The sequence below is a fragment of the Trichomycterus rosablanca genome, chromosome 15 (genome assembly GCF_030014385.1).
Source record: "Trichomycterus rosablanca isolate fTriRos1 chromosome 15, fTriRos1.hap1, whole genome shotgun sequence".
Classification (NCBI taxonomy): domain Eukaryota; kingdom Metazoa; phylum Chordata; class Actinopteri; order Siluriformes; family Trichomycteridae; genus Trichomycterus; species Trichomycterus rosablanca.
Genome location: NC_086002.1, coordinates 27,484,293 through 27,628,471, shown reverse-complemented (window position 1 = coordinate 27,628,471; position 144,179 = coordinate 27,484,293). Strand labels below are relative to the sequence as shown.

At 39.2% G+C, this 144,179-nt stretch overlaps 5 protein-coding genes, 2 long non-coding RNA genes and 1 other non-coding gene across 8 annotated transcripts; 6 read left to right on the top strand and 2 right to left on the bottom strand.

Annotated features, from left to right (window-relative positions):
• Positions 1-35,978: 35,978 nt before the first annotated feature.
• Positions 35,979-73,564, top strand: LOC134328452 (NACHT, LRR and PYD domains-containing protein 12-like). The gene is made up of 18 exons (XM_063009547.1): positions 35,979-36,067; positions 36,562-36,672; positions 38,837-38,947; positions 41,518-41,590; positions 42,303-42,498; positions 42,891-42,893; positions 43,879-44,016; positions 44,092-45,655; positions 45,936-46,106; positions 50,390-50,563; positions 50,708-50,884; positions 51,116-51,286; positions 62,049-62,197; positions 69,818-69,842; positions 70,032-70,205; positions 71,774-71,956; positions 72,367-72,573; positions 73,375-73,564. The coding sequence occupies exons 1-18, from the start codon at positions 35,979-35,981 to the stop codon at positions 73,562-73,564; spliced, it is 3,906 nt and encodes a 1,301-aa protein (XP_062865617.1).
• Positions 72,641-80,480, bottom strand: LOC134328451 (NACHT, LRR and PYD domains-containing protein 12-like). Its single transcript, XM_063009546.1, has 6 exons — positions 80,368-80,480; positions 78,098-78,214; positions 77,839-77,896; positions 77,252-77,394; positions 76,788-76,961; positions 72,641-73,731 (listed from the first exon to the last, which is right to left on the bottom strand). The coding sequence occupies exons 1-6, from the start codon at positions 80,478-80,480 to the stop codon at positions 73,605-73,607; spliced, it is 732 nt and encodes a 243-aa protein (XP_062865616.1). The 3' UTR covers positions 72,641-73,604.
• Positions 75,500-75,573, top strand: trnat-agu (transfer RNA threonine (anticodon AGU)). Its single transcript has one exon. It is a non-coding gene; the product is annotated as a tRNA-Thr (tRNA).
• A 4,298-nt stretch (positions 80,481-84,778) lies between the features above and the next one.
• LOC134328450 (uncharacterized) lies at positions 84,779-87,933 on the bottom strand. The gene is made up of 5 exons (XM_063009544.1): positions 87,858-87,933; positions 87,667-87,720; positions 87,356-87,567; positions 86,887-87,046; positions 84,779-84,892 (listed from the first exon to the last, which is right to left on the bottom strand). Exons 1-5 carry the CDS (start codon positions 87,931-87,933, stop codon positions 84,792-84,794), a joined length of 603 nt encoding a protein of 200 aa, XP_062865614.1. The 3' UTR covers positions 84,779-84,791.
• Positions 87,934-99,297: 11,364 nt separating this feature from the next.
• On the top strand, positions 99,298-102,147 carry LOC134329167 (uncharacterized). The gene is made up of 3 exons (XR_010014821.1): positions 99,298-99,384; positions 100,456-100,505; positions 101,907-102,147. It is a non-coding gene; the product is annotated as an uncharacterized LOC134329167 (long non-coding RNA).
• Positions 102,148-111,180: 9,033 nt separating this feature from the next.
• LOC134328700 (NACHT, LRR and PYD domains-containing protein 12-like) lies at positions 111,181-124,628 on the top strand. Its single transcript, XM_063009878.1, has 12 exons — positions 111,181-111,262; positions 112,001-112,117; positions 113,039-113,155; positions 113,395-113,452; positions 113,769-113,919; positions 114,244-116,023; positions 117,103-117,276; positions 118,255-118,428; positions 122,177-122,350; positions 122,551-122,724; positions 122,947-123,123; positions 123,419-124,628. Exons 2-12 carry the CDS (start codon positions 112,005-112,007, stop codon positions 123,423-123,425), a joined length of 3,099 nt encoding a protein of 1,032 aa, XP_062865948.1. The 5' UTR covers positions 111,181-111,262; positions 112,001-112,004; the 3' UTR covers positions 123,426-124,628.
• Positions 124,629-130,833: 6,205 nt separating this feature from the next.
• On the top strand, positions 130,834-135,732 carry LOC134328449 (B-cell receptor CD22-like). Its single transcript, XM_063009543.1, has 8 exons — positions 130,834-130,888; positions 132,681-133,034; positions 133,490-133,738; positions 134,078-134,194; positions 134,330-134,587; positions 134,678-134,932; positions 135,316-135,573; positions 135,659-135,732. Exons 1-8 carry the CDS (start codon positions 130,834-130,836, stop codon positions 135,730-135,732), a joined length of 1,620 nt encoding a protein of 539 aa, XP_062865613.1.
• A 4,360-nt stretch (positions 135,733-140,092) lies between these two features.
• Positions 140,093-140,475, top strand: LOC134329153 (uncharacterized). The gene is made up of 3 exons (XR_010014808.1): positions 140,093-140,169; positions 140,244-140,324; positions 140,411-140,475. It is a non-coding gene; the product is annotated as an uncharacterized LOC134329153 (long non-coding RNA).
• Positions 140,476-144,179: the final 3,704 nt, after the last annotated feature.

Below are 144,179 nucleotides of genomic sequence, written 5' to 3'. Positions count from 1 at the left end.
TGCTGCTCACAAATAGTTACCTCTTGTCTAAGTCTAGCTTCCACAACTCTCTCCCAGATCTTCATTGTGTGGCTCATCAACTTAATTCCCCTGTAGTTGTTACAACTCTGTACATCACCCTTGTTCTTAAAAATGGGCACCAGCACACTTCTCCTCCATTCCTCTGGCATTTTCTCACTCTCAACAATGCCATTGAATAATTGAGTCAAAAACCTCACTGCCATCTCACCTAGACATTTCCATACTTCCACTGGTATGTTATCAGGTCCAACTGCCTTCCCTTTCTTCATCCTCTTCAAAGCTTTCCGACCTTCATTCTCATTGATCTTTCCTACTTCCTGATCCACCGTTCCTATGACCTCTACTCTTCTTTCCCTTTCATTCTCTTCATTCATTAGCTCCTCAAAGTACTCCTTCCATCTTCCCATCACACTCTCCTCACTTGTTAGAACATTACCATTCCTATCTTTGACAAGTCTAACCTGCTGCACATCCTTTCCAGCCTGATTCCTCTGTCTGGCCAATCTATACAAGTCCTTCTCTCCTTCCTTAGTGTCCAACCTCTCATACAACTCCTCATATGCCTTCTGCTTTGCCTTTGCTACCTCTCTTTTTGCCTTACGTTTCATCTCCTTATATTCCTGTCTACTTTCGTCAGTCCTGTCAATGTCCCATTTCTTCTTGGCTAACCTCTTCCTTTGAATCACTTCCTGCACTTCACTATTCCACCACCAGGTTTCCTTATCATCTTTTCTCTGTCCAGCTGCCACACCAAGTACCTTCCTACCTGTCTCTCTAATCACTGTTGCTGTAGTAGCCCAGTCATCTGGAAGCTCTTTCTTACCACCCAGAGCCTTTAACAGCTCCTCTCTGAACTCCTCACCACATTCCTCCTTCCTCAGCTTCCACCATTTGGTCTTCTTCTCTGATTTGACACTTTTTCTCTTCTTCACCACAACAGTCATTCTACACACCACCATCCGATGCTGTCTGGCCACGCTCTCCCCTGCCACAACCTTACAGTCCCCAATCTCTGTCAGGTTTCCTCTTCTACACAGAATGTAGTCTACTTGTGAACTCCTTCCTCCACTCTTATAGGTCACCCTATGTTCCTGCCTACAGCCATTTCCATCCTCTTGGCAAAATCCACCACCATCTGTCCTTCCTGGTTCCTTTCCTTGACACCAAACCTACCCATCACTTCCTCATCTCCTCGGTTTCCTTCACCAACATGTCCATTTAGGTCTGCTCCTATCACCACTCTCTCCTCCCTGGGAATACTCTCTATCACTTCATCTAGATCCTTCCAGAACTTCTCTTTTTCCTCGTCCTCACAACCAACCTGCGGAGCATAACCACTGACCACATTCAACATCAGACCTTCTACCTCTACCTTCAGACACATCACTCTATCTGACACTCTTTTCACCTCTACTACGTTCTTTGCTAACTCCTCTTTCAAGACCACCCCTACTCCATTTCTCTTTCTATCCACACCATGGTAAAACAGTTTAAACCCTGCTCCAATGCTGTAAGCCTTGCTGCCCTTCCACTTGGTCTCTTGAACACATAAAACATCTACCTTCCTTCTCTGCATCATGTCAGCCAGCTCTCTACCTTTGCCTGTCATTGTCCCCACATTTAGAGTTGCCACCCTCAGTCCTACACTCTTGACTTTCCTCCTCTCTTTCTGTCTCCTGACACGTTTCCCTCCTCGTGGTCTTCGACTAACAGTAGCACAATTTCCACCGGCACCCTGTTTGTCAACAGCACCAGTGGCGGTCGTTGTTAACCCGGGCCTCGACCGATCCGGTATGGTATCTCTTAGATGAACTCGCATGTTAGTTTTGGCAAGTGTTTTACGTCGGATGCCCTTCCTGACACAACCCTCACCATTTACCCGGGCTTGGGACCGGCACAAAAGATACACTGGCATGTGTTCCCTAGTGGCTGGTTTTAATAGATTTATCTCTTATACACACTTATTACCTATTCATTGATATAAACTATTAATTAAAATAAAATAAAAATAAAAGTGTTATTTAAAAAACAACTTTTGTAGAATGTGAGGGACACTAGTATGTGTATATTAAAAATAGTTTGGGTTAAGTATATTAAATCATGTAAGAGTTTAATAGATTTATCTCTTATACACACATTACGTATTCATTGATTTTAATTAAAATAAAATAAAGATAAAAGTATTATTTAAAAAACAACTTGTGTAAGTTGTGAGGGACATTAATATGTGTATATTAAAAATAGTTTGGGTTTAGTATATTAAATCATGTAAGAGTTTAATAGATTTCTTTAGTTCCAATATAAAAGTGTTATGGATTCATTGATCTTAAGTATAAATTAAAATAAATTAAAAATAATAGTATCATCTATAAAACAACTTTTGTAGGATGTGAGGAACATTAATATGTGTATGTTAAAAATAGTTTGGTTTTATTATATTAAATCATATAAGAGTTAAATAGATTTAACTCTTTTTCACACTTATTATGTATGCATTGATATAAACTATAATTTAAAATAAATTAAAAATAAAATTATTATTTAAAAAACAAGGTTTGTAGGATGTGAGGGACATTAGTATGTGTATATTAAAAATAGTTTGGGTTTCTTATATTAAATCATGTAAGAGTTTAATAGATGTATCTCTTATAAACACTTATAATGTATTCATTGATCTTAAGTATAAAATAAATAAAAAATAAAAGTATTTTTTAAAAAACAAGGTTTGTAGGATGTGAGGGACATTAATATGTGTATATTAAAAATAGTTTGGGTTTTTTATATTAAGTCATATTTTACTTTAATAGATTTATTTGTCTCCATTATCAAAATATAATGGATTTATTAACCTTAATTCTAAATTAAAATAAATGACATATAAAAACAGTATCTATAAAACAAGGTTTGTAGGTTGTGAGATACAATAATATGTGTTTATAAAAAATAGATTGACATGAATTCATTAATACATTACAAGACTTTAATGGATTTATTTCTCTGTAATAAGTGCAGAGTAAATGTTTCCTACGTTTCTCTGTTAGTTTGATGACGCTCCCTAAATCTTTAGCTGAAGTTGACGCTTGATCAGCGGTTTCATTTTAATCTTCCTTTAAATAAATACATTTAACCTTAAAATTATTATAAAATATTTTTTGTAGTATGTAGCCTACTTAAATCTGTGCAAGAATTCGTAAAATAAGTAGGTGTTAGGTGAGTCATTCTATAATTTGGGGTACATTTCATGTCCAATGATAATAATTATATTTATTCTAACTATTTTCTTTAAAAATGTCATATTTTACCTATTAATGGAAAACATGTTGTAATATCACAAAAACATTATGTGCATCCTATGCTTCATTTAGCTTGAAATTTGTCATGATGTTCCTAAATGAACAGTTTTTGCTGTGTCCGTTTTTGAGGGTGCCTTGGTTTCAAAATAATGAATAAAATTATTAAGGGCAACAACATATATTTTTTTATTTATTTCAATAGTTTAAATACTAAAGAAAAATATTATTTTTTAAATTGAGTTTCTCTTTTAAATTATTTAAATATATTTATTTATTATTGTCCGCAAAAGTTCTGTCAACTATGTTACTAACAGAACTCCACTCAGCAACTCAAAAATGGGTTGTTCTAAAACTATGTGACCAGCATTATGATATCATTTTCCTCTGTGGAGGGCATATTGAACAAACTGTGGTGAATGTTCTCTTATTTTTAAAAATATTTTATCTATAATAGAACATTGTCAATGAGTATATTAATTGACTGTCAACTATGTTACATACATTGTTATGGTTACAATTTTTTTTATAATTTTAATTCAAATGTATGTTTAAATTAGACATTACTCTGTTCATGAAATGACATGTGGTCAGCCAGGCAAGGTCTCCCACTGAAGTTATGGGTCAAAATAGGGAAATTGTCAACTATGTTACCTGTCAACTAAGTTACCTAGTATCTACATCTACTTGCCCTTTAAAATAAAATAAAAAATAATTATGTTTAAGCTTTGCAACTAGTGGATATGTTACACTAAAGTAATATATTAACTTGAACCACTGATTGTTCTGTTAAGAAAGAACATTGTTTTTGTACTTTTTGGTGATGTGAAATGTACCCCAAATTATAGAATGACCCAGGTGTTTTTTCAACCATTTATATAGATCGGAATGGCGAATGTTAAACGAATGTCGAATATAAAACTAACTTTATCGCAGTGTCGGACTGTAGGTAAAGTTGGTTTCATATTCGCATATTCGGATTTCTTTCTTCAACAGCTTTTAAAAGATGCGTCCAAAAAGGCTAATCTGTGTAACTGCACATTTTTGGCAATCAAGACAATCAACTACATGCCAGTTTACTACAGTAATAGATGTTTTTTCTAAATGTAAACAATACATTATTACTTTCACTGTGTGCTGTAACAGCTACAGGAGCTCAGGGAGTCGCAACACTCACATAGCACAGAAACAGCAGCAGATAGAGATCATAGAGGTCCAAGCACTAACACCTTTTATTTTGTTTTAGGAAATACTTTTAATAGCTTTTTAACAGATAATCGCTTTGAATTATAATAGAATAAATAAACAGGCTTTACACAATATTTACACCTCTCAGACTACATGTTATTACTTTATTGTTGTGAGGTTTTTTTAAATTAAATCGTTTCAGCTTTTGAACAAATGTTCTAATAAATAAGTTGTTAATCGAGTGGAACCAACATGACATTCATCACCTCTTATACTGGCAACTTAATCTGCCTTATGAAGCTGACAAAATGTAATAATAAAAACCTTCTAAACAATTCTTCAAAATTCTCAACAACGAGTTGTACTTCATCAAATGTAAACCAGAAGATAAACTACACCCGCTATACTGACACTGTCACCCTTTATTACATAGTAAAAACTGATTTTTATTAATAACTTCAATAGCTTTTAAAGTATTCATCATATTAATAACTTCAATAGCTTTTAAAGTATCCGTCATATTGCTCCAGAACAGGTTGTATTTTATCAAGTGTAACCCACATTACACACTATAACTCTTATACTGACACTTTTACCCTTTATTACATAATAAAATAGATTTTTATTAAACTTGTTTTAGAGCAATATGATGAGTACTTTAAAAGGTATTGAAATTATTTCATAAAGATCTTACTTAGTAATACTATGTAAAACTATGTAATAAAGGGTGACAGTGTCAGTATAAGAGGTGTAGTTTGTTTTCTGGCTTACATTTGATAAGGTACAACTTGTTGAGCATTTTGAAGAATTGTTTAAAAGGTTTTTTGTTTTATTTTATAAAATTTTGTAAGCTGAATAAGGCAGATATTAAGTTGCCAATTTAAGAGGTGATTGTTTAGAGCATGAGCATGTAAACACCTATTATATCTGATGCAAACAAACACCAGAATACAGTGGACATTATTAAATCTGACTCAGATCTGACTTAAACTTACCCAGCATTCACATTTAATACATTTAAATGTTTTGTTACAGCCAGTTCTGTCCATAGTTAAATAATTGGCTACAAACAGAATCAATCAGTAACAGAAAGCTATAAAACATTAAATCACTTAAACTAAATGATTAGACCTCTAAAAAGTTCTATTATAAACACTGAACTGAACACGTCTACAAATGTTTAATTAATTATACAAAACAGAAATGTAGAAATACTGCACACAGTTTACTGACAGATTTAAAGAGAAGCTGATTATGCTAACAGTGCTGTACAAGGTTTTAGGTCTAACGGAATATTGTGGATTTGAAGTTTTTACGTCTCTGTGGTTGTCAGGATTCTCAGAGACAGGGCAGACAAACGCAGATGGAATTGAGTAAAATTTATTAAACAAACAAATGTAACAAGAACAGGTCAGAGGTAAACAGATTACAAACCAACAAGAGCAGGAATACAAAACGTACATACCAAGAATAAGAGGACAAACAGGCGAAAGGATGATACACTAAGCAGGACCTATGAATGGGATCAAAAAATCACAATACTCAGCGAAGTACAAGAGCTAGAATGAGTCCTTTTATACACAGGTAGCCAGGTGCAACCAATCCTAATAGTCAGGTGACCCAGAGCGGGAAATTGTCACGTGACTCGAAGGGTGCTGGGAGTCAGAGGCTGAAGCATGCTGGGAATTTGAGTCTTTAGAACAAGTGGCTGGATGGGCGGCACGGTGGCTTAGTGGGTAGCACTGTCGCCTCACAACAAGAAGGTCCTGGGTTCAATCCCCAGGTGGAACGGTCCGGGTCCTTTCTGTGCGGAGTTTGCATGTTCTCCCCGTGTCCGCGTGGGTTTCCTCCGGGTACTCCGGTTTCCTCCCACAGTCCAAAAACATGCCACCAGGTTAATTGGAAACACTGAATTGTCCTATAGATACCTAGATGCACTAGTGCATTGTAGTGCCGGTCCCAAGCCCAGATAAATTAGGGAGGGTTGTGTCAGGAAGGGCATCCGGCGTAAAAACTGTGCCAAATCAATGAGCGATCATGAGGATGACTCGCTGTGGCGACCCCTGAAAAAGGGAAAAAGCCGAAAGAAGAAGAAGAAGAAGAAGAAGAAGTGGCTGGATCTGCAGCTTCAACTGAATCTGCAGGACTGACAGTGGTGCAAAATCATTTGAACTCACCTACATTAGAGGATTTTCCAGCATTAACTGCATGTTTAAGGTTTCACAGCATCTCCGTGGGATTCAAATCAGGACTTTCATTTTGTTTCTTTGGGGCTATAAAGCTACAAGTAGTCGTTTATTTTCTATAATCAGTTTTATACGCCTGTTAGCAATGTGTGTTTGGCAGAAAACATGAGTCTAGTGATTAGGAAAAGTGTCCACATACTTTTGGCCATACCTCAGTGTTCTCCTGTTTCTTTCTCACCAGAGAAGTGTGTGGTGTTTACTGGGTGACTGAAGGTTTGGAGTTTCTAAAACAATGTCATCAGAGGAGTGTGAGAAGCTCCAGATCTCTAAAATGAGTCTCCAGGAGGAGCAGAGTGATATTCAGAGGTGAGACTTTGGACTGCTGACCTTCATCCAGGTTTCTCTTTGTTAGGGTGATCATATGTCCTCTTTTTCCTGGACATGTGCTCTTTTTTGGACCTAAAAAAGTGTCTGGATTTATAAATCACTATAAATGTGCAGGATTCGGCTATTGTAGCCTGCACAAGCTATTCTTTGCATGTTTTTACATTGATTTCACTTTTCTCTTTAGGTCCCACCTTCTCACACTTCTCTTAAAAATGGCCAAATGAAAATGTTGAGACCGGTTACAGACAAAAATCAATGGTTTCGTCTGACCCATGCTGCCATCCTGACACGTGTCCACTTTTTAAAAAAACAAAATATGGTCACAGTAACGCACGGCCTCTCGTGGCTTATTGCTTTATTATCTCACTCATTTTGATTGATTTTGTAAAAATACAAAACATTAAGCCAGTAGCTTGGATGCAGCAATGTGACTTACTGTAATGTACTTGAAGTGTGCACTGTGTAAACAGTATTATCCAGTTCTTATCTAGACAATATCTAGAAAATAATAGTATCGGTTTGAGACTCGGTATCGGATCGGGATCAAAATTAATAAACGGAATCTGTATCGGGAACAAAAAAACATGATCGGGAAATCCCTAAATGTTAGGAGTAATAAAGGTTTTATTTTTCTAAACCAAGTCCTTTATATCATTCTAAATAACATTTACTGCTAGCATGTGGATTGGAACACAGCCCTCAGATTCATCAGTATATACATTTACATTGGTGGCATTTAGCAGCTGATTTTATCCACAGTGACTTACAGTTATGACTGAATACAGGTTAACCAAGTTCTACTAATCACATCATGTTCTACTAACCACACGAAGTTCTACTAATCACACCAAGTTCTACTAATCACACTAAGTTCTATTAACAACACCATGTTCTACTAATCACACCATGTTCTACTAACCACACCATGTTCTACTAACCACACCATGTTCTACTAATCACACCATGTTCTACTAACCACACCATGTTCTACTAATCACACCATGTTCTACTAACCACACCAGGTTCTTCTAACCACACCAAGTTCTACTAATCACACTAAGTTCTATGAACCATCCACACCATGTTTTACTAACCACACCATGTTCTACTTACCTCACCAAGTTCTACTAACCACACCATGTTCTACTAAACACACCAAGTTCTACTAACCACACCATGTTCTACTTACCTCACCAAGTTCTACTAACCACACCATGTTCTACTAAACACACCAAGTTCTACTAACCACCACACCATGTTCTGCTAACCACACCATGTTTTACTAACTACACCATGTTCTACTAAACACCACACCATGTTCTACCATCAACACCATGTTCAACTAACCACACCAAGTTCTACTAACCACACCATGTTTTACTAACCACACCACGTTCTACTAACCACACCAACCACACCATGTTCTACTAACCACACCAAGTTCTAGTAACCACCACACCATGTTCTACTAACCACACCATGTTCTACTAACCACACCATGTTCTATTAACCACCACACCATGTTCTACTAACCACACCATGTTCTATTAACCACCACACCATGTTCTACTAACCACACCATGTTCTACTTACCTCACCAAGTTCTACTAACCACACCATGTTCTACTAACCACACCATGTTCTACTAACCACACCATGTTCTACTAACTACACCATGTTCTACTAACCAGCACACCATGTTTTACTAACCACACCATGTTCTACTTACCTCACCAAGATCTACTAACCACACCATGTTCTACTAACCACACCAAGTTCTAGTAACCACCACACCATGTACTACTAACCACCATGTTCAACTTATCTCACCAAGTTCTACTAACCACACCATGTTCTACCAACCACCACACCATGTTCTACTAACCACACCATGTTCTACTAACCAGCACACCATGTTTTACTAACCACACCATGTTCTACTAACCACACCATGTTCTACTTACCTCACCAAGTTCTACTAACCACACCATGTTCTACTAAACACACCAAGTTCTACTAACCACACCATGTTCTACTAACCACACCACGTTCTACTAACCACACCAACCACACCATGTTCGACTAACCACACCAAGTTCTAGTAACCACCACACCATGTTCTACTAACCACACCATGTTCTACTAACCACACCATGTTCTACTTACCTCACCAAGTTCTACTAACCACACCATGTTCTACTTACCTCACCAAGTTCTACTAACCACACCATGTTTTACTAACTACACCATGTTCTACTAAACACCACACCATGTTCTACTAACCACACCATGTTTTACTAACTACACCATGTTCTACTAAACACCACACCATGTTCTACCGTCAACACCATGTTCTACTAACCACACCATGTTCTACTTACCTCACCAAGTTCTACTAACCACACCATGTTCTACTAAACACACCAAGTTCTACTAACCACACCATGTTTTACTAACCACACCATGTTTTACTAACTACACCATGTTCTACTAAACACCACACCATGTTCTACCATCAACACCATGTTCTACTAACCACACCAAGTTCTACTAACCACACCATGTTTTACTAACCACACCACGTTCTACTAACCACACCAACCACACCCTGTTCTACTAACCACACCAAGTTCTAGTAACCACCACACCATAATCTACTAACCACACCATGTTCTACTAACCACACTATGTTTTACTTACCTCACCAAGTTCTACTAACCACACCATGTTCTACTAACCACACCATGTTCTACTTACCTCACCAAGATCTACTAACCACACCATGTTCTACTAACCACACCAAGTTCTAGTAACCACCACACCACGTTCTACTAACCACAACATGTTCTACTAACCACCACACCATGTTCTACTAATCACACCAAGTTCAAGTAACCACCACACCATGTTCTACTAACCACCACACCATGTTCTACTAACCACACCATGTTTTACTAACCACCACACCATGTTCTACTGACCACACCAAGTTTTACTAACTACACCAAGTTCTACCTACCACACCATGTTCTACTGACCACACCAAGTTCTACCATCCATACCAAGTTCTACTAACCACACCAAGTTCTACCTTCCACACCAAGTTCTACTGACCACACCATGTTCTACCGTCACACCATGTTCTACTAACCACACCAAGTTCTTCTAACCACACCAAGTTCTACTAATCACACCATGTTCTACTAACCACACCATGTTCTACTGTCCACAGCAAGTTCTACTGACCACACCATGTTCTACTAACCACACCAAGTTCTACCGACCACACCATGTTCTACTAAAAAAAACAAGTTCTACTAACCACACCAAGTTCTACCATCCACACCAAGTTCTACTGACCACACCATAATCTACCGTCACACCATGTTCTACTAACCACACCAAGTTCTTCTAACCACACCAAGTTCTACTAACCACCACACCATGTTCTACTGATCACACCATGTTCTACTGATCACACCAAGTTCTACTAATCAAACCAAGTTCTACTAACCACACCATGTTCTACTAAACACACCATGTTCTACTAATCACACCAAGTTCTACTAACCACACAATGTTCTACTGATCACATCATGTTCTACTAACCATACAATGTTCTGCTGATCACACCATGTTCTACTGACCACACCATGTTCTACTGACCACACCATGTTTTACTAACCACACCATGTTGTAGTAATCACACTAAGCTCTAATAACCATACCATGTTCTACTAACCACACCATGTTCTACTTACCAGCACACCATGTTCTACTTACCTCACCATGTTCTACTAACCACCACACCATATTCTACTAACCACACCATGTTCTACTAACCACACCATGTTTGAGTAATTACACCAAGCTTTACTAACCACACCATGTTCTACTAACCACCACACCATGTTCTACTAACCACACCATATTCTACTAACCAGCACACCATGTTTTACTAACCACACCATGTTCTACTAACCACACCATGTTCTACTAATCAAACCAAGTTCTACTAACCACACCATGTTCTACTAAACACACCATGTTTAGGGACAGTGATAGCTCAGTGGTTAAGGTACTGGACTAGTAAACAGAAGGTTGCCGGTTCAAGCCCCGCCACCACCAAGTTGCCACTGTTGGGTCCCAGAGCAAGGCCCTTAACCCTCAATTGCTCATTGCGTAAGTCGCTTTGGATAAAAGCGTCTGCTAAATGCTGAAAATGTAAATGTTAATGTAAATGTTCTACTAATCAAACCAAGTTCTACTAACCACCCAATGTTCTCCTGATCACATCATGTTCTACTAACCATACCATGTTCTACTGATCACAACATGTTCTACTGACCACACCATGTTCTACTGACCACACCATATTCTACTAACCACACCATGTTCTACTAACCACACCATGTTTTAGTAATCACACTAAGCTCTACTAACCATACCATGTTCTTCTAACCACACCATGTTCTACTTACCTCACCAAGTTCTACTAACCACCACACCATGTTCTACTAACCACACCATATTCTACTAACCAGCACACCATGTTTTACTAACCACACCATGTTCTACTTACCTCACCAAGTTCTACTAACCACGCCATGTTCTACTAACCACACCATGTTCTACTGATCACACCATGTTCTACTAATCAAACCATGTTTTACCGACCACCACACCATGTTGTACTAACCACACCATGCTCTACTAACCACCACACCTAGTTCTACCAACCCCACCATGTTCTACTGGTCACACCATGTTCTATTAACCACCACAACATGTTATACTAACCACCACACCATGTTTTACTAACCACACCATGTTCTACTAACCACACCATGTTCTACTTACCTCACCAAGTTCTACTAACCACACCATGTTCTACTAAACACACCAAGTTCTACTAACCACACCATGTTCTACTAACCACACCAAGTTCTACTAACCACACCATGTTTTACTAACCACACCACGTTCTAGTAACCACCACACCATGTTCTACTAACCACACCATGTTCTACTAACCACACCATGTTCTATTAACCACACCAAGTTCTAGTAACCACCACACCATGTTCTACTAACCACACCATGTTCTACTAACCACACCATGTTCTATTAACCACCACACCATGTTCTACTAACCACACCATGTTCTATTAACCACCACACCATGTTCTACTAACCACACCATGTTCTACTTACCTCACCAAGTAATACTAACCACACCATGTTCTACTAACCACACCATGTTCTACTAACTACGCCATGTTCTACTAACCAGCACACCATGTTTTACTAACCACACCATGTTCTACTTACCTCACCAAGATCTACTAACCACACCATGTTCTACTAACCACACTAAGTTCTAATAACCATCCACACCATGTTTTACTAACCACGCCATGTTCTACTAACCACACCATGTTCTACTTACCTCACCAAGTTCTACTAACCACACCATGTTCTACTTACCTCACCAAGTTCTACTAACCACACCATGTGCTACTAACTACACCATGTTCTACTAAACACCACACCATGTTCTACTAACCACACCATGTTCTACTTACCTCATCAAGTTCTACTAACCACACCATGTTCTACTAAACACACCAAGTTCTACTAACCACACCATGTTTTACTAACCACACCATGTTTTACTAACTACACCATGTTCTACTAAACACCACACCATGTTCTACCATCAACACCATGTTCTACTAACCACACCAAGTTCTACTAACCACACCATGTTTTACTAACCACACCACGTTCTACTAACCATACCAACCACACCATGTTCTACTAACCACACCAAGTTCTAGTAACCACCACACCATACTCTACTAACCACACCATGTTCTACTAACCACACTATGTTCTACTTACCTCACCAAGTTCTACTAACCACACCATGTTCTACTAACCACACCATGTTCTACTAACTACATCATGTTCTACTAACCAGCACACCATGTTTTACTAACCACACCATGTTCTACTTACCTCACCAAGATCTACTAACCACACCATGTTCTACTAACCACACCAAGTTCTAGTAACCACCACACCATGTTCTACTAACCACAACATGTTCTACTAACCACCACACCATGTTCTACTAATCACACCAAGTTCTACTAACCACCACACCATGTTCTACTAACCACCACACCATGTTCTACTAACCACACCATGTTTTACTAACCACCACACCATGTTCTACTGACCACACCAAGTTTTACTAACTACACCAAGTTCTACCTACCACACCATGTTCTACTAACCACACCAAGTTCTAATAACTACACCATGTTCTAATAATCACACAATGTTCTACTAACCACACCAAGTTCTACCAACCACACCATATTTTACTAACCACACCAAGTTCTACTAACCACACCATGTTTTACTAATCACACCAAGTTCTACTAACCACACCATGTTTTACTAATCACACCAAGTTTTACTAATCACACCATGTTTTACTAATCACACCAAGTTCTACTAACCACACCATGTTTTACTAATCACACCAAGTTTTACTAATCACACCATGTTTTACTAACTAAACCATGTTCTACTAACCACACCATGTTCTACTATCCACATCATGTTCTACTAACCCCCACCTACAGCAAGCTATTCATTGTAAACTAAACTAATTACCTATAAAGATGAAATTCTTCATCATGAACCTTTATGTTGGTAACCTCTTCTCTTCTCTCTGTGGTATCTAGTGAGGGTGAAGACAGACCCCCCTCTCCAGCACCCAGTGGTGTATCCATGCAGAGTGACCATTCAATGGGCCACCCGGCCACCTTTAATGATGGAAGAACATCACAGAGAAGGTACTGACTTATCACCACTAACCACGATTCTACTAAACACACCATGTTCTACTAACCAGACCAAGTTCTACTAACCACACCAAGTTCTACCATCCATACCAAGTTCTACTAACCACACCAAGTTCTACCTTCCACACCAAGTTCTACTGACCACACCATGTTCTACCGTCACACCATGTTCTACTAACCACACCAAGTTCTTCTAACCACACCAAGTTCTACTAATCACACCATGTTCTACTAACCACACCATGTTCTACTGACCACACCATGTTCTACTAACCACACCAAGTTCTACCGACCACACCATGTTCTACTTAAAAAACCAAGTTCTACTAACCACACCAAGTTCTACCATCCACACCAAGTTCTACTGACCACACCATGTTCTACAGTCACACCATGTTCTACTAACCACACCAAGTTCTTCTAACCACACCAAGTTCTACTAACCACCACACCATGTTCTACTGATCACACCATGTTCTACCGACCACACCATGTTCTACCGACCGCAAAATGTTCTACTAACCACACCAAGTTCTACTAACCACACCATGTTCTACTGATCACACCAAGTTCTAATAATCAAACCAAGTTCTACTAACCACACCATGTTCTACTAAACACACCATGTTCTACTAATCACACCAAGTTCTACTAACCACACAATGTTCTACTGATCACATCATGTTCTACTAACCATACAATGTTCTGCTGATCACACCATGTTCTACTGACCACACCTTGTTCTACTGACCACACCATGTTTTACTAACCACACCATGTTGTAGTAATCACACTAAGCTCTACTAACCATACCATGTTCTACTAACCACACCATGTTCTACTTACCAGCACACCATGTTCTACTTACCTCACCATGTTCTACTAACCACCACACCATATTCTACTAACCACACCATGTTTGAGTAATTACACCAAGCTTTACTAACCACACCATGTTCTACTAACCACACCATGTTCTACTAACCATACCATGTTCTACTTACCTCACCAAGTTCTACTAACCACCACACCATGTTCTACTAACCACACCATCTTCTACTAACCAGCACACCATGTTTTACTAACCACACCATGTTCTACTTACCTCACCAAGTTCTACTAACCACACCATGTTCTACTAATCAAACCAAGTTCTACTAACCACACCATGTTCTACTAAACACACCATGTTCTACTAATCAAACCAAGTTCTACTAACCACCCAATGTTCTCCTGATCACATCATGTTCTACTAACCATACCATGTTCTACTGATCACACCATGTTCTACTGACCACACCATGTTCTACTGACCACACCATATTCTACTAACCACACCATGTTCTACTAACCACACCATGTTTTAGTAATCACACTAAGCTCTACTAACCATACCATGATCTTCTAACCACATCATGTTCTACTTACCAGCACACCATGTTCTACTTACCTCACCATGTTCTACTAACCACACCATGTTTTACAAACCACACCATGTTTTAGTAATTACACCAAGCTTTACTAACCACACCATGTTCTACTAACCACACCATGTTCTACTTACCTCACCAAGTTCTACTAACCACACCATGTTCTACTAACCACACCATGTTCTACTGATCACACCATGTTCTACTAATCAAACCATGTTTTACCGACCACCACACCATGTTCTACTAACCACACCATGCTCTACTAACCACCACACCTAGTTCTACCAACCCCACCATGTTCTACTGGTCACACCATGTTCTATTAACCACCACAACATGTTCTACTAACCACCACACCATTTTCTACCAACCACACCATGTTTTACTAACCACACTATGTTTTACTAACCACACTATGTTCTACTATCCACCACACCATGTTCTTTTAACCACACCAAATTCTACTAACTACACCATGTTCTACTAACCACCACACCATGTTCTACTAACCACTCCAAGTTCTACTAACCACCACATCATGTTCTACTAACCACACCATGTTCTACTAACCACACCATATTCTACTAACCAGCACACCATGTTTTACTAACCACACCAGGTTCTACTTACCTCACCAAGTTCTACTAACCACACCATGTTCTACTAACCACACCATGTTCTACTAATCAAACCAAGTTCTACTAACCACACCATGTTCTACTAAACACACCATGTTCTACTAATCAAACCAAGTTCTACTAACCACCCAATGTTCTCCTGATCACATCATGTTCTACTAACCATACCATGTTCTACTGATCACACCATGTTCTACTGACCACACCATGTTCTACTGACCACACCATATTCTACTAACCACACCATGTTCTACTAACCACACCATGTTTTAGTAATCACACTAAGCTCTACTAACCATACCATGTTCTTCTAACCACACCATGTTCTACTTACCAGCACACCATGTTCTACTTACCTCACCATGTTCTACTAACCACACCATGTTTTACAAACCACACCATGTTTTAATAATTACACCAAGCTTTACTAACCACACCATGTTCTACTAACCACACCATGTTCTACTTACCTCACCAAGTTCTACTAACCACCACACCATGTTCTACTAACCACACCATATTCTACTAACCAGCACACCATGTTTTACTAACCACACCATGTTCTACTTACCTCACCAAGGTCTACTAACCACACCATGTTCTACTAACCACACCATGTTCTACTGATCACACCATGTTCTACTAATCAAACCATGTTTTACCGACCACCACACCATGTTCTACTAACCATACCATGCTCTACTAACCACCACACCTAGTTCGACCAACCCCACCATGTTCTACTGGTCACACCATGTTCTATTAACCACCACAACATGTTCTACTAACCACCACACCATTTTCTACCAACCACACCATGTTTTACTAACCACATTATGTTTTACTAACCACATTAGGTTCTACTATCCACCACACCATGTTCTTTTAACCACACCAAATTCTACTAACTACACCATGTTCTACTAACCACCACACCATGTTCTACTAACCACTCCAAGTTCTACTAACCACCACATCATGTTCTACTAACCACACCATGTTCTACTAACCACCACACCATGTTTTACTAACACCACACCATGTTCTACTAACCACGCCATGTTCTACTAACCACCACACCAAGTTCTACCAAACCCACCATGTTCTACTAACTACACCATGTTCTACCTACCTCACCATGTTCTACTAACCACACCAGGTTCTACTAACCATGCCATGTTCTACCATCTCCACCATGTTCTACTAACTACACCATGTTCTACTAACCACACCATGTTCTACTTACCTCACCATGTTCTACTAACCACACCATCTTCTACTAACCACACCATGTACTACTAACCACACCATGTTCTCCTAACCACCACACCAAGTTCTACTAACCACACCATGTTCTTTTAACCACACCAAGTTCTACTAACCACAACATGTTCTACTAACCACTACACCATGTTCTACTAACCACACCATGTTTTACAAACCACACCATGTTTTAATAATTACACCAAGCTTTACTAACCACCACACCTAGTTCGACCAACCCCACCATGTTCTACTGGTCACACCATGTTCTATTAACCACCACAACATGTTCTACTAACCACCACACCATTTTCTACCAACCACACCATGTTTTACTAACCACATTATGTTTTACTAACCACATTAGGTTCTACTATCCACCACACCATGTTCTTTTAACCACACCAAATTCTACTAACTACACCATGTTCTACTAACCACCACACCATGTTCTACTAACCACTCCAAGTTCTACTAACCACCACATCATGTTCTACTAACCACACCATGTTCTACTAACCACCACACCATGTTTTACTAACACCACACCATGTTCTACTAACCACGCCATGTTCTACTAACCACCACACCAAGTTCTACCAAACCCACCATGTTCTACTAACTACACCATGTTCTACCTACCTCACCATGTTCTACTAACCACACCAGGTTCTACTAACCATGCCATGTTCTACCATCTCCACCATGTTCTACTAACTACACCATGTTCTACTAACCACACCATATTCTACTTACCTCACCATGTTCTACTAACCACACCATCTTCTACTAACCACACCATGTACTACTAACCACACCATGTTCTCCTAACCACCACACCAAGTTCTACTAACCACACCATGTTCTTTTAACCACACCAAGTTCTACTAACCACAACATGTTCTACTAACCACTACACCATGTACTACTAACCACACCATGGTCTACTAACTACCACAACATGTTCTACTATCCACATCATTTTCTACTAACCCCCACCTATAGCAAGCTATTCATTGTAAACTGAACTAATTACCTATAAATACGAAATTCTTCATCATGAATCTTTATGTTGGTAACATCTTCTCTTCTCTCTGTGGTATCTAGTGAGGGTGAAGACAGACCCCCATCTCCAGCACCCAGTGGTGTATCCATGCAGAGTGACCATTCAATGGGCCACCCTGCCACCTTTAATGATGGAAGAAAATCACAGAGAAGGTACTGACTTATCACCACTAACCACGATTCTACTAACCACACCATGTTCTACTAATTACACCATGTTCTACTAACCAGACCAAGTTCTACTAACCACACCATATTCTACCGTCACACCATGTTCTACTAACCACCACACCATGTTCTACTTACCTCACCAAGTTCTATTAACCACCACACCATGTTCTACTAACCACACCAAGTTCTACTAACCACCACACCATGTTCTACTAACCACAACATGTTCTACTAACCACCACACCATGTTCTACTAACCACACCAAGTTCTACTAACAACCACACAATGTTCTACTAACCACACCATGTTCTACTAACCACCACACCATGTTCTACTAACCACACCATGTTTTACTAACCACCACACCATGTTCTACTAACCACACCAAGTTTTACTAACTAAACCAAGTTCTACCTACCACACCATGTTCTACTAACCCCACCAAGTTATAATAACTACACCATGTTCTACTAATCACACCATGTTCTACTAACCACACCAAGTTCTACCAACCACACCATATTTTACTAACCACACCAAGTTCTACTAACCACATCATGTTTTACTAATCACACCAAGTTCTGCTAACCACACCATGTTTTACTAATCACACCATGTTTTACTAACCACACCATGTTCTACTATCCACATCATGTTCTACTAACCCCCACCTACAGCAGGCTATTCATTGTAAACTAAACTAATTACCTATGAAGATGAAATTCTTCATCATGAACCTTTATGTTGGTAACCTCTTCTCTTCTCTCTGTGGTATCCAGTGAGGGTGAAGGCAGACCCCCCTCTCCAGCACCCAGTGGTGTATCCATGCAGAGTGACCATTCAATGGGCCACCCGGCCACCTTTAATGAAGGAGGAACATCACAGAGAAGGTACTGACTTATCACTACTAACCACGATTCTACTAACCACACCATGTTCTACTAACCACACCATATTCTACTGTCACACCATGTTCTACTAACCACACCAAGTTCTACCATCCATACCAAGTTCTACTAACCACACCAAGTTCAACTAACCACACCAAGTTCTACCTTCCACACCATGTTCTACCGTCACACCATGTTCTACTAACCACACCAAGTTCTTCTAACCACACCAAGTTCTACTAATCACACCATGTTCTACTAACCACACCATGTTCTACTGTCCACAGCAAGTTCTACTGACCACACCATGTTCTAATAACCACACCAAGTTCTACCGACCACACCATGTTCTACTAAAAAAACCAAGTTCTACTAACCATACCAAGTTCTATTAACCACACCAAGTTCTACCATCCACACCAAGTTCTACTGACCACACCATGTTCTACCGTCACACCATGTTCTACTAACCACACCAAGTTCTACTAACCACACCATGTTCTACTGATCACACCAAGTTCTACTAACCACACCATGTTCTATTAATCACACCAAGTTGTACTAAAAACACAATGTTCTACTGATCACACCAAGTTGTACTAACCACACCATGTTCTACTAACCACACCATGTTCTACTAATCAAACCAAGTTCTACTAACCACCACACCATGTTCTACTAAACACACCATGTTCTACTAATCACACCAAGTTCTACTAACCACATAATGTTCTACTGATCACATCATGTTCTACTAACCATACCATGTTCTACTGATCACACCATGTTCTACTGACCACACCATGTTCTACTGACCACACCATATTCTACTAACCACACCATGTTCTACTAACCACACCATGTTTTAGTAGTCACACTAAGCTCGACTAACCATACCATGTTCTACTAACCACACCATGTTCTACTTACCAGCACACCATGTTCTACTTACCTCACCATGTTCTACTAACCACCACACCATATTCTACTAACCACACCATGTTCTACAGACCACACCATGTTTTAGTAACTACACCAAGCTTTACTAACCACACCATGTTCTACTAACCACACCATGTTTTACTTACCTCACCAAGTTCTACTAACCACCACACCATGTTCTACTAACCACACCATATTCTACTAACCAGCACACCATGTTCTACTAACCACACCATGTTCTACTTACCTCACCAAGTTCTACTAACCACCACACCATGTTCTACTAACCACACCATATTCTACTAACCAGCACACCATGTTTTACTAACCACACCATGTTCTACTTACCTCACCAAGTTCTGCTAACCACACCATGTTCTACTAACCACACAATGTTCTACTGATCACACCATGTTCTACTAATCAAACCATGTTTTACCGACCACCACACCATGTTCTACTATCCACATCATGTTCTACTAACCCCCACCTACAGAAGGCTATTCATTGTAAACTAAACTATTTACCTATAAAGATGAAATTCTTCATCATGAACTTTTATGTTGGTAACCTCTTCTCTTCTCTCTGTGGTATCTAGTGAGGGTGAAGACAGACCCCCCTCTCCAGCACCCAGTGGTGTATCCATGCAGAGTGACCATTCAATGGGCCACCCTGCCACCTTTAATGATGGAAGAACATCACAGAGAAGGTACTGACTTATCACCACTAACCACGATTCTACTAACCACACCATGTTCTACTAACCAGACCAAGTTCTACTAACCACACCATATTCTACCGTCACACCATGTTCTACTAACCACACCAAGTTCTACTAACCACACCAAGTTCAACTAACCACACCAAGTTCTACCTTCCACACCATGTTCTACTGTCACACCATGTTCTACTAAGCACACCAAGTTCTTCTAACCACACCAAGTTCTACTAATCACACCATGTTCTACTAACCACACCATGTTCTACTGTCCACAGCAAGTTCTACTGACCACACCATGTTCTAATAACCACACCAAGTTCTACCGACCACACCATGTTCTACTAAAAAAACCAAGTTCTACTAACCACACCAAGTTCTATTAACCACACCAAGTTCTACCATCCACACCAAGTTCTACTGACCACACCATGTTCTACCGTCACACCATGTTCTACTAACCACACCAAGTTCTTCTAAACACACCAAGTTCTACTAACCACCACACCATGTTCTACTGATCACACCATGTTCTACCGACCACACCATGTTCTACCGACCACAAAATGTTCTACTAACCACACCATGTTCTACTGATCACACCAAGTTCTACTAACCACACCATGTTCTACTGATCACACCAAGTTCTACTAACCACACCATGTTCTACTAATCACACCAAGTTGTACTAAAAACACAATGTTCTACTGATCACACCAAGTTGTACTAACCACACCATGTTCTACTAACCACACAATGTTCTACTAATCAAACCAAGTTCTACTAACCACCACACCATGTTCTACTAAACACACCATGTTCTACTAATCACACCAAGTTGTACTAAAAACACAATGTTCTACTGATCACACCAAGTTGTACTAACCACACCATGTTCTACTAACCACACCATGTTCTACTAATCAAACCAAGTTCTACTAACCACCACACCATGTTCTACTAAACACACCATGTTCTACTAATCACACCAAGTTCTACTAACCACACAATGTTCTACTGATCACATCATGTTCTACTAACCATACCATGTTCTACTGATCACACCATGTTCTACTGACCACACCATGTTCTACTGACCACACCATATTCTACTAACCACACCATGTTCTACTAACCACACCATGTTTTAGTAGTCACACTAAGCTCGACTAACCATACCATGTTCTACTAACCACACCATGTTCTACTTACCAGCACACCATGTTCTACTTACCTCACCATGTTCTACTAACCACCACACCATATTCTACTAACCACACCATGTTCTACAGACCACACCATGTTTTAGTAACTACACCAAGCTTTACTAACCACACCATGTTCTACTAACCACACCATGTTTTACTTACCTCACCAAGTTCTACTAACCACCACACCATGTTCTACTAACCACACCATATTCTACTAACCAGCACACCATGTTTTACTAACCACACCATGTTCTACTTACCTCACCAAGTTCTACTAACCACACCATGTTCTACTAACCACACCATGTTCTACTGATCACACCATGTTCTACTAATCAAACCATGTTTTACCGACCACCACACCATGTTCTACTAACCACACCATGCTCTACTAACCACCACACCAAGTTCTACCAACCCCACCATGTTCTACTGGTCACACCATGCTCTATTAACCACCACACCATGTTCTACTAACCACCACACAATTTTCTACCAACCACACCATGTTTTACTAACCAGACTATGTTTTACTAACCACACTATGTTCTACTATCCACCACACCATGTTCTTTTAACCACACCAAATTCTACCAACTACACCATGTTCTACTAACCACCACACCATGTTCTACTAACCACTCCAAGTTCTACTAACCACCACATCATGTTCTACTTACCTTACCAAGTTCTAGTAACCACCACATCATGTTTTACTTACCTCACCAAGTTCTACAAACCACATCATGTTCTACTAACCACACCAAGTTCTACTAACCACCACACCATGTTCTACTAACCACACCATGTTCTACTAACCACCACACCATTTTACTAACCACCACACCATGTTCTACTAACCACACCATGTTCTACTAACCACTCCAAGTTCTACTAACCACCACATCATGTTCTACTTACCTCACCAAGTTCTAGTAACCACCACACCATGTTTTACTTACCTCACCAAGTTCTACTAACCACACCAAGTTCTACTAACCACACCAAGTTCTACCAACCACACCAAGTTCTACCAACCACACCAAGTTCTACTGACCACACCATGTTCTACTGTCACACCATGTTCTACTAACCACTCCAAGTTCTACAAACCACCACATCATGTTCTACTTACCTCACCAAGTTCTAGTAACCACCACACCATGTTTTACTTACCTCACCAGGTTCTATTAACCACCACACCATGTTTTACTTACCTCACCAAGTTCTACTAACCACCACACCTTGTTTTACTAATCACCACACCATGTTTTACTAACCACGACACCATGTTCTACTAACCACGCCATGTTCTACTAACCACCACACCAAGTTCTACCAAACCCACCATGTTCTACTAACTACACCATGTTCTACCTACCTCACCATGACCTACTAACCACACCAGGTTCTACTAACCACGCCAAGTTCAAATAACCACACCAAGTTCTACCTTCCACACCATGTTCTACCGTCACACCATGTTCTACTAACCACACCAAGTTCTTCTAACCACACCAAGTTCTACTAATCACACCATGTTCTACTAACCACACCATGTTCTACTGTCCACAGCAAGTTCTACTGACCACACCATGTTCTAATAACCACACCAAGTTCTACCGACCACACCATGTTCTACTAAAAAAACCAAGTTCTACTAACCATACCAAGTTCTATTAACCACACCAAGTTCTACCATCCACACCAAGTTCTACTGACCACACCATGTTCTACCGTCACACCATGTTCTACTAACCACACCAAGTTCTTCTAAACACACCAAGTTCTACTAACCACACCATGTTCTACTGATCACACCAAGTTCTACTAACCACACCATGTTCTACTGATCACACCAAGTTCTACTAACCACACCATGTTCTACTAATCACACCAAGTTGTACTAAAAACACAATGTTCTACTGATCACACCAAGTTGTACTAACCACACCATGTTCTACTAACCACACCATGTTCTACTAATCAAACCAAGTTCTACTAACCACCACACCATGTTCTACTAAACACACCATGTTCTACTAATCACACCAAGTTCTACTAACCACATAATGTTCTACTGATCACATCATGTTCTACTAACCATACCATGTTCTACTGATCACACCATGTTCTACTGACCACACCATGTTCTACTGACCACACCATATTCTACTAACCACACCATGTTCTACTAACCACACCATGTTTTAGTAGTCACACTAAGCTCGACTAACCATACCATGTTCTACTAACCACACCATGTTCTACTTACCAGCACACCATGTTCTACTTACCTCACCATGTTCTACTAACCACCACACCATATTCTACTAACCACACCATGTTCTACAGACCACACCATGTTTTAGTAACTACACCAAGCTTTACTAACCACACCATGTTCTACTAACCACACCATGTTTTACTTACCTCACCAAGTTCTACTAACCACCACACCATGTTCTACTAACCACACCATATTCTACTAACCAGCACACCATGTTCTACTAACCACACCATGTTCTACTTACCTCACCAAGTTCTACTAACCACCACACCATGTTCTACTAACCACACCATATTCTACTAACCAGCACACCATGTTTTACTAACCACACCATGTTCTACTTACCTCACCAAGTTCTGCTAACCACACCATGTTCTACTAACCACACAATGTTCTACTGATCACACCATGTTCTACTAATCAAACCATGTTTTACCGACCACCACACCATGTTCTACTATCCACATCATGTTCTACTAACCCCCACCTACAGAAGGCTATTCATTGTAAACTAAACTATTTACCTATAAAGATGAAATTCTTCATCATGAACTTTTATGTTGGTAACCTCTTCTCTTCTCTCTGTGGTATCTAGTGAGGGTGAAGACAGACCCACCTCTCCAGCACCCAGTGGTGTATCCATGCAGAGTGACCATTCAATGGGCCACCCTGCCACCTTTAATGATGGAAGAACATCACAGAGAAGGTACTGACTTATCACCACTAACCACGATTCTACTAACCACACCATGTTCTACTAACCAGACCAAGTTCTACTAACCACACCATATTCTACCGTCACACCATGTTCTACTAACCACACCAAGTTCTACTAACCACACCAAGTTCAACTAACCACACCAAGTTCTACCTTCCACACCATGTTCTACTGTCACACCATGTTCTACTAAGCACACCAAGTTCTTCTAACCACACCAAGTTCTACTAATCACACCATGTTCTACTAACCACACCATGTTCTACTGTCCACAGCAAGTTCTACTGACCACACCATGTTCTAATAACCACACCAAGTTCTACCGACCACACCATGTTCTACTAAAAAAACCAAGTTCTACTAACCACACCAAGTTCTATTAACCACACCAAGTTCTACCATCCACACCAAGTTCTACTGACCACACCATGTTCTACCGTCACACCATGTTCTACTAACCACACCAAGTTCTTCTAAACACACCAAGTTCTACTAACCACCACACCATGTTCTACTGATCACACCATGTTCTACCGACCACACCATGTTCTACCGACCACAAAATGTTCTACTAACCACACCAAGTTCTACTAACCACACCATGTTCTACTGATCACACCAAGTTCTACTAACCACACCATGTTCTACTGATCACACCAAGTTCTACTAACCACACCATGTTCTACTAATCACACCAAGTTGTACTAAAAACACAATGTTCTACTGATCACACCAAGTTGTACTAACCACACCATGTTCTACTAACCACACCATGTTCTACTAATCAAACCAAGTTCTACTAACCACCACACCATGTTCTACTAAACACACCATGTTCTACTAATCACACCAAGTTGTACTAAAAACACATTGTTCTACTGATCACACCAAGTTGTACTAACCACACCATGTTCTACTAACCACACCATGTTCTACTAATCAAACCAAGTTCTACTAACCACCACACCATGTTCTACTAAACACACCATGTTCTACTAATCACACCAAGTTCTACTAACCACACAATGTTCTACTGATCACATCATGTTCTACTAACCATACCATGTTCTACTGATCACACCATGTTCTACTGACCACACCATGTTCTACTGACCACACCATATTCTACTAACCACACCATGTTCTACTAACCACACCATGTTTTAGTAGTCACACTAAGCTCGACTAACCATACCATGTTCTACTAACCACACCATGTTCTACTTACCAGCACACCATGTTCTACTTACCTCACCATGTTCTACTAACCACCACACCATATTCTACTAACCACACCATGTTCTACAGACCACACCATGTTTTAGTAACTACACCAAGCTTTACTAACCACACCATGTTCTACTAACCACACCATGTTTTACTTACCTCACCAAGTTCTACTAACCACCACACCATGTTCTACTAACCACACCATATTCTACTAACCAGCACACCATGTTTTACTAACCACACCATGTTCTACTTACCTCACCAAGTTCTACTAACCACACCATGTTCTACTAACCACACCATGTTCTACTGATCACACCATGTTCTACTAATCAAACCATGTTTTACCGACCACCACACCATGTTCTACTAACCACACCATGCTCTACTAACCACCACACCAAGTTCTACCAACCCCACCATGTTCTACTGGTCACACCATGCTCTATTAACCACCACACCATGTTCTACTAACCACCACACAATTTTCTACCAACCACACCATGTTTTACTAACCAGACTATGTTTTACTAACCACACTATGTTCTACTATCCACCACACCATGTTCTTTTAACCACACCAAATTCTACCAACTACACCATGTTCTACTAACCACCACACCATGTTCTACTAACCACTCCAAGTTCTACTAACCACCACATCATGTTCTACTTACCTTACCAAGTTCTAGTAACCACCACATCATGTTTTACTTACCTCACCAAGTTCTACAAACCACATCATGTTCTACTAACCACACCAAGTTCTACTAACCACCACACCATGTTCTACTAACCACACCATGTTCTACTAACCACCACACCATTTTACTAACCACCACACCATGTTCTACTAACCACACCATGTTCTACTAACCACTCCAAGTTCTACTAACCACCACATCATGTTCTACTTACCTCACCAAGTTCTAGTAACCACCACACCATGTTTTACTTACCACACCAAGTTCTACTAACCACACCAAGTTCTACCAACCACACCAAGTTCTACTGACCACACCATGTTCTACTGTCACACCATGTTCTACTAACCACTCCAAGTTCTACAAACCACCACATCATGTTCTACTTACCTCACCAAGTTCTAGTAACCACCACACCATGTTTTACTTACCTCACCAGGTTCTATTAACCACCACACCATGTTTTACTTACCTCACCAAGTTCTACTAACCACCACACCTTGTTTTACTAATCACCACACCATGTTTTACTAACCACGACACCATGTTCTACTAACCACGCCATGTTCTACTAACCACCACACCAAGTTCTACCAAACCCACCATGTTCTACTAACTACACCATGTTCTACCTACCTCACCATGTTCTACTAACCACACCAGGTTCTACTAACCACGCCATGTTCTACCATCTCCACCATGTTCTACTAACTACACCATGTTCTACTAACCACACCATGTTCTACTTACCTCACCATGTTCTACTAACCACACCATCTTCTACTAACCACATTATGTACTACTAACCACACCATGTTCTCCTAACCACCACAACATGTTCTACTATCCACATCATTTTCTACTAATCCCCACCTACAGCAAGCTATTCATTGTAAACTAAACTAACTACCTATAAAGATGAAATTCTTCATCATTAATCTTTATGTTGGTAACATCTTCTCTTCTCTCTGTGGTATCTAGTGAGGGTGAAGACAGACCCCCCTCTCCAGCACCCAGTGGTGTATCCATGCAGAGTGACCATTCAATGGGCCACCCTGCCACCTTTAATGATGGAAGAACATCACAGAGAAGGTACTGACTTATCACCACTAACCACGATTCTACTAACCACACCATGTTCTACTAACCAGACCAAGTTCTACTAACCACACCAAGTTCTACCATCCACACCAAGTTCTACTGACCACACCATGTTCTACTGTCACACCATGTTCTACTAACCACTCCAAGTTCTACTAACCACCACATCATGTTCTACTTACCTCACCAAGTTCTAGTAACCACCACACCATGTTTAACTTACCTCACCAAGTTCTTCTAACCACATCAAGTTCTACTAACCACACCATGTTCTACTAACCACCACACCATGTTTTACTAACCACCACACCATGTTCTACTAACCACGCCATGTTCTACTAACCACCACACCAAGTTCTACCAAACTCACCATGTTCTACTAACCACACCATGTTCTACTGGTCACATCATATTCTACTAACCTTCACACCATGTTCTACTAACCACCACACCATGTTCTACTACCTACACCATGTTCTACCATCCACACCATGTTCTACTAACTACACAATGTTCTATTAACCTCACAATGCTCTACTAACCACACCATGTTCTACTAACTACACCATGTTCTACCATCCAGACCATGTACTACTAACCACACCATGTTCTACTAACCACACCATGTTCTACTTACCTCACCATGTTCTACTAACCACACCATGTTCTACTAACTACACCATGTTCTACCTACCTCACCATGTTCTACTAACCACACCATGTTCTACTAACCACGCCATGTTCTACCATCTCCACCATGTTCTACCATCTCCACCATGTTCTACTAACTACACCATGTTCTACTAACCACACCATGTTCTACTAACTACACCATGTTCTACTAACCACACCATGTTCTACTTACCTCACCATGTTCTACTAAATACACCATGTTCTACTAACCACGCCATTTTCTACTTACCTCACCATGTTCTACTAACCACACCATGTACTACTAACCAGACCAAGTTCTACTAACCACACCAAGTTCTACCATCCACACCAAGTTCTACTGACCACACCATGTTCTACTAACCAGACCAAGTTCTACTAAACACACCATATTCTACCGTCACACCATGTTCTACTAACCACACCAAGTTCTTCTAACTACACCAAGTTCTACTACTCCAAGTTCTACTAACCACACCATGTTCTACTAACCACACCATGTTCTACCGACTACACCATGTTCTACCGACCGCACCATGTTCTATTAACCACACCAAGTTCTACTAAACACACCATGTTCTACTAATCACACCAATTTCTACTAACCACACCATGTTCTACTGATCACACCACGTTCTACTAACCACACCATGTTCTACTAATAACACCAAGTTCTATTAACCACACAATGTTCTGATGATCACACCAAGTTCTACTAACCACACCATGTTCAACTAACCACACCATGTTTTAGTAACCACACAATGCTCTACTAACCACACCATGTTCTACTAACCACACCATGTTCTACTAACCAGCACACCATGTTTTACTAACCACACCATGTTCTACTAACCACACCATGTTTTACCGACCACCACACCATGTTCTACTAACTACACCATGTTCTACTAACCACCAAACCAAGTTCTACCAACCCCACCATGTTCTACTGGTCACACCATGTTCTATTAACCACCACACCATGTTCTACTAACCACCGTACCATGTTCTACTAACCACACCATGTTTTACTAACCACACTATGTTCTACTAACCACCACACCATGTTCTTTTAACCACACCAAGTTCTACTAACTACACCATGTTCTTCTAACCACACCAAGTTCTACTAACCACCACATCATGTTCTACTTACCTCACCAAGTTCTAGTAACCACCACACCATGTTCTACTTACCTCAACAAGTTCTACTAACCACATCATGTTCTACTAACCACACCAAGTTCTACTAACCACCACACCATGTTCTACTAACCACACCATATTCTACTAACCACCATACCATGTTTTACTAACCACCACACCATGTTCTCCTAACCACACCATGTTCTTTTTTTTTTTTTATTTATATTTTTTATTAGGAAAAAAAAAACATGCCTTACATTACACATTTTTACATTTTCGTATCCACCAGAGGGAACCTCTGATACATTAATACAGGGCATTTTTCTATATTTCAAGAATTATGTACTTTATGAACCAACCCAACAGGGGAAGAAGAACACAATAGAGAGAAGAAAAAGAGAAAAGAAAAGAAGAAAAAAAACAAAAAAAAAACACCTACACGCATCCAAGGAGGTTTTGTTATACATACATATCACTCTTCAGGCATTAACTCCTTAAATATGCTAAGACCAACAGAAATCTGGTCTTATTGGCTCAATGTACTCAGTGAATCGTTTCCATATCCGATTAAATTTGCCTTTCTGCATATTAAGAGAGGAGGATAAACTTTCCATTACATATATCTCATGAATTATTTCCAACCATTCGTCAATAGTTGGAGGCACAGAGTTTAACCACCTCCTCGTTATTGCTTTCTTGCTGGCTGCTAGAAGAACCAGCATTAGTTTCCTATCCCTTTCATTTAGTGTTATATTAGAGATATTGCCCAGATACAAGACTTCACACCTTAATGGGATTTCACACTCAAAAATGTGTTCCATATTTCTGCATATGTCCTTCCAATATGGCATAAGAATTTTACAGTCCCAAAATATATGATGGTGGTTAGCATCCTTTTGCCCACAGAGTCTCCAGCACTCTGTGCCAGTGTCCATGTGCCGTTTTTGCAGTGGGGAAATAAAATACCGCATGATGGTCTTCCAGTTAAATTCCCTCCACATAGCGGAGCGGGTCGACTTCCATTGTAATTCGCATGTCCTGTGCCATTCATCCTCACTAATAAGGAAATTACCTTCTCGTTCCCATTTCTCCTTAACATATAGCGTATTATCAAATTTAGCCTGTTGGAGACCATTACAGATCCTAGAAATTATTTTATTACATATGCCTGAATCATTTGCGGACAGAAATACTTTAAAGATTCCCTCCTCTCTTTTTTCTATTGATTTCGGCATATTTTGATCAAAATAATGCCTTACCTGTAAATATCTATAGAAGTCATCCCTTTCCAGACCATATTTAAGTTGTAATGAATTAAAGCTCATGAAAATTCCTTTGTCCAGAAAGGTAAAGTAATTTGTAAGACCTTTTTTTTATCCACAGTTTAAATCTGAAATCAAGCCCGTTTGAAAGAAAATCTGTATCAAATGCACACCATCTTAGCATTTTAGACGATTTTTGTATACAGTACACTTTGACTACCTCACGCCATGTTTTCAATGCCACTTTTATCCAAGGAACATGCTCATCTATTGCCTTACTTTCCAATTTATAATCAGCAATTAAAGCTGCTATTGGTCCTATCTGACACAGTGATCTCTCAATTTCGATCCATCTTGATGAATACATTGGGTTACACCAACAGACCACTGGTCTTAATTGAGCTGCATGGTAATAGTCCCATAGGCAGGGAAGGTTCAATCCTCCTCTGTCTTTTCTCAGCATCAGTGTTTTAAATCTGATCCTTGGTTTTTTCCCGTTCCACAAAAATCTCGATATTAACTTATTCCATTCATCAAACTGCTGGGGGGGAACCTCCACTGGTAGAGTTTGAAAGAGGTACAGCAATTTTGGCAACGTATTCATTTTGATAGCCTCCACTCTAGAATGTAGGCCTAGGAAAGGTACAGTATTCCATCTCTGTATATCTAACTTAATTCTTGCATTTATGGGTAGGAAATTTAGATTGTATAATTTTGAAATGTCTTTAGATAAATGAACCCCTAAATATTTAATTGAGTGTGCATCCCAATCAAGACTATATTTCTTTCTAACCTGGTCCGGTGGGTCATAATTCAGTGTCATTACTTGAGTTTTTTGAATGTTGAGTTTATACCCTGAGAGCTTCCCATACTTTTCGAGAGAGGTTATCAGTTTTGGTAGTGAATGCGTAGGGCGCAATAAATAAATTAGTAAATCATCAGCAAACAAAGCAAGCTTATGTTCCCTAGACCTTATTTTTATACCTTCAATACCCGGTTCTTGTCTTATCCACTGACTCAGCGGTTCAATAAACAAAGCAAAGCAAAGGGGGGAAACTGGGCATCCCTGTCTTGTTCCTCTTTGCAAGGTAAAGGAATTTGAAATACTGCCATTAATCTTAATTTTTGCAGATGATCCACCGTACAGCACCCGAAACACATCAATTGTTGTTCTATGAAAACCAAACCGTGACAAGACCTTATGTAAAAAACACCATCTAACGGAATCAAAGGCCTTTTCCGCATCTAGACTTAATAGGGCAGCTTCTAATTTATGTTGATTAATATAGCTAATTATATGCAATGTCCTCCTAATATTATCCTGTGTTTGTCTTTCTCTGATAAAACCAGTCTGATCCAAATTAATTAATTCGGGTAGTATTTTTTCTATTCTTCGTGCTAGTATAGATGTAAACAATTTATAATCAACGTTTAATACACTAATTGGTCTATAGTTTCCACACTCTTCCTTGTCCTTTCCTTCCTTTGGAATAACTGAAATTATAGCAGTTTGCCAAGAGGGTGGAATTTCTTTTTTTTTAATGACCCAGTTAAAGACTTCCAGTAATGTCGAGGTCAACTCTTCTTTAAATGACTTGTACCATTCGGCTGTAAAGCCATCCGCCCCTGGGGACTTATGTATTTTTAATTTGGTTATTGCTAAGTGCAATTCCTCTTTTGTTATTTCAGCTATCAAGTTTTGGTTTTGTTCGTCAGTAACTGATGGTAAGGTTAAGGAGGCTAAGAAAGAATCAATCTGAGGTTCGTTGTCAATCTGCGGTTGAGAATATAATCTCTCGTAATATCTTTCAAAACATTGCTGGATCTTTTCAGGTTCGTCCTCTATTTTTCCTGAGTCAGGGTTTCTTATTTTCAGAATATTATTACTAGCCTGTTGCTTTCTCAGTTTGTAGGATAACAATTTCAGGGATTTCCCTCCAACCTCATAATAGCGTTGTTTTAGGAGTAGTACGTTCTTTTGTATCTCTTCAGTATATATTAACTCGATCTCTTTTTTTGTCTTATTTATTTCTTCTTTTACCCTTGTATCCTTACTGGCAATGTATTCGTTCTGTATCTGTTTCAATTTAGTTTCCAAATCTCGCAGCCTCTGCTGTTTGTAGGCCTTTAAATAGGAGGTAACTGCAATAAGCTTGCCCCTCAACACAGCTTTTAACGCATCCCAAAGTATGGGCTGTGTCACCTCACCATTATTGTTTATTTCTAGGTATGTGTTTATCTCCATCTTTAATTGCTCCGTAACCTGTGGGTTGTTCAATATATTTGAGTTTAATCGCCAAAGCCTAGATCTGTGTCTCTTATTCATGTACAAGGACATGTAGACAGGGCTATGATCCGAGATATCCATTAACCCTATAGAGCATTTTTCTACTCTATGTAGGTCCCTGCCAAACATAAAAAAATAATCTAATCTAGAGTAGGTATCATGCGGAGGGGAATAGTATGTATAGTCCCTACCTCTTGGGTTTTGTTCCCTCCAGACGTCTACAATCCCAGTCTCCTCCAGTAGCAAGGCCAACTTTTTACTAATTGGGTTAGATTTTGAATCTAAATGAGTCCGGGAAGAATCTAGTCTATGATTCAAACGTATATTCATATCCCCTCCACAAATTAAAACCCCCTCTGCCTTTGTAACCATTAAGTCAAATATCTCTCTATAGAAATTCCAGGTGCTGCACGGCGGGGCATACACATTCAGAACACTGATCAATTCCCCATCAACTTTCCCAGTAATCATCACATATCTGCCTTCTTTCTCCCGAACTTCTGATACATGTTCATAATTCAATGTTTTATGTATCAGTATTGCCACTCCCCTCCTATGCCCCGACCCATACTGGGAGGAGAATACCTGCTTAAAACCTCCTCTTGCTAGCTTGGCATGCTCTGTTCTATTGAGATGTGTTTCTTGCAGTAGAGCTATTTGTATCTTATCTTTCTTTAATTTTGATATAATCTTTCCTCTCTTAATCGGATTAAGTACTCCGTTCACGTTAAATGAAATTATTCCTACAGTTCCCATTTTGTTTCTTTTTTCCTCTTATTGCCATGTATAATCCTCCTCCATACTTTAACCTCCAGATTAGGTACATAAATACAAAATAATTCACTTGCTGTGTAGGTAATGTAAATAGATAAAATAAACTTAGAACAACATGAGTGACTTCCATCATTGAGGTCGTTCCTATGACCTTATTGAGCTAAAAAATAGCTCCAAGGGAAAACCCCTCTCTCTGTAACGATTGAGAGGGCCCTTAACCATGGCCTTATGTAGGAGTTCCATCCAAGCCTTTAATACCTTAATCGTTTGTAAAATACAGTCCACTAGGCCATTATAGAAATTCGCTGTTCACATTTTGATGGTAAGGGCAGAGCGTAACATACTCACCAACCACCATTTCTTTTATGTACTGATAAGAGCACTTATAATGGTCAGACACAGCCAAAATTAGCCCTGTTGCACTGTTCTTTTCTATACCTTCCCTACATCTTGCGAGGGACGATCTCGTCTGATGGATTGTAGCTTTTCCTTGTAACTTGCTTTGCGTCTAAATCCAGCCCGCTCTCCCGGGCCCCCCACTCTGTGCCAAGCAAGTTGTTTCAACTGTTCCATTAACGTCTCCGGTGGTTTGATAACTTGTACAGGCAAACCTCTCTTCGACATGTCATCCGTTGCCTCCTCTGCCGTGTCATATGTCTTCATCCCATCCTCGTATTTTACTCGTAGCCTGGCCGGGTATAGCGTTTGAAATCGAATTTCTTTCTCTTTCAGGACTTTCCGAGCTTCTGCGTATGCTTTCCGCTTTTCAAGTATCCGCGGAGCATAGTCATTATCCAGGTTGATTTGTTTACCTTTCCATATGAAGCCTTTCTTTTGCCAGGCCAGGCGGAGGATTGTTTCCTTCATTCTGTAGCTGGGGAATTTCACGAGGATGGACCTTGGTTGAGCTCCGGCGGGGGGTTGCGCGCCCAGGGAACGGTGTGCCCGCTCGATGTTGAGATGTTCCTCTGATGAAATGTCGAGATTTTCTCTCAGAATTCTCTCTACAAAGGAGATCATGGACGTAGAATCACTCTCAGACCCCTCAGGTATCCCGTAGATCCTAATGTTTTCGCGTCTGGAGCGGCTCTCCTGGTCTGTAATTTTAGATTCCATTTGTGCCTGTAGCTTTAGCATTTCTGCTAAAATGTCCTCCGTGTTTTGAATCCTCTCCTCCGCTTTCACAATTCTGTTTTCCGCCTCCGCCAGCCTGTTGTTAGTTTTCATAATCTCGCCTTTGATATCTTTAAGCTGTCTTTTGTTGTCCTGATGAAAATCTCTCAGTTCTCGAAGAATGAGTCCCATATCTACCGTGTCTTGTGAGCTAGCTTCTCCCTCGCCCTCGCTACCGTCCGCAGCAGAAGCACTCTGTTCCCCCTCGTCGTAGATCCCGGTTCGCTGCAAACTTTTCTTACTTTTAAACCTAGTATCCATGTCTACCCCTCTTTCTCATCCAATTTAAATTACTTAAGTAGTAGAATCAAAGCATTCAGGGGCTTTTAACTCGTAATGATTCGGACAGGCTTCTCTTATGCTGCCGCTGCCATGGTGTTGCAACCGGAAGTCCCACACCATGTTCTATTAACCACCACACCAAGGTCTACCAAACCCACCATGTTCTACTAACCACACCATGTTCTACTGGTCACACCATGTTCTAATAACCACCACACCATGTTCTACTAACCACCACACCATGTTCTACTAGCTACACCATATTCTACTAACCTCACAATGCTCTACTAACAACACCATGTTCTACTAACTACACCATATTCTACTAACCTCACAATGCTCTACTAACCACACCATGTTCTACTTACCTCAACGTGTTCTACTAACCACACCATGTTCTACTAACCACACCATGTTCTTCCATCCCCACCATGTTCTACTAACTACACCATGTTCTACTAACCACACCATGTTCTACTAACCACCACACCATGTTCTACTATCCACATCATGTTCTACTAACCCCCACCTACAGCAGGCTATTCATTGTAAACTAAACTAATTACCTATAAAGATGAAATTCTTCATCATGAACCTTTATGTTGGTAACCTCTTCTCTTCTCTCTGTGGTATCTAGTGAGGGTGAAGACAGACCCCCCTCTCCAGCACCCAGTGGTGTATCCATGCAGAGTGACCATTCAATGGGCCACCCTGCCACCTTTAATGATGGAAGAACATCACAGAGAAGGTACTGACTTATCACCACTAACCACGATTATACTAACCACACCATGTTCTACTAACCAGACCAAGTTCTACTAACCACACCATATTCTACCGTCACACCATGTTCTACTAACCACACCAAGTTCTACCATCCACACCAAGTTTAACTGACCACACCATGTTCTTCCGTCACACCATGTTCTACTAACCACACCAAGTTCTTCTAACCACACCAAGTTCTACTAATCACACCATGTTCTACTAACCACACCATGTTCTACTGTCCACAGCAAGTTCTACTGACCACACCATGTTCTATTAACCACACCATGTTCTACTAACCACACCTACTAACCACACCAAGTTCTACTAACCTCACCATGTTCTACTAACCACCACACCATGTTCTTATGATCACACCATGGTCTACCGACCACACCATGTTCTACCGATTGCACCATGTTCTACTAACCACACCAAGTTCTACTAACCACACCATGTTCTACTGATCACACCAAGTTCAACTAACCACACCATGTTCTACTAAACACACCATGTTCTACTAATCACACCAAGTTCTACATACCTCACAATGTTCTACTGATCACACCATGTTCTACTGACCACACCATGTTCTACTGACCACACCATATTCTACTAACCACACCATGTTCTACTTACCTCACCATGTTCAACTAACCACACCATGTTCTACTGGTCACACCATGTTCTAATAACCACCACACCATGTTCTACTAACCACCACACCGTGTTCTACTAACTACACCATATTCTACTAACCTCACAATGCTCTACTAACCACACCATGTTCTACTAACTACACCAAATTCTACCATCCACACCATGTGCTACTAACCACACCATGTTCTACTTACCTCACAATGTTCTACTGATCACACCATGTTCTACTGACCACACCATGTTCTACTGACCACGCCATATTCTACTAACCACACCATGTTCTACTTACCTCACCATGTTCAACTAACCACACCATGTTTTAGTAACCACAACAAGTTCTACTAACCACACCATGTTCTACTAACCACACCATGTTCTACTGATCACACCATGTTCTACTAATCACACCATGTTTTACCGACCACCACACCATGTTCTACTAACTACACCATGTTCTACTAACCACCACACCAAGTTCTACCAACCCCACCATGTTCTACTGGTCACACCATGTTCTATTAACCACCACACCATGTTCTACTAACCACCGCACTATGTTCTACTAACCACACCATGTTTTACTAACCACACTATGTTCTACTAACCACCACACCATGTTCTTTTAACCACATCAAGTTCTACTAACTACACTATGTTCTACTAACCACCACACCATGTACTACTAACCAAACTATGCTCTTCTAACCACCACACCATGTTCTACTAACCTCACCAAGTTCTAGTAACTACACCATGTTTTCCTAACCACCACACCATGTACTACTAACCAAACCATGCTCTTCTAACCACCACACCATGTTCTTTTAACCACACCAAGTTCTACTAACTACACCATGTTTTCCTAACCACCACACCATGTTCTTCTAACCACACCAAGTTCTACTAACCACCACATCATGTTCTACTTACCTCATCAAGTTCTAGTAACCACCACACCATGTTCTACTTACCTCACCAAGTTCTACTAACCACATCATGTTCTACTAACCACACCAAGTTCTACTAACCACCACACCATGTTCTACTAACCACACCATATTCTACTAACCACCACACCATGTTTTACTAACCACCACACCATGTTCTACTAACCACACCATGTTCTATTAACCACCACACCAAGTTCTACCAAACCCACCATGTTGTACTAACCACAATGTTCTACTGGTCACACCATGTTCTACTAACCACCACACCATGTTCTACTAACCACCACACCATGTTCTACTAACTACACCATATTCTTCCATCCCCACCATGTTCTACTAACTACACCATGTTCTACTAACCACACCATGTTCTACTAACCACCACACCATGTTCTACTATCCACATCATGTTCTACTAACCCCCACCTACAGCAGGCTATTCATTGTAAACTAAACTAATTACCTATAAAGATGAAATTCTTCATCATGAACCTTTATGTTGGTAACCTCTTCTCTTCTCTCTGTGGTATCTAGTGAGGGTGAAGACAGACCCCCCTCTCCAGCACCCAGTGGTGTATCCATGCAGAGTGACTATTCAATGGGCCACCCTGCCACCTTTAATGATGGAAGAACATCACAGAGAAGGTACTGACTTATCACCACTAACCACGATTATACTAACCACACCATGTTCTACTAACCAGACCAAGTTCTACTAACCACACCATATTCTACCGTCACACCATGTTCTACTAACCACACCAAGTTCTACCATCCACACCAAGTTTAACTGACCACACCATGTTCTACCGTCACACCATGTTCTACTAACCACACCAAGTTCTTCTAACCACACCAAGTTCTACTAATCACACCATGTTCTACTAACCACACCATGTTCTACTGTCCACAGCAAGTTCTACTGACCACACCATGTTCTATTAACCACACCATGTTCTACTAACCACACCTACTAACCACACCAAGTTCTACTAACCTCACCATTTTCTACCAACCACCACACCATGTTCTCATGATCACACCATGTTCTACCGACCACACCATGTTCTACCGATCGCACCATGTTCTACTAACCACACCAAGTTCTACTAACCACACCATGTTCTACTGATCCCACCAAGTTCAACTAACCACACCATGTTCTATTAATCACACCAAGTTCTACTAACCACACCATGTTCTACTGATCACACCAAGTTCTACTAACCACACCATGTTCTACTAATCACAAGTTCTACTAACCACACAGTGTTCTACTAATCACACCAAGTTCTACTTACCACACCATGTTCTACTTACCTCACAAAGTTCTACTAACCACACCATGTTCTACTAACCACACCATGTTCTACTAACCACCACATCAAGTTCTACCAACCCCACCATGTTCTACTGATCACACCATGTTCTACTGATCACACCATGTTTTACCGACCACCACACCATGTTCTACTAGCCACACCATGTTCTACTAACCACCACACCATGTTCTACTAACCACACCATGTTCTACTGGTCACACCATGTTCTATTAACCACCACACCATGTTCTACAAACCACACCATGTTTTACTAACCACACCATGTTCTACTAACCACACTATGTTTGACTAACCACACCATGTTCTACTAACCACACTATGTTTTACTAACCACACCATGTTCTACTAACCACACCATGTTCTACTAACCACACCATGTTCTACTGATCACACCAAGTTCTACTAACCACACCATGTTCTACTGATCACACCAAGTTCTACTAACCACACCATGTTCTACTAATCACAACAAGTTCTACTAATCACACCAAGTTCTACTAACCACACCATGTTCTACTTACCTCACAAAGTTCTACTAACCACACCATGTTCTACTAACCACACCATGTTCTACTGATCACACCATGTTCTACTGATCACACCATGTTTTACCGACCACCACACCATGTTCTACTAGCCACACCATGTTCTACTAACCACACCATGTTCTACTAACTACACCATGTTCTACCATCCCCACCATGTTCTACTAACTACACCATGTTCTACTAACTACACCATGTTCTACTATTCACACCATGTTCTACTAACTACACCATGTTCTACCATCCACACCATGTACTACTAACCACATCATGTTCTACTAACCACACCATGTTTTACTAACCACACCATGTTCTACCATCCACACTATGTTCTATTAACCACCACACCACTTCTAAGGTACTGAAGCATCATACAGTCATGGCCAAAAGTGTTGTCACCCCTGACGTATTTCTTCCAGAAAATTATTGCTATTACACATGTTTATTTTCTATAAACGGGCCGGACAAAATGATTGGCACCTTTTCAAAATTGTGGGTAAATAACTTAGTTTCAAGCATGTGATGTTGGTTTAAACTCACCTGTGGCAAGTAACAGGTGTGGGCAATATAAAAATCACACCTGAAACCAGATAAAAAGGAGTGAAGTTGACTCAATCTTTGCAGTGTGTGTCTGTGTGTGCCACACTAAGCATGGAGAACAGAAAGAGAAGAATAGAATTGTCTGAGGACTTGAGAACCAAAATTGTGGAAAAATATCAACAATCTTAAGGTTACACGTCCATCTCCAGAGATCTTGATGTTCCTTTGTGTTGCGCAACATAATCAAGAAGTTTACAACCCATGGCACTGTAGCTAATCTCCCAGGATGAGGACTGAAGAGAAAAATTGATGAAAGGTTGCAATGCAGGATAGTCCGGATGGTGGATAAGCAGCCCCAATCAAGTTCCAAAGAAAAGCTGTCCTGCAGGCTCAGGGTGCATCAGTGTCAGCGTGAACTATCCCTCGACATTTGAATGAAATGAAACGTTATGGCAGGAGACCCAGGAGGACCCCACTGCTGACACAGAGACATAAAAAAGCTAGACTGCAGTTTGCCAAAATGTTTTTTGTGTTATTCCAATGCACACAAAGGAAATAAACATGTGAATAATTGCAATCATTTTCTGGGATGAATACTTTCATTTTCTGGAAAAAATATCACTAATAACACTTTTGGCCATGACTGTAAATACATGATCAAAGAAAAAAATAAACCACATCAAACACTGTAAATACCAACAGTCCAAAACAAGTCAATTCATTCATCAAATTATTTTATTTATTTAATCTGCTGGTTATAAATCTGTACTGAATTTACTTTTAACAGCACAGATCATCTCAACCAAAAACCTGCTAACAAGCTACAGAAGAAGATCACAGACTTCATCAGCGTCTTTGATGTAAGAATGAAGTTTTATTTGCACTAAAGCATATCTTACCTGAACAGTCAGAGTAGGGATTATAGGCACACTAAATAATAATTAAAATGGTGATTAAATGTTTTGTAATTGAAAAGCTTAATGTCAGTAAGAACCTGGGAGAAAGAATCTTATCCTAGTGTGCTAGATGAGATACAATCATCAATCCAGAACCTCTCCAAACCTTCCAGGCTCCAAGATTCACTCTTGTGAGCTGTTCATTATCTCTGTTAACAGCTTATCAATTGGCTTTGGGTCAGGAAACTGGTGTGACCATGGTAAAAGCTTTATTATGTTCTCTTTTAACTGTTTTGTGTTTGATAGAAGCCAAAACCTTAATGTATTTTATTGACAGAGACAGACAGATTTTTTGTTTAAAACCTGTTGGTACATGGAGTCCATGATGCATCCTTAAAACATCACCAGAAAGAAAACATCACAGATCCATGACTATCCCATAGTGCAGGGACTGGATTTCATTTTGTAGATCCATTCTTATTTTGACACTTACCCCCCCCTCGTTGTGTAGAATAATGATAAACTCGTCAGGGCTTTTATAGATTGATTATTAATAGTATTTTGTACAGATATGAGTATCAGAAGTTACTATAAAATATTGGTGCATCAGTAATTGAACATTGTGATGGGTCTAACAGTTCTGTGTTTTATATTTTATATTCTGTTTTGTTTTAAGGAAGTGGAAAAGAAGATCCTGAGGTTTGTAAAGAAGGAACTGGAAATGTTTAAAAATCTTTTGAAAGAAGAAAACACAAACTATAACGAGGAAATGAAGGATGAGAAGAGGTTCAGTCTGAGAGACTCTGCTCTTAATATGATATTTCATTTTCTGAAGACGATGGAACGTGATGATATCGCTGATGCTCTTCAGAGTAAGAATATAACAGATATTTAACACTTCATACATTTATAAACACGTGCATGGTGTGTTGTGTTGCTGCCATGATAAAGATAATCTGATAGTTGTTATAGTCTTTAATTTTGCTTACAAATCATTTGAAAACTTTACATTATATTTACTGACACTTTTGCAGCAGGATCCTGCTAGCATGTGAGACCAGTATAGTGGTCCTGTAGTTGCTGAATTGGAGCAAGGCACCTTTCTTAGACAGTGGAATAAAGACTGATGGTGTCCATTCTTCTGACCAGATCCCAGTCTTCCACACTTTCCTGCAGACCTTTTGCAGCTTGTTAAGAATAATCTCTCCACCAAACCTGACCAGATCAACTGCTATATCATCAGGACTAGGTGCCTTTTAATTAGCCAGTTCTAGCAGGGCACACTATCTGATTCATTAAGTGCTTGTTTAACATTCTTAGACCTGCAGTTTTTACTATGTCCATAGGATGCTTTACACTCACTGCATCTCTTTGAAACAGAAACCAATTGACCACAGAAATTCAGACAACTGTTCACTACCAACCACACTAGGCCTAGGCCTCGCTGGATCTACACTTTTTGCATTGCAGTACAAACAACTTTTAGTCCATGTGCTTGATTGACTTGAACTTATTTCTGTTAATGGGCCTGGGTTCAGCTAAATATCTCCACTTAGTAAAAGTGCAGGCAGAAGCACATTGAGTACTTTCCATCTATTTACTTTCTTGCTATGTTGTTTTCTTTGGTTTGACTGAACTTGATAGTTCTTTTGCCAGCATGAAGAGTAGATGACAAAATATCTATGACCAAAAAAGTTTACTTTCAGTGCATCAGTTGCAAACAAACAATGCAAAGGGGTGATTGAAGAGTTATCCTCTGCTAAAGTGATTTGTAGTCCAAGTGGAACTGTTTTCTGTATCCATCAGGGTATTTGCAGTCCGTCTGGTAATTGTGGTTCCTCAAGTCTCTCTAGCTCTTCAAACCCTAACCCTAACCCTAACCCTGGTCTTTTCTGAGCTTTTTAAGGTCCAGCAGCTGCTTTCTTTTGAATCAGCGCATAATAATTAGCATTACAGTATTGTGATCAGGGTCATTAATGATTATAATTAGGAGAACATGCCACAAAATTGAATAACAGTATAGAATTCTCAAAATCACTAACTGGTCATCTGTGTTGCCGTACGTATATTTTTAAGCAAGACAAAAACATTTTTGTTTCAAGTGTTCTATACCTTCAGTCACAAAAAGAAAAAAAACTAAAATAAATCACTGAAATCCCAAGACTGCCACACAACACACCCTTACATGTGTATGTAAAATTTTGCCTGTAACTGTGATTTAAATGTATAATTTTTTATATATTTTTGTTTAGATGTGCTGATTGGGTTTCAACAGCACAAACTGAAACTGATACTGAGAAAGAAGTATCATTACGCGTGGGAAGGAATTTCAAAACAAGGAGAGTCCGCCATTTTAAATCAGATTTACACGGATCTCTACATCACTGAAGGTGGAGCTGGAACTATAAACCAGGAGCATGAGATGAGACAAATCCAAAAGCAGAAAACCAAAGTAACAAAGGAAGCAACTCAGATACAGCAGGAGCGACAACTTGAATGCCAGAACATGTTTGAACCACTGCCTGGACAAGACAAGGTAATCAGAACGGTGCTGACACAGGGCGTGGCTGGCATTGGAAAATCCATCTGTGTGCAGAAGTTTGTTCTTGACTGGGCTACAGATAAAAAATATCAGGACATCAAATTATTGTTTCCTCTGCCTTTCAGAGAACTAAACTTGAAGAAAGAAAAGCGCAGCCTGATGGACATCATCTACGAGTTTTTCCCTGAAACTAAAGGACTGAGGTTCACAGACAGGTATAAAGTCATGTTCATCTTTGATGGACTTGATGAATGTCGACTCCCTTTGGCATTCCAGGAAAATAAGACACTGACAAATGCATCGATGCCAGCCACACTGGACGTTATACTAACCAGCCTCATCAAAGGAGACCTGCTTCCCTCAGCTCTGATCTGGATAACCACTCGACCTGCTGCAGCTGCTAGGATCCCTGCTGAATGTGTGGAACGGGTGACGGAAATCCGAGGCTTCAATGATCAACAGAAGGAGGAGTACTTCAGAAAAAGAATCAGTGATGAGAGCCTCGCCAACAATATCATCAAACACATTAAAGCATCTCGGAGTCTCTTCCTCATGTGCCACATTCCTGTCTTCTGCTGGATTTCAGCCTCAGTTCTGGAGAAGATTTTAAAGGAAACAGAAGATGAAGAGACACCAAAGACGCTGACTGAGATGTACACCTATTTTCTGATCTTCCAGACCATCCAGGGGAACCTGAAGTATACGGGAAAAAACTCCTCAGATATTCCATGGGATAAAGAGGCCATACTGGCACTGGGAAAGCTGGCATTTTATAACCTGGAAAAAAGCAACCTGATTTTTTATGCAGAAGATCTAGAAGAGTGTGGAATTGATGTCAGTAAAATCTCTGCATACTCTGGCCTGTGCACTCAGGAAACAAGCAGGTTTCACGACACAGTTTTTAGCTTTGTGCATCTGAGCATTCAGGAGTTTATCGCCTCTTTATATGCATACATGCGTCTCATAAATGAAAATGTGAATGTTTTCGACCAAGAGTCGACATCAGCAGAGATTCCTGAGGAGAAAACTATGGAACTGCTCAGGACAGCAGTGGACAAAGCTTTGGAGAGCAATAGTGGACACCTTGATCTTTTCCTTCATTTCCTTCTGGGTCTTACAGTTGACTATAATCAAAAACTCATACGAGGTCTGTTGAAGTCCAGTGGAAGAAGCTCTGACTACCAGAAAGAAATTGCTCAGTACATCAAGATGAAGTTTGATGAAAACCCATCTCCAGAGAGATCCATCAACCTGTTCTACTGTCTGAAAGAGTTAAACGATGATACTTTAGTAAAAGAGATCCAAAACCACTTAAGATCGGGTCGTTTGTCTGAAGCTGAACTCTCACCTGCACAGTGGTCTGCTCTGGTCTTTGTGTTGCTGACATCAGAGGAAGATCTGGATGTTTTTGACCTACAGAAGTTCATAAGATCAGATGAATGCTTTAGGAGGCTGCTGCCAGTCGTCAAGGAGTCCAAAAGAGCTCTGTAAGTAAAACAGTTTCATTTTAAAAACCAAAAACAAATGTAGGCGTGTCTAACCACATGGAAGGGATGGAAAATTTAAATATTTATGTCAGTGGTTACAAAATCAAATACTATATTCTTTTTCTGACATTAGATATTAGCAGAATGAATCAACCAGTAACACTTTACTGCTTTACACCAAACAATAACTGGAACTTTGTGGAGGAATTACTGCAGAAATCCAGAGTAATGTTTTTGGTCTGATGCTTGTAGATGATCAGATGTTCTGTTGTATTTTCAGACTCAGTAGCTGTAACCTGACAGACAGAAGCTGCTCAGATTTACTCACGATTCTTAATTCTCAATCCAAACTGACCGAGGTGGATCTGAGCAACAACGACCTGCAAGATTCAGGAGTAGAGCTGATATCTGCTGGACTGAAGAATCAGAACTGTAAACTGGAGATACTGAGGTGAGATCATCTCTCCATTTTTAACATTAGCAGCCCAGTAGTGGTGATTTTGTAATAGTGTAGATAAAACTATTAAATAAATAAAAGGTTTCAGCCCCAACCTTAGACAGCAGCCTAATCTAGTAGAGTGAGTTTTTAGGCTGAAGAACTAACTGAAGTTATCTGCTCTGTCTAACTGACTATTGGAAGAAACGAAATGACAGTTAAAGTTACTTTACAGTGGTCCAATCTAAACATTACATTTTCAGCATTTAGCAGACGCTTTTATCCAAAGCGACTTACACAATGAGCTGAACACGATGAGCAATTGAGGGTTAAGGGCCTTGCTTAGGGACCCAACCGTGGCAACCTGGTGGTGCTTGAACCGGCAACCTTCTGCTTACTAGTCCAGTACCTTAACCACTGAGCTATCACTGGCCCATTAAAATAATTAGGGCTTGTACTAGTTTCTCAACATCATGTAGCAATAACATTTCTCTGCTTTTATTATATAAAAAACAGATAATTAAGCAGCATTAAGTTTTACACCAAGATCTTTTTCTGTGGCTTTTAGCTTTACAGAACAATAATTGAGTTTTAAGATAGAATTAATGAGCTTTTTCTCAGTCAGATTTAGAAACCAACATGAGTAAGTCTGTTCTGTCTTTATGTCTCTAAAATAGTAACATTTTGTGTAACCTGAGCTTCTGAATCTGTTTTGTAGGGTTTTTTTGTATTTCCGTGTATAATCCTAAAGAAATTTGCAATTCAAGTGCAACAAACCTAAGCTAGACCTGGGTGTTTTAATACTAATTAAATTCAATACCAATTAAAAATCATATCAAAAGTGCACAATATTTATGGAACTGTGTTTTTAAAATATTCTTAAACCATTACCAAACACAGTGGTAAACATATCCCTGTCTCAGCTCTTTTAGCGATCAATCAAAAATAAAATAAGTCTTTATTTACAAAAGTAACATAAACAGCTGCAAAAAACGGTTTACAAATCACTGCCTTCTCTTTTTATTTGCATTTCACCTCCTGGCTTTTTGTGTTTGTACGGTGCATAATACATTTCTCCAGATTATCATATTGTGGTGTAGGAGAGGAAGGTTATGTTGCTCTGGCTGAAGCTCTGAGATCAAACCCATCATCAGAGCTGATGGAGCTGGATCTCAGAGGGAACCATCCTGGAGATTCAGGAGTAAAACCGCTCTATGAGTTACTAGATCATTCAGAATCTAAACTGAAGACACTGAGGTGAGTGTTTATCCAGTTGTTTTTTTTGTTTTTGTATAACTGTGTTAATTAAGATCTTTGGTGTTTATTTGACAAACTCATATTTCAACACAACAATTTAGTATCTGAGCAATATAGAAGATGAAAGGGAGTGCATTATTTTTGGAAAAGTTGATTAACACAGTAAAAAGAAGAATTTGATGTCGTAATTTTCTTGAATTTTTACCTAAGACATGTAGACACTTAGTCTTCCTTACAGAGAGTTTTCGAAGAATCTACTGCATTGACTGGTCATCTCTCTCCACCCACTTGGACAAAACAGGCTGAGGCATCACCAAAACAAAAAGTGGAGATTGAAGTATTGTAAGAGCTTTTATTAAAAGCAACTTACATGTGTCAGTCAATGTGTCAGTCAGAGTGTTAAGGCCCTTGCTCAACATAAAAGTGAGATGCAATTAGGCCGTGGTTAAAAAAAGGGGGAAAAAAGGAAGAAGAAAAAGAACTGTTTAATGGTGTCATACTCAGTATAAACTGAGGCTTGCGAAAAAAGATCATATAAATTTTAATAACACACACACACGCACAACAAACCATCCAAAACATGAGGCAAAAGAGTAGTCGAAGACGTAAACAAAGATTAAAAGCTAAATTCCAAAATAACCGATGTAACAAGCCGAGGAGTATCCGAAAATCGAGGTACAAAACAATCAGAAATGGGTCATACACGAAAAAGACTATACGTAAGTTAGAGAATCGCTCAGTATGCAAAGACAATTGGCAATACTTCGCAATAAGATGCCTTTGTGGAAATTCGCAGCTGCTCCCCTATCCGTGTGTGGACGACGTTTCCCTCGGCACCGGAATCAATCAACACTGGGAAAACACACACAGAGGCAATACTGGGGCAGTTTGATGTAACCGGAAGGAGAAATGATTGAGATACCAACCCACTTAGTGGGAATACTCACCACATGGAGAGTACCCCACGCGCTTTCCTGGGGTCGGAGCCAGTTTTCGTGGATTCACAGGACAATTGCGCAAAAGATGTCCTGCATCACTGCAATACATGCACAAGCCTTTTTAAAGCCGGTGACGTCTCTCCTCCTTGGTTAATCGTGTTGAATCACACTGCATGAGGGTCTCTGGATCATCAGAACTTCTAGGGTTAGACTCACCATCTTCATACACATGCTGCCGTGCAAGGACATTCTGCTTCTGACCGAGTCTTGCTGACGTTCAGTCTGGTTTGCAAGCATTAATAGATAATCCATATAATAGATGATCCAGATGAGTGGCTAAATTATATTATTAAATTATAAAAGTTCTTCAAGAGTTAAACCCTTATTCTTGCATGCTAGCTCTTTCAAAATGTCTGTATTTAGTCAAACTGAGCATAGGTGTAGTTTTGTACATTGGGTCATACTGCGGTGGCTTATTTCAGAGCGTTACCAGTCAAACAGGATATTAAAAATGAAATGCGGGCCTGATCAGAATGGGGAGGTGTGTTATTGAAATACAAAGAGCCCTGCAACAAAACCCCCTTGCACTTATCTAGTGCTGGACAATAAGTCAATATTGATATATGTCGCGATAGAAAATGTTTCAATAACGGTGATATGATTTTTAAACAAATTCAATCGATATATATTACGTCAGTGCGTGATGACGTATGCCACAGGCATGAAGCCAGTGCTCAGTGTTACCGCTCTGATTACACTCCGCTACCTAGATATTAGCGGCAAAATGAGTTCAACGACCATATCGTCCAGCCCTAGCCCCATCATACTTATCTGGTGCACTAACAGGATAGTAAGATACCTGCTGATTAAGCGAGGTGTCCGCAGACGTAGTAGCGACTGAAGGAGTGGCTGTACGAGACCGCAGCAAAAAGGTGGACAATTCCTTCAACTGGTCCTCAATATGTTCAATTTGAGACAAACTCTCAACTGAACACGAGTGATTTTCAACTGTGTGGTGCTCACCTAACATCTGTCCTTGAGTGGAAACTGCAGAGATGATCTTTTCTGGGTCCGCCATCACTTGGACAAAACAGGCTGAGGCATCACCAAAACAAAAAGTGGAGATTGAAGTATTGTAAGAGCACACACACGCACAACAAACCATCCAAAACATGAGGCAAAACAGTAGTCGAAGACGTAAACAAAGATCAAAAGCCGAATTCCAAAATAACCTATGTAACAAGCTGAAGAGTATCCGAAAAATCGAGGTACAAAACAATCAGAAATGGGTCATACACGAAAAAGACTATACGTAAGTTAGAGAATCACTTGGTAGGCAGCAACAGTTGGCAATTCTTCGCAATCTGTCTGCAGTTCAGTGCAACCTCCCACTGCAATCTGGGAGTTGTAGTCACACCTTGCTGGCCAAACTTTTCAGCAGGCTGTGTGACAAGTGGTAGCTTTATGTTACTGATTATATATCATATAAATAAATGTACATTTTTCTGCAGGTTGTTGGGTGCTGCTGCAGAAGAAGCTTTCAATGATCTGAAGAAGGTTGTGAGTATAAACCTGTTAGTAGAGAGAGAGCTGGATCTGAGTCAGAAGATACATGGAGATTCAGGAGTGAAGAAGCTCTCAGAGCTACTGAAGGATCCACACTGCAGACCCACCACACTCAGGTGAGTGATCAGATAGCATATATAATGTGATTATGTTCACATTAAATCTATAAATATGTTAGTGTGGGGTATAAACATCTAGCAAAGTCGTTTCCTGTCTGTTTGCGTCTGGATACTAAAGATTGTCTATATTTGTTATAGTTTGTTATAAAAAAAATATATATTAGAGTTAGATTAGAGTTGTTCTCTTTACTAATTTAACACTTGTTTGTTTAAAACATGTAGGTTATAAATGTAAAATTTAGTTATAAGATACAAAAGGAATTTGTCCATGAGCCAAATGTGGCTAGATGCGCAGGATCTATCTAAAGGGTTAGGTACATTTTACTTTACATTTTACATCTTCACACCATCCAGGTTCATACTTACACCAAATGACTTCATACTTACTATGAAGAATCTTTGTTTTTATTATTTGCAGCTTGAGGAACTGCAGCATTACAGATAAAAGTTGTACTGATCTGAAATCAGCTCTTGATGTAAATCCATCACACCTGAAAGATCTGGATCTGAGTAACAATCATCTAGGAGATTTAGGAGTGATTCAGATCTCTCATCTACTGAAGAATCCACAGTTCAAACTCCACAAACTCACGTTAGTATTTAATGTTTGTTTTTATAAATGACTAGACCATAAAAGTGCTGTGATATTGTATCCTCTTACAAAGTTATTGTCTATGAAAGTAAAATATGAGCCAGCAGCAAATTTAAATAATTAAATATTTTCTTCCTTCTCCAGATTATCAGATTGTGGTGTAGGAGAGGAAGGTTATGTTGCTCTGGCTGAAGCTCTGAGATCAAACCCATCATCAGAGCTGATGGAGCTGGATCTCAGAGGGAACCATCCTGGAGATTCAGGAGTAAAACCGCTCTATGAGTTACTAGATAATCCAGAATCTAAACTGAACACATTGAGGTAAAGACCTTTTCTAGTATTATGATGTAATGACTAAAGTAATAGGTTATAAAAGAATTTCAGATCATGATGATTCATGCCAGACTTTTGGTTCTACAGCTTTAGGTCCATCCTTGGATATTAGTAACTTGGATATTTCTGTTTGAAAAGTATCTAATCAGTTGTTATTGTTGATTTCTTCACTCCTGTCTCATGGACCATCTGTGGGATTTGGTTCTTCTCTTTCTGCAGGTTGTTGGGTGCTGCTGCAGAAGAAGCTTTCAATGATCTAAAGAAGGTTGTGAGTATAAACCTGTTAGTAGAGAGAGAGCTGGATCTGAGTCAGAAGATACATGGAGATTCAGGAGTGAAGAAGCTCTCAGAGCTACTGAACGATCCACACTGCAGACCCACCACACTCAGGTGAGTTATTCTAAATGTTTTATGTAAATGGTGAATTTACTGACTTTTTCTTATCAACTTCATAACTGTAGATAATAATAATTATAATTTTACTGTATAAGAACAAGTTTGCAGCAATCACAATTATATGGTCACACTGTTTTGTAAATGTAGTTAAAAAGTTAATTAATTGTTGGGTTCTTTTGTACTTAGTAGTCTGGGAGGTTGAGTAATACTGTGCAGGAGATCAGCTCAGTAAGAAACTAAGGCCAAGTCAAAAGCAGAGACCGATCTTATTTACACTCTTATTACTCAGTTTAAAGAAGAAAAGGACCTTTTGATGTACAATATTATGGGTTACTGAGCACTTAATATTCTTTAAAATAAGTCATTGTATACATGAAATGATCCAGCAGCCTACAATAGCTAATTAGCTAATAATACAATAATACAAAATGACTTACCTGAACTGAGATTGCTGCATTCTCCACCATTTGCTAGAACATCAGGTCCTTTTAAAGAAAAATCTTGCTGCTCAGATCTTCTACTCCAGCATCATTTGAACCTGTTATTATTATTTATTATTTGCACCTGCACTTTACACAACTGTCATACATATATATGTATAGTTGTTTCGCAGCATATAGTTATAGTTACAGTTGTATAGTTATTTATTTTACGAATCTTTTGTTATTATTACTGTTATTACTAAAATACATCTACTTAAATTTTCAGCATTTAGCAGATGCTTTTATCCAAAGCGACTTACACAATGCGCAGAACATGATGAGCAATTGAGGGTTAAGGGCCTTGCTCAGGGACCCAACAGTGGCAACTTGGTGGTGGCGGGGCTTGAACCGTCAACCTTCTTTTTACTGGTCTAGTACCTTAACCACTGAGCTATCACTGGCCCATATGATTAATTATTATTATTATTAAATGTTGTTTTTAAATTTTTAAACTTTTGCTAAGTAGCCAGATCCACAGGTAATTATGGCTCAGTATAACTTCACATAAAGAATAACTGATAACATAACTGATCATTTAATTTCACACTTTCTTCTGCTTGATTGTACTTTCAGACTCAGTCAGTGTAATCTGACAGGTGAACGATGTTCAGCTCTGTTCCAAGTTCTATCATCAGATTCCTCCACTGTGAGAGAACTCGACCTGAGTAACAATCAGATTCAGGATTCAGGAGTCAGACTCATTTCTGATCTACTCAACAATCCAAACTGTAAACTACACACTGTGGGGTAAGTCTGAATTAAACACCTCTATGGCGCCACATCAATGTCAAAACTAGAGGGCGCAACTTTTAACATTTTGCGTGTGTAAATATCCCTCTCGCGAGTGCAAATGTGAAACTCGCGAGCACAAAAAGAAGAATTGCGTGCGCACTGATCATAATATCGCTCTCAAACTGTCTTTTTTACTCTGGAATGTTGTTTTTCTACTCGATTTCATTGTTGTGCGCGCGTGCGAAAGCAAATTGCGCTCGGCTGCTCTTTCTGCGCAAGACAAATTTTTGCGCTTGAGTCTTGAAAGGGGCGGTTTTGACAGTTTGGGGGCGGAGTCAGGGACGGCTCTATTAGCGAATGCAAGCTCTGTGACGTGTTTCCGTTTAGCCTTAGTCGGACAGTCTAGCTCCTGGTTTGTGAGAACCCCCGGCAAAGTTCTAAACACAACATGTCGTATAGCGGTGAATATATAGAGTTTGCCTTTTCAAACACAAGATCGAGGTGGATCGGAACATTCTGAGGGTTCATGTTGAACGCTGCATTCGACGGGTAAAAGAGCATAAGTTGCTCGACACAGTGATCGCTATGTTTGTTTACTGTGTTTTGCTTGCATGTGAACTATCGGATTGGACCACTTGACAAGGCATGAAGCTAAACACTCGCCTTTAACTGCAATTTTTTTTAAAGAATGTGCACATTTAAATATTGTAAATATATATTATAGTTTATACTCTATTTCTGTGTTTAAACAAAAGCATAAAAAATCTACAAAAGCCTCTTTATTATGTAAACATATCTTTTATATCTACACTCTTTGATTATTTTATCAGTTCCACAATTACAGACTGTAGTTCATCTGTTTCTCTCTATACTCTGTTAGCCTCCTTTCTGTTCTTAATAATCAGGACCACCACAGAGCAGGTATTATTTGGGTGGTGGATGATTCTCAGCACTGCAGTGACACTGACATGGTGGTGGTGTGTTAGTGTGTGTTGTGCTGGTATTAGTGGATCAGATACAGCAGTGCTGCTGGAGTTTTTAAATACCGTGTCCACTTACTGTCCACTCTATTAGACACTCCTACCTAGTTGGTCCACCTTGTAGATGTAAAGTCAGAGACAATCGCTCATCTATTGCTGCTGTTTGAGTCGTTCATCTTCTACACCTTCATCAGTGGTCACAGGACGCTGCCCACCGGGCGCTGTATTTATCGTCTTATTTACTCATACCAGCACAACACACACTAACACACCACCACCATGTCAGTGTCACTGCAGTGCTGAGAATGATCCACCACCTAAATAATACCTGCTCTGTGGGGGTTCTGATTATTTAAGAACAGGGTGAAAGGGGGGCTAACAAAGCATACAGAGAAACAGATTACAGGCAGTAATTGTAGAACTACAAAGTGCTTCTATATGGTAAGTGGAGCTGATAAAATGGACAGTGAGTGTAGAAACAAGGAGGTGGTTTTAATGTTATGGCTAATCAGTGATAGATGGATGGATAGATAGATATCAGAAGAAACAATAAATGAGCTGGTGTTTCAATACTTGTCCATATTGAGTGTGTAAAACAGTTTATCTCCACCTTTGCCGTTTCTCACGTTTTGTGAATCTGGCAGTTGTTTAGCATTTATTTCAAGATGAATAGACCACTTGAATGGTGTTAAAGACTTGAAATAAAATCTTTTTACATTTAACTTTAAATGAAAGTCATTTTTTTCTCTTTTGTAACATGATACAAGGTTTTGAATTGAACAGCATATATACAGTACAGGCCAAAAGTTTGGACACACCTTCTGTTCAATGTTTTTTCTTGATTATTTTTATTTTCTACATTGTAGATTAATACTGAAGACATCCAAACTATGAAGAATTATGTAGTGAACCAAAAAGTGTTAAACAAACCAGAATATATTTTATATTTTACCAACTCTACCTCTGCATAACCCAACTGATGGTCTCAAACACATTAAAAAAGCAACAAATTCCAAAAATTCACTCTAGACAAGGCACAAACATTAATTGAAAACCATTCCAGGTGGAAACCTAATAAAGCTGGTTGAGAAAATTTCAAAGAGTGTGCAAATCTGTCATTAAAGCAAAAGATGGCTACTTTGAAGAATCTAAAATATAAAACATATTCTGGTTTGTTTAACACTTTTTTGTTTACTACATAATTCCATATGTGTTCCTTCATAGTTTGGACGTCTTTAGTATTAATCTACAATGTAGAAAATTTAAAAAAAATTAAGAAAAACCACAGGAATGAGAAGGTGTGTCCAAACTTTTGGCCTGTACTGTATTTGATAGCCCATTGCTGCCAGCTTGACACTGATACATTCTGTAATGATTATGTCTTGATAACCTACCGTAAGAAACATAAGAATAAAAAAAAATAAAAGTTCCTCCTCACATTTACTACAAAAATGTTTTTTTGGAGAAAGACATGTTATTACTGTAACATCAAATTAATCAATTGACATGAAAATTTAAAGGTCTGACATATAACATTTGATAATAAATAAAAGATAACTAATTAATATATTGGCAAACAAAACTTTTTACACTTAATCAAAAGATTGAGTGTAAATTGGTAATATATCCAGTCAAATATGTTAAGTTTGTTTTATGTTTTATTAGGAATTTAAAGTCATGTTTTACACTTTGGTTACATTCATGACAGAAACGGTAGTTACTCATTACACAAGATTCATCAGTTCAATTCATCAGTTTTAATATCAAACACAGTCATGGACAATTTAGTGTCTCCAGTTCACCTCACTTACACACTTCTGCACTGTTGGAGGAAACAGGAGCACCCGGAGGAAATCCACATGGATACAGGGAGAACATGAAAACTCCACACAGAAAGAACCCAGACCACTCCACCTGGGAATTGAACACACATACATTTTATATATATATATACTGTATATATATATATATATACACACACACACACACACACACACACACACACACACACACACACACACACACACACACACACACACACACACACACACACACACACACACACACACACACACACACACACACACACACACACACACCTGACACTGTGCAAGGAGAAGATGCATCAAAATAAAATTTTAACGGTATGCTTCAAAGCTAACTAAAACATGAATCTTAATACTGGTCTGTCAAGCTAGATATAGTGTTTGTCTAGTCTAGCAAAACAACCACTAACCAGTTTACAACTAGCCTACTTGCATGGTTATAAGGAAATGCTTGCAAATGTACTTACCTTCGTATTTGTCAATGTAGCTGGAGTTGTACATTTAAAATCGTTCACTGTCAGACGAGGTTAATCTTGAAGAAAACAAGTGTAAAAGAGAGCCATGCCTAACGAATATCTGCTTGTTGACGACCGGCGTCTGAATACCGGAAGTTGATCTGGCGTGCATAGAGCATTCGCTGATAGAGACGGCCCTGACTCCGCCCCCATACTGTCAAAACCGCCCCTTTCAAGACTCAAGCGCAAAAATTTCTCTAGCGCAGAAAGAGCAGCCGAGCGCAATTTGCTTTCGTGCGCGCGCACAACAATGAAATCGAGCAGAAAAACAACATTCCAGAGTAAAAAAGACAGTTTGAGAGCGATATTATGATCAGTGCGCACGCAATTCCTCTTTTTGTGCTCGCGAGTTTCACATTTGCACTCGCGAGAGGGATATTTACACACGCAAAATGTTAAAAGTTGCGCCCTCTAGTTTTGACATTGATGTGGCGCCATACACCTCCCCACAGACAGCCCAATTCCACATAAACATTTATTTAACTGACAAAGGTACGAAAAAAATTGCTAACGTTTCTTTTTTTCTTACCAACTTCATTGTCCTTTCTTACTATAAACAAATAGAATTTGATGCCTGCAATGCACTCAGAAGGTTGGGACAGAGGCAAAATTAAAAAAAAGGTTTTTAAAATATTCATATTACACAATTTCTGAAACATTCCACAATTAGCTGCTGAACGGGTAATAGGTGAGGAAATCATGATTGGGTATAAAAAAATTTCACTTAATTCAAAAACATTTGGCCGCTCAGGTGGCGCAGCAGTAAAAAGACACGCTGCAACCAGAGCTGGATTCCAGATACACCGTATCAAATCCAGCTTTGCTTCACCGGTTCGAAGCTGGGCGGCTGTTTGAGCAATGATTGGCCAGTTGCTCAGTTGGGGGGCCGGACAAAGAAACGGATGTGGGTCTCTCTCTGTCAGAATGCGATTAGGACCTCTGTCGGCTGATTATAGGTGCCTGCACAGAGATGAGGAAGAGTGCCCTTAGGGTGTGTCTCTCCGCATGCAACGCTAGGTGGCGACAAACTCATACATGTGTGGGTGGCAAAGATGCATCCGGCTTGCTGTTCATATGTCGGAGGGGATGTGGGTTAGCTTGATCTCATCGGTCAGGGCAGGTTTCAGCATAGACAGAGAGGAAGCACAATGCAAATTGAACAATTGGATGCACTAAAGGGGTAGAAAAAGGAAAAAAAAATTTCAGAAACATTTTACATTTGTCAGTGCAAGATGGCAAATAATTGTGAAAAGCTTCAAGCAATCTGGAGAAAATGTATTTAGAGCAAAGCAGGAAACACTATTAAATGATCATCCTACTGTAATAAATATCTACATGAGCTTAAGAGAACTTCAGAAAACCACTGTCTATTAACACAGTTCACCACTGCAAGAAATGCAACCTAAAACACTATTACACAGGGGTAAACACGCCGCTGTCTCGACGTTTTGAGTGTGATGCAGGCATTAAATTCTAAATGTTTTTATATTTGCAAAGTACAAATTTGACAAGTGAAAATCTTTGTTTTTACTTTCATCAGTTAAATAAATATTCAGTAGAATTAACAAATCACAGATTAACAAATCATTTAATTTCCCCCTTTCTTTTGCTTGATTGTATTTTCAGACTCAGTCAGTGTAATCTGACAGATGAAGGATGTTCAGCTCTGTTCCAAGTTCTATCATCAGATTCCTCCACTGTGAGAGAACTCGACCTGAGTAACAATCAGATTCAGGATTCAGGAATCAGACTCATTTCTGATCTACTTAAGAATCCAAACTGTAAACTACAAAGTGTGAGGTACGTCTGAATCGTTCAGTGCCCTCAACATAAATACAACAACAACCAAATGCACCTCAAGCACAAATACCACTACAGTTCAATGTCGACCAACTATACATACACCCTCCATTATACATGCAGTTATGTGGAATAAATAGGATGCTCCATGAAAATCTTTCTTCATTAAACTTTGATATTTTATTGTATTGTATGCTGTGTGTTTTATTATGTAGATGTGTGTGTACATTTTATGTCATGTAAAGTTTTTGGAAAGCACTTTGTGATTCTTATCTATGAAAAGTGCTATATAAATACATTTTACTTAACTATACTGAACAAAAATATAAATGCAACACTTGTTTTTGCTCCCATTTTTCATGAGCTAAACTCAAAGATCTAAGACTTTGTATATGTACACAAAATGCCTTCTTCTCTTAAGTATTGTTCACAAATTTGTGTAATTCTGTGTTAGTGAGCACTGGACTAGTAAACAGAAGGTTGCCGGTTCAAGCCCTGCCACCACCAAGTTGCCACTCTTGGGTCCCTGCTGAGCAAGGCCCTTAACCCTCAATTGCGCATCGTGTTCAGATCATTGTGTAAGTCGCTTTGGATAAAAGCGTCTGCTAAATACTGAAAATGTAAATGTAGGTGGGCCACAATAAAAGGCCACTCTAAAATTTGCAGTTTTACTGTATTGGGAAGGGGTCCATAACATACGCCTGCCCATACCATAACCCCACCTCCACCATGGGCCACTCGATTCACAACGCTGACATCAGCAAACCGCTCACCCACACGACGCCATACACACAGTCTGCCATCTGCCCTGTACAGTGAAAACCAGGATTCATCCGTAAAGAGAACACCTCTCCAACATACTAGACACCATCGAATGTGAGCATTTGCCCACTCGAGTTGGTTACAACGACGAACTGCAGTCAGGTGGAGATCCCGATGAGGACGACGAGCATGCAGTTGAGCTTCCCTGACACGGTTTCTGACAGTTTGTGCAGAAATTCTTTGCTTATGCAAACCGATTGTTGCAGCAGCTGTGCGGGTGGCTGGTCTCAGACGATCTTGGAGGTGAAGATCCTGGATGTGGAGGGCTGGGGCTGGTGTGGTTACATGTGGTCTGCGGTTGTGAGGCCAGCCGGATGCACTGCCAAATTCTCTGAAACGCCTTTGGAGAGGGCTGAACATTCAATTCACGAGCAACAGCTCTGGTGGACATTCCTGCAGTCAGCATGGCAATTGCACGCTCCCTCAAAACCTGCGACATCTGTGGCATTGTGGTGTGTGATAAAACTGCACATTTTAGAGTGGCCTTTTATTGTGACCAGCCTAAGGCACACCTGTGCAATAATCATGCTGTCCAATCAGCATCTTGATATGCCACACCTGTGAGGTGGAGAAGTGCTCACTAACACAGAATTAGACAAATTTGTGAACAATATTTAAGAGAAAAAGGCCTTTTGTGTACATAGACAAAGTCTTAGATCTTTGAGTTCAGCTCATGAAAAATAGGAGCAAAAGCAAAAGTGTTTCGTTTATATTTTTGTTCAGTATATTTTGGTAATATTGAGTGATGAAATTAAATAAATGTCTGATTTGTAAAATGTAACTAATAGAAATGTTGTTGTATTACTTTTATTACTCCTTAAAATGTTACAACCCCAAATCTGAAAAAAGACCAGACAAAACATGAAATATTTTCATCCTGAAAATGAATGCAATGAAATATAATTTAAAGTAAATGTAGAAACTCTGATGAATGATTTCTGCAGATTATCATATTGTGGTGTAAGAGAGGAAGGTTATGCTGCTCTGGCTGTAGCTCTGAGATCAAACCCATCATCAGAGCTGATGGAGCTGGATCTCGGAGGGAACGATCCTGGAGATTCAGGAGTACAGAAGCTCTATGATCTATTGCAGAATCCAAACTGTAAACTGAAGACACTGGGGTAAGTTATTAAACAGCAATTAATTTAGATTAAATGAGCTGAAGGGTGAACAATTCAGCCACTAAATGTATTTGTGCTGCACTCATCCAGGAGGTAACAAATGATTATTACTTAAATATTTAAAGCAAACTGTTTTAATGTTTTATTTTATTTCAGGCTGTAAATCATGTACAGTGCCTGAAAAAAATAATTAATTACCTATTTTTCTATTTTTTTTTACTTACTCCGTCAGTGTCCTACATTTCCTAAGAAATATTCACTATTTTGTCTAACATCAAACGGAACAATGCAGATACAGTGTAAAATCCACATTATTTCTCCAAATAAGTTTTTTAATGTTTTGTAATATTACAGATGTTTTTAATCAGTAAAGTAAGTTTTTAGGAACATGCATCGCTATTGATTAAACCTTGATTTTTTGTTTGTGATTTTCCTTTTTTTACATCTGTAAGCATACCTGTCAAGTCTCCCGTTTTGGCCGGGAAACTACCGTATTTTACCCCTCTTTCCCGCCGTCTTCCCGTATTAGTATTTTCCCGTAAATTTCCCGTATTATTTTATTGTGGTATCTTCAATCATCACATCCAAATATAATATATTTAAGTGTCTTTATTATTAACCAACAAATCTCAGATAAGCAATAAAGTCATGTGCAAACTCTCAGAACGGTAACTTTCTTCTGACCCTCCTTTAACCGCACCACAACAATAACAAAAGGTAACAGTTCCTCCCACAGGTTCAGCTCCCCATTACAGGTAAGTATTTTTATGTTTCCTTTACACAATACTACAATTATAATTAAAAAAACATTCCTGTGCCTCTCCAAACTGAAATGTCACTAACCTCGCGAGAACTGCCACCCAGGCTGCTGCAAGTGGCAGTTCTCACGAGGTCAGTGCGGACAGCGGGAACAAACCTGGAACAGGAAGAGATGGATGGATGCAAGGAGAGAGAGGGCATTCCTGCCAAAAAAAGTAAAGACTGCATGTAAATATCTAAATGGGACATCAAATTTACCTTTCTAAAGAGGAGCAGGATGGGGCAGAGTTATGAATTCTGTAAGGTTTGTAACTGTGTTTTCATTTATAGGCTGTATTATAAGAATTACATATGTAGGAATGTCCACAGCATTTCAGTGTCAACAAAGGTAGGCCTATCAGATTCTGATAATCTAATTGTAGTTTGTAAGTGGTTTACAGGTGGTTATTTTAGATTTCTTGTAAACCTGTCTTAAAATGTAAGGGATACTGAACCTCGGTTGGGCTGGTGGGACGGCTCGAAGCGTGCGGCGTAAAATTTCCCTTATTTTTAAATCCAAAACTTGACAGGTATGCTGTAAGACACGGTGGTCTGGGTCCTTTCTGTGTGGAGTTTGCATGTTCTCCCTGTGTCTGCGTGGGTTTCCTCCGGGTGCTCCGGGTTCCTCCCACAGTACAAAAGCGTGTAAGTGAGGTAAATTGGAGATACAAAATTGTCCATGACTGTGTTGGATACAAACTTGTGAAGTGATGAATCTTGTGTGGTGAGTAACTACCATTCCTGTCATAAGTGACCAAAGTGTAAAACATGACGTTACAATCCTAATAAAACAAAACAAACATCTGTAGGATGTAAAAGGTGTAAAATAAGAAATGTAAACTGTACTTTCAAAAAATATTTTTTAAAATCTGCAGATTCTGTAGATTCTTTTAAAAAAAAACAACTAAAGACTTATCTTTTCAAGCAGGCATTTGTATAATGTTGAATGAATTATTTATTTATTTTTCATTTATTTGTTTTTTATTTATTATTATTATTGTTGTTGTTTAATTTATTTTATCTTGTATTTTATTATGTAGATGAGTGTATATATTTTGTCATGCAATGTTTTTGTAAAGCACTTTGTGATTCTTATCTGTGAAAAGTGCTATATAAATAAATTTTACTTACTTACTTACTTACTTACTTACTTACTTACTTACTTTCAGAATCTTGTGCAGAATGTGACCGGATCAGATCAGATTTATGATTTGACATGATCCTCTTTCTCTCTGTAGATTATTACTGTACAGTGTGGTGAAACTGTAGTTACACATTTCTTCATTTCTTATATTTTTGCACATTTATCACATTTCTTTGTTTACCACATTCTAAAGAGATTCAAATTAAGATGCAAACAAAGTCATTAAAATCTACCAGTGTAAAGGTTACAAAGCTATTGCTACTGGGACACACAGTGCAGCTGTTTATAAAAGATCTTTAACGGATCTATTATCTTTGTCCACTCCCTCTTACAACAGAAGACATACCCCAGAGCTGCAGCACTCCTTAGATGCAGCTAACATTCTCTTATTAGAGGAAGGGTCGTGAGAGACTCCCAGTGCAGAAAGAGTCGACTCCTCGTCTCCATTTTCTTTGAAAGACTTCTTCATTACTCTGATTGCTCATCCCTAAATCAAACAAGAAAAGACAGTTTCTAATAGCGCCCTCTCTCTGCAGGTTGTGTGGGTGCAGCTTAACAGAGAACGACTGCACTACTCTGGTTTCAGCTCTCAGTATAAACCCATCACACCTGACTGATCTGGATCTGAGTAAAAATCCCATAGGAAACTCAGGAGTGAAGGAGCTCGTTCCTCTACTGCAGAATCATCAATACAGACTGAAACAACTCAAGTAAGTTCAGTAATATTATTATATACACATATTTAATAGAAATGAACAGTGATGACACTGCCTAGTGTACCAGCTCTTCACTGGTTCAAACCCTATCACTATTAGTTACTGTTGGGTCCTTGAGCAAGGTCCTTAACCCTCAATTGCTTGGATTGTATTCAGTCACAATTGTAAGTTGTTTATGAACATCGTCTGCTAGATGCCTTAAATGTAAATATTTATTTCTTTAGAAAAGACCATAATACAAGTTGAATTAAACACTGGCCTTTACTCTAGTTCTATTAGCCCACCATGATCAGTTTATCAACTGGTAACCGAACCAATACAACAGTATCAAAATCTCCTCATTTGGAAATGTGTCAACCTTAAGATAGAGTTTATTTAGGATGTAGACTGGATATTTTATACAATTAAAAAAGAAAAATCTCCTGTGGGACTTCCTGATATGTAAGAAAAAAATGGGTTGATATACCAAAGCCACTGCTTCAGGAGTTCTTGAGTGTTTCATTAAACTTAGCCGATCAAATGCACATCTGCTGATACGTTTTATCAACAATCAACACAAACTGTCGACTTCTCATCAGTCGTTAAAAGTTTTATCCCTAAATTATGCTGCTCTGGAAGCGCCTGGTCCTTCTGCTTCTGCAAATTAAAGGAGAATTAAGGAAAAGATTTAATCACCATGACTGAAAAAAATGTTCAAGCATTTTCAATGTGTCTGATTTGTTAAAATAATAATCTAGTTTAGAATGGGACATTTTTTTTCTAAACTAGTTTCTTGTATAGCAAAAAACACAAATAGAATGTAAATAAATGTCATCAAAAATCAAATCAAATCAAATCAAGGTTTATTTGTCACATCTGGCAGTGAAATGCTTTAGTGACTGCTCCGCCACAGTAATTACAAAAACTACAAAATAGTTAAAAAATATATTATACAAAAAATATAGAATGTTTTTTAAAAGTAAGAATCTAGAAACATTAGAAAAATTAACAATATAATTAAAAAGAGCAATTTAAAGTAAAGTGAACATTAGAAGAATTAACAATATAATTACAAAGGGCAATTTAAAGTGAACAAGTGTGTAAAGTGACAAGTAGTGCAGCACATAATGTTACATAATGCTATTCAGATGTGATAAATAATAAATACACAAATACTAATCTATACATATACATACACATACATATAAAACAGTATACACGCATATACTTATATACACATACATATGTCCACATATATACACTTCTTCTTCTTCTTTCGGCTTTTCCCTTTTCAGGGGTCCCCACAGCGAGTCATCCTCCTCCATCTCACTCTGTCCACTGCGTCCTCTGTCCTCACCCCAAATACTTCCATGTCCTCTCTAACTGCATCCATATACCTCCTCTTTGGTCTTCCTCTTTGTCTTTTTCCTGGCAGCTGCATATCTAACATCCTTCTACCAATATACCCGTTGTCCCTCCTCTGGACATGTCCAAACCATCTCAGTCTGGCCTCTCTAACTTTATCTCCTAGTTGTTTAACCTGTGCTGTACCTCTGATTATCTCATTCCTAACCTTATCCATCCTTGTCACTCCCAAGGAGAACCTCAACATCTTCATTTCTGCCACTTCCAGTTCCTTCTCCTGTCTTTTTGTCAATGCCACTGTCTCCAAACCATACAACATAGCTGGTCTCACCACTGTCCTGTAAACTTTTCCTTTGACCTTTGCTGTCACCCTTTTGTCACACATATATACACATACATATAAATTAGATTGTGCAAGTTGTGTAAATTGGTCCTAAATGCTATTTTCGTTGAGGACTCGAATAGCTTGTGGGAAAAAGCTTCTTCTCATCCTCTCCGTTTTGGCTTTTAGAGCACGAAAACGCTTCCCAGACCGTAACAAAGAAAACAGTCCATTACTGGGATGACTGGGGTCCTTTACTATCCTCCTGGCCCTTGTCCAGCACCGTTTCCTGTATATGGACTGCAGGTCAGGAAGCTCAGTCCGGATTATGTGTTCAGCTGAACGCACCACCCTCTGTAGAGTCTGCCTATCCTGCTTGGTGCTGTTTCCGAACCAGGTTGTGATGTTTCCCGTTATGATGGATTCAATGGTGCAGGTGTAGAAGTTACGAAGCACCTTGGATGGTAGTTTGAAGTCCCTTAAGCGTCTGAGGTGATAAAGACGCTGACGGGCCTTCTTTGCCAGCGCAGTGGTGTGGCAAGACCATGACAGGTCTTCAGAGATGTGAACTCCAAGGTACTTGAAACTGTCTACTCTTTCCACTGCGGTACCACTGATCATAACAGGGTGATAGTTCCTCTCTTGCTTTATGCTGCAGTCCACTATCAGCTCCTTGGTCTTGCTGACATTAAGGAGGAGATTGTTGTCCTGGCACCAGTCCTCCAGGTGTTTAATCTCCTCTAGGTAGGCCCTCTCATCGTTGTTAGAGATCAGGCCCACCACAACAGTGTCGTCAGCAAACTTGACAATGGTGGTAGAGCTGGAAGTGGCCACACAGTCATATGTGTACAGTGAGTACAGCAGGGGGCTCAGGACACAGCCCTGGGGGGAGCCAGTGCTAAGGGTGAGTGTGGGTGAGATGTGTTTTCCTACCCGCACAGCTTGTGGTCTGTCCGTCAAAAAGTTAGAGATCCAGTGACACAAGGATGGATGAAGTCCCAGGTTCTCCAACTTGATGGTTAGTGTAGAGGGGATAATCGTGTTAAATGCTGAGCTGTAGTCAACAAACAGCATTTTAACATAATTACCCCTCCCAGCGTCCAGGTGTGTTAGTGTAGTGTGAAGCAGGTAGGTGATGGCATCGTCTGTGGAACGGTTGTGGCGGTATGCAAACTGTAAAGGGTCCATAGAGTCCGGAAGTGATGAGGTGATGAAGTCTCTGATGATCCTCTCGAACCACTTCATCACGACTGATGTCAGGGCCACTGGGCGAAAGTCATTAAGGCAGGCTGGCTGGTTCTTCTTCGGGACTGGAACGATGACGGACTGTTTGAAGCACGCTGGTACGATGCACTGGGTCAGGGACAGGTTGAAGATCATCGTGAACACCGGTGCTAGCTGGTCCGCGCAGGCTTTGATGACTCGGCCGGCGATCCCGTCCGGTCCTGCTGCTTTCCTGGTGTTCACTCTCCTGAAAGCTCTCCGTACATCACTCTCCCTGATGATGAGGGCTCTCTGCGTTCCAACATGCTCCGTGTGCATGCCGGTCACACCGGTAGCGCTGATAGCATCGTTAGCGCTGTTAGCGTTTCCGGCTGCAGCCATCAGAAGCGAGTGTGCAATAAAAATAAAATCTCACTTATTTGTGTTACGTGGGAGAAGGTAGGACTCAAACGCAGATTTTTTAAAATAAAAGAATAATTTTATTTTTTAAAGCAAAATACAAAAGAAAGATAAAAACTGGAACAACAAAAACAATCGGAAACGCAGATGATGTCGCTAATGCTGCGGACAATGGAAACTGAAAAAAGGAAAAGAAATAAATATGAGGAGGGACGTGAACCAGGGTTGCGCCGGTGCACGCTGGGTGCGTTACCACCACGCTATTAGAGCGCGGGTATAAATTAAACGAGAAGCGCTGATAAGCGCTGCAGTAGGCCCGCAATAGGAGAAAACGCTCGCTGCAGACCAGCCCAGGAAGCAGTGGTCAAGGCGGAGCACAATCGGCGAACACTTTAACAGGGCTCCAAGAGAAAAGCGCGCCGATCTGAAAAAGAGAGAAATTTAATTAGCGAGGACAAACACAGCTATGGTCGGGATTCGAACCGGGGATGTAGGCTCGCCAGCCGAGTGCTTTACGGCGTCGCCACCCAGCGGTTGCGAGATCGGGACACAATAACAGTAATGAGCTATTAGAAACAGCTTTCACCGGAGTCTGATGCTAACTTTTAGCAAAGCCGCTAGCGCAAACCCGGCATACGAGAAACAAAAGCAGTACGAGGACTGCATGGCGTCACACCACACTGGCCCTAGAGGAGAAAAAGCAAAGCTATTTACCTCGACCTTTCAGTCTACACACCCGACTGGCCTAAATGCCACCCGGGGATACCTGCTGACCCTAAAAAGGAGCGTGGGCGAGCTGCCACTGAGAGAGAAAAGAACAAAAGGTGCGACGCCCGCTGCTGCGCAGAGCTGGCTTAAATAAGCCAGCTCACAGCTGCGGGCGATCAGTGCTAATTGGATGGCTTCCTATATGAAGCCTTTGTTTCCTGAGCTCTGTAACGCCTGCTTCGCTGGGAACCCGGGAGTCGTTCACCAGCTACCGCAGGCATCCTAATAATTTGTTGTTAAATAATCATGAATTTCCTCCTGGATGGTTCATGTGGGCAAGATATATATAAAACATAATCAGAAAACAGCCTGATGAACAAGATCTAAACCTCAACTGAGTCTTAAACCCTGCAGAGTAAATAAAACCTTCCAGGAACAGTCAGGGAAGAAAATCCTCAAGAGGAACAGACATGCTTTAATTTTACACCCACCAACATGTAGCTTATAATATTATATTATTTGTAAATACTTTTATTCAGATGTTCTTCTTCTCTCTCTGCAGCTTGAGGAACTGCAGCATTACAGATAAAAGTTGTACTGATCTGAAATCAGCTCTTGATGTAAATCCATCACACCTGAAAGATCTGGATCTGAGTAACAATCATCTAGGAGATTCAGGAGTGATTCAGATCTCTCATCTACTGAAGAATACACAGTTCAAACTCCACAAACTCACGTTAGTATTTTATTATAATTTATTTATTACCAGATCATTGGTGTTGTGCTTTTTCTACTTGAAGAAACTCATTATTCATGAGAAAGAAAATGATGAACTAACAGTACATTTAAATAATTACATATTTTCTTATTTCTGCAGATTATCATATTGTGGTGTAAGAGAGGAAGGTTATGCTGCTCTGGCTGTAGCTCTGAGATCAAACCCATCATCAGAGCTGATGGAGCTGGATCTCAGAGGGAACCATCCTGGAGATTCAGGAGTAAAACTGCTCGATGACTGTAAACTGAAGACACTGAGGTGAGAGAAAATAAATGACTTTTTTTTTATTTCTACTCCTTTATCTGAAGCATCCACTTATATATTATGTGTGAGGGAAAGTTTGTGAACCCTGTAGCATGAATTGATTACTTTAAACAAACCGACTCCACCTGAACTGATAATAAATATTAGCACCTCAGTGTTCTCCTCACCTCTTTGTATCTCTTTATTTAACACTCAGAACAATGTTCTGCTGCTGGGCTCGTACAACAGTGAGGAGAAACTTTACATCATTTAGGAATTTCTAGCATAAACAAATCATGCTACACAAATAAAATCAGTTATTATTGTAAATGAAGGATAAAACAACATTTGATGATAATGCTGCTCCATGTGATTCCAAAGGATTTACAAACTTTTTCTTACATCTGTACCACCTTAAATCATTACTAACAGTGAGATTAATCACATTAGTGTATTAGCATATCTAGGTTTAGACTTGTCAGCAACCCCTCTGGTTACTTCATTTAGCCAAACTTACCATAAAATGCAAGTAGGTGGATTGGCTGCTCTAAATTGTTAATGCCCTCTAATGGACTGTGACCCACAGGCTTCACTCCCACCACAACCTCAGTCAGGATGAAGTGGTTACTAAGAATGAATGAATGAACCACTTGTATTAACTGTGTTCTAAATTTGTGTTGCTTTGATGGAACCTCATTTTTATACCTTTAGTTTGTATATTTTTACATGAGAACGTTCATCAAACTCGGAGTGTATCATATACAGTGGGGCCAAAAAGTATTTAGTCAGCCACTGATTGTGCAAGTTCTCCTACTTAGAAAGATGAGAGAGGTCTGTAATTTTCATCATAGGTACACTTCAAGGATTTTTAAAGAATTTATTTGTAAATTATGGTGGAAAATAAGTATTTGGTCAATAACAAAAGTTCAACTCAATACTTTGTAACATAACCTTTGTTGGCAATGACAGAGGTCAAACGTTTCCTGTAAGTCTTCACCAGGTTTGCACACACTGTAGCTGGTATTTTGGCCCATTCCTCCATGCAGATCTCCTCTAGAGCAGTGATGTTTTGGGGCTGTCGCTGGGCAACACGGACTTTCAACTCCCTCCACAAATTTTCTATGGGGTTGAGGTCTGGAGACTGGCTAGGCCACTCCAGGACCTTGAAATGCTTTTTACGGAGCCACTCTTTCGTTGCTCGAGCGGTGTGTTTGGGATTATTGTCATGCTGGAAGACCCAGCCACGTTCCATCTTCAATGCTCTCACTGATGGAAGGAGGTTTTGGCTTAAAATCTCACGATACATGGCCCCGTTCATTCTTCCCTTAACGCGGATCAGTCGTCCTGTCCCCTTTGCAGAAAAACAGCCCCAAAGCATGATGTTTCCACCCCCATGCTTCACAGTAGGTATGGTGTTCTTGGGATGCAACTCAGCATTCTGCTTCCTCCAAACACGACGAGTTGAGTTTTTACCAAAAAGTTCCATTTTGGTTTCATCTGACCACATGATATTCTCCCAATCCTCTTCTGGATCATCCATATGCTCTCTGGCAAACTTCAGACGGGCCTGGACATGTACTGGCTTAAGCAGGGGGACACGCCTGGCACTGCAGGATTTGAGTCCCTCTCGGTGTAGTGTGTTACTGATGCTAGCCTTTGTTACTTTGGTCCCAGCTCTCTGCAGGTCATTCATCAGGTCCCTCTGTGTAGTTCTGGGATTTTTGCTCACCGTTCTCATGATCATTTTGACCCCACGGGATGAGATCTTGCGTGGGGCCCCAGATCGAGGGAGATTATCAATGGTCTTGTATGTCTTCCATTTTCTTACAATTGCTCCAACAGTTGATTTATTCACACCAACCTGCTGCCTATTGTAGATTCACTCTTCCCAGCCTGGTGCAGGTCTACAATTTTCTTCCTGGTGTCCTTCGACAGCTCTTTGGTCTTGGCCATGGTTGAGTTTGGAGTCTGACTGTTTGAGGCTGTGGACAGGTGTCTTTTATACAGATAACGAGGTCAAACAGGTGCCATTAATACAGGTAACGAGTGGAGGACAGAAGAGCTTCTTAAAGAAGAAGTTACAGGTCTGTGAGAGCCAGAAATCTTGCTTGTTTGTGGGTGACCAAATACTTATTTTCCACCATAATTTACAAATAAATTCTTTAAAAATCCTACAATGTGATTTCCTGGATTTTTTTTTCTCATTTTGTCTCTCATAGTTGAAGTGTACCTATGATGAAAATTACAGACCTCTCTCATCTTTCTAATTAGGAGAACTTGCACAGTCAGTGGCTGACTAAATACTTTTTGGCCCCATTGTATATACTGTATATACCATAAGTAGTACAAGTAGCTGACCGTTAATAAAACATGTTATTACAAAGTTTTTTGTTTTTTTTCTTTCTCTCTGCAGGTTATTAAAGTCTCCAAGAGCAGAAGAAGTCTACACCTCTCTTTATTCCACTCTGGGTCAGAACCCCTTAATACTGACCCAGATGAAGCTGGAGAGGAACCCAGGGGGGATATCAGGAGATTCCAGAGTGAAGCTTCTCTCAGTGTTTCTGCAGGACTCTCACTGCAAACTGCAGAAACTCCAGTCAGTATTTCACTCTTCAGCTGCTCGTGTTTGTAGTTTATTAGCACTGATAATTTCTGTGCTCTCACACGAACGTCACACTTCATTATTCTTCAAGTGCTTCTTTTATCCAGCGCCATCATTACAGGCTGGTACTCCATGTAGAACCTGATGATGACAAATAAATTCGGGGGTTTCTGTTGTGTTTAGGATTAATGACGATGATCTAACGATGGAGAGCTGTTCAGCTCTATCTGAAGTTCTGAGATCAGGATCCTCCGGTCTGAGAGAGCTGGACCTGAGCAACAACAACCTACAGAACTCTGGAGTAAAGAAGCTCTGTGAAGGACTGAAGAAGAAAGAGTGTAAACTGGAGGTTCTAAGGTAATGTATATAATCTACACTGTAATCCACAACATCTCATGGTGTTGAGTAAACCACAGGACACAGTGTTACTGTTCACAGGTGAGTGTCTGGTCACCAAGTCTGAACTCCTCAGTTCAAAACTCGGCATTGACAAATCTTTGCCTATGCAGTAAAGTAACAGCACCTCTAAGTTAAGGTTTCCTTCAGGTGACGGAAAAGAACCTGCTCCTAGTAAATGAGTTAAAGTACATTAGGTTCTTGTTCACAACAAGGCAGCATCAGGACATCAGGAGCAATTATGGAGTCTTTGTAGTTTTGTGGTGGGTCAAAAGAGCTCTGTAGGACTCCCTGTAGGAGTCCACCCTCTCCACCTCCTTTCCCTGTATGAGAACACGGGCAGGGGTGTTTCTATTCCTCTGGTAATCTACCACAATCTCTTTAGTCTTGCTGATGTTGAGCTTCAGATGATTTTCACTGCACCTTGTAGTGAAGCTCTCGATCAGTCCTCTGTACTCCTCCTCGTTGTCCTTGGTGATACATCCAACAATGGAGGAGTCATTGGAGAACGTCTGAGTAGAGCCATCACTTTGAATAAAGAGGAACCAGTCACATACAGATACCCACTAATCAATAGTCCTGCCTAGTGGAGCTTCAGGCACAACTCACTGGATGGAGATCATGGTGTAGATCCAGGAAACACTGAAGGTCTTACATCTTAAAGGTGCTTTTGGAACATCTGAAGATCCACCTGTAGGAGCAGTGATATATTCTGTGGCCAAGAATATAGATGTTTAGACTGACCTTCTCAGCTTACTGCCACTGTGACCCACCAGTGGAATCTGATGGAGGAAAAACACATTAGGTTTGAAAATAGTTGTGATTTATTTTGTGACTGTGGAACCATTTCGTTGTGGTGCGGATATAAAAACCCCAGATCACCCATCATCACCCATAGGAAACAACAAAATGAAAAGGGGTGATAACTAACTTACCACAAAAAAAGAAGCCTTATGTTAACCATGTCCAGAAGCGGCGTCCACTTCTTTGGGCTTGGAGGCATCTAGGATGGACCATCACACAGTGGAAACCTGTATTCTGGTCAGATGAATCAGCATTCCAGGAATGGATGTTTATTAATAAATGCAGATAAAAGATGAAATATCTCAGGTTCATTCTGTCTGACATCAAATAAAAGTCAAAGTCAGTGTAAGAAACTCTGTGTTTTTATTATTTACATTTTCCATCCTGTCCCAACTTTTTCTGATTTGGGGTTTTATAAAAATAAAACAGTTAAATGCTTTTTCCTTTGTGACAACAGTTTGTGGAAGGTCTTTTCCTGTTTCACTATTACTCTGACCCTGAATCAAAAATCAATGTTCATAAAGACAAGGATTTATGTCAATTTTATGTTTCTTATAAAAAAATATATAAATAAATTACATTTATATAAACTTAAATACATAAATTATAAGGCAGAGCAATAATTCTAAATCACTCCTTGCTGTTTTTATCAGAGTTTATACCTTGTACCAACATTTTCTGACACTGAGGTTTGATAGAGAATGTTTCTTGTGTTCTTTCTGCAGATTATCAGATTGTGGTGTAGGAGAGAAAGGCTTTGCTGCTCTGGCTGAAGCTCTGAGATCAAACCGTTCATACATGAAGGAGCTGGATCTCAGAGGGAACCATCCTGGACAATCAGGAGTGCAGAAGATCTGTACCGTATGTAAGGCTGGATGGTTAAACTGGACAAATGAAATTAAACTGAGGTGAGAGATTTTTGTTTTCATCACTTTACTGTCATCTCTAAAATCTGATGATTTAACTGTTGCAGAATTATTAGATTTAAACTACATATGAATGTAAATCTGATTCTGATGATGAAGGAGGAAACAGTGCTGGACTCTGATTGGACGTTCTAATGAATATGAAATAAATCTGAACTATGACAGAAATGTAAACAATTAGAAAGTAGAAGTATATAAACTCTAGACAACACTTATTATTTATCTTATACAACAATTATTATAAAGTTACTAATCAGATTAATTCATTCACAATAAAACTAGATAGCAGTAAATGTAGTAAATTAGTAAATTATAGTAGCAATTATACAATGATAGTGGTAAATTTTACTGTACAATAATAAAACATGTTCTTTCTTTTTTTGATCTAACAGATTTGATAAACCAGTTGGATCTACACATCCTGGACAAGGCCAAAATAAGCCTGAAGATCAGCAGACTCCTGAACCTGGCAGCTTCTCTTCATCACAAAAACCAGCAAAATATAAAGAAACTCAAAACACAGATCAGGGGGAGAGTTTCTCATCCACTTCAGACAGTAAAAACAAACTGTACACTGAACCGAGACAATTCAACAAAACGTAAGTAAATATAAAACTGCATAATTAAGGTAAGATAAGAATCCTTTATTGATCCCCATGGGGGAAATTCAAGTGTAACTACAGTAAATAGAGTAAATAAAATAAAAATAAGGAAATTATAAAAAAATATTAGCTATGAGATGCAATTATTATTATACAACAGTATAGTAATGACAACAATATAATACAAACACTATATATTCTATATGTAAATATATACATATGTGTATAGTTAGAGATGTAGAGTCCAGTGCTGGGAAATGGATGGAGGAGATGGCAGTTGGCACAAAAGAACATCTGAAGCGCTCCGTCTTGCTCTTCGGTGGGATTAGTCTATGACTAAAAGAACTGCCCAGCTGCCATAGTTCCTCATTGAGAGGGTGAGAAGGATTATTCAGGATGGCCCTGATTTTGTCCTTTGTTCTCCTCTCATATACTACCTCCAGACTGTCCAGCTGTAGACCCACAACAGAACTGGCTTTCCTCACCAGCTTATTTAGTTTGTTGGTATCTCCAGCCTTGATGCCACCACCGGAGCACACCACCGCAAAAAAAGAGGGCGCTGGCAACCACAGACTAATAAAAAGCCTTCAGAAGTCTGTTGCACACAATGAAAGACCTCAGCCTCCTCAGAAAGTCCTTTCCTATAGATGGCATCAGTGTTATGTGTCCAGTCCAGTTCATTGTTTATATGTACCCCAGGGTACCTGTAGGAGTCCACCCTCTCCACCTCCTTTCCCTGTATGAAAACAGGGACAGGGGTGTTTCTGTTCTTCTGGTAATCTACCACAATCTCTTTAGTCTTGCTGATATTAAGCTTCAGGTGATTTTCACTGCACCTTGTAGTGAAGCTCTCGATCAGTCCTCTGTACTCCTCCTCGTTGTCCCTGGTGATACATCCAACAATGGAGGAGTCATTGGAGAACTTCTGGAGGTGGCAGGAAGCAGAGTTAGTATCAGAGGTGTATACCATGAAGAGGAATGGTGGTAGTACAGTTCCTTGGAGTGCACCAGTGTTGCAGATCACAGGCTCAGAAACATCTGTCATATTGTGGCCGGCCTGTGAGGTAGTCTGTGATCCAGGATGTGGTATCAGGGTGCAGGTGCATCTTCACCAGCTTCTCACTCAGTAGGCAGGGCTGGATGGTATTGAAGGCACTAGAGAAATCAAAGAAATGTAGGAGGGCTGGTAAAAAAAATTGTGTCCAGGTATTTTATTTTTTTAGACCAACTAATGTCCATCATTGTTACTTGCATGCACTGTTCCTCTTTACTGATGCAGTTGTTCATGTTTTATTTTCACTGTTGTTTATTTTATGTTTGGTGATTGATGCTCCAGTAATTTGGGATTTAATTGTTTGGACTTTTAGACCTCTGATATGTGAGATTTCAGGGCAACATGAGGCAACTAATAAAGCGCTCACTGTTTAAGCTCTCCAATGCTTGGTGATAATTACTATTAGTATGATCGACTAAGTTAATGAGCGTACTGCTTCATGATGATGGAAATAAAGCACATACTGATCTGCTCAATTCTGTCATGTCACTGCTCATCTGCAGGGTTACAGATTAAAGTAAATTCTAATGTACAATAATAAAACATTTTCTTTCTTTCTTTGATCTAACAGATATGATACACCAGAAGGATCTACACATCCTGGACGAGGCCAAAAACAGTCTGATGATCAGCAGACTCCTGAATCTGGAAGCTCCTCATCATCACAAAAACAAGCAAAAAATAAAAAAAGCCCAAAACACAGATAAAGATGTAGGTCCCTCACCCACTTCAGACAGTAAATACAAGGAATATTTTTAGGTGTAACCCACATGGTGTAATCAGTAATTCAGGAATGGACAGGAGGACAGGAACTTAAAAACATCGACTCCAGGCAGCTGGAGGCTAGAAAACGTCATACCACCATTAATCTACAGAGGCAAACATACAAACCAATTCCAACTAATGTACAACACACAGAATGTTTTATCTTATCAGATTTATTAATGTTTATTAATGTTTTAAATATATACTAATGTGACACTACACAGAATGTTGTATCTTATCAGATTTATTAATGTTTATTAATGTTTTAAATATATACTAATGTGACACTACACAGAATGTTTTATCTTATCAGCTTTATTCATGTTTATTAATGTTTTTAAATATATACTAATGTGACACTACACAGAATGTTTTATCTTATCAGATTTATTCATGTTTATTAATGTTTTTAAATATATACTAATGTGACACTACACAGAATGTTTTATCTTATCAGATTTATTCATGTTTATTAATGTTTTTAAATATATACTAATGTGACACTACACAGAATGTTTTATCTTATCAGATTTATTCATGTTTATTAATGTTTTTAAATATATACTAATGTGACACTACACAGAATGTTTTATCTTATCAGATTTATTCATGTTTATTAATGTTTTTAAATATATACTAATGTGACACTACACAGAATGTTTTATCTTATCAGATTTATTAATGTTTATTAATGTTTTTAAATATATACTAATGTGACACTACACAGAATGTTTTATCTTATCAGATTTATTCATGTTTATTAATGTTTTTAAATATATACTAATGTGACACTACACAGAATGTTTTATCTTATCAGATTTATTCATGTTTATTAATGTTTTTAAATATATACTAATGTGACACTACACAGAATGTTTTATCTTATCAGATTTATTCATGTTTATTAATGTTTTTAAATATATACTAATGTGACACTACACAGAATGTTTTATCTTATCAGATTTATTCATGTTTATTAATGTTTTTAAATATATACTAATGTGACACTACACAGAATGTTTTATCTTATCAGATTTATTCATGTTTATTAATGTTTTTAAATATATACTAATGTGACACTACACAGAATGTTTTATCTTCTAGGGCAGTTGTAGCCTAGTGGTTAAGGTATTGGACTAGTAATCCAAAGGTTGCTGGTTCAAGCCCCACCACTGCCAGGTTGCTGCTGTTGGGCCCTTGAGCAAGGCCCTTAACCCTCAATTGCTCAGACTGTATACTGTCACAGTAATGTAAGTCGCTTTGGATAAAAGCGTCTGCTAAATGCCGAAAATGTAATGTAAATCTTATCAGCTTTATTCATGTTTATTAATGTTTTTAAATATATACTAATGTGACACTACACAGAATGTTTTATCTTATCAGCTTTATTCATGTTTATTAATGTTTTTAAATATATACTAATGTGACACTACACAGAATGTTTTATCTTATCAGCTTTATTCATGTTTATTAATGTTTTTAAATATATACTAATGTGACACTACACAGAATGTTGTATCTTATCAGCTTTATTCATGTTTATTAATGTTTTTAAATATATACTAATGTGACACTACACAGAATGTTTTATCTTATCAGCTTTATTCATGTTTATTAATGTTTTTAAATATATACTAATGTGACACTACACAGAATGTTTTATCTTATCATCTTTATTCATGTTTATTAATGTTTTTAAATATATACTAATGTGACACTACACAGAATGTTTTATCTTATCAGCTTTATTCATGTTTATTAATGTTTTTAAATATATACTAATGTGACACTACACAGAATGTTTTATCTTATCAGCTTTATTCATGTTTATTAATGTTTTTGAATATATACTGATGTGATGTTAATGTCTGATAGGACAGGAGAAATGTAAGACTGGGAAGTTTGTGACATGATCAGTGATACTATTAAAACTAATTCTGATCATCTAATAAGAAGGTAGAGAAGGAATCTCAAAGCTTCAGTCAGCGTTAGGTTATAGAAAATGATCCCTAAAGTCTGATCATTATATTGGGACACGAGGTGAAATCTGTTTAATAAATAATGTTACACATAAATCCACATGTACAGAGTTTAATCATCAAACCAGCAGCTCAGTACTGATCATTAAAACGTGTTAAACATTTCCTGATCTCAGGGATTTAGGAAGGTAAACTATGAACACTGTCCAGTCCAGTAAATATCTGAACTTCACACATTTTTAATGATAAATAAAAATAAAAAGTTTGACTTTGTGTTGTTCAGGCTGCATATTTCATAATGATCACTGTAGACATCCTGGTAACTCTGAAAGCTCTGAGATATTGTTCATATTCTTCCCCTGATCTGTAGACAGAAAAATCCCACTACATATTGTATAATTATTTTAACTTACTTTAGTATCTCCAGTTTACAGTGTGGATTCTCCAGTCCAGCAGAGAGCAGCTTCACTCCTGAATCCTTCAGTTCATTGTTACTCAGGTTCAGATGTTTCAGACTGGAGGAGTTTAAACTGAGAACTGAGGACAGAACTTGACAACTTTTCTCTGTTAGATTACAATCAACCAACCTGGAGAGAAATAATCAGATCAATCAGAGAAATGAAAGACGTCACCCTGCAGCAGTAGGTAGAATCCAAGTAGCAGATCTGATCATATTACCAAGACTGCAGTGTGGATGAAAGTAAAAGTGGTTGAACTGATGCTTCAGAATCAGTAATCATTTTAACATTGTGTGTATAAACGTGTGTGTGTGTCACCCTAAAATGATTTATTTGTTTACACTGATTGCTTCCAAAGATGAAGTGATTAGTGTAAATGTATAAATGTGAGTAAAACTTTGCTTTAGTGACGATCTTACACCAGTATCTCCAGTTTACAGTGTGGATTCTCCAGTCCAGCAGAGAGCAGCTTCACTCCTGAATCCTTCAGTTCATTGTAACTCAGGTTCAGATGTTTCAGACTGGAGGAGTTTAACATGCTGATGACTTTGAGCTCCAGTTCCTGTTGAGGAATTTAAAAGAACAGAGTGCTGTGACCATATAACTAATGATGTAGTTATTATATTGAAAATTTGTATTGTTCAGCCTGTAAGCTAAAATTGAAGCAAAGTGTAATAATTTGTGTCTGCTACATTGTTTCATTTTCTTCTGGATTTTAAGTTAAGTAAATTAATTGTGACAGTAATTGTGCATTAAAATGTGCATATGTTTAAAACTTAGATTTAACCTCTGCCTAACCAGTCGCAACAATGAAAATGTGAAAAGTTGTATGTTTAATGCCCCTAATGAGTCCCAGTAACCCAAAAATAAAGAACATTCACATCTGTAGGAAGCAGAACAACATCTAGAATCAACATAAAATTAACAAACAATCCCTCACAGTTTTCATTTAACCAACGGCAAACTACATTAGCATTATTATTATTAGACACACATACATACAAACCTTAAATATGGATTCCAACTGATCTCTGTAAGTAACATTTAATTTCTTCTTTTGTGATCTGTAAATAAAAAGACAAATAATCAGTTGTGCAGCTTTTCAGTCTTCAGTATTATACAACACCAATGTACAGAGCAGCACTAAAGACTAGCATGTTCCAACATCCAGTTATTGAAACTTGTTCTAGCTAATTTGTATATTATTCTAAATAAATTGACCATTTTAATGGTTTTAATCATGAGAAACATGAGATTATACTGACCCCAGATCAGTAGAACATCCTACATCTTTAAAGCAAAGTGGATAATACATTGACTGGTTGCTCTTCATGGAGACACAGCTGGGTTCAGGTGAGTCTGGTCTCATACCCTCCATCACACTGGGGTACATGTAAACCAAAACATAAAATAACTAATAAATGTTAAGATCTAAAATGTAATCATTCCAACCTTATTAAAGCTAGAAGCTTTATGGCAGATTTAAACAAAAAAAAATGAAATCTAAAGGATTTAAAAAAATAATAAAATTGATTTCAGCTTGTTCATGAAAACCTGTTTTGTTATTTGTAGTTTTAGTACTCACCACTCATTACACAGTAACCATGGCAACTGCATCCCATAAAAGTTTTAATTTAACACATATGCTAATTCAGGGGTAATAAAAACAGTTTAACAGTTAGTAGTATCACTGTGTTAAAAAAGCACAAAGAGCAGAAGGGGGCACCACCAAGAACATGACAAAGTAACAAACAGCTAGCTTAACTAGCTGCTAGGTTAGTTTATCTAAAGTCACATCTTCTATTAAAAAAATGAATGTCTTTTTAAATGTTTTAAATGTCTGCAAACTTAGCGACGCTTGACAGTACATTTTTAACACCAGTATGCTAATAACACAACCACGACTAATATGATTTAACATTCCTAAATAATTAATTAATATTTATATTACAATTGTTAATATAAATATTAACATTAATATCACACTCGCATTAAGACATAATCTTGAATTTGTCTTAATCTAGTCTTGTACCAAAGAGGTCTTATCAGTCCTACACAGTTTAGACTGTCCTTTAATCCCCAGAATTACTACCTCAGATCAGTAGAACAGTCCCTAAAGTGATTTGGATGGTCCAGTAACCAGTTACTTTTTCTTGTATTTTGTTTATACATTTTCTCCCTTTTAGTGCATCCAATTATCCGATTGCATCATGCTTCCTCTCCACCAATGCCAATCTCCGCTCTGATTAAGAAGAACAAAGCTAACCCACGCCACCTCCGACATGTGGGCAGCATGCCGTATGCATCTTATCACCTACACTTTGATGAGTGCAGTGCAACTCAGCCTTGATGAACTCTTTTCCCATCTCTGTGCAGGCACCATCAATCAGCCACCAGAGGGCGTAATTGCATCAGTTATGAGAGAGACCCTATCCGGCTTCATCCCGCCCTTATATGAACAACAGGCCAATCGTTGTTCATGTGGCCACTCAGCTCAGCCAGCACAGTGACCAGTTAATATTTACTAATAATTAATTATTAAAAGTTGGAGATCTTCATAATTTCAGTAATTTTCACTTTTAAAGGACCGGCGGGAGGGAGCGGGGGGGGGGGGGGGGGGGGGGGATGTTTAAAGTAGAATAACTGTACTACTCACAAATAAAGAAATTACTTTATTAATTTCATTCAGGATTAATAAAGTATCTATCTATCTATCTATCTATCTATCTATCTATCTATCTATCTATCTCTCTATCTATCTATCTATCTATCTATCTATCTATCTATCTATCTATCTATCTAAATGAGCTCAGGGGTAATTAGAAACAATATCACCCGTGAAAAAGTAGTTTTTTTATTGCTAATGTAGCGATCTGTAATTATTAATTCTTTCTGTGCGGCATGGTAATAAATAACCCACAAAATGGTACCGGTCCGCGCCCCAGTGGTTGAATCGCTCTTCATGGAGACACAGCTGGGTTCAGGTGAATCTGGTCTCGTACCCTCCATCCCACTGGGGTACAGGTAAAACCAAACATAAAATAACTAATTAATTTTAGGATCTAAAATGTGATTCTTCCAACCTTACTAAAGCTAGAAGCTTTATGGCAGATTTAAACTAAAAAAAAAAAAAAAAAAAACATTAAATCTAAAGGATTTTGAATTTTTAAAAACCAAAACTTAAAAAAAAAGAGCTTTCGGTTTCAGCTTGTTCATGAAAACCTGTTTTGGTATTTGTAGTTTTTAGTACACACCACTTATTACACAGTAACCATGACAAGTTCATCCCATAAAAGTTTTAATTTAACAAGGATGCAAATTTATGGGTAATAAAATGTAATAAACAATTAGCAGTTTAACAGTTAGTAGTATCACTGTGTCAAAAAAGCACAAAGAGCAGAAGGGCACACCACAAAAAACATGACAAAGTAACAAACAGCTAGCTTAACTAGCTGCTCATTCTGAAAGTGTTCAGAGCTGGTGCTTAGGTGGTGCAGTGGTCTAAGACACTAACACACCATGATATTATACTGACCTCAGATCAGTAGAACATCCTCCATCTTTAAAGTAAAGTGGAGGATGTATTGACTGGTCGCTCTTCATGGAGACACAGCTGGGTTCAGGTAAATCTGGTCTTGCACCCTCCATCACACTGGGGTAAAAATAAATAAACATAAATAAACTATATAAAAAGCATGTGGGCGCCTGAAAGTTTTAGTTTTTACAAAAACACCTCCGAAGACCAAGGACGGATTAAGGATAGTCTGGGTCCCTGGGCAAAGAGTTGCCCAGCCCCCAAACCCCCAAAAACATAAATAAATTAATACATTAAACAACCTGTCAATAACTAACCCTAACACAAGAATCTATTTTATGTAAGTTTCTTTCTACTCTTCTTTCTTGCAAAGTCATCCACTAATTCATCAAAATTAAGCTGTCTGACCAAATCTGATTCAATGGCCAGAAGTGACAGTGAGTTCAGGAGGTTTTGGCGCATCCTAATCCTGAGTTCATTCTTAATACGAGCCAGTTTGGAGAATGAACGCTCCCCTTCACAATTTGTGATAGGCACAGTCAAAAAAAGTCTAAGTGCTATGTAGACATTTGGAAAGGTTGACTGTAAATTCAAATTTATCATGGTTTTGAGCATTTTACTAGGACATTTTTCTTTTTCTGTTATGAATGATTTGTATTGTATCAATTCATCTGCCAGGCTCATGTTCAGATCTGAAGGATATGCTGCAGCGAGTGAGTTAGCCTTTAAAGTGAGCTCACTGTTGGACATATTGTCAGGCATGAAAAGAACATCAAATAGCTCAGTTAAGTGTGTGTATGCATTCAAACGGTGGTTGAGACAGGACACAAGTTTGTCAATGACAACATTGAAAGTTTCGATCCGAAACTTGTCCTTTCCGTTAAATGCTACACCTGGCTCTGCACTATCATCAGACATAATTTTGCGCTTCTTTGTACGCTGGAGGTCATGCCTGTACTCTTGGGAGACAGCAGTGGTGACATTTAAAGCTGCCCCTTCAAACACCTCAAAGTTATCTCTCTGTGCTGCCACAAAGTCTCGTAAAGACAAGAGAAGTTGTGTAGCTGTACATATGTCAATATCATGCTTCTGCAGCTGCAGGTTTGTGGCTTGGAACCTCTGTAATATTGTGTCCCAGAAGTATGCCATGAAGGCCGTCTCCAACGTGTCCAATGTGTCACAGAGTGCAGAGGCTTCACTTCGAGTTACACATTTCTCCTCCATAGAGCTACTACAACAAAACCACTTGCTGTTTCATCATCTGTCACCAAACCAAAATTGTGCTACTCAGTAAAATTAGCTTGCAGTTCTGTTGTATGAAAAGGCACTTTTCCTTTCATGCATTCCTTTAGAGCTAGAGTGACCACTGGTCTCTTTACTGTTGTTTATTAAAGGGGAAACATGAAACTAGTCAAATGACTTGTTGTTTTCACATAAGTGAAATCACACCCTTGGCCAAATTCACTCAATTTAATCGGTGTCAAAGATAGCATTCATCAGACAAATTGTTTGTCTTAAATTTAAATAATTGCAAAATTGCAGAAATTGAACATAATAATTTTGAAACAATACAAATTCAGAAACATTAAGTAAGGGCCTGAATCGCATATTTCATAACAAAACGTCTGTTATGAAATATGGTAGCTTGCCTGGCAATTTGTAGGTCCCTAGAAAGTCAAGGAGCCATGGTAAACGACTTCTATGGAAGTCAAGGGCCCCATAGCAGGGGCCCTCTTGATCAAGGGCCCTCTAATGGTATGCCCTGCTCTTCTCTAGGGCCCCCTGGTAGGGGCTCTCATAACCAGGGCCCTCTAAAAATATGCCCGCCTCTTTCCTAGGACCCCTAATAGCCAGAAGTCGAAGTCAGAGCAGAAGTCAGAGCAGTGCCACAATGCCTCATCCATTTTCATAAGGGGCCCAAAAGCATGGCTAGGGCCCCAAAAAGCATGGCTAGGGCCCAAAAGCATGGCTAGGGCCCCCAAAAGCATGGCTAGGGCCCAAAAGCATGGCTAGGGGCCCCAAAAGCATGGCTAGGGCCCCCAAGAGGCCCTGGGGTCAAAGTCCCTAATAGTCAGAGGATCCTTAAAATGGAGGGCCCTCGGAAATAAAAATATATTGTATCATAAATGTTGATAGGCATCGCTAAATGTTTTGGGCCAGGGCCCCCCTGGGGCCCCCTGACCTCAAGGGCCCCTGGGCGCTGGCCCCACTGGCCCGGTCAGCCATGCCAAAGACATGATACAGTAATCCAGCCATGCCAAAGACATGATACAGTAATCAGACAGATAGTTTAACTAGCAGCTAGTGTAATTCATCTGAAGTAATGTGTTCTATTAAAAAGTAAATTTAAAAAAATGTATATCTAAGCTGATTTTAAACCACTCTGTAATGCTTTTAGTTTTACACCAGTATACCAATAACTCAACCAGCACTGATCTGATTTAACATTCTTAAATAAATCAAAGTGTATTAATAACAATCTCCATGTTGCTTTGATTAATTGTGGATTTATGATTTGGTGTGGAAGAGAGAAAAACACAGAAGAGTAAAAAGGGTTAAAAATCTCCGTGTTGTTGTGGACAGGGTTTAAATGACAGTGAGGTCAAGCTGGTTTCATATTCACATATTTACATTTCTGTCTTCAATAGCTTTTAAACGGTGCGTGTAAAAGGATTAATAATAGCAGATTATCGTTGTTGACATCCAAGACAAGCAGCTAGAACTTACTTTACTTCAGAAATGTTTGTCTTCTGTAAAGCACGGAGCATGTTGTGTTATACGAGCTGCAGTGAGCACAGCGAGCACCAAGGGACCGTCTACAAATTACATTACACAGTAAAAACACAAGTGAAGATCAACAGGGGAAAAGCACTTTACTCGTTATTTTATTATTAATATATCACTTACTAAACCTCTTATACTGGTGATTTTATCATCTGCAGGCCTGTAGTGAAAGGTTCTTGTGAGTTGGGTTTATTTATTCATGATACATGATCATTTTGATTTTGCACACAGTAAACTTCTGGTCTAAAAATATATAAAAAATGCATGTCCTATAATAAAATATTTAATCCATATCATGTTTTGTGGTCTTTTTCAATACCACTTTTTGATTGGCCCGAATATGGCTGCACGTTGGCACTGTCGGCTGACTGAGACTCGGCGAGATTGCGGCATCCTGCATCTGGCCCGAATGTTGGTACTTTCAGCAGACTGAGGCGATGTCATTGCATAGTTTTAGCACCATTTACTTATCAGAGATTTTTTGCAATCCCCTCCTTCAACACTGGAATAAATGTGAAAGAACCTTTTGCTTCTGTCGCAATCATCATGGCTCACACTGACAAAGTGTTTCTAGGTTGAGTAACAAACCATATAAATAAACTATATAAATAAAATAATAAATTAAATTAATTCAAGGCATAATTACCTTGTACCTATACTAATTTAGGGTTCCAATCATTTTATGTTTACATGCTTTTAATTTGGAACACGAATTGAAGGGAAAACTTCAAATTCATGAAAATTTCATGAAATTCTAGAAAAACTGAAACTCAAGGTGCATGTAGATGCTCATGTTAGTTTATCAAAACAAAAGCTATCAATGCCCCTTTACCTCATTTCATGACTCAAATTCGAATAGGCAAGACGGTTGCAGAAGGTTCCCGTAAGCCATTTATTTATTTTAATTTATTTATTCTTTTATTCATATAGACATACTTATGTGGTTTCCCTGATAGCACATATACATCTCAGAGACGTCTGTTGGATGTAACCCAGTTGGTCTGGAATACGTATTTAATAGAGTGTTTGCTCATCTGCAATACCTCTCTGATACGTCGCTGGTGGATCGTGGAAGATCTTCAGCTGCTGCTTTCCAGATCAATCTTACTACGTCATCATCATGCCTGCGTCTCAGAGACGCTTATGAGAGGTATCCGAGACCATCTAATAGATCGCTTATTCATCTGTAATACATCTCCTAAATATCAGGCTCGGATGCTGAAATGGCGTTCAGACGCTGTATTCCAGACTTATGTGTACAGTATAACTAAAATACAGCATCTGAATATAATTGAACGTGTGTGTGTGTGTGTGTGTGTGTGTGTGTGTGTGTGTGCACTCCCCTCTCATGTACTGCTTTAATAATAATAATAATAATAATAATAATAATAATAACAATAATAATAATAATAATAATAATAATAATAGATAATACAGATAATATATCTATAAACAACAGACATTATAATCAGTGGTAGTAACATTCTTATTTATTATTGTTCCTTGACACACAAAATTAAGTGAAATATGAATTCATGAATCAAATTTTTTATATATGATAAATAAACATTAGAATAATAATTACGATGAACACAAATAACAAAACAAAACTAGCAATTAACTACTAAATAAAATGTAATTTAAAGTCTCCTTCCTGGTGCTAGCCGCAAGTAATCCTTTAAGCAGTTCTCCGCTTCTGCTTCAGTCGGCGCTGGCAGCACTGGATTTTTCATTGTGGCAGCTGTGTGTGAGAAACAAACAGTATTAAAAGAGTCATAAAATAAGTGCTACACTTATGTTATATTAAAGTAGATAAATGGCGCTGTATGTAAGCAAAACGTAGCCTAATCTGACAAAAAGGGCATGGTTTTAAACATGACGTTGCTGTCGGGGTCTTCTTTATTTGTATTTGAGCTTTTATTGAGTTTTTATAAGATTAAATGGGACATTGAAGGTTAAATTTGCTGAAAGCTTTACCCCATTTGAAGTAAAGTCGATTTTTTTGTACAAATTACACAAATTGTATCCTATGTGCTTTGACAACACGTGAAAACCACATGACCAATATGTGGACCTGTAGCGAAAAGACTCCTGAGGAGGAGGAGGAGGAGGAGGAGGACACGTGGCGGAGATCAGCTTTCTAAACGGTAGGTTTCAGTTTGTAAACTAAATGAATGAATAAATAAATGTGACTTATCAATGTGTTTATCATTACAGTTTAGGTATATGAATACGTGAGTGCAGTTTGGACATGTTTGTAGAATTATCAGTGTGAGTTACCAGGTGCATTGTGGCAAAAGTTTGTGGTGTACTGCTCCGAATAAGATTTTTAGTATTTTTTTGTGATATACTGGTTTTGAAACCAGAGTACCAATAGGGACAGGCATGAACTGTTTTTAAGCACAACAAGCACTGTGTGGGCATTACAGAAACTGTTCAGTAAGACTAGCTAGCATCATGTTGCTATTAACAAAATACACTGCTCAAAAAATTACAGGAACACTTTTTAATCAGAGTATAGCATCAACTCAGTTCAACTTCTGGGATGCTGATCTGGTCAGTTAAGTAGCAGGGGGGTTGTTAATCAGTTTCAGCTGCTTTGGTGTTAATGAAATTAACAGGTGCATTAAAGGAGCAACAATGAGACGACCCCCGAAACAGGAATGGTTTAATAGGAGGCCATTGACATTTTGTCCCTCCTCGTCTTTTCTGATTGATTTTTCACTAGTTTTGCAGCTGGCTATGGTCAGCGTCACTACTAGTACCATGGTGCGGTACCTGGACCCTACAGAGGTTGCACAGGTAGTCCAGCTCCTGCAGGATGGCACATCAATACGTGCCATTGTCAGAAGGTTTGCTGTGTCTCCCAGCACAGTTTTAAGAGTATGGAGTAGATTCCAGGAGACAGTTAGTTACTCTAGGAGAGCTGGGCATGGCCGTAGAAGGACCTTAACCCCTCAGCAGGACCAGTATCTGCTCCTTTGTGCAAGGAGGAACAGGATGAGCACTGCCAGAGCCCTACAAAATGAACTCCAGCAGGACACTGGTGTGAATGTGTCTGACCAAACAATCAAAACAGGCTTCATGAGGGTGGCCTGAAGGCCCCACGTCCTGTAGTGGGCCCTGTGCTCACAGCCCAGCACCTTGGAGCTTGATTGGCATTTGCCATAGAACACCGGAACTGGCAGATCTGCTACTGGCGCCCAGTGGGTCCTGGGTTCCTCCTGGTGCATGCCTGACCTGAATCCAGTAGAACACCTCTGGGACATTATGTTTTGGTCCATCCGACGCCGCCAGGTTGTGCTTCAGACTGTCCAGGAGCTCAGTGATGCCCTGGTCCAGATCTGGGAGGAGATCCTCAGGACACCATCCGTCGTCTCATTAGGAGCATGCCCCGATGTTGTCAGGCATGCATACAAGCACGTAGAGGCCATACAAACTACTGAGTACCATTTTGACTTGCTGCAATGAAATTTGGGCTAAATGGACTAGCCTGCTGCATAACTTTTTCGCTTTGATGTTTGGAGTGTCTTTGCATTCAACCCTCTCTAGGATGATAATTATCATTTCCATTAAACTATGTGGCATCCTTTAGTTCCTAACACATTACCCAGTCCATATCAGGAAAGATAATCTGCATGATTTTTTCTAAGTGTTCCTTTAATTTTTTTTAACAGTGTATTATATAAACATTCTGATTGTTTCTTTAGGTGTAAATTGTTTATCATGACTTACCAATAATAACTTGTCCACATGCGGTTTGTTTTAGACCTCGCTTGTCTCCCCTGCCGCACCAGTTAAGGTTTTTCGCAAGGTTGGGGGTGAACACCTTGCTGGCAATTCTCCAGATTGTCTTTTTCATGGTATGTCCACCACTTAGTGACAGCATGTTAATCTGAAATAATGCACAGTAATAGAAATGTATAAACTTCATATGTTTTGTTGTTACTATTAAATGTCTTATTTGCATTTTATTTAAAGGTTTTTTTTTATTAAGTATGAATCCGTATATATAAAGTTACATTCTCCCATTGTCACTCACCCAAATGTTATTTGTATTTTTTTTTCTTGCAATTGTAGTACATTTTTAAAGTTAAAACTATCATACACTTAAAAATATAAAACAACAGGAAATATTTGTGAATACATTGTGAATCATGTCATGGTCTTATTTGATGGGAAATAATTTACAAATGAGCTTTACCATCCTTTGCTTCAGTCCATTGCTCAGAAGCCTTTCTTCTAAATGTTCTAGGGCTTCTACTGAATCCAGAGGGATGACATTCAAGTCTTCATCGTCTTGCTGTTGTGGGGGCAAAATTCGACGTCCACCCACAAGAGATTCTACAAGAGATGTCAGGTAATTTATCTTCAGGTCCATCTCTTTCAGTGCCTCCAGGACAGTTCTGTCTACAGCTGCAAAATTAAAAAAAATATCATTTTACAAGATCTAGTCCATTTTCTATTCATGATTAATGTGTTGTAGGGCTGTTCATTCTAACTGATCAAACTTACGTGCACACTGATTGGGTATGAACCGCCTTGACAGTCCCTGCTGTATGGTGGGTGCTGTTAAAGCAGAAATTAAAATGAAAAAGTTCACTCTACAGAAGAGGCATTTTGCAACCTAAGACGTTGTTCTTACCTATAATATTTATGTATTAATAAACTGATAAATTGCTTTTCTCCTTCTTCATTAAACTCACCATTGACATGAGGTAGGACGCCCTGGCCTTGTCCTGTCCCCTGAGAAGCATCTGCCCATGTACACTGGTTGGACATGGGCCACCTTGATTGATCTTGTTGTACGGTAGGTGCTGTTTACAGTGAAAAAAAAAATAGAAAATACATGACTTTTTTTCTTATTTATTTATTTATTTTTAATTTTTTTTACAGTGGTGCTTGAAAGTTTGCGAACCCTTTGGAATTGTCTACATTTCTGCATAAATTTGACCTAAAACTTCATCAAATTCATCAGTCCTAATAGTAGGTAGGGAGATTCAAATCAACCAAATAAGACACAAATATTAGACTTGGTCATTTATTTATTGAGGAAAATGATCCAATATAATATATCTGTGAGTGAATCTTCAGGATTAGCAGGTAATTTGAAGGTGAAATTAGAGTCAGGTGTTTTCAATCAATGGGATGACAATCAGGTATGAGTGGCACCCTGTTTTATTTAAAGAACAGGGATCTATCAAAGTCTGCTCTTCACAACACAAATTTGTGGAAGTGTATCATGGCATGAACAAAGGAGATTTCTGAGAGAAGTCACTGATTCTCATCAGGCTGGAAAGGGTTACAAAACTATCTCTAAAGAGTATGGACTCCACCAATCCACAGTCAGACAGGCTGTGTACAAATGTTGGAAATTCAAGACCATTATTACCTTCTCCAGGAGTGGTCGACCAACAGTGATCACGACAAGAGCAAGGCATGTAATAGTCGGCGAGGTCACGAAGGAACCCAAGGTAACTTATAAGCAACTACAGGTCTTTCTCACATTGGCTAATGTTGATGTTCATGAGTCCACCATCAGGAGAACACTGAACAACAGTGGTGTGCATGGCAGGGTTGCAAGGAGAAAGCTGCTGCTCTCCAAAAAGAACATTGCTGCTCATCTGCAGTTTGCTAAAGATCAGATGGACAAGCCAGAAGGCTACTGGAACAATGGAACATATCTTTTTGGTTTAAATGAGAAGCGTTATGTTTGGAGAAAGGAAAACACTGCATTCCAGCATAAAAACCTTATCCCATCTGTGAAACACGGTGGTGGTAGTATCATGGTTTAGGCCTTTTTTGCTGCATCTGCAAGAGAATGTGGGTCACGCAGCAAGACAACAACCAGAAGCACGTGAGTCATTTTACCGAAGAATAGTTAAAGAAGAATAAAGTTAATGTTTTGGAATGGCCAAGTCAAAGTTCCGATATTAATGCAATAATGTTGTGGATGGACCTGAAGCGAGCGGTTCATGGGAGGAAACCCACCAACATAAGAGTTGAAGCTGTGAAGTTGTACGGAGGAATGGGCTAAAACTCCTCCAAGCCGATGTGCAGGACTAATCAGGAGTTTTCGGAAACGTTTAGTTGTAGTTATTGCTGCACAAAGGGGTCACACCAGATACTGAAAGCAAAGGTTCACATACTTTTACCACTCACAGATCTGTAACATTGGACCATTTTCTTCAATAAAAAAATGACAGTCTAATATTTGTGTCTCATTTGTTTGATATGGTTCTCCTTATCTACTTGTAGGACTTGTGTGAAAATCTGATGATGTTTTAGGTCAAATGTATGCAGAAATATAAAATTCTAAAGGGTTCACAAACTTTCAAGCACCACTGTAGTTTTGGTTTTGACAAGACATGATGAGAAAATTAGCTTGGTTATGGCAATTATGGCACATCCTGTGCTTTTGAGAATGCCTGACTTTTATTATTTGCATTTCAGCGACTTAAGGCATCATTCTTACCTGTAGTGTTAACGTACTAATACCCAACTGAAAAATTGCTTTTCTCCTTCTTCAGTAAACTCACCATTGACATGAGGTAGAACCCCCTGGCCTTGTCCTGTACACTGGTCAGACATGGGCCAGGGATATGCTGTTTACAGGGAATAAAAAAAAAATACTCAGAAAATGTTTTGACTGGGCATGATAAGAAAATTAGCTTGGTTATGGTGATTATGGCTCATCCTGTGTGTCACAAGAAGACTAACTAACCTGGGCCCAGATTCTTAAAATAAAGAAAAGATAAACTTAACTGGTAGAGCAAGCATCACACTAAACACTCTGACAGTTAAGATTATCTTAACGCTATTTTAAGCATCATATTCGTGCTCAGATGCTTTTGAGATTAAAAGTGTACTTAACTGTCATAGCTGTATGGTGGGTGCTGTTAATGGAGAACTTAAAATAAAAATGGTTACTCTACAGAAAATGCCTGACTTTTATTCTTAGTATTTTAGCGACCTTAAGTGTCGTTGTTAACTATATTATTCATGTATTAATGCCCAACTGAAAAAAAAATATTTTTCTGCTTCTTCAGTAAACTCACCACTGACATGAGGTAGAACACCCTGGCCTTGTGCTGTCCCATGAGAAGCATCTGCCCATGTACACTGGTTGGACATGGGCCACCTTGATGCATCTTGTTGCATGGTAGGTGCTGTTTACAGAAAATTAAAAAAATAATAATTACTTTGTGATATTACATTTTTCCATATCACCCACCTCTAACTCTGAGATTATTTATTTATAGTTTTGGTATTGACAGGGCATGACTAGATGTTTGGTTATGACAATTATGGCTCAATTATGGAATGTCACAAGAAGACTGACTAACCTGGGCCAAGATTCCCAAAAGGATCTTAGTGTTAAGATTATCTTAACTTGTAGAGCGAGCATTACACTTAAGACATACGCTCTTCTAGTTAGGATTCATAAACACTAATTTAAGAATCATATTCATGCTAAGATGCTTTTAAAAACCCCATGCCTGCTTTATAACTAACTCACATGGCTGTTAAGTCCTGTGTTTAGTTAATAATTGCTTGTTAACCACATGACTTCTCATGAATTAAAAAAATTGTTTCACCATGTGTATTGTCATGTGCATTTTATTTTTAAACAGGCCACCAAAGTGGATACTAAACAAAGCAACCAGCAGCTAAGCAGCCCCCTTAAAACACTTACTGTACTGAATTACTAAAAATAACACTTGGGAGCCCTTGGTAAGTGAAAATAAGTACAGATACTCTACAGAGAACACAATTACTATTTTTGGCTGAAGTTAACATGTTGGAAAAAAGTAAACATAAAATGTGGCCTGACATACAATTGTCCCCTGCTTCTGATTTGATTCATTTAGGACAGTGTTGCTGTGGTGATCCCTGTGTTGAATAAAGCAGAAATTTTTAATATTTAATATTTAATTTTTTTTTTCCAGAAGTGCCAATATCTATAGTGGACAACAGTCATTTCCTTTATGTGGGGAAACAAAAATGGCTTTCTGATCATTAACGAAACATGATATTAACAAGTTGGATTGATGACGTCTGGATGTTCCATTTGCATAATGAGATTGATACTAATATTTTATTAAACAGAAGTTTTTACTGCTCAAAGGTAACAGGGGAAAATGCATGCTGTTGATTACTTCAGTCATTAGGTTAAAAATGCTGAAGTGTTCCTTTTAAATCCACCATTCTAAATGTTTCAGACATATATACCTTGACTATCTGACAGATTGTTACACCACTCCTGCTCTGCTCTTCCAGGCTGAAAGGTGCTGGTTAGTGCTAAGAATGCAAAAAAAAAGTCAGGTTTTAGAGCGTTGACATTTTTGCAACTCTTTTGTGATTAAAGGTGTAGCTATGGTATGAGATTGTTAGTAGATGACATGCACTGTGGTTGCTTCAACAACAAAAATGTGTGTAGTCTGTGTGGTTCAGGATCCACACAATTGTAAAATTAAATGCACTAACCGTTATTTTTTGAACCATGTTTCTGTCTTTGTGGTGGGGCTGGGGGTCTTGGTGCATTTGCAAGTTTTAATTTGGCAGGTTGTGGTTCTTCTTCTTCTTGTTCAGAGGAAGAGTATATTTTCTTTCTACAAGAGTACAGTAATAAATTAGCAATAGGTAGTACACACTGCAGAATTGTTTTACAATATTTATAGCACAGTATGCACAGCTCACTTCCTGACTCCCAGAGTTTCTGTGCTGGAGTTTCTTAACTCAGTTTCTGAGTTAAGATCTGATGTGTAGCATGACTTTTTCCAGTTGGCAACAATGTTGTCAAACGACTCTGTGAGGAGGGCAAAAAAAGAATGACAAGTTTTTTCTGACAGAAAGGTACTAATACTTTTGTTATTTTTAAAAGTGAGCTTTAGATAGATGCATTAATAAATTAACATTTTTCAGACATTACCATTCACCGTTTGGGATCACAGTTATAAATATATCATTGTAATATTATGTAATGCAAAATTAGAAGTTTCAGATAATTAGGAAGCTACAAATGTAGCACAATATCCAAAATGTAGATGTATCCAGAGTAGTGTGTGTGTGTGTGTGTGTGTGTGTGTGTGTGTGTGTGTGTGTGTGTGTGTTTTTATACACACGTTCATTACTCTGGATACATCTACATTTTGGATATTGTGCTACATTTGTAGCTTCCTAATTATCTGAAACTTCTAGTTTTACATTACACACACAATTCTCCACTTATCAAATGTGATGCTTACATTTTAGGGTAAACAAAAATGGTAAACGGAATTGCAGTATTTGATTTATCACTTTTAAAAAATAAAATAAAAAATATTGAATTAATTGAATAGACAGTTTGATATGTAGTTTGCTATATTTAAATCCACATTGTATGAGTTAGTTTTGGATATAAAAAAATTCTTGCTAGTGATTCCAAACATTATGAAAGGTAGTACACATTTACTGAGTTTTTGCATGCAAGAGTGGAATTGACACAAATTTGTGTTTATATGGAATTAGGAAGGCCTTCCCCTCTATTTGATCAGCTTTGCAGAAATGTATTGTTCTTGTGAGCCCATGAACCAAATATATGCCAAAGGTAGATGATGACAGTGGATAATCAAAGAATGATTCATGCTGCTCAAATCTGCTGTATGCCACAAATACCTCATTCCTGCAAGAGATGATATTTTTAACCTTTGCAACTTTTCCCTCAAGGTAAATATAACTGTTGGCCTGGTCAAGCTTGACACTGAACTGTGGTGTTACCAGCTTTTTGTATTGGGTTGCACCATAAAAAGGTGGAGGAAGAGGACCAGAGATGCTTTGTCTTAATAAACATGTATTTTTCTCTGGGCTATCTCTCCATTGTACCTCTGACAGTCTTTTTGCAATTTGACTGAGTGGGCTGCTAGGTTTTCTAATCATTTTTTTCATTTTACTCAGGTGGTTTTCATGGAAGGCACTGAAGCTGTCAAGAACACCGTGATTTTTAACGTCTTGCTCAAGATGCGCTAGATTGTGAACATTGTACGACACAAATTTAGGGCCATAGAGCTGTCCAAAATGAGAAACAACAAGACCTAGGATGTTATTGGCATATTCAAGATAGTCCTCAGAGTGTTGTTGCTAAGGATGAAAATGCCCACAAATAGCAGCAGAACATTTTGGTACACTGCGGTGCTCAATGTATCTTTGAGCAGAACAGGGCCAGTGTACAATACAAATTGTCTAAACTCTGTGGCTTTCCACCTGTCAATTTCTCTGAGAGTCCTTGGTCGACGTGCAAACTCAATAGGTACATAGCTTTGGATACCCAGCAGCCTTTCTGTTAATGCGTTTTCCTGAAAGTTGGACAGCCTACAAGTGAGAGGACCTAATTTCAGCCACAGGTACAGAAGTCGCCGCATGACACCTAGGCACACAAGGTGCATGTAATCAAGAGGGAACCCAGATACCATTCCCAGAGATGTCTTTTCTAGAGCTGAAATACCATGGTGGTGATCCAAATCGGTCTTATCCCTGAAACTTTGATCTGTCCGTTGTGGCAGGTCGGTTCTAGGATACGTCATTCTGTTGTCTATGTAAACGCCTTCCTGTGTGCATTTCTCACACCCATGGTACCCTGTGTGACCTTTTATACACTTAATAAAAGCACGAGCTGGGGCATCACAGACCATTGAAGAGAGCTGCAAAGTTAACCTTACTCCCTCAAAGTCAAACCCCTCAGCAAGCTTGGCTATCTCTAATGCAAAGTCATCAAGAAACTCGTTTTGTGAATTAGACTTTCTTTCACCACAAAACAGCCCAATTGTCACTGGCTCATGATGTGGCAAGTTAATAACAGTGCCAAGGATGGGCCACAGCTGTGTTGGTGAGCTTTTGAAAAGTGGTAGCCCATCAATATTGACTTGAGGTTTCAGGTGTTTTGTATTGGTCACTAAACCCTTGTTGTTTTGCAGAATGTGTGTAACTGATTGGAGCACACCAAAGTAGTAGTACTGACCACCGGCTTTATCCTGAATTGCAAGATCATTTGATCTTGCTGTACTCAAGAGTGTCCTGGCATCTTTTGGCAAGATTGAGTGATACTTGCCAAGGACATCTAGCAGTGCATTTATTGCACTGTGCGTGATGTGGTGTTGAATTAGGGTTGGGCGATATTGCCGATTTTCATACCGTCATACCGTCATACCGTCTTCAGGAAATACCGCGGTATACAGTATTACGGTATACAGTATTACAGTGTTACGGGGTATACAGTATTACTTTACAGTGTACACACTTGAGTGTAATTACAATATTTCAATGTTTTATTATAAAAAGATTTAAAAATCTGAACGTCAAACATTGCTTATCTTGTCTGGTCTATAATAAATACACATAAGTATAAATGCATGTGTATCAATTACACTTTAACACAAACATTAACACATAACATTTTTGGCATTGTAATCTCTCTCTGCCCACACAAAACAGAATAATAGCAGCTAAACACTTCAATATATTTCAAAAGTTAACTGCTTAGTTTATAGTTACAGATATTTCTTAAAAGTGTATGAACGTGTACGATTAGTTATGCTTGTAATCCAGAATTAAGTTCTATACAGTAACAAAAAATATGAATGTAAATGTTCATGCGATGCGATGACTGTGTGTAAAATAATGTTAAAATAATTCAAAGTCCAAACATTTGAGTGGTTAACGAGAACGCTACTTTAAATGTCACACAAGCTCCGTGCAAAACACGAGCACGGAAACGGTACAAATCCAATCTCTTCCCTACACACCAGACAATATATTTTAAAATTCACATTACACGACAGGTGAGACGTTCTTTTTTCTTAATATAGCGCTTTTATTTAGGAAAAAATAGTTCTTACATAGGCAGGAAAATCTATGGCAGACAAGAGTCAGAACAGCGGATTGGCCGTAACGTTATTATCACTGTTTGCTCCTTATTCTCAACACTTGTGCTCGATTTACACTGAAGATATATTTAGTAAATAAGTACATGTCCACGCATGCACGCGCTTGTGTTAATTTCCGGTTGAACTGATAAAAAATGTTGATTTTGAAAAATTCAAAGACGAGCCGTTATTCAGTTTCTGCTTGTTAGCCAGTGTGGCTCTTCACTCGTCTCTCTGTGTTATCAGCTTACACCAGTAAGCACCCCACAGCCAATCAGCGAGCTCCAACCGCCTACCCCTCCCACCCCTCCCTTACTGTGGATGCGCGTGTGTCCTAAAGTCTCAGTTTTCAAGGTAGCCCTGAAGCAGAAATTTGGCGCTTCACATTTAAAAAATACCGTCACCATTTTTGAATACCGCCACCATTTTTGAATACCGCGGTATACCGTAATACCGTCATACCGCCCAACCCTATGTTGAATTGCCCATTTTGCTAGTTCATCACGCAAAGAATCAAACTCCAGTTCTGACTCTGATCCAGAATCAAAGTCCTCACAGTCAAAAATACATCATTAGTAATGCAACTGAGGTCATTATTACACACCGCAGATTGGCAATCCATGAACTCCAAATCATCATCATCGTCATCTTCGTCTTCAAGTAGAGCATTGTTTTCTGTTTCTGAATCAATGCTCTGCCCCCCTTGTGCCTGAATTGACTCTAAGTCTCGATCAACCCATGCTTTTGCTTTTCACCTAAGTGTCCAATATGATGGTTTTCTGCAAGACATTCTGTACAGTTAAACAAAAGATACAAAACAGAATCATTGTCACATTCAATGTGGTTATTAAAGGATCTATTGCTTGTTTATTACATACCTTTGTCTTTTGTGCACCTGTCTTGCTAGTGAACCTGATTATAAGAAGACAACTGTGAGTAGTTGTATAAAAAAAGGTTAATATGGTAAATAATCCTTTGATAAGTGTACACACTTAAAAAAATGGTTCTTCAATGGTTCTTTAGTAAAGTGAATGACCATGAGCATTAAGGACCTATATAGAATGGAGAATTTGTTGTACATGTTTCTATTTAGCACCAAGAGGGTGCTTGTAGTGTTACAATGTCAAGCTTGTAACAATAGAAGAACCCTTTTGGTGCTATACAGAACCATGCACAACACAATCTCCATCAATCTAAAGAACGATTTCACTATGCAAAGAACCTTTTAAGCCTGAAATGGTTCCATATAGAAATCATAGTTCTAAGTAGAACTACTTTCTTAACTAAAGAACCCTTGAAAAAGTCATTGTTTTGTCAAAGGGTTCTCTGTCATGCCACAGAGGAACTACTTTTGGTTCCATGAAATACTATGTCTGTAGAAGGGATGTGTGAGTGTGAAGAAGTCTTAAAGAATCTTAATTTGGAAAAGGTTGTGTTTTTTTTATTTTTATTTAAAGGTTCTTCACACTCTCACGTTCCTTGTGCAAACTTTGTATTTTATGGTAACAAACGTGGATCTTCTGCGGCATCACTCGGAGAACCCTTTGACAGTTTTCCATAAGGAAAAAAGTAATCCTGGATTGATCTGAATCACTATCTGGGAACACTGACCCTGTGGTGTGTTGAAATGTTTGCAAAATTCCTGATTTTGTGCACTTTTTCAACTGCTCAAATTTAGTGAAGGTAAATATATTTAAATGTAGGTTTGATCATTTTTACGCATGTATTTAATAATAAATGGGAGATAATGTTAACTATCCATTGAACGACTAAATGTACCATGCTTCTTTAATATATACAGTAGTTTCTTGATGTTTGAAAGAACCTGTGTATTTTTATTCAGCGTTGTCCAGACTTATCCACAACTGGCCAGTTAACTGCTGGATTTCTTTCCAGACAAGCCAGAGCACATCAGGTTAACTGTTTAAAGACTGAGGCCAACTGATTACACAAGTAGAATCAGATGTGCCCAGGCTGCTTTATGAAAACCTGCAGCCACACCGGCCCTTTGCGCATGTAGGGTACCCGCCTACTATTTATTTAAATGGCTGAAGCATGTATCACATGCTTTACGTGGAGAGGCGTGACTTAAAAAAAAAAAAAACCAAAGAACTAAAGGTGAGTGGTTTAGCTGCAGCTGACGAGAAACGGAGGGATTTCACGTAGTATGTTGAAATCTTCACTGCTTAAAAGTCTGCGGAGAGGTAATACTAACATTTCGTGTTTTTTTAAAGGCATGTATCTTAGCGTTAGCTAAAGCTAAAATGAGACTAGGTTAGCTAGCTTGCTAGAAGGCCAATTAGTGAGGATACTAGTGCTAGCTAGCAAAAGTCGTTTAGCTCGTATGTTACGCCACTGATGTAACCTTCGCTAGTAGTGTGTTTTTTTTTTTTTTTTTTTTTTTTTTTAAACCCCCTTTTTCTCCCCCTTTTTAGCGCATCCAATTGTTCAATTAGCATCGTGCTTCCTCTCTGTCTATGCCGAACCCTGCCCTGACGGAGGTGATTGAAGCTAACCCGTATCCCCTCCGAAACACGAGCAGCAGCCAGATGCATCTTTGCCACCCACACATTGATGAGTTTGGCGCCACCTAGCGTTGCATGCGGAGAGACACACCCTAAGGGCACCCTCCCCACCACTGTGCAAGCGCCTCCAATCAGCCGGCAGAGAATCGCATTCTTACAGAGAGAGACCCACATCCGGTTCTTTGTCCCACCCCCCATATGAGCAACCGGCCAGTCGTTGCTCATATAGCCACTCAGCTTCGGACCGGTAAAGCAAAGCTGGATTCGATACCACATACTCAGAATCCAGCCCTGGTTGCAGCGCGTCTCTTTTTACCACTGCGCCACCTGAGCGGCGTTTTCACTAGTAGTGTTAAGTTAATAACAGAATTGTATTCAGAATTAACACTTCTAACTAACAAATACCAAAACTATTTTCGGCTAACGCTATAGCTAGTTTTTTTTTTTTTAGCTTCAAGCTAAAGTCGTAATGCTAGCCAAGTTAGCTAGCTAGTGCTACTTACTTTGTAAATTGAGGGGGTATATGCAAACAGGAGTGTAACTTATACTCAGGGAAGATGTATTGAAGAAAAGTCAGTGGAATTACTATATACAAAAAGCAACTACAGTATATGCTACAATAAATCAATGGCTTTGACTGGTAGAAGAGCAGCGTCTCAGGCGATAGCTTACAAAACCGTTGAGTGTCCGTTAACTGGTCAGCTCGCGCTAACCTTTTAATTTCGCCACGAACATTCTAACTCATCCACGCGCACAATTAGTGTTTCGTGCTTGAGCTATAACTCCTAATGAGATTATTTGTTAGTTCAGTGTTGGTATAAAAAGTGAGAAATTTAAAATATACAGGGATATGGATTTTAAATGCAAGGATGCAAGCACTGGACTCCATTTCATGCCACCTATAGCTAATGTCTGTAAATATTTCACTTTAAGTTCAACATATTTGGTCGTTTCTAAGACAAAGTTGTTCTCTCCCTCATTGAATGCTAGTGGAATTCTTTAACGCTTATATATCGTAAGATGGTTCTCCAGTCTTATCCATAAATGGCTAGTGTGGCTGCAGGTTTAAACATCAACTAAGCAGAAACATACCTGATTCCTTATCAGTTATTCTAATTGAAATTAAATGGCAACATGATTTAAAATGATGAAATTAGGTGTTCTTGCCTAAGGCATATGCATGCTTATCGTGTTAACCAAACTACACATGCTTATGCATACAAGTATTAAGAGCATATGAAATTAGATGTGTTAGTATACAGTAAGAACATGTATTTCGATCAAAGGCAGGTTGTCCTTCTGTAGTCGGTGTCACGCCAATATTAGTAACTGGGTTTAAGCTGGATTGCTTACTGACAGACCTACAGTTTTTCCTGAAGCTGTAAATGTTTTTGTGAAAATATTCAGAACAAAATATGAATGCCAACATTGGGCATTAAATGTACCCATAAATTTAGGATGGTTCTTGGTGTTTTTTCCATTTTCCATCAAATATATAAATTTTTCTTGGTAACAGGGTAGCTTCTTGTCTTCATTTCATAGCTTCATGTTCATGCGTTCATTTAATGTGACGTCAACAGCTCCCTTTATTAATGATCAAATGTTTTCTAATGCCTGAACAATTATGTGCAATTTCTCTGTCCTGTTTGCAGAACTTAGGTGGTTGTGGAGAATCACATGACTGGTCTCTTCCAGACATTGGTTGTGAGATCTTTGGCAGTAAATACAGACACCCTTCTAGTGAAAGGTCCTCACTTCAGCTGAAGAGAAAGAAGTTGGTTCATGACTCCTAGGTACACAGGGTGCATGTAGGTAACTCCTGTGTACAGTATATAGCCAGTCTGGCCTTTTTTTTTTTTTTTTTTTTTTTTTTTTTTTTAAGTAAGCCATATGTGACGCAAATATTTGTAAAATACCTCCACAGTACAGTTCTGCACACAAATTGAACTAGTGTTCGGAGTTCAACAGCGTTTTAAATGTGGTTGATTGGAAATGTTGCATCCATAATGTCTCAAGATGAAACATTCTTTGCTTTTGTAAAAGCCCTGCCCTCAATCGGTATCTGCCGAGTCGTTCACATTTGAAACTTTGTCTACCTGTGAATTATTGTCCACACAGCTGCACTGTGTATAGCTCAAAGTGGGGATATATCCACTGAGCTTCTGGATGTGGGACTGACCTCAGAACTAACTTGAAGAATAGGAATGGCATTGTGTGGCTTCTGGTGAAATATTAAGCACTAAAAATTCCATCACTTTGGACGTGATTTCTTTAGCCTTCCGGTTGCTGTACTTTTGGTATTGGTCAAATGTGGTCTCCACAGTTCGCTGGATTTTTTTTTTTTTTTTTGGGTTTTAGCTGTGCTGTGTTCTGATCACTGTAATACTTACGTGCCTTGGGTGATGTACTCTTGAGTGTCGTGTCAGGTTAGTGGTGTTTAAAAACCTTTCTTTTGCCTCCCCCAGGAAGAATGTTAGTTTTGCACGTTTTACAGGTAGCTGTCTTTTGTCCGAGTTGATAGAAACTTTCCAACTGATCACATTTTCTATCAGCACAGCAGCAAAATTAACACTGGTTTCTGTAGCCGTGCACAAGGTCTGTATCTTCATCTGGCAGTTGAACAATGGGTCCTCATGCAGAGCTGCTGCAATCCTTACGTCGTGAAAATGGCCGATCACATATTTGACACAGCTTGAATCCATAAACTCAGCCTGCCTTGTGTCTATAGAATGTCACAGACTGTTTGAGTATTGTTGCTGACCATGTGCATCCTTTCATGACCATTTCACTTGCAATTGAACAAATTGATTACAATGATTACAATTACTCCCTTTTTTTCTTCTTTCTTTATTAGTGACTCAATTTCATTTGTTTGACAGCACTTGGAAATGGATGCTGAAACTCCAAATCCCAATCCTGGTCACCTTTGGTAAGTTCTCTTGGTCATTTGTATGGTTGTTAACTTGACTGCCTAAAATGAATCATCTTATTTATAGTTTTTTCCTTAATGCTGTTATAGTTTCTACTGGTGAATAGATTTCTGTTTTTGAACTGTGATATGAGCAAAATTTTATGGCCCACATACAATGACCAGCTTAGGTTTGCTTTCAGTCTTAAATGATCAATTAATAACAAGCACAAAAGCATTTGCTAAATGTGAATTAAATTTTGATTGGATCATTCTGAAATGGCAGATGAATGTTAACATTAAACAAAAAGTTTGGAATAAACGTTGCCTGCTGCATCTCCTGTGCTCATCAAATCTCAAGCCATCACATCATAAGATTAAAACTTTGTTGCCATGGTTATCATTTAATTAGACTTCTCACTTTTATTAAGATGATGGTATATAAACAGAACTCCATACAGCTTGGTAATCTCAGACCCTGCTGTTTCAACGGAACAAATGTTTGATAGTAAGGTGAGCAAAGCATGTTCTAGTGGACATGCTGCACCAGTCAGAGAAGGAACCTCTCCTCTGACTGGTTATCAATGCCCAATTTCACTGCTCATTTGCAAAAAAATGCAGAGCTGAACTTCATTGCATAACTCAAAATTGCAGTACTACTTACAAATGACTGAGTTCTGGCTGCTTTGTTAGTTCCATCACTGGCATGCTGAGTAATAAACTTTCACAAAAACCCGTGTAGTTAAGTGAAAGCTGCAGTGTAAACTTATTTCAGCTCTGTGCAAATTACTGTAGCATATCACAGTGCTCAAACAATGAGTTACTACAGCTATAATTTAGGATTCAGGCATTCCGGAGAGACAAATGGTAAAAAGTTAACAAACAACTGACGGTTAATTAAAAGGAAACTCAAAATGCAGTATATCACAGTGCTCAAACACTTCTGAATATTACAGAAACTGTTGGTATGTGTGTGATACAGACAGAAGCTCTGTTAGCCAGCTGATAGAGTAAAAAAAAAAAGGTTAGCTATACTATTTGGGCCAAACTGATGACCGTGACCCAAATGGAGCATTATGTTGGCCAGCTGCAGCAGAGCTCTCACACAGCATCCTTAGTTCAGGTGCTTTATTAAGCTTATGCAGTGGAAGTGAGTTTACACTGCTTTCTTTTAGCTGGAGGGAAGCACAGGCTTTTTTGTCGGTTACATTTCTCAAAAACTTAAACCTCATTCGAATCTTAAGACATTTAGTTGAAAGTTAAATATAAGTAATACAAAGTGTATTTTCCAGATGAAGTGTTTTGTTGCAGCAGTGCACACACACCTATGCACACAGTTATAAGGACACTTCCTTCTACTACTTGTAGAATTTCTACAGTGCACCTTTTTTGTATTGTAAATCTTGCTACTTTTGTTTCTAGATGAATGCAGACATCATATGTGTTGCCTGTAGCAGCCATGCAAGGGGTTTGAGTTGTCTTGAACGTTTCTGATGAGTGGAGTTTTAACCCAATTTCCATCTGCTGCACCTGTACTGCATGGATTCTTGACCATTTCTGCATGGTAGTATAAAAACTGCTACCCTCCTCGCTCCTGTAATGCAGACCACATTTACAGCTTCGTAAAGTGTTTAATTACTTTGACTCTTGCTGAACTCTTGCTGAACTTTAAATTTGTGCATGTCGCAACACGCATGGAACACATGAGCAAAGAAGAGTGTAACATTTCTGAAGGCATTGATCTGCGCTACTTCTGTTACTATTTGCAATAAAATAAGTGTGCTTACCTTCAACGTGTCTTGCTTCGTTTTGCGATGTTGAACTTGGGTCCATCAGGTCATCAAATGCCAGATACAGTAGTCTTTTGCTGAGTTATCCATGTTTTTGTTTTGATTTTGTAATGTAACTCAGGAAGTATACAGTAAACAAAGATCGGTAACACTTTACAATACGTGTCCGTAACTAAGCATATACTAACAATTAACTACCAGTTTATTAACAATTAGTTAATACATCAACTAATCATTAGTGCATCATGAATTAATGATGAATTAATGATATGTATACATTAACAAATTAATGAGTGACATATGAATAGCCATTAATAAAGCCATCTGTTAACTATTAACATATTATTAACTAATGCTGTTAACTAATTAATTACTTACTGTATTAATTAACATTCTTTCAGTAATGCACAATAAATTGTATACGCTGAGACACTGTTTATATGTATATCACCTTTATATATACATGTAAATAGGTCAAATTATATACCTGTAGTTATCAAGTCTTGAACAACAGTTGTAGTTGGTGTTTTTGAGAAGGTAAATGGAATCAGTATTCCACAGTTTTCTTGTCCTTTATGTTTCACACACAACACTGAATAACGCTAGAAAATGCTTGTAAAAAAATATTGACATTTCTGTTATACATAACCCATCACTGACCAACTATTTTTTGGATGGTGGACCATTCCGAGCACACCTGTGGCCTATCCTGGTAGTAACATGTTAATGTGTGTTGCAACAACATAAATGTTTCTGACAAAACAGCACTGCTGAGATGTTGTAGTGTACACTTACCTGCCCTTTTATTAGCCACATCTACCTTGCACCTCCACTTGCTGTTATGCTATAGTTAGAGACTATAGCCTATCCATTGTTGACTGGATATTTTGGTTTGGTGCACTGTTTCATGATTCAAATTTTAATTTTTAATTTAACTATCCATTTATTAATTAACTACATATTTACACATCATTAGTTAATGTATCTATGCATCATGAAATTTGTCTACATTCAGCATGAATTCATGATGATGTGCCCCACCAAGTAAAGTGATGACATACAGTATGTATATATTAATAAATCATTAATTAAGTATGAGTAACTTACACATTAATGAAATGCCTGCTAATAAGTTGCATATATTTTGCAGTCCATCTACTAAAATGCACAATTTCCAAACCTTTTTTTGCTACATAAAATATGAGATAATAAGAAACAAACTGAGCAAACCAGCATGACAGACTATGTTTTACTTTATTGTCTTTAGCATATACTTATACTTATAACATATACAATTATACAAAAACGTCTCTACACTGTAAATGCAGTAGTTCCTACTTTAAACAGAATATACTGTATATATATATATATATATATATATATATATATATATATACATATATATATATATACATTTTATATATATATATATATATATACAGTGTATCACAAAAGTGAGTACACCCCTCACATTTCTGCAAATATTTTATTATATATTTTCATGGGACAACACTATAGAAATAAAACTTGGATATAACTTAGAGTAGTCAGTGTACAACTTGTATAGCAGTGTAGATTTACTGTCTTCTGAAAATAACTCAACACACAGCCATTAATGTCTAAATGGCTGGCAACATAAGTGAGTACACCCCACAGTGAACATGTCCAAATTGTGCCCAAAGTGTCAATATTTTGTGTGACCACCATTATTATCCAGCACTGCCTTAACCCTCCTGGGCATGGAATTCACCAGAGCTGCACAGGTTGCTACTGGAATCCTCTTCCACTCCTCCATGATGACATCACGGAGCTGGTGGATGTTAGACACCTTGAACTCCTCCACCTTCCACTTGAGGATGCGCCACAGGTGCTCAATTGGGTTTAGTCCATCACCTTTACCTTCAGCTTCCTCAGCAAGGCAGTTGTCATCTTGGAGGTTGTGTTTGGGGTCGTTATCCTGTTGGAAAACTGCCATGAAGCCCAGTTTTCGAAAGGAGGGGATCATGCTCTGTTTCAGAATGTCACAGTACATGTTGGAATTCATGTTTCCCTCAATGAACTGCAGCTCCCCAGTGCCAGCAACACTCATGCAGCCCAAGACCATGATGCTACCACCACCATGCTTGACTGTAGGCAAGATACAGTTGTCTTGGTACTTCTCACCAGGGCACCGCCACACATGCTGGACACCATCTGAGCCAAACAAGTTTATCTTGGTCTCGTCAGACCACAGGGCATTCCAGTAATCCATGTTCTTGGACTGCTTGTTTTCAGCAAACTGTTTGCTGGCTTTCTCGTGCGTCAGCTTCCTTCTGGGATGACAACCATGCAGACCGAGTTGATGCAGTGTGCGGCGTATGGTCTGAGCACTGACAGGCTGACCTCCCACGTCTTCAACCTCTGCAGCAATGCTGGCAGCACTCATGTGTCTATTTTTTAAAGCCAACCTCTGGATATGACGCCGAACACGTGGACTCAACTTCTTTGGTCGACCCTGGCGAAGCCTGTTCCGAGTGGAACCTGTCCTGGAAAACCGCTGTATGACCTTGGCCACCATGCTGTAGCTCAGTTTCAGGGTGTTAGCAATCTTCTTATAGCCCAGGCCATCTTTGTGGAGAGCAACAATTCTATTTCTCACATCCTCAAAGAGTTCTTTGCCATGAGGTGCCATGTTGAATATCCAGTGGCCAGTATGAGAGAATTGTACCCAAAACACCAAATTTAACAGCCCTGCTCCCCATTTACACCTGGGACCTTGACACATGACACCAGGGAGGGACAACGACACATTTGGGCACAATTTGGACATGTTATATATATTAGGGCTGCTTCCTCTTGCGTCCACAGTTAATCCTGTTGGATGTGGTTTGTCCTTCTTGGTGGTATGCTGACATTACCCTGGATACCGTGGCTCTTGATACATCACAAAGACTTGCTGTCTTGGTCACAGATGCGCCAGCAAGACGTGCACCAACAATTTGTCCTCTTTTGAACTCTGGTATGTCACCCATAATGTTGTGTGCATTGCAATATTTTGAGCAAAACTGTGCTCTTACCCTGCTAATTGAACCTTCACACTCTGCTCTTACTGGTGCAATGTGCAATTAATGAAGATTGGCCACCAGACTGGTCCAATTTAGCCATGAAACCTACCACACTAAAATGACAGGTGTTTCAGTTATTTTGTCCAACCCCTGTATATATATACAGTGTATCACAAAAGTGAGTACACCCCTCACATTTCTGCAGATATTTAAGTATATCTTTTCATGGGACAACACTGACAAAATGACACTTTGACACAATGAAAAGTAGTCTGTGTGCAGCTTATATAACAGTGTAAATTTATTCTTCCCTCAAAATAACTCAATATACAGCCATTAATGTCTAAACCACCGGCAACAAAAGTGAGTACACCCCTTAGTGAAAGTTCCTGAAGTGTCAATATTTTGTGTGGCCACCATTATTTCCCAGAACTGCCTTAACTCTCCTGGGCATGGAGTTTACCAGAGCTTCACAGGTTGCCACTGGAATGCTTTTTCACTCCTCCATGACGACATCACGGAGCTGGCGGATATTCGAGACTTTGCGCTCCTCTGCTGGTCGCTTGAGGATGCCCCAAAGATGTTCTATTGGGTTTAGGTCTGGAGACATGCTTGGTCAGTCCATCACCTTTACCCTCAGCCTCTTCAATAAAGCAGTGGTCGTCTTAGAGGTGTGTCTGGGGTCATTATCATGCTGGAACACTGCCCTGCGACCCAGTTTCCGGAGGGAGGGGATCATGCTCTGCTTCAGTATTTCACAGTACATATTGGAGTTCATGTGTCCCTCAATGAAATGTAACTCCCCAACACCTGCTGCACTCATGCAGCCCCAGACCATGGCATTCCCACCACCATGCTTGACTGTAGGCATGACACACTTATCTTTGTACTCCTCACCTGATTGCCGCCACACATGCTCGAGACCATCTGAACCAAACAAATTAATCTTGGTCTCATCAGACCATAGGACATGGTTCCAGTAATCCATGTCCTTTGTTGACATGTCTTCAGCAAACTGTTTGCGGGCTTTCTTGTGTAGAGACTTCAGAAGAGGCTTCCTTCTGGGGTGACAGCCATGCAGACCAATTTGATGTAGTGTGCGGCGTATGGTCTGAGCACTGACAGGCTGACCCCCCACCTTTTCAATCTCTGCAGCAATGCTGACAGCACTCCTGCGCCTATCTTTCAAAGACAGCAGTTGGATGTGACGCTGAGCACGTGCACTCAGCTTCTTTGGACGACCAACGCGAGGTCTTTTCTGAGTGGACCCTGCTCTTTTAAAACGCTGGATGATCTTGGCCACTGTGCTGCAGCTCACTTTCAGGGTGTTGGCAATCTTCTTGTAGCCTTGGCCATCTTCATGTAGCGCAACAATTCGTCTTTTAAGATCCTCAGAGAGTTCTTTGCCATGAGGTGCCATGTTGGAACTTTCAGTGACCAGTATGAGAGAGTGTGAGAGCTGTACTACTAAATTGAACACAGCTGCTCCCTATGCACACCTGAGACCTAGTAACACTAACAAATCACATGACATTTTGGAGGGAAAATGACAAGCAGTGCTCAATTTGGACATTTAGGGGTGTAGTCTCTTAGGGGTGTACTCACTTTTGTTGCCGGTGGTTAAGACATTAATGGCTGTATATTGAGTTATTTTGAGGGAAGAATAAATTTACACTGTTATATAAGCAGCACACAGACTACTTTTCATTGTGTCAAAGTGTCATTTTGTCAGTGTTGTCCCATGAAAAGATATACTTAAATATCTGCAGAAATGTGAGGGGTGTACTCACTTTTGTGATACACTGTATATATATATATACAGTGGGGGAAATAAGTATTTGATCCCCGGCTGATTTTGTAAGTTTACCCCCTTACAAAGACTTGAACAGTCTATAATTTTTATGGAAGGTTTATTTTAACAGATAGAGACAGAATATCAACAAAAAATCCAGAAAAAAAAACATTAAATAAAAGTTATAAATTAATTTGTATTTAATTAAGGGAAATAAGTATTTGATCCCCTACCAACCAGCAAGAATTCTGACCCCCACAGACCGGTTATGTGCCCATGAGGCACACAAATTAGTCCTGTCCCTGTATAAAAGACTCCTGTCACAGAATCAGTTTCTTCCGTTCAAATCTCTCGACCACCATGGGCAAGACCAAAGAGCTATCAAAGGACGTCAGGGACAAGATTGTAGACCTGCACAAGGCTGGAATGGGCTACAAGACCATCAGCAAGAAGCTTGGTGAGAAAGAGACCACTGTTGGTGCGATAATTCGAAAATGGAAGAAATACAAGATCACAGTCAATCACCCTCACTCTGGAGCTCCATGCAAGATCTCACCTGGTGGGGTAAGAATGATTCTGAGAAAGGTGAGGTCAGTCCAGAATTACACGGGAGGAGCTTGTCAATGATCACAAGGGAGCTGGGAGCAGAGAAATGCTGGATATGACCCCAAGAACACCATCCCCACCGGGCATTTCTTTGCCTCCAAACACGGCGAGTGGAGTTGATGCCAAAGAGCTCAATTTTGGTCTCATCTGACCATATCACATTCTCCCAAGCTTTCTCTGAATCATTCAGGTGTTCATTGGCAAACTTCAGACGGGCCTGTACATGAGCCTTCTTGAGCAAAGGGACTTTGCGGGCACTGCAGGATCTCAATCCATTACGGCGAAGTGTGTTACTAATGGTTTTCTTGGTGACTGTGCTCCCAGCTCCCTTGTGATCATTGACAAGCTCCTCCCGTGTAATTCTGGACTGACCTCACCTTTCTCAGAATCATTCTTACCCCACCAGGTGAGATCTTGCATGGAGCTCCAGAGTGAGGGTGATTGACTGTGATCTTGTATTTCTTCCATTTTCGAATTATCGCACCAACAGTGGTCTCTTTCTCACCAAGCTTCTTGCTGATGGTCTTGTAGCCCATTCCAGCCTTGTGCAGGTCTACAATCTTGTCCCTGACGTCCTTTGATAGCTCTTTGGTCTTGCCCATGGTGGTCTAGAGATTTGAACGGAAGAAACTGATTCTTTGACAGCAGTCTTTTATACAGGGACAGGACTAATTGGTGTGCCTCATGGGCACATAACCGGTCTGTGGGGGTAAGAATTCTTGCTGGTTGGTAGGGGATCAAATACTTATTTCCCTTAATTAAATACAAATTAATTTATAACTTTTATTTAATGTTTTTTTTTCTGGATTTTTTGTTGATATTCTGTCTCTATCTGTTAAAATAAACCTTCCATAAAAATTATAGACTGTTCAAGTCTTTGTAAGGGGGTAAACTTACAAAATCAGCCGGGGATCAAATACTTATTTCCCCCACTGTATGTATATGTGTATATATATATATATATATATATATATATATATATATATATATATATATATATATATATATATATATATATATATATATATATATATATACACTGTATATTAGGGCTGTCGAAGTTAACGCGATAATACCGCATTAACGCGATTTCAATTTAACGCGATTTTAAAAAATAGTGCCGTTAACGCAAATTCTAGTTCATGTTGAGACTTGACTGGTAGAACCAACGTTTTAATGTCGGACTTGCCACCGTTTTTTTCATTTGCGGTTTGTTAACATAATGTAACCGAGCGTCGTAGTGATGCACTTGCATAATAAAGAAATAAATACACGGTATATTTATTCACAAGTTGTCGGGAGCAGAACACTTTACTAACTTATTCTGTTACGGTACCGAATACCGGACAGCTGAGTCAAGCACGTTAGCCAAGCATGCTAGTCCATGAACTATGGAAGCCCCAAAGGGTCAAAACACACTCACTTCGTGTAGAAACGTCCATCAAACCATTGTCACGATACAACCACAGAAAAGTCTGTTACAATAACTACGCCTTATCCCACCTAAAGCACCGCTGATCTACAATGTTTGCTGATGGAGAAATTCTAACCTACAATCTGACATATATACGAAGTCGAGGGTCTCTGCTGGATAGTATTACTGCCTAGTATGTGAGTGAATAAAACTCCCTTACAGTTTTTTCTTGTCCCAGCAGTTTTTAACATAAGGACATTTAGCATAAAATGTGTTCAACATTTCAATTGTAACATTTCACTTAAAAATCTTTGTTTTCTATAACATTTACACAGATTTTTTTTTAATGCGATTAATCGCGATTAACTATATGAAATTCTGAGATTAATCGCGATTAAAAATGTTAATCGTTTGACAACTCTAATATATATATATATATATATATACCCCCCGCAGCGTTCACTGTGTTTTCTTTCTCTCTCTTAAAACTATATTTATTATATTAAATATGAAGTGTTTATGTGGAATCTCTCCGCTGGACTGAGGGAGGTGAACTTGCGCCCCTGCTGTTCGTGGCCGGAGCCACTACTGTCACCGCAGGAATTTATTATTTCTATAACAGCTTCACCGATCAGCAGCGGAGGAAAATGATGGAGGATGAAGCAACACAGACTCATCCTGAAGGTAACCAAAGTGTAAACGGTGTGTCCATTAAATACATATTATATAGCTTAATACAAATGGTTTATTAAAATGAACGTTAAAGTAATAAAAGTTTTCTAATAATAAGTGTATTTAACTACACAAACAAAAAGCTTTATTTCTTTATACATGCAAACAGCTTTTATTATCATTAAATAAAAAAGCACCTATTAGACAAGCTTACTAATTCAGAGCCCTGATATTGTTAGGGACAAAATGCAGATGATTTATTCCTTATGTATAACTACATTTAGATGGTAAAATACTCAGTATAACTTTAGATGATCTATTTGTTTTAGACTCAGTACAGACTTACTCAGATGAACTACATCTGGATGAACTCCACACTGCTGTACTTCAGATGGATGAACAGACCATGAATGTATTTCAGGTAAACATGATGAAACACTGAGCTTAACTCAAATGTTTCAGTCATTTTTACTTCTACTGTTGTATTAAATTGTGTCTTTTTTATTGTGCTGCCTCAGGGACTCCAGCTGTTTTTGGAAGATCAGATAAATCAACAATACTGTAGAGAAATGCAGCGTTCACACTTAACACTGTGTTTATCCTATACAGTAGGTAAGTCTGATCTGTTAGAGCTGTAATTGTTCTTCCTGGTATCTGATTTTGCTTGGATGTTTCTTAATATTTGCAATAGATATGTGATAGAGTGCACGTAAATAAATATAGTTTTACTAAGGTATACTTGTGCGGTTTGGTTGTTGTAAGTACAGTTGTATTAAAAAGTGGTATAAAAGTTTAATGTATTTACTGCACATATTTAACACACAATTACTGTTTTATAATTACAGCTACTTAACATTTTTCAGGAAGGAAAAATAAATACAACATGTGGCATGTACAAACGTTATAGCACATTTAGGTGTGTTTCTCACTAATATGTTCAGTTTAGTAAATAATCTGAGATTGCATTAAAATGTGCAGGAAATGCCATCATTAAATTAGTTTCCTGTAGATGGTGTTGTTGTAACTTATTTTCACTTAATCAACCATAAGATTTGACCAGAGGTGCACAAACTTTTGAAGAAGACTGTATTAGAGAATAGCAAGTATTTTCTCTCAGAACTTGAAGCAGAATTCAGGTGGGTTAGTAAAATGGATGTTAGTTTGAGTGCAGCATTAACTTGTAGACTAATAGTGTAAAAGAAAAAAAAGATAGTATTTCTGTTCCTCATTAATAACACATGAAGGTCGTTTAATCTTATTCACACAGAAGAAAAATATCATTTTGATTACTGTCTGATTCAGTATGTCTAACTGTTTACAAACTAAACTCCCCTCTAGTGTAGATTCAGGTTGTACTCGGGACTTTGAACTCTGGACTGTTTGGTGGAGCAGTTGCAGGCAGCATTAAAATCTACAGTTAGTCTGGAGAGAAACGTAAAGAGGTTTTTGAGATAATCACGGTGAGTAACTGAATATAAAACTGTAATATGTAAATGTTATTCATTTGTACTTGATGGAGAAATATTTAGAATTGATTTTTATCACCTGATATTTTTTCTGTACGGGAACAGTCTGGAACTACAAGTCACATTTAACGTTGTCATTTAGGTTCAGTCCACACCAACACAGATATTTTTAAACTTTTATTTTCTCTTCTGTGTTTTTCTGTCATCCACACAAACTCACAAACCCACACAACACAATGAGAGCATTGCATCAAGAGTTTAAACTTTACTGAAGAAATGTTGGAATTAGCTTCTTCAAATAAACATTTTTATTTGTGTGAACATATTTTTTTTTACTGATAATGTGTACACTCTACTGTATGTATGATTATAAAGAAACCACCAGCTAGAAAATGGATAGAAAGCTACACTTACATTGATGAGAGTGAGATTGTTATTAATACACTTTTATTTATTTAAGAATGTAAATGTAAGAATGTATCAGTGCTGGTTGAGTTATTGGCATTTTGATGTAAAACTAAAAGCATTACAGAGCGCTATTAAATCCTAGCTCAGACATGGATTTATTTGATTCTTTTTAGCAGGTGTGACTAACTATACTAGCTGCTAGTTAAGCTAGCTGTCTGAATACTTCGTCATGTCCTTGTGGTGTTTTTCCTGAACTGAACCTTTCAGATGCCATCATGTTTTTTTTATATAGTTTATTTATTTTTGGTTTAACCTTTACTCCAGTGTGATGGAGGGTACGAGACAAGATTCAGCCCGACCCAGTTGTGTTTCCATGAAAAGCGACCAGTCAATGGATCCCGTACATAAATTTAAAGAAGGAGACTGTTCTACTGATCTGAGGTCAGTATATTTTCATAGTGTGTTTAAGCCTTAGACCACTGCACCACCTGAGCACCCAGCTCTGAAAACCTTTAGAATCCACAGTATATGTGAGAATTTACAGGTGATCAGTAAAGTGGGTTTTGACTACAGATATTTTATGTTAGCTGATGATTACTGATCAGAACTAAGTTTTCATTTTCATAGTGTGTTTAAGCCTTAGACCACTGCACCACCTGAGCACCCAGCTCTGAAAACCTTTAGAATCCACAGTATATGTGAGAATTTACAGGTGATCAGTAAAGTGGGTTTTGACTACAGATATTTTATGTTAGCTGATGATTACTGATCAGAACTAAGTGAGGTTTAGATTAAGAAGCCTGAGATTAAGTCTACAATAAACAAATATAAGACCAAGTTCAAATAAGAGCACACTATTAATGTTTAACATTTATTAATGGTTGTAATAAAATGTTAATTATTTATTTATGAATGTAAAATCAGATTAGCCATGGTTGTGTTATTAGCATACTGGTGTTAAACAAAAAAAGCAGTGTCAAGAGTCACTAAGTTTGTAGGCAATGCTTTTTTTTTTAAATAGAAGATTTGACTATAGATTAACTAAACTAGCTGCTAGGTAAGCTAGCTGGCTGATTACTTTGGTCTGCCCTTGTGCTTTTTGTGCTCTTTGGCACAGTGATAAACTGATAAATGTTTATTACATTTTATAACCCCTGAATTAGCTAACAGTCTGTGTTAAATACAATTTTATGGCATGAGGTTGTTGGTTTTGGTTACTGTGTAATGAGTGGTGTGTACTGAAAATACTAATAACAAAACAGTTTACTTGAGCAAGCTGAAACAAAAATATATTTCTTTCTGCTTATACGTAAAATTTAGCTTTTATTGGTTCCATTATGTTTGGTTTTACCTGTATCCCAGTGTAATGAAGGGTAAGAGACCAGATTCACCTGAACCCAGCTGTGTCTCCATGAAGAGCGACTGGTCAATGAAACCTCCACTTACATTTAAAAATGGAGGTGAATCTACTGAACTGAGGTCAGTATAATCTCATGCTCTAGTGCAGTGTTTTTACTTCCAGTTCCTCCTGATCAAACACATTAACTTCATTAACCTTACTAAGCTAGTCAATTCATTTATATAAATATAGGAAATGTTTCAATAACTGGATGATGGAACATGCTAGTGTTTGGTACTGTTCTGTATATTTATTGGTGTTGTATAATAAAGACTGAGATAAAAGCTGCACAATTGCTTATTTGTGTTTTTATTTACAGACCACAAAAGAGGAGATTAAATGTTACTTACAGAAATCAGTTGGAATCCATATTTAAGGTTTGTATGTATGTGTGTATAATTAGAATAATGATGCTTGTCTACTTTGCTGTTGGTTAAATTAATACAGTGAGGGATCTTATGTTGATTTTGGATTCTGGACCCTCTTTAGATGTTGTTCTGGTTTTTACATACATGAATTTTTTTTTTTTTTTTTTTTTTTTTTTGCCATATGGGGTTAATGGGACTCGCAGCAACAACTAGTTTCAGTATAATGTTAGAGCTACATCACTCCTTATATGGTCACATAACTCATCTTTCTTTATTACCTCACGGTGCTTATTGTGATGATCTGTTCCTCAAAATTTCTTAACAGGAACTGGGGCTCAAAGATTACCCAGCATGCTCTGAGCAAGAGGTGAAGGATGTGGAAGATCTGAGTAGTATTAGAGAGGGGGCGCTAAAGATCACATTGAATGTTCTGAAGATCAGGAACCAGACAGACCTCGCTAACACCTTGCAGAGGAGTAAATACTTACATTTTTCATTTCTTTAACATCAGATTAAAATTCTTCCATATTCATATTGGTTCTAGAATCATCTAGGCTTTTAATTGGTCATTACATTCTATTATATATCGTTTTATAAGCACCAGGTACTTGATTAGATGAGAATTCTAACCATGATATTGGTCACTACATCTCTACAAATAAGCCAATTATTATCATAGAGGTTTATATTTAAAAAAAGAAAATAATTTAGTAATGAACCTACTATTTATTAAAATATTACATTATATACTGTTTATTGATCATGCAGTAAACTATTGGTCATCATTTTCTGTTTATTAGAACTTTTAGTCTCTGTATATCAGAAAAAACTCAAATCAAACCTGAAAGAGAAATGTAAAATAATTAATCAAGGAATCTCCCAGCATGGAAGCTCAGCACTTCTGAATGAGATCTACACAGAGCTCTATATCACACAGGGTTGGAGTGGAGACGTCAATAATGAACATGAGGTCAGACAGATTGAAGCAACATCCAGGAGACCAGCAGCACAGGAGAAACCCATCAAATGCAACGACCTTTTTAGAGACACGTCCATCAGAACTGTGCTGACAAAAGGAATCGCTGGAATTGGAAAAACAGTCTCAGTGCAGAAGTTCATTCTGGACTGGGCTGAAGGAAAAACAAATCAGGACGTCATCTTCATATTTCCACTTCCTTTTAGAGAGCTAAACTTGATGAAGCAGGAAAACCTCAGTCTGATGGAACTTCTTCATCAGTTTTTCCCAGAAGTGAAAGGTCTGCCATCATTAGACTGTGATGCTTATAAAGTTTTGTTCATCTTTGATGGTCTGGATGAGTGTCGACTTCCTCTAGATTTTCAAAATAATGAGCGATTGTGTAACATAACAAAGTCAGTAAAAATGGATGTGCTGCTGACAAACCTCATCAAGGGGAACCTGCTTCCCTCTGCTCAACTCTGGATCAGCACTCGACCAGGAGCAGCCAATCAGATCCCTCCTGAGTGTGTAGCCCAGGTAACAGAGGTACAAGGGTTCAGTGACCCTCAGAAGGAGGAGTACTTCAGGAAGAGGATCAGTGATGAGAACCTGGCTAGTAAAATAATCTCTCACATAAAGTCATCAAGAAGCCTCTACATCATGTGTCACATTCCAGTTTTCTGCTGGATCTCAGCCTCTGTTCTAGAGAGAATTCTGGATGGAGACGAGGGGAAAGAGATCCCCAAAACTCTGACTCAAATGTTTACTAACTTTCTAATCTTTCAAATAAAACATAAGGAAAAAAAGTACCATGGGAAATCTGACCCTGATCCTCACCAGACCAGTGACACGATACTGGCACTGGGAAAACTGGCCTTCCAACAGCTGGAGAAAGGAAACCTGATCTTCTATGAGGAAGATCTGACAGAGTGTGGCATTGATGTCAAAAACACATCAGTGTACTCAGGAGTCTGCACCCAAATCTTCAAAAAAGAGGCTGGACTGCACCTGGGTCAGGTCTTCAGCTTTGTGCACCTGAGTGTTCAGGAGTTTCTGGCTGCTTTATATGTATTTCTCACCTTTATCAACAAAAACAGAAATGTGCTGGTGATGCAAAACACTGGATGCTTTTACATTTTCAGAAACTATACAAACATGTCTGACTTTCTGAAGAGTGCAGTAGACAAGGCTTTACAGAGTGAGAATGGACACCTGGATCTTTTCCTCCGCTTCCTCCTGGGTCTCTCACTAGAGTCCAATCAGGCGCTCTTACGAGGCCTACTGCCACAAACAGGAAGTAGCTCTTACAACGAAGAGGAAACAGTCAGGTACATCAAGGAGAAGATCAGTGAGAATCCCTCTCCAGAGAAATCCATCAATCTGTTCCACTGTCTAAATGAACTGAACGATAATTCTCTAGTGCAGGAAGTCCAAAAATACCTGAACAAAGGTCATGTTTATCATGATGGACTCCCTCTGTCTCCTGCTCAGTGGTCGGCTCTGGTGTTTGTGTTGCTGAACTCCGATCAGGAGCTGGATGAGTTTAATTTGAGTAAATATAATCCATCACATGAAGGTCTTCTGAAGATGCTGCCAGTGGTGAAAGAATCGAGAAAAGCTATGTGAGTAATTTAGTGATAAACATTTGATTCATAAGTTCATTACACAAACACTAATTATTAAATGTATGAAAGTGAGAAGGTGCAAAACTGCAGTGTTGCAGTCTGATTTCAAAATGTGTCTGAAATGAATTTCTAACCTAATAACCTAAATAATAATGTTACAGTTTCTGCACCACTTACTAATTTGCACTCTGCTAATTATACTGAGTAAAAAATCAGATGTTAAATGGTGGAATCATCAACCACAGAGCTCCAAAAACATCAGGACTAAATGGTGAATACAAGTTCAGTAATAAAGAGAGAAATGCATTAAAAATAAACAATCTTTTTAAATAAAGACACTCATGTTAGCATGAACGGGGCGCTCAGGTGGTGCAGCGGTAAATAACACTAGCCCATTTTTGCTGAGATCTGAGGATGTTAGCATGGAGGAAATTAATCTGACTGATGTGTAAATATATTTTCAGAAGAACTAATTTTACTCTGATGAAAACACTGTAATAATAATCAGATCGTTTTGCTTTACGACAGTTTCATGAATCAGATGTTGAATAAACAGAGCTCAGTTTACATAAACTTGACGTGTAAATTATATGTTTAGACTCGTGCACAAGTTTTATACAGAATGTAGAATTTCACCTGAAAGCAGGAGCAGAAGTATTTGTACCTCTAACCCTGAATGTTAGTGACAGCAGTTTCTACGTAGAGCTTCCTGATAATAATTAGTTCCCAGTCATGCTGTGCAGAAATACAGCAGTGAGTGAAACCTTTACAGAGTAAAATAGTGAGTAATTATGGAATGTAAATTTAATTTAGATAAAATGATTGGACCACTTCATACTGGTCAGAACCATGGTGGATCCAGTGCTACTCGAAAACATTTGCAAGGATGTAGGGACACACCCTGGTGACGCACACATACACAGTCACAATCAACTAGGTTTTGGAATGGAGACGGAAATCATGTTGTCATTTCTCATCTGTGGGTAACACTGTAATTAATCTCAACCGCTACATGGCTATTTCAACTGCTTTCATTTTTATCTGCAATGCAGTCTGTTCTGATTGTTTCTCTCCAGGTTGTGGAATTGTGATCTAACAGAGAAAAGTTGTGAAGTTCTGTCCTCAGTTCTCAGTTTAAACTCCTCCAGTCTGAAACATCTGAACCTAAATAGGAATAAACTGAAGGATTCAGGAGTGAAGCTGCTCTCTGCTGGACTGGAGAATCCACACTGTAAACTGGAGATACTGGAGTAATATCTTCACTTTCACACTGTAGATACAAAAGATCTGTTCTAATTAAAAGCATCATTTAAACCAGAAATATTTATTGGACGTTGTTTACGACTCTTCAGAGTCGTCATGCTTTATCACGTCCTAGCAGGATTGTTTCTTTTACTTTCTTTTCTTTTTTAGAAATAAAATTATTTTGTTATAATACATGCACAACCACAGAGCCACAGTTAGTGGAAACAGATGTTTTTTTAAAAATAATTATACAATATGTAGTGGGATTTTTCTGTTAGAAACTCAGACACAAGAGATTCTTTTTTGCTGGATTGAAGTTTAATGAAAGCACAATTGTGGATTCCTGCATACAGTATAGAAGCATACCACAGTAAGAACAAGTAATTTTATATAGGTCTTTTATACCTCTATCGCCCTCCCTATCGCCAACCACCCTCTTCTGAGTCGGACACACAAAGAGAATCAGGAGGATGCAATGAAACATACATATGTGTAATTCAAAATTAGAAAATACATCTGGTGCCGAAGAATCTGCAATGTTCTAAATAATTCTGGCCTTGTGATGTGATAGCTTGTCCTAGATTTACTTTGTTTTTACATACTTGTTATGTTTGCATGTTCTATCTGATTGTTCTGTTCTCTTCTGAGCTAGGTTGCCACGCTCTAAAAACATCTTATACGTAATGATTACTAAACATGTGAAAATACATTATATGATTATAAAAAGTCCCTCACTCATATTAATCTTTATCACAAATATTACATATATTTGGTACCTTGAAATACAGTGAACAGTGGAAAGTTTAAGAATTATTAAATAAATGAATGATTGACAGATAAATAAATAAAACAATGTAAAGTGTTTCTTGTTTATTAGACTCTACAGTATAGAGTGAGCATTTTAAACATTATACAGAGCTGAAACTGCAGTTTTGTGTTTGTAATTAATGAAGAGAAAATACTGATCTATTATTTCTCTCCAGATTGTGGGAGTGTGATCTAACAGAGAAAAGTTGTGAAGTTCTGTCATTAGTTCTCAGTTTAAACTCCTCCAGTCTGAAACATCTGAACCTGAGTTACAATGAACTGAAGGAATTAGGAGTGAAGCTGCTCTCTGCTGGACTGGAGAATCCACACTGTAAACTGGAAATAATGGAGTAAGATCTTCACTTTCACAAAGTTTTATACACATTTATTCATTTACATTTTCAGAATTTAGCATACGCTCTTATCCAGAGCGACTTACAGAAGTGCTTCCATAGTAAATATTTCATTTCTCTAGTTTAAGTAAACAACAGCCCAAGAACACAAATCTGCTAAAACCCTGTTAGAACCAAAGTTGTTTTTTGTTTTTTTAGAAATAAAGAAGAAATGTACAAGTCAGCTTAAGTGCTTAGTAAAGAGGTGGGTTTTTAATCGTTTTTTAAAGACAGCAAGAGACTCAGATGTTCAGACAGACCGAGGAAGTTCATTCCACCATTTGGGTGCCAGTTCAGAGAAGAGCCTTGATGCTTGTCTTCCTCGAGTCCTGGGTGGAGGATAAAGTTAAGTGAGACTAGTGGCTCGGAGGTTGCGCGGTACAGAGCGGGGTTTGATTAGACTTTGAAGGTAGCTTGATGTTTGTCCATTTTTGGCTTTGTAGGCGAGCATCAGTGTTTTAAATTGAATACGTGCAGCTACAGGAAGCCAGTGCAGAGAACGCAGCAGTGGGGTGATGTGGCAGTGTTTGGGCTGGTTAAAAACCAGGTGAGCAGCTGCATTTTGAATGAGCTGCAAGGGTTTAATAGTGGACATGGGAGCTCCTGCCAGGAGGGAGTTGCAGTAGTCCAACTGTGAGATTACGAGTGACTGCACAAAAATCTGAGTAGCTTCCATGGAGAGAAATGGCCAAATCTTTCTGATGTTGTAGAGGAGGAACTGGCACGATCTTGTCATGTTGGCTACACACGGAGAGAAGGTCAGCTGCTTATCCAGGACAACACCAAGGCTTCTTACATTATCAGATGGTCTAATCTGGAAGTCATCAAGAATGATGACTAGGTCCTGGGTTGGAGATTGATCTCCAAGAAAAAGTAGCAGCTCTGTCTTGCTGGGATTGAGTTTTAGATGATAAGCTGACATCCATTGTGAGATATCTCGCAGACATGCTGAGATGCAAGCTGAGACCTGTGTGTCTGAAGGAGGAAATGACAGAATGAGCTGAGTGTCATTTGCATAAGAGTGGTAGGAGAAGCCATGGGAGGCCATGACCTTACCCAGAGAGCGGGTGTAGATAGAGAATAGAAGTGTGCCAGGTACAGAGCCCTGAGGAACACTGGTTGAGAGAGTGCATGGAGGAGATATGGATCCCCTCCATGACACTTGGTAAGAGCGCCCTTCGAGGTAGGAGGCCATCCATTGCCATGCAGAACGTGTTACTCCAAGGTTGGAGAGAGTAGACAAGAGAATGCTGTGAATCACTTTGTGAAGGCTGCAGAGAGGTCAAGAAGAATGAGGACCGATGACAGTTTGGCTTCTTTGGCTGCATGGAGCCTGTCAGTAACAGCTACAAGAGCTGCTTCTGTAGAATGTGCTGCCTTGAAGCCAGACTGGTACGGATCGTGGAGGTCATTCTGAGTAAGAAGTACTTGGTTATAGATAGAATGTTCAAGAATCTTTGATAGAAAAGAGAGGAGTGAGACAGGTCTGTAGTTGTTAATGTCTGTAGTGTCTAGTGTAGGTTTCTTAAGAAGGATAATAACCTGCGCCTTCTTAAAAGCAGTAGGGACAACACCTGTCAGGGATGTCAGGGAGTTGTTGATTATGGGTGTGATGAAGGGGATTAGGTCCTGTGAGATGTCTTTAAGGATGGTGGATGGTATAGGGTCGAGTGTGCATATAGTGGGATTGCTGGATGAGAGGAGCTGTGCAACCTCATCCATGGTGAGTGGGGTGAAGCTGGTGAGTGTGTTGGTGGGTTGAGGGTCAGTTGAAAGTGTGTCAGTCAAAGAGAAGGATTGATTGATTTTGTCAATCTGGTCCTGAAAGAAAGTTGCAAAGTCAAGAGCAGTGAGAGAGTCAGATGGGGAGGAGGAGGAGGGTTCAGAAGAGAGGAAAAGATAGCATGAAGCTTACGTGGGTCAGCAGCAGATTGTTCAAGCTTGGCTTTGTAAAAAGATGTTTTTGCAGCAGTCACGTCGAATGAGAACCTGAACAGCAGATCATGGTAGGAGTGGAGTAGGAGTTAGATTTTCTCCACTTTCTCTCAGCTGCCCTTAATTCTCTTCTATTGCTGCGCAATGCATCTGAAAGCCAAGGAGCAGGGTGAGAAGGTTTGCCTCGTTTGAGGAAGAGAGGACAGAGCTGATCAAGATATGTTGAAAGAGAAGAGAGTAGAGTATTGGTAGCAGAGTTGAGTGCGAGGGTAGCAAGCACGTCAGAGTTAGGTAATGAAGTTAGGATGTTTGAGATCAGTGAGGAGGAAGATAGAGAGTGAAGATTTGGGCGAGTTGTAAGAGTGTAAGTGTGGTTGGAAGTAGAAAGGGTTGGGAGATAGAGAGAGAAGGACACAAAGGGATGGTCATAGAGGTGAAGTGGGGTGACGGTGAGGTCAAGAGCAGACGATGGACAGCTGAAGACCAGGTCTAGAAGATTGCCTCCTTTGTGAGTCGGAGGGCTGTAATTAAAGAGGAGGTCGAAAGATGAAAGGAGAGAAAAAAGACAGGATAACTGAAGTTTGTCGATAGGGAGATTCAAAGTCAAAGGAATTCCATCCGAAGGGAAGAAACTCAGAAGAATATTCCAGCTCTTCAATGAAGTCTCCCAATGAGCCAGGTGGCCTGTAGATGACAATGGTATGAAGGGTAATTGGAATTCAAAGGATGAAATGTTAAGATTGGAAAGGTTAACAGAAGTAACGTGCCATATCCTGGTCAAGAGCAAACCTGTGCCACCACCCCTGCCAGATCCTCTCAGGGTATGCGAGGAGGTGTAGGCAGAGGATAAGGCTGCTGGTGTAGCCGAGTTCTCAGTGATGATCCATGTCTCAGTCAGTGCCAGGAAGTCGATGCCGTGAGAAAGTGCATCTGCTATATTTAAAGTCTGCTATTTGAACAGCTGATTGACATTTCCCGAGCCCACCTACCACCAATGTTTGAAATTGTTGCAACAGTTGGGGGTAGATGAGGTTGCTGGCGTTACAGTTCCCATGATGTGACTTGTGATGTCTGCTGGGTCTGTGTTATATGAGCACAGGAATAGGTAAGTAGCACATGCTGAAATGAGTTTGTTAAACGAAATGGATGTCAGAGAAAACCAAAATTAAAGTTGTATAGTAAAGATTAGACAGATTAAATAAACCAGACGGACATTAAAACTTAGTAATAGTAAAGACCGTAATTAATTTATACTAAACTTAGCCCTGTCCCCAGTTGACACCTAGGGTTCTAACAATAGGCACCTGAAACCAACTAATCAGCAAACCGCACAAACTAATACAGAAAGAGGCCTAACTTAAGACTAGTTTTAGTTTCTTACAGATTTTAATTCTAGCACAAGTCAAAGTTACAAGTCAAACAAAGATATATTCTAACACAGATTAAAACAAATACTTAAACAAGAAGCCTACCTTAACCAAGAGTAGAAGTGTACACAATGGAAGACACAAACACATTTACACTAATCACTTCATCCTGGGAAACAATTAGTGTAAACAAATAAACCATCTCAGGGCAACACACACACACACACACACACTTTTAGAGGCAATGTTAAAATGATCACTGATTCAGAATCATCAATTTAACTGCTTTTACTTTCATCTGCACTGCAGTCTGGGTAATATTATCAGATTTGCTACTTCAATTTACCTACTGGTGCAGAGTGACGTCTTTCATTTCTCTGATTTATCTGATTATTTCTCTCCAGGTTGTGGTTCTGTAATCTAACAGAGAAAAGTTGTGAAGTTCTGTCCTCAGTTCTCAGTTTAAACTCCTCCAGTCTGAAACATCTGAACCTGGGTAACAATAACTTGAAGGATTTAGGAGTGAAGCTGCTCTCTGCTGGACTGGAGAATCCACACTGTAAACTGGAGATACTGAAGTAAGATCTTCACTTTTACACTGTAGATACAGAAGATCTTTCGAAATTAGTTGACCAAAGAATAATACATCAAAAAACACATTTCATTCATGTTTCATTTGAAATGCTGCTGAAAGCTAAATTATAATTCTTTGTTTGAGATTGATGGGAGAATATTTATACTGATACTGTGTCTGATTGATCTGATTATTTCTCTCCAGGTTGTGGAAGTGTAATCTAACAGAGGAAAGTTGTGAAGTTCTGTCCTCAGTTCTCAGTTTAAACTCCTCCAGTCTGAAACATCTGAACCTGAGTAACAATAAACTGAAAGATTCAGGAGTGAAGCTGCTCTTTGCTGGACTGGGGAATCCACACTGTAAACTGGAGATACTGGAGTAAGATCTTCACTTTCACACTGTAAATACAGAAGCTGTTATTGATGTGTGTATGATATTTGATATTTTACTCATTTTCTCCACACATCATTATTATGATAGACCATTTTTACATGTTGAAGATTTCTCAGTGATGATGTCTGGTTGTGGATCTGAATGTAGATGGAGGAGGAGGTGGGAGAAGATGATGTATGATTTTTATTAAATGATTGTCTTCTGCAGGTTGTGGAGCTGCAGTATTACAGATGAAGGATTTACTGCTCTGGCTTCAGCTCTGAAATCAAATCCATCATTACGTCTGAGAGAACTGCAACTGAGCGGCAATAATCCAGGAGAATCAGAAGTAAAACTGCTCAAAGATCTACAGGAGGATCCACAATGTAACCTAGAAAAACTAAGGTAACTTACTGTTGCTTTATACACAGACACACCTAAACACACACACATGCACACATTACACACACATGCAGTGGTATGTCTATCTTATTGTGGAATCAGAACTGCTCATTAGCAAAACTTCATCTGTATCAGGGTTCTTCAGTGAACAATGAATCATGTAAAATGTTATATTATTGTTCCAAGGGATGTGTGTGTTTGTGTGTGTGTGTGTGTGTGTGTGTGTGTTCTGGTGTTTATATTGGTTCTGATCTGTTGAGTCTGATAGGTGACTGATCATGTATGATTTCTTCTACAGCATCTGATTCTAATACATATTGAATTATGAGATGAAGAGCAGTGAAGATAAACACCATCTACGCTTCACACTGGGATTCTACATGGTGACACTTTGTTCAGCTTCTTACTGCTCAAATCTGTAAACATGCTTTCTGTATAACTTTGTGTATGGCATCACTTCCTGTACAAGATCAACACTCTCAAACCCACTCTGAAGTGCTCATGGACCTTCACCCCCTCCTTCTATACATCAATAATGAAGTAATAAGATTGGAGAGTCCATCAGGTTACTGGTACCATCTGTATAAATCTGATAGACTGAACATTGAGCACCTGGTACAGTTGAGTTACGAGCTGCAAAACAGGGTGAGGGTACATGAGGACTGCTTAGAAAACCCTGCATTAGCTTGAAGCATTAGCATGCTGTTTACTATCTGATATGTAATGAAATATGTTTAAATCTACTGGAGATGTTGAGTTTCTGCCTGTAGGGGAACATGAGGAGGATTACTTAAGAGACCAGATAATCTCCAAGGATCTTCACTGGGAAATTACAGACATTAGTGTGGTCTTGAGGTCAGAACGTCTTCCTACATAACCACAAGATGTTTAGAGGACTGACTGAAGAAAGTCGCTTCTGTATGATTCTCATCCTGGAACCTTCCAAGGGACCTTGTTAAACGGTCAGAACAGACCTAAAAAGACATCAAACAGTAGAGGTCCTGGGTTAAGGGGTACATAATGCTCTCTTTTTTTGCAAGTCCAAAACAGACAACAGTTTAATACAGGCTATTACCCACAATCCACTGTGATCCTGTGATGTTTCTCCCAGTAACCAGTGAGTTTTTGGAATTGTATTTATTTGCAAAATGAGTCATTTTATTTGGTATTTAGCAGAAACTTTTATCCAAAATGACTTACAGTACTGTGACAGTATACTGTCAAAACAATTGAGGGTTAAGAATCTTGCTCAAGAGCCCAACAGTGACAATGTGGCATTAAAGCAATTAACTACAATAAAGATAAAAGCAATAAACTACGATAGATTGAAATGATGATAAACAAAGTGATTATTATTATTAATGATGTTAAATATAGAAGATGATGATAATGTAAATATTTTATAAAAGGGACAGTAAGTGTAACAGTTCTGTTAATGACTAATAATAATGATAATAACACTAATACATTATGAGTGATATTTTGAATAAACCTTGTGTTCATGTTACTGTAATGACTGACAGTATTGTTTTTGGAAATATATTTTGTATGGAGTTTATATTCTTAATTTATTTTATCTTCCTGCAGTAATTCGGTGCAGTAAAAAAGTATTTACCTCATTTTCCAGTGTTCTCTATTTTTGCACTGGTCACACTTGTACTGTATGTATCAGACAGATATTAAAACAAAATGTGTTTTAATCAATGGTCTTATTTATTTAAAAATGATGTGTGTGGATGAGGAAAAGTAACTGCACCCTTAGCTACTAAATCAACCAGTTAACCCAGTTCTATTAACTATTTGCTTTGAATAAAACCTTTCTGGTAGCAGGCAGCAGAGATTTAAACTCAGATGTAAAACAAAATGATTAAAATCTACCAGTTTGAAAAGGAATACAAAGCCATTACTTAAGCTCTGGGACTCCAACAAACCACAGTAAAAGCCATTATGCACAAATGGAATAAAAAAAACTTGAACGCCTAAACATTTGCCATCACTTTAAGCTACACTAACTTAAGGGGCCCTAATTTGTTTGATCAGCAATGCCTTACATCTGATGTGTCATAAAGCATAAACTAAACATTATGTGAATTGGTGGGCTTCTTGATATACAAATGCAAATATATGCAGTATGAGAATATAAAGAAATATATTTAAGTGTACTTAAATAACCCCATTACGGCTTAAGGCATAAGACCAGCCTTACAAATTAGGGCTCATGGGGCACATTTTTAAGGAAGGGGGAGGGGAGCAGGCATTCTTATTATTTTTCTTTGTTTTTCTTCTGCCATGGGAAGTTGTGACATTTGGCACACAGTCTTTGGGGGCATTCCTCTAATTTTTTTCATCAAGTTTCATGTCAGCACCTTATAACCTCTAGTGGCACCATTGGGTCAAATTTGGAGGTGCATTGACCCATGCTACTGGTGAATCAGATGGTTGATTTTTAAATCTGAGGTACCATTGGCACGAGTGAAAGTGGGGTGGGTAAAGGATATACCCATGGCTGTAATGACATGCCTCTGGGCTTGTGCTTTTACTAACCCCTCTCTTACTGGTGCCATATTGCTTAAACATTCCAGTGTGAGGCACAATAAACTTACCTGTTATGGATCTGATCGTGAGCCTATCTGCAGCTGGTTTGACTGGTCGGATTAAGTCTTTTACTTGGGAAGAGCGCTTCCCACTCAGGGAGTGGGTACTGCAGTAGTCCCGTCCATGCACTGCCTCAGTTAGGTCACCAACAAATTTTGAGATACTTGAGCACGTTCCAGACATCTCTTCTAAGTGTGAGGTCTTTAACTGATGTTTTAATGGTCTGAAACCAAGTACAGTATTCAGAATGACATTTTCTCATAGTCAAGAACTTTAACACAATATGTCTAACATTAGTCTGGTTTATTTTAATTTAACCTTAATGTGTAAAGTAAAAGGACACCACACTATTAGTGTTATGACCCAGTCTAAGGAATGGCCATAACATTAATAAAGATATGCGGAGAGGTGGGAGGAAAACATAACGGAGCAAAAGATGACAACTAAGTTGCAAAAAAATGGAGTGTGTTTGTGTGTGTATGAGTATGCATGCGTGCGAGTGTGTTTATGTGTGTGGTTCTATTGAGTGTGTGCGTGGTAGTGTACGTATGTGCATGTTAGTTTGTGTATGGGTGTGTGTGTGTATGCGAGTAGTTACGTATCACAGCCTTAGTGTGTGTAGGTATGCATGTGTGACGGAGTGGACGTAGTTTAAGTTGCTTGACAATGCCACCTAGGGGAATTTCACCCCTAGGAAATATAACTGGCACTTAAGGCCCCGAAAGAGACACCCAGGTTCGAACACACTTCGAGACCAGAGACGTACTTCCAACACTTAGTCAATTTTATTAACAATTGTTTACAAAAATTTCCACACGAGACAAGCCACGTTCTGAGACAGACACAATTAGTATAAAATGATTAGCGCATCACACTTAATACTTGATGGGTCCATTTTCAATTTAAAAACAAGACCAAGGCAGGAAGGAACAGGGCTGAGGGCTTACCACGGCAGTGAAAAATATGGAAGTAAAGGAATCTCCTACACTACACACCACACGTGATCACACCGCACACCTCAATAACAACCAAAGTGCTCTAGACTGCAGGGCAAGTGAAAGGGGTTCCACCACCAAAGTCCGTCTGCCTCCTGCTTTGGCCCACAGTTCCTGTCCAGCCAAGAAGAAAAAGAGAAACAAATAATTATAAACACAACAGGTGGTGGAGGGGGGCAAAGGACACTTATCTCTCTCACTTCTCTCTCTCAATGAGGTAAGCACAGGGTCCCTAGTCTCTTGCAGCCCCCTTACACCACACAAACAAAAGACAAAAATAGAAAACACACATACAACAGTACTCCAATAAAATAAACCACAAATCAAAATAAATGGAAACAATCAATAATAAACAAAATGTATTTATACAAAACAATAAATCAAAATATGAAAAGGCAAAGTCCGACCAAACAGTAGCTCCAGCAAAACACTAATGCAGGCAAAACAGCAGCACTCAGGGAACTGGAACCGGGCCAGCACGATTCGGACTAAAATACCTAAAAAATACACAACAGCTAAAATGATCAACTCACACGATAACCAATATAAGAGTAGGTACAGATCATACACCTACCAGGATACAGCAATGCAGTTTCCCACGCAGTGAAAGTCAGAGTACAGACCCAGCAGACACAGCAGCTACCGCAGTCACAGTAGTGCAGCGTGGCCACTATTATCACCTCACTGAAAGCGAAACACACCAACAGAAATGCAGAGAAAACCCACAACATAGCACCGGTACTACAAACACAAGCCCACATGGCTTTTAATCGTTAAGAAGCGATTCACCGGGAGACACAAAGCCGAATTCGTCCATACTAATCGCCACCGGCACGGACGTCAGATGCCCCGGAAGAGGAAACAGCAGGAAGTGCACCACCAGTAGCCAACCAATGCCCATACTTACAGCATGGGAAAGGACCGCCCAGCAATTTAAAGTACCTACAAATCATCCTCAGCTGGAGAGCAATTTAGATTAAATTAATTAAAAAAAAAACATCCTGCTACACTTTGCAATAACCTGCATCTGGATTCATGTGAATGCAGCTTTTAACTAACTCTCTCGGCTGTCCACGTGTGAATTGCTCTAGGTAATACAAACAGTCTTTGGAGCTATCATGCCTTAACTCCATGCTCAAATGCTCTAACAAATAAATAATAGTCAAGGGGATCGCCATTAAAGTAGGAATGTCTAATGGAGACAACATAGACATTTTTTATTCTTCACTAGAGCTCACTGATGTTCCACTGACGTTCCATTACCTCACTTAATGCATGTGCATGTGGTGTTTCAACTGATTTGTGATCATTTACCAAATCAGCACCATGCTCATGTTCACTGAATTTGCATAGGCCGATTTAATGTCCATACCATGCTGAGAACTCACAAGTGACAGGCAATAATTCTCAAATGCATCCAGTACCTTCAGCTTTGCATCTGTTGCAGCAATTGCAGTCTGTAGCTCTAGCTGTTCTTTTTTTGCCCTTAACTCATCTTCTTGCCTTTTAATTTCTTGGGGTTGACAGGTATTTCTGTCCAGGTATTTTATTTCAGCCTTGCTCTTTCTCTTGTTGACCACCACAGTAGTGGACACCCCTCCATGTCCATTTTGGGCTCTGCTTTAAAGTGGTTCGGACAATGTTCTATAAAGTCTTCCACTTTATCAGTGTCAGACCTCCTCTTTTTCGAGGCCATTAGGCTTAGACTTCACTAAATAGACTGGATCATTATTCGAGGGCTACATCACTTTAAACAAGTGGCATAAGGCTGGCAACACCACTGAATAGCAGACATTGAAAATGAAATAGAAAGTACAGGATGTTTTAAACATGTTAGTACATTGTTATTAATTACAGAGAGAGACACTCACTACTTTCCTGTCTGTATGTACAAATGCCTGCACACACATAGATGATCCAGGGAAGAGTGAGCAAGACGATTACACAGGGAGAGAACAGACATGCATAAGTAAGTAGACTTTCAAATTCCATAAATAGACAGAGAGCAGGAACAGACACACACATATACATGTAAAGAAAGATTAAACACACACACACAGGAAGAGAGAGAGAACCTTGGGTAACGCGAGAGGTAGCACATCCACACAAAAAAATACAGGTCACTCATACACGCGCAGAGAAAAGAGGCACGCACACAGAGCGGAGGAGCAGAAGGAAAAATAATTAATGTACCAGGCAACTTTTTAAAGTAAAACTTACCATTTAAAACACAATTTTAATCCATCGTTAGCCACGAAGGTCCGAAGTAAAAACCCAGCTGCATTAATTGCGTAAATTTTTTGTACGCATTACTTCAAATGAATTGCAATAATTAACGTGTTAATTTTGACAGCACTAATATAAACAAATGTGGACTTCCAAATTCAGAAATAACAAAATTATTCAAATAAAAACATATCCACATGTGACTACAACCTAAACATAAAAAACTTAAATTATTAAATTATCTAGGGGCATTTTGGCACCTACAGAAAGAAAGAGTTAACTCAGGTATCTGACCAAAGTGCAGAAAGGAAAGAGGAGAGGAAGTAGCAGCACTTATAAATAGCTATCAGCAACACATCTCTTGTTCTGTTTGATACATTTGCACTTCAAACACAGAAACTGGTCATCTTCGCATGATGGTAAGAAAGAATTTATGTTATTAAGTGTACTGTATCTGAGTAAAATACTTTAACAATTTTTACTTCTTCACACTTTTTAAAATGCTCATTTTAAACTTTATATACTTGTATTTAACTTTATAAACTTTATGTACCCACACTGTAGGACTTGTATATTCAGATAAAGGTAGTATCATAGTATATTACAGTTTCTAGAGATTCTACACAATGTTTTTTACTGCACCCATACTGTAGGACCTGTGGTGAACACTCCCTTAGTTTTTCAACACAGACGAACCCTGCATTTATGTTTAAGTAGTTTTAACTAAAATTAACATAAGAATGTGTGGTTTTTTTTTACATTTATCTGATTGTTGTGTGTTCCTTGTTTACTGCAGAGTCAGTTTGTGCAATTTTACTTTTATTTTTAAGTGTTTATTGGGTGAGAAACTCACACGTTTACCGTAACATCTCTAATACATGAACACTTCTTATTACCATAAATGACCTTTCTGTTTGGTTATTAAATAATGCTCAGATGATGCTTTAATTCATAAAATAAGGATTATTTTGTTTTATAGTGAAATATAAAACCCTGTATGAATGTATTTATTCATCCTAATAATAAATAAATACATAAATGGGTTTAAAATGTGGTTATAGGACAGTAATTTTCACACAACTCTCTCGACATCAAATCCAGTTTGTAAACATATTGTTAATCCTCAAGACAACTTCTTGAGCGCAGGTAGATATCTATACCATCACACAGAAGGTTAGTAGATTGTTATTGACATTTATTCACAGCAGTTCTGTTAAAGAATTTTAGTGTATAAATAATAGAGCTGGTCGTTCCTGAATCACCCAGGTTAATTATTCGAATCTTACATTTACATTTTCGGCATTTTCGGCATTTAGCAGATGCTTTTTTATCCAAAGCGATTTACAGTACTGTGACAGTATACAATCTGCGCAATTGAGGGTTAAGGGTCTTGCTCAAGGGCCCAACAGTGGCAACCTGGCAGTGGTGGGGCTTGAACCTGCAAAATGCAAATGCTTACAGACTACTTTAGTACTGTACCACTTAAGGAGTATCATAGTCCTTCCCCCATGGTAATTTATTTATTGTTTTGGTGCCACTGTGGCTGCCTGACTGGCTCAAGTTACCATGGCAATTTGTTGTTGACCATAACCCTCGAACCCTTGACCCATCTGATTGGTAGGTGAGTCCACCCCTCTTTACCCCCCTCCTTGTCACTATACCCCATGATCAAGATTCCACTTAGAAAAAAGTGTCAACATCTCATTGACAAGAGAAGTGTGAGGTGCCAGGAGAGTGCATGGTAGACAAGTGATATTTGGATGCATTTTCATGCAGTGAATCAATCGCAATCAAGATGTCAGTACATGAGTGACTCAGACTAACCCGAGTCCATAAAATGAACCGAATTTACCACCACTAATAAATACCACTGTGTTTTTATGTACAGGCCGCGGTGATGCTACCCAGAATTACACATCCCGTTTCTCTGCTGTTACTCATCAGCATGTTCGGTAAGCCACAGATCTTTAAAAGGTTTATTTCTGATCATTTATAAAATACATTTCCTAGAGAAGTTATTGACACTGATATGATATGTACACTGTGCAAACTCACCCTGTTAACCTTTAAACATCAAGCTTGGGAATTAAAGCAGGTTTTGTTGATGCAGAAGAACCGAACATGAATGATATACAGTGTATCACAAAAGTGAGTACACCCCTCACATTTCTGCAAATATTTCATTATATCTTTTCATGGGACAACACTATAGACATGAAACTTGGATATAACTTAGAGTAGTCAGTGTACAGCTTGTATAGCAGTGTAGATTTACTGTCTTCTGAAAATAACTCAACACACAGCCATTAATGTCTAAATAGCTGGCAACATAAGTGAGTACACCCCACAGTGAACATGTCCAAATTGTGCCCAAATGTGTCGTTGTCCCTCCCTGGTGTCATGTGTCAAGGTCCCAGGTGTAAATGACGAGCAGGGCTGTTAAATTTGGTGTTTTGGGTACAATTCTCTCATACTGGCCACTGGATATTCAGCATGGCACCTCATGGCAAAGAACTCTCTGAGGATGTGAGAAATAGAATTGTTGCTCTCCACAAAGATGGCCTGGGCTATAAGAAGATTGCTAACACCCTGAAACTGAGCTACAGCATGGTGGCCAAGGTCATACAGCGGTTTTCCAGGACAGGTTCCACTCGGAACAGGCTTCGCCAGGGTCGACCAAAGAAGTTGAGTCCACGTGTTCGGCGTCATATCCAGAGGTTGGCTTTAAAAAATAGACACATGAGTGCTGCCAGCATTGCTGCAGAGGTTGAAGACGTGGGAGGTCAGCCTGTCAGTGCTCAGACCATACGCCGCACACTGCATCAACTCGGTCTGCATGGTCGTCATCCCAGAAGGAAGCTGACGCACAAGAAAGCCAGCAAACAGTTTGCTGAAGACAAGCAGTCCAAGAACATGGATTACTGGAATGCCCTGTGGTCTGACGAGACCAAGATAAACTTGTTTGGCTCAGATGGTGTCCAGCATGTGTGGCGGCGCCCTGGTGAGAAGTACCAAGACAACTGTATCTTGCCTACAGTCAAGCATGGTGGTGGTAGCATCATGGTCTTGGGCTGCATGAGTGTTGCTGGCACTGGGGAGCTGCAGTTCATTGAGGGAAACATGAATTCCAACATGTACTGTGACATTCTGAAACAGAGCATGATCCCCTCCCTTCGAAAACTGGGCCTCATGGCAGTTTTCCAACAGGATAACGACCCCAAACACAACCTCCAAGATGACAACTGCCTTGCTGAGGAAGCTGAAGGTAAAGGTGATGGACCAAACCCAATTGAGCACCTGTGGCGCATCCTCAAGTGGAAGGTGGAGGAGTTCAAGGTGTCTAACATCCACCAGCTCCGTGATGTCATCATGGAGGAGTGGAAGAGGATTCCAGTAGCAACCTGTGCAGCTCTGGTGAATTCCATGCCCAGGAGGGTTAAGGCAGTGCTGGATAATAATGGTGGTCACACAAAATATTGACACTTTGGGCACAATTTGGACATGTTCACTGTGTAGTGTACTCACTTATGTTGCCAGCTATTTAGACATTAATGGCTGTGTGTTGAGTTATTTTCAGAAGACAGTAAATCTACACTGCTATACAAGTTGTACACTGACTACTCTAAGTTATATCCAAGTTTCATGTCTATAGTGTTGTCCCATGAAAAGATATAATGAAATATTTGCAGAAATGTGAGGGGTGTACTCACTTTTGTGATACACTGTATGTCTGTTGTGTTGCAGGAATCATTGATGCTCAGGATGGATGGGGTGTGACTTACACTCAGAAATCTATCTGTGCTCTAAAGGGATCTACAGTGATCATGGACTGCACTTACACATACCCACCTGGTTACACAGTTCAAACAGTTTTCTGGAGTAAAGAACGGCTTGGAGAAGGTATAGAGCCTCCTGATCTGGCTTCAGACCCGGAGTACAGAGGTAGAGTTCAGTACATCGGAGACAAAAATAATGACTGCACTCTCAAACTGACTGATATTACAGAAAAAGACCAAACAACATATTACTTCAGATTTATAACTGATAAACCTGAAGGAAAATATGAAAATACAGATGGAGTTCAGCTTCACGTTACAGGTGAGACATCAGATAAATAACTCACTGTACTTTATTCACTGGTAATCATGATTCATCTAACAGTTGCAGGACACAATTACAATCACCTAAATACAGGAGTAGCTGGAAAAAAATAGCACACCTAAACTTGATTACTACAGCCCTGTTAAATATAAATGTCACAAAAAAACTTTACAATGTGAATTAGTGAAAGGGCAGGGACTTGGCTCAATAAGCAGTCTAGACAATTCTGAAGTCAGTGGTTAAGGTACTGGACTAATAATTAGAAGGTTGCTGGTTTACCCCCAACTTACTTTGTCTTCTAGTATGACATTGTGTATGAGAATTTAAAATGTGAGAATAGAGGAAATGAAGAGGGGGCAAATACTTTTTCACAATACTGTAGTTAAACAGCTGATAGGTTTGATAATTAAATGTGTAAAATCATTCACTGCATGTTCTGCTCACGTTCTCAGATCTTCAGGTGGGGGGTCCAGAGGAAGTAGAAGAAGGAACTGCAGTAACTCTCACATGTGAAACAACCTGCAGACTGACTGATAATCCAACATACACCTGGTACAGAAATCAACAACAACTACAAACCACAACCACCTACTACTACTACACCGAGCTTTATCTGCGGTCAGTCAGGATGGAGGATGGAGGTCGTTATCAGTGTGCTGTAGGAGATCATCTCTCGTCTGCTGTGACTCTTAATGTAGGATGTAAGTACAGATTCATTCGTTCATCCTCATAAAAGCACCAACACTGAAGCTTCTTACTGAAGGATTTTACTGAGCTGTGAGTGCTGCAGAAAAACTAACTGCCCCCTCAGACACTCAATATAATCACCAAGACAATTTAGCTTTAAAACACAAACAGCCTGGTGTGCATTTCAATTCAAACAGTCACCTTTAAGTTTCTACAGGAACACTATGCCCCAATCTGAGCTTATTCAAAGAAAGACGCTAAAAGCTGTTGAAATATATCAGCAGGGAAAAAGTAACAAAGCCAGACTGATTGTCAGACTCCATTATTAATCCATCATTAATGGAGCTACAAAGCAACAGGAGAAACGTTTACAATCCACAAGATCAGATCTGATGATGGAGGAGAATATAAATGTTGGGCCAGGAATGAACACGGAGATCAAAACTTTACTGTAAATATTGATGTTCACTGTAAGTTACTGATGATGCTCCATTATAACCTTTATTCACGTCTATACATTTAAGTTTTTCTCCTTTAAAGTCTCATTATTTAAAGATCAAATGAGAGAAAATTTATGTCTGAACTACAGTTTGTTTTACCTCTAGATCCTCCGAGGAGCGTTTCGGTGTCTGTCGAACCTTCAGGTGAAATAAAGGAGGGCAGTTCGGTGACTCTGACCTGCAGTGCTGATGCTAACCCCCCTGTGGAGAACTACACCTGGTATAAAGAACAAACCTATAAAGGATGTGGAGAAACCCTCACTGTTAGGAACATCAGCTCTGAGGATGGTGGAGAGTACAAGTGCATGACCAGCTATAAGAACCAGTTTAAATACTCTGGTCCTGTAGCTGTAAAGGTTTTGTGTAAGTGGTCGACTGAGCATGTGCAGGAAATTCCTCCACCTCATCCTTAACCTATTTATATTTACTATTTTTACAATTTGATCGTTTCAGATCCTCCAAAAAACATCTCAGTGTCTGTCAGTCCTTCAGGTGAAATAAAGGAGGGCAGTTCGGTGACTCTGACCTGCAGCAGTGATGCTAAACCAGCCGCCTCGTATCAGTGGTTTAAAGGAACAACCAACAAAGCAACAGGAAAAACATTTACAATCCACAAGATCAGATCTGATGAGAGTGGAGAATATAAATGTCTGGTCAGGAATGAACACGGAAATCAGGAGTCCAGCATCGTAAATATTGATGTTCACTGTAAGTTACTGATGATGTTCCATTATAATCTTCATTCACTTCTATAATGAGACTCCTATAAAGTCTAGATTAAATGAGTTTTTGGAAAACTTGATCCAGGATCACACTAAAGCTAAAACCCTTTTAAGAATAAGAGCTAAAAAGGCGAGTGTGCTGAATGTATTTATGGGGATTCAACTCCACTCCAGTATGATGTTTCGCTCTGCTTATTGTATCACGTCTTTATAATTTGGGTCTATTTTATATGTGTCCTAAAACAAAAACAAACTTGCTTAAATTACCAGTTTTGCTAAGTCGAGTGATGGAAGATTAAGGACGTGTAACCAATATGATTAGAGCTAAACAAACATGTGCAGCTGAACTACAGTTTGTTTTACCTCTAGATCCTCCGAGGAGCATCTGGGTGTCTGTCAGTCCTTCAGGTGAAATAAAGGAGGGCAGTTCTGTGACTCTGACCTGCAACGCTTTTTCTAACCCCCCTGTGGAGAACTACACCTGGTATAAAGAACAAACCTATAAAGGACGTGGACAAACCCTCACTGTTAGGAACATCAGCTCTGAGGATGGTGGAGAGTACAAGTGCAAGTGCATCTATAAAAAACAAGTCAAATACTCTGATCCTAAAATTCTAATGGTTATGGGTAAGTGGTCGATGTGCAGGAAATTTCACCATCTCACAATTAACCTATTTTTATATTTAATTATTTTACTATTTGATCGTTTTAGATCCTCCTAAAAGAGTCTCAGTGTCCGTCAGTTTCTCTTCTTGTTTGGGTTCCTGCGACGACTGGGGAACCTAGGTCCGCTTCCCAGTGTCGGCGGTGTTACAGAACCCCAACTAAAAAACCCTTAAGTACCAAACGCCCTAATTAGTGCTGACAGCTCTGGTTTTCTCCCGCACTGTTAGCAGGAGGCTAACCGCTAGCTGGGGCTGTAATGCTGGGCAGCTTAATGCCGGCATGTTTGTAAAGCCTATATAGGACGGTGTATATAGGGTTAACGTTTGGTTTGGGCGATCCGGGTTCGAATCCACTCCAGCGATCGCTCTTTAACTCTTCTGTTTCGTTTTTACAGATCAGCTGATTGAATCACGGTGAGCCTAGGCACCGCCTTATCTGCGCTCAGTCAGCTTTTCTGTGCAGTTGCTGTTTGGCTGAAGCTTCGCGTACCTGTGAATTCGGTTAATTCGAATGAACGTTTTCACCCGATGTTAGAATGTGACAATCGTGATTGACTTTATATTTTAATTAAAATACCAACGTCACGAAGCAGAAACTGACCAGACGCCCGCGGAATATAAATCAGGGAAAGTTTAATATAAAAAGGGCGAAAACAGTGTACAAAATCAGGTAGAGTCCAAAACCAGCGAAAACCAAAACAGTAAACGTAAGACAACAAGAATTATACACGGTAACGGTTAAATTCAGTAATAAGGAGCGCAAACATGATCTGCAAAACAAAACACAAACAGAAGAGTTTAATTAAGATTCACTGAATCAAAATACGGAGCCGATGAGCGCGATCAGGATTGGCTGGAAAGTAACGAATTACATTTACTCGCGTTACTGTAATTGAGTAGTTTTTTTTGTGTACTTGTACTTTTTTAAGTAGATTTTACAGCCTGTAATTTTACTTTTACTTAAGTAAGTTTTGTACTAAGAATTGTAATTCGCTACATTTCAGGGGCGGAGCCAGGGGGTGGCCAGTGGTGGCCATGGCCACCATAAATGAATCTTCGGCCACCCCTCCGGCCCCCCCATCACCGCTTTGCCGGTACCGGCAACTTTTTTTGCGGAAGCATTTCTGCACGCAGGTGTTCTCACAGGGACGCAATTCAACAGCGCACCTCAAAGAAGTAGTTCTCCACCAAAACAGTGCAGTAATACACGACATAAAGGTCAACCACCAACACAATTACAGAAGCAGTACTACATAGTGCTACTAGTACTATTTAGTAGTATTTGTGGCGAGCTACGAATAAAGGCGCAACCGGGCTCTGCGCGTTCCAGTGTTGCCAGATTGGGCGGTTATCCGCCTAATTGGGCAGATTTTGTTTAAAAACAATTTAATAGCAGTTAAATAACACTTCTATTTAAAAGAATATATTCCGTTTTAAGAAGCTCCAGCATTGTAGAAGGCTGTTAAAAGTAAAGACTATTTTCAATGCTGATTTGGCTTAATAGTGTTGGTCAGTCTGTATCATATTGTTGAAAGAAAATTTAAATTTGTTTTCCATGCATTCACACTAGCATGTTCTGGGGTTCAAATGAGTCTCATCATTACACACAAGTTGGCAGCCAAATGATAATGTATTGCAAAGGAATAGCTTTGAAATTCTTCCTCATAATGTTAAGGTTATAGGCTATATTCTGGTTTTTCACTTGTCAGGGAAAATGAAGAGAGAAAAAAAGCTTATTATTCTTCGTGATGTAATTCTACATGGCACTTACTGCCTGTATAGGTAAATGAGTGAGTGACCACATAAAAAAAGGTATCAGTTTCTGTGCCACCCCTGTGTGAGCAATGGTCTCAGTCTGGCCACCCCTATGGAAATTGTCTGGCTCCGCCACTGCTACATTTTAAATCACATCCGTTACTGAGTAAAAAAATCGCGTCTGGGAAACTGCTGCAGTGAATTCTGCGATAGGGAGTCGGATCTTTTGTCTCGGTTCCTTTTAAAGAGCCGTATGTATGTAACGACTCCCAAATGCGCGAATCGGTTCCTTTATTTTGGCTTAAAGGGCCGTTCAATAGAATCGAATCATTCTACGACACATAATAGTGGTTAATACAGTTTGAAAGTTTTATGGGACTAAAATGACACATTACACATCCTTAAATGTTTAAAATGTTGTATCCACCCCCCAAATCACAAGAGGACAAAATCAAAGCTGAGCTGAGTGATCACTTGATGCCCCCCAGTGTACTGATACTGATGATTCAGTGGTGGAAACAGCACAGTACAGGCTCGTGTTCCTTTTAAGAAACCTGTAAAGAACTTTTTGTAGTTTTTTTCCTAATGTAAGGAGGTTCTGCTGAACATTTAAAATAAAAGTTGTTTGTGAGCTATTCTTAGATATAGATAGATAAGGATATAGATAATTTAGATCTATTTTGTTTTAATTATTGTTACTTATTGTGATATCGTTATTGTTATAAAGTTTGAGTCCCTTAAAAGGATAATTATAGGTGTTGTTACTATTTTTGCACTTCTGCAGCCTTTAATTACAATGCAAAAAAATAAATTTGAGTCTTATTTTAATTGCATTATACAAGAACAAAAAAAAATCGAAATCGTAATCGACAATCGGGTATAATTTTAAAATAATCGAGATTTTTTTTTTTTGCAAAATCGCCCAGCCCTACCTGTGAAGCCAGTGACCTCGGTTCGAGACTCGCATACTTTAGTTGTTGTTTCTCTTTATTTTGAATTATGCCACTCGGCATGTGATCAAAACGTCTCCGATCCTTTTTGTTTCTCGTTCTCTCTTTGTTTATTTGTTTTTGTGTTACCTTTTTATTAATAAATATAGTTGCTCACGCAACCTTAATCTGCTCTTGGGTCCGACTCCTTTCATCTTAACACTGCTGAACCTGATCAGAGCGGTTTAGTGAATCTGATCTGGTATAAAGAAGGTGGAAGCTCAGCTGTAGGATCTGGACAGAGTTACGGCAGGGTAAATCCTACTACTGCCAGGGCTCAGAATAAACATCGATCACAGACAGCAGCGATGCTACTGTTCATATTAAAGTCGTGTTAAGATTTAATGGTGTTTTATAAGAGTGTTTTTTATTCTTCTGTAGGATTTTCCATGACTGTCTGTATCGCTGTAGGAGTTGGATTGTGTTTGGTGGCAGCTGGTTTTGTTGTATTTTTCTGTTGGAGGTAAAAAAAAACTTAATTTTGGGGAGATTTTAAATGTATTTATTAGGGCTGTCGAAGTTAATGCGATAATAACGCATTAACGCAATCTCAATTTAACGCGATTAAAAAAAATAGTGCCGTTAACGCAAATTCTATACAGAAAAAATTTACCTATACAGGCAGTGAGTGCCATGTAGAATTACATCACGAAGACCCACATTGTTATGTTTTGTACTTAACCACGAAATACAAATGACACTAGTTATGTGGAGAACGAGTTTGTCTTTATTGCTTAATCCACAACTTGGAGCATCACACTTAAACATAACATGCCGTTACCCGCTGGTAACACATATCAGCTCAGTGACGTACAGTGGTAACGTGATACGCAGATCACGTAAATGATATATATCACACGCATTATAATAATAAGCTTTTTTCTCTCTTAATTTTCCCTGACAAGTGAAAAACCAAAATATAGCAACCTTAACATTATGAGGAAGAATTACAAAGATATTCCTTTGCAATACTTTATCATTTCAAGAATATGATACAGACTGACCAACACTATTAAGCCAAATCAGCATTGAAAATTGACTTTACTTTTAATAGCCTTCTACAATGCTGGTGCTTCTTAAAACTGAATATTTTCTTTTAAACAGAAGTGTTATTTAAATGCTATTAAATTGTTTTCCAACAAAATCCGCCCAATCTGGCGGATAACCGCCCAATCTGGCAACACTGGAACGCGTTGTTATTATTATCGCGTTAACTTCGACAGCCCTAATAAAAACGTATTCTGATATCCAGTTAGCAGCGTAGGGTTTATATAGCAGCAGGTAGAATAAGGTGCAAAAACAATCCAATATTGTGCAAAGATGCAAGTAATATAGTCGCTAGTATGAGTTGCCAGAACCCAGGGAACAAGACTGTGTTGATTGTGAATGAGTTTTTGTGTATGTTAGTGTATGTACACCGATCAGCCATAACAATAAAACCACCTCCTTAAAAAAAACCCAAAATGCGATTAATCACGATTAACTATATGAAATTCTGAGATTAATCGCGATTAAAAAATTTAATCGTTTGACAGCCCTGGTATTTATATATTTTGTTTTATTGTGAGAGTAGAAAGAAGATGCAGATGAGACAGAAGGATGAACGTGATCATAAGGTGATTGTATAGAACTACAAAAAAGACACCCCAATGATACTGAGTTTGTGTCATTCATTCATTCATTCACTGTTTATTTTACCTGAATACTTTTGACTCAAACTGCTTGTGTCCTTCGTTCAGGATGCTGAAGCTGATACGTACGCAGCTCTCGATCCATCATCCAGGTCCTCCAACGATGAGTACGGCACTCTGACAGTAAGTGTCTCTATAAAAGTCACGATTAAAAAGATCTTAATGATCTCATAAGGATTGTTCTTCATTTTCTTCAGACCGCTCACTCCAGTCCTCCTGATGATACATACGCGACTCTGGATCCCCACACCATTTCTCCAGAGTACGAAACTCTAACAGTAAGTACTTTTATTTCCAGCCACTGAACAAGCCGTCCTTCTCAAGAACCTCCAATTAAACGATTTAAACTTTACATGTTTTAAAGATGGTGAGAAACGAGAACTGATCGTGGATGTCGACACGTGACACGATGACTTGATTGATCCAACCATCAAAGTATGAATTAAAGAGGATGGTTCATGTTGCAATGATTCCAAATGTCATTATCATTATTTCTTACTATTATACAACCCCAATTCCAATGAAGTTGGGACGTTGTGTAAAACATCAATAAAAACAGAATACGATGATTTGCAAATCCTCTTCAACCCATATTCAATTGAAAACACTACAAAGACAAAATATTTAATGTTCAAACTGATAAACTTTATTGTTTTTTTGCAAATATTCACACATTTTGAATTTGATGCCTGCAACACGTTCCAAAGAAGTTGGGACAGGGGCAACAAAAGACTGGGAAAGTTGAGGAATGCTCAAAAAACACCTGTTTGGAACATTCCACAGGTGAACAGGTTAATTGGAAACAGGTAAATGTCATGCTTGGGTATAAAGGGAGCATCCCTGTCACGGAGAGTGAAAAATGTGTCTCTTTATTTAAGTGCCTACTGCGCATGCGGGAATGGACATAAGTTACGTTTGGGGAGCAGTAGAAGCTCCCGGTGTATATTCAATAAAGATTGCTGCTGTGTTAACAAAATGCCTGAGGATTTGGAGTGATTAATTATCGCGGTGAACGCCACATGGTGTCAGAAGAAAAACTTATAACGCTAGTGAGCTGGAGACGAAGTTGGACGTGTGTTTGAGGAGACCGACGCGCGGATTGCAATGGCGAAGTTTATGCCGCCGGAGCAGTTTGATTTCTCCAAGCCAGAAGCATGGCCGGACTGGAAACAGAGATTTGCCAGGTATCGAATAGCTTCACGGCTTACGGAGGACGAGGAAACAGTGCAGGTAAATGCTCTGATTTATTCAATGGGAGCGGAGGCCGAGCACATATTCAAGTCGTTCACGTTTGGTAGCGCGGGAGACGGCGATAAATACGCCGAGGTCATGGCCAAATTTGACGAACATTTTATCCCGAAACGCAACGTTATCTTTGAGCGTGCAAAGTTTCACTCAAGAGTTCAACTTCCCGGTGAAAGTGTGGAAGCATTCGTCAGGCAGCTGTATGAGCTAGCCGAAAATTGTGAGTTTGGGGCACAAAAAGACGAGCAGATGCGAGACCGCTTAGTGATTGGCATCCGTGACATGCAAGTTTCACAAAAACTGCAAATGAAAAGTGATCTAACGCTGCGGACTGCCATTGAAATGGCCAGGCATTGTGAGCTAATAAAATCACAGAACACAGAAGGTGGGAAAGGCCCGGAGCATGTGGATAACATAAAATCAGTCAGAAAGACAGAACAAAAAAGAACAAGCATGTCGGCTAAAATAAACAAAAAGACAATAAGAGGAGCATGCACAAGATGTGGGCGAAATCATGCTGACAGGGAGCAGTGTCCTGCAAAAGGAAAGAAATGCCTGAAGTGTAACAAAACTGGACACTTTGCTTCAGTGTGTTATTCAAAGACAGCTGTGCGGGAGATAACTGAAGCTGATGAGGATGACACTATGTTCTTAGGATCAGTTGAGCTAAAACAAAGCAAAGATGCATTGTTAGCAGAAGATGAGCCACCTTGGCGTACCACTTTAACTTTAGGGGATACGCCAGTCTCATTCAAAATTGACTCCGGCGCCGACACTTCAGTAATGTCCGAGGCCACCTATGAAACATTACGGAGCAAGCCCAAACTCAGTGCTGTAAAGAACACTATACAGAGTCCTGGTGGCGTCGTGGCCACAAGAGGGCAGTTTTTAGCCAAAATTAAAGCTCGTGTCAATGGCCAACTCCAAAACTGCTGCTTTCGGGTAGTAGTGGTTAAGACCAATGGAGAAAACCTCCTTAGCCGAACAGTGGCAACAAAACTGGGCTTAATTAAGCGCATTGATGAGATCAGTACATTTAGTGGCCTGGGCACATTAAAAGGAGAACCAGTGAAAATCACTCTGAAAGATGGTGCACAGCCATACAGTATAGCTACGCCACGTCGGGTTCCCATCCCCCTACTCCCCAAAGTTGAAGAGGAGCTAAAGAGAATGGAGGCAATGGGCATAATAGAGGAAGTGACTGAGCCAACTGAATGGTGCGCGCCCATGGTACCAGTAATGAAAAAGAATGGAAAAATAAGAGTTTGCGTGGATTTGAAAAGACTTAACGAGAATGTGAAACGTGAGAAGTTCATTTTGCCTACCTTGGATGATATATTGCCCAAGCTAGCAAAGGGTACTGTGTTCTCCAGCTTGGATGCCGAGAGCGGATTTTGGCAAATCCCTCTAGAAGAAAACAGTGCTCGTCTGACCACCTTTATTACACCCCTAGGAAGGTACTGTTTCAAGAGGCTGCCCTTTGGTATCACCTCGGCTCCTGAAATTTTTCAAAGGAAGATGTCGGAGCTGCTGCGTGGGCATGACGGGACAGTCGTCTTTATGGACGATATTTTAGTGACTGGAGAAACGCAGGAAATTCACGACCAGAGACTAAAGCAGGTCATGGAGACTATAAAAGCTGCAGGCCTGAGGCTCAACAAGGATAAATGTCGGCTCAGTCAGCCAGAACTGAACTTTCTAGGACAGGTTGTGACCAAAGATGGTATAACCCCCAACCCAGAGAGGGTTAAAGCCATAACAGCAATGGAACCACCCCAGAACGTGAGTGAGTTGAGACGGCTGCTTGGAATGGTGAACTACATTGGGCGTTATTTACCAAACCTCTCCACCGTGCTGCAAACGCTCAATGAACTGCTCAAGTCTGAGCGTGATTGGTGTTGGGGACCTCTGCAAGATAGTGCATTCACAGAAGTGAAACAGCTCATTTCGTCAGCACCCGTCTTAGGGTTCTTTGATCCAGCAAAGCCAACTGTCGTTAGCGCAGATGCTAGCAGTTATGGGCTTGGAGGAGTACTCTTGCAGAGCCATGATGGAGCACTGAAGCCTGTTGCGTTTTGCTCGCGTACTTTGACTGAAGCCGAAAAGAGATACGCGCAGATTGAAAAAGAGTGCCTCGCAGGAGTGTGGGCCTCTGAGCGTTTCTACCAGTATCTTTGTGGTTTAGAGAGTTACAGGCTGCTCACAGACCACAAGCCACTGGTAACTCTCATCAACTCAAAAGACCTTGACACCACACCTATACGATGTCAGCGCCTGCTCATCAGGTTAATGAAGTTTAATCCAGTCGCAGAATATGTTCCCGGCAAACACCTAGTCGTCGCCGATGCCCTGTCTAGGCAACCCTTGGGAGACACCGCTCCAGCTGACCTAGAAGCAGAGGTGAAAGCATACGTGGATTCAGTGGAGGATGACCACAGAGTAAGGAAGCCAACCATTGAACAGATAAAAGACGAAACAAGAAAAGATGGTGAACTCCAGTGTGCCCTCAAGTATGTCCACAATGGATGGCCGGAACACCTGAAGAGCATCGCTGTGCAAGCGCACGCATACTTCAAAGATCGTGGTTCACTCAGTGAGGCCAATGGATTGCTGCGACGTGGCAAACAAATAGTGATCCCTAAAAGTATGCGAGAACATATGTTGCAGAAGATTCATGAGGGCCATCAAGGCCTTACCAAGTGCCGAGAGCGATATAGGGGTGCTGTGTGGTGGCCTGGCATCGCTGGAAAGGTGAAAAATCTTGTGTTGTCATGTGAACATTGCAAAATCCACAGGCCAAGCCAGCACAGAACCATTGATTACCACACCGTTGCCAGATCTCCCATGGCAAAAGCTAGCTGCCGACCTGTGTGAACACAAAGGTCATC

Excerpts from the sequence above, each read along its gene's own strand:
- LOC134328450 (XM_063009544.1), bottom strand. The coding sequence starts at position 87,933 with ATGTCCAACCAGTGTACATGGGCAGATGCTTCTCAGGGGACAGGACAA. Across the intron at positions 87,721-87,857 it reads CGTCCTACCTCATGTCAATG|CACCCACCATACAGCAGGGA; the intron begins GTGAGTTTAATG and ends CTGCTTTAACAG. Across the intron at positions 84,893-86,886 it reads ATGTGGACAAGTTATTATTG|CTGCCACAATGAAAAATCCA; the intron begins GTAAGTCATGAT and ends TCTCACACACAG.
- LOC134328449 (XM_063009543.1), top strand. The coding sequence starts at position 130,834 with ATGCTACCCAGAATTACACATCCCGTTTCTCTGCTGTTACTCATCAGC. Across the intron at positions 133,739-134,077 it reads TGTGACTCTTAATGTAGGAT|CAACAGGAGAAACGTTTACA; the intron begins GTAAGTACAGAT and ends GGAGCTACAAAG. Across the intron at positions 135,574-135,658 it reads TAAAATTCTAATGGTTATGG|ATCCTCCTAAAAGAGTCTCA; the intron begins GTAAGTGGTCGA and ends TGATCGTTTTAG.
- LOC134328700 (XM_063009878.1), top strand. The coding sequence starts at position 112,005 with ATGGAGGGTACGAGACAAGATTCAGCCCGACCCAGTTGTGTTTCCATG. Across the intron at positions 113,453-113,768 it reads AGTTGGAATCCATATTTAAG|GAACTGGGGCTCAAAGATTA; the intron begins GTTTGTATGTAT and ends ATTTCTTAACAG. Across the intron at positions 116,024-117,102 it reads AAAGAATCGAGAAAAGCTAT|GTTGTGGAATTGTGATCTAA; the intron begins GTGAGTAATTTA and ends GTTTCTCTCCAG.
- LOC134328451 (XM_063009546.1), bottom strand. The coding sequence starts at position 80,480 with ATGGAGGGTGCAAGACCAGATTTACCTGAACCCAGCTGTGTCTCCATG. Across the intron at positions 78,215-80,367 it reads GGATGTTCTACTGATCTGAG|TGTGATGGAGGGTATGAGAC; the intron begins GTCAGTATAATA and ends CATGTACCCCAG. Across the intron at positions 77,395-77,838 it reads AGTTGGAATCCATATTTAAG|GAACTGGAGCTCAAAGTCAT; the intron begins GTTTGTATGTAT and ends ATTCCTCAACAG.
- LOC134328452 (XM_063009547.1), top strand. The coding sequence starts at position 35,979 with ATGATTCGGACAGGCTTCTCTTATGCTGCCGCTGCCATGGTGTTGCAA. Across the intron at positions 41,591-42,302 it reads ACTTCATCAGCGTCTTTGAT|GAAGTGGAAAAGAAGATCCT; the intron begins GTAAGAATGAAG and ends TTTTGTTTTAAG. Across the intron at positions 71,957-72,366 it reads ACAAATGAAATTAAACTGAG|ATTTGATAAACCAGTTGGAT; the intron begins GTGAGAGATTTT and ends TTGATCTAACAG.